Consider the following 136,651-nt stretch of genomic DNA (forward strand, 5'->3'; position numbering starts at 1 on the left):
CCGTCTTGGGGCAAAAACCAGACTTATGCTATCAGTCTTTAAAAGCCTTATGCCTGGGATTTCCCTGGTGGCTCAGTGGATAAGACTAAGAAGTCTGCATGCCGCAACTGAAAAAAAAAAAAAGAAAAAGAAAAAAAAGATCCCGCATGCCGCAACTAAGACCCGGCACAGCTAAAATTAAAAAAAAAGAAAAAAAAATGTCGCTCTCCATCTGGCTCTACAATGATTAGGTGACCAGCCACTGCAGTCGTTGACCTTCAACACACCCTGAAAGAAATTCAGGGTCGAGATCAGGAATGAGGTCCTCTGTGCTCTGGGAAAACTGGCAGAACAGGCCTTCAGATAGGTAGGTATTTTCATTACAAAACTTTATGAACCCAGTTTCTTGCATCTTTTCATACCTAGAAAAGCAGTAAAATAATTAACAGAGACATCTGCCCCGCATGACTAGCAGCAACCTCTACCAAGATGTATGCTTGATTGCACGTTACTCCCCTCACCAAAAGCATATACATAATATATACTGACCCCGCCCCCCACCGCCCCGCCCCGCCCCGTTCCAAAGTTCAGAGCTCACTGAAGGGCTGTCTCTATTTGTCCTCAGTAAGCCGCAAATAAAACTGAACTCACAGCTCTCATGTTGTGTGTGTGGTTTGTTGGGTTGTTTTTCAGTTGACATTACCCAGAAGGTCACCCCAGTATCTGAAGTTTCCCTCTGTCCCCTCCTCCTCTAATAAGTTGGGGTTTTATGCACCAGCATTAAGGTATTAATAAAACTTATTTTAAAATTTTTCCTCAAAGAATGCATCAGGCCCACCTAGTTTTATTGGGGAAAGACTGGTTTTCTACCCAACTTTTTAAAGGAACAGACCATTCCAATTCACAACCCTTTCTGAAAAATATAAAATGATTAAATATTCCCCAATTCATTCTATGAGGCCAATATAATCTTGATAGCAAAACTAGACAAGGATAGTAAAATAAAGTGCAGTATAATCCAACCTCACTCATAAACATAGAGCCAAACATTCTAAACAATATCAGCAAATGAAATCCAGCAACATGTAAAAGGATAATAGGTCATAAGCAAATTGGTTTAATCTAGGCATACAAGGATCAGTTATCTTTAGAAAGTTAATAGCATTTACCACATTAAAAGATTAAAGGAGAAAAAGAAAATGATTAAAGGAGAAAAACCACATAATCATCACAAGAGACGCAGAAAAAAAACACTTAATAAAATTCAATGCACATTGATGATGTAGATGAAAAATTAATCAATCGACCTGAGAAAGAAATGAAAAATTTTATCCGAGCCAAATTTGAGGACTATAACCCAGGAAGAGCAACTCAGAAAGTTCTGAGAACTGTTCTGCCCATTAGAAGTCAAGGAACAGTTCTGTAAGTTTTTTGAGACAGAGGGCTGTACATCAAATGACATATTATTGACAGTTTACATGATCCAGATCTAAGTGTCATCGTGGTAGGTCATGTGGTCCCGTACAAGATCAAGAAAGAATGTTATCTTTTAAGGAGTCCTCTTGTGGGTGCTGGGAGAACTCTGCTGTTTATGGTTGCGCAGGTATCTCTGCCGATGGGGAGATTTGGTCGACGCATAATGCAGATATACAATGCACAGTGGTGGGGAGAAGGGAGGCAAAGGGCAGAGAAGAATTTTTTATGATTAAATTTTTCTTGTTTTGCCATAAAATATGAATTTTATTTCACAACAATAAAAAAAACTCTTAGGGAATTAGGAATAGAAGGAAACATTTCTAACCTGTTAAAGAGTATCTACAAAAAAAAATCCTACAGCAAATGGTCAACTATTGTAAATATTCTCTTTAAAATCAGGAACAGGACAAAGATGCACACTACTGCTTCTATTTATCAGCTCAGAATGGCAAGAAAAATAAAGACATAAGGATTGAGGGGGAAGAAACAAAATTGTCTTTATTCAGATTATATGATTATATTCCGAGAAAGTTCAAAAGAATCCACCAACAAAGTATTAAAAATATTCTTAGCAAAAAAATATGGAAATCTTTGCACTATTTCAATATGCCAACAATGGAAAATGTAACATTTTTTAAAGACACTTTTTTTTTTGACCGCACCTCACGGCTTGTGGGATCTTAGTTCCCCAACAAGGGATCGAACCCGTGCCCCCTGCAATGGAAGCACAGAGTCCTAACCACTGGACTGCCAGGGAATGCCCAAGAAACTATTTTCAATAGCATTGAAAACTGCAAAATGCCATCTAACAAAAGAAATAAAAATCTTACTGTAAGACAGCACAGAAGGCCTAAATTAAGTGCAGAGAGAGTCTGAGCCCGTGTTCTTTTTATTTATTTATTTATGGCTGCATTGGGTCTTTGCTGCTGTGCAAAGGCTTTCTCTAGCTGTGGTGAGCGGGGTTTACTCCTCGTTGCGCTTCGTTGCAGTGCGTGGGCTTCTCATTGCAGTGGGTTCTCTTGTTGCGGAGCACGGGCTCTAGACGAGCAGGCTTCAGTAGCTGCAGCACGCGGGCTCAGTAGTTGTGGCTTGCGGGCTCTGGAGCACAGGCTCAGTAGTTGTGGCACAGGGGCTTAGCTGCTCCACGGCATGTGGGATCTTCCCAGACCAGGGCTCGAACCCGTGTCCCCCGCACTGGCAAGTGGATTCTTAACCACTGCGCCACCAGGGAAGTCCTGAGCCCATGTTCTGTGTAAGAAGATAAATCATGTCAGTTCTCCAGTGTGATTTACAGATTGGGGACCATTCTACTGAAAAGCCCTACAGGGTTCTTTTGTGGAACTTGGCCTGATTGTGATTTTGACCGAAGAATGAATGGCTGAAGCTTTCCAGAAGAAAAATAAGGTGGAGGGACCTGTCCAACCAGGTATCACGAGTTACTATAAGGGTATTGTAATTGCGATTGTGTGGCACCTGCACACCAGAAAAGAATATGTAATGATCCCAGGAAGAAGCTGTGGGCATTTAAGACTTCCCTCCATTTCCCAGTGCTCCAGTAAAAAGCCCTAGTCCCCTGAGACTCTTCAGATACTTAGGAGAATGAAGTCCAGAGTAATTTGTCTAGTTAACTGCTGTGATTCAAAAGTATAATAACTTGCCTTATCTTTCTGAGAGGGTCAAGTAGTTACAGCCTGGCTTAGGTGCCCAGGTACTGAGGAGGAGAAAGGCAGGCTATCTTTCCAGGTATTTACACTTCAAGGAGAGTGAGGCCCAGGTGTCCTAAAAGTCTAGACCAGAGACCCTGGGGCTGCCTGGGCCTGGAGAGATTCATCTAAATATCAAAATACTTGAGTCCAGAGGGGATCCTCTCAGGAGATGAGGAGGACAGATGCCTCTTTCCCTTTATGAACAGATTAAGTTATTTCTCTGAATCCCTCACCTAGGGATGTTGTGTCAGTCCACTCACAAAGGAAAAATTTCCATCAGTTCTCAGTGGGTTGGGTCGGTGGAGGCCTGTGGGAGGTGTGAGGGATGTTTCATACTTACTATTACTGTGGGGTAATTAACAAGAAACCTGATCTGATGCAGAACACCTTGTGTGAGCATTAGGACAAAGTTATCAATAATAAAGCTGAGGACTTCCCTGGTGGCGCAGTGGTTAAGAATCGCCTGCCAATGCAGGGGACACGGGTTCGAGCCCTGGTCCGGGAAGATCCCACATGCCGCGGAGCAACTAAGCCCGTGCGCCACAACTCCTGAGCCTGCGTTCTAAAGCCTGCGAGCCACAACTACTGAAGCCCGCGTGCCTAGAGCTCATGCTCCGCAACAAGAGAAGCCATCGCAGTAAGAAGCCTGTACACCACAACGAAGAGTAGCCCCCACTCAACACAACAAGAGAAAGCCCGCGTGCAGCAATGCAGACAAAAATAAATAAATTTATTAAAAAAAAATAATAGAGCTGAATTTTATTTTATTTTTTTTATTTTTAAAAAATTTTTATTTATTTATGGCTGTGTTGGGTCTTCGTTTCTGTGCGAGGGCTTTCTCTAGCTGCGGCAAGTGGGGGCCACTCCTCATCACGGTGTGCGGGCCTCTCACCATTGAGGCCTCTCTTGTTGCGGAGCACAGGCTCCAGACGCGCAGGCTCAGTAGTTGTGGCTCATGGGCCTAGTTGCTCCGCGGCATGTGGGATCTTCCCAGACCAGGGCTCAAACCCGTGTCCCCTGCATTGGCAGGCAGACTCTCAACCACTGCGCCACCAAGGAAGCCCCTAGAGCTGAATTTTAAAAACCCAACAGAAACTCATGCATATACAGAGTTTTTTAAAAAATATGCCAGATCGTTTGGGGAAAGAGGGGCTAACTCAATAAATGGCATTAGGACTCCTGGTTATCCGAATGGAAAAAAAAAATGAAGTTACCTTCTTACCCCATACTAAAGCTACTCCAAACTGAATTAAGGACTTAAATGTTAAAATCAAAACTTTAAAAAACCATTAGGAAAATACGTGGGAGAGTAAGGAGGCAGGAAAGGATTCCTTAAACAAGACACAGAAAGTACTAACCATAAAATATTGGCACTTTTTTTATATTAAAGTGAAAAGACGAGACGCAAACCGAGGTATTTACAACACACGCCACCGACAAAAACTTAATATCCAATACAGAGCGCCACGAAACAACACGAAGACAAGCCTTTCAGCAGAAACCTGGACCAACGACCAGAACAGGCACTTCCGGAAGAGGAAACGTCGAGCCAACGCAAGTACAACTAATGAAAGATGCTCGAACGCGCTAACAACCGCGGAACCGGAGCAGACCGGCAGCACCCCCAAGGCAATCCTCGGGGCTAGCACTACCTTCCGCGTTGCTCAGCAACCGAGCCGGCCGCGGGGCGGGGCCTGATCGCGCTTCCGCCCCGCCCGACCGGAAGTGACGCTGGGGGCGGGGCCGAGCAGCCTGGTGGCGGCGCGGGCAGCAGCTCTGGCAGCCTCGGGAGGGCGCGGCGGCGGCGGGTGAGTAGCGCGTCTTCTTCATTCTCGCGCGTGCGCGCCGCGGGCCTCGCGCGGGTCCACCTTTTCCCTCCCGGGCCGTGTCTCTCCGTGTCGGCGCGGGGCCCCAGGAGACCCCAGCCCCAAGAGCCCGCCCGTGCTCTCGCCCACCGCCCAGCGTTGGAGTCCGCGCGTGTCCGCGCCGCGCTGTGGGTGGGAGCCGGTCAGCGCAGCGGGTTGGCAGGACCGACTGACGCAGCCTGGGCTTCCGTGGCGCTCAGTTCAGCCCCGCTTTCCCCCAAAGACAGGATTTAACTCCCATTAGGAACCTTCCCACCCCCGTTGGCTGCATAGGAGGCAAGCTAGCCATCGCTGCACGGGTTGCCTGGAAGTAATTAAAAAATATACTAGTACTAAAACAGTATGTCCATGAGCTGCCTCTCGCCAGGGTCAGATATGCATGTCCTCTTTCTAGGACGGCGTCTGTTTGACGACTGGCTCAGTAACCCAAAGCTCAGCTGACGGTTACTCATCTATAGAGGTGATTGCTCCCTACAGCCTGTCTTACTGAGCAAAAGCAAAGCAGAGTTTAAAAGCGAGGAAGAACGCTGTCAGTCTGTGAGAGTTCTCAGCTCCCCCATGACTTGATTGCCTGGGAGCTGACTGGTAGGTTATCAGAGTATAGACAAGTGCAAATACTTGCAACCCCGTGATTTCAGCTGAAGAGCTTGTGTGATGTGCTCACCTACCCCTACCCTAGGCTGCTAATGTTCTTCTGAGCGTCAACCAGATGGCTCCATTGCTCTCTTTGCACTTTCCCTGTGAGCCTGAAGTTATAGCAGCTTAGATGAACTCAGCAAGTACTGAGTGTCTGCTGGGTGCCAGGCATATAGCACTCATCAAGACAGAATTCCTGTCCTCAAGGAGCTTCAATTCTACGGGAGGATACAGATAATAAGTAAGATAAATAAGCAAAATATGGAGCATGCTAAAGAGAGAATACGGATCAGGAAAGAGTGAAATGGAAATGACCCTGTAATCAATGAAGTGGACATTTATTGGGGCATTTTACCAGTTCTCTGAGTCCTTGTTGCACGGATTGGAGTGCTTTTGGCTTCAAGTGTCAAGCGTCCATTAAAACTAGTTCAACCTCTGGAGGCATTACACCAACTTTCACTTAGGAAAGTCCAGGTGACCAGAAATAGATGGGGCCAGGGGCTTAAATGAGATCATCAGGATTTAGTGATGGAGTGTGGGGGTCTTACTACCATCCTCTCACACACTTTCTCTTTGACCTGTTTCTATGTTGCCTTTCTTCTTCTCAGGTTCTTGCCTGTGCTCTACCTGCTTGTATTAGTTATCTGCTGCTCCGTAACAAATCAACATCAATGATGTTTTAATGGATTAAAACATCAAACATGTATTACCAGTTTCTGTGGGTCAGGAATTCAGGAGTGACTTAGGTGATTATAGTTCAAGGACTCTCATGGATTCTTTTTTTTTTTGCCGCTCCACGCAGCATGCAAAATCTTAGTTCCCCGACCAGGGATCGAACCCGTGTCCCCTGCATTGGGAGCGTGGAGTCTTAACCACTGGGCCACCAGGGAAGTCCCAAAGGACTCTATGGGGTTACAACCAAGATACTGGCTGGGGACGCAGTCATTTAAATTCTTGATTGGGACTGGAGGGTCTGACTCCAAGACAGTCCACTCACTCAAGACCTCAGTTCCTTGCTGGCTGGCTGTTGGCTGGAGTCCTTATTTCCTAGCCACAGGGCCCACGTCCTCAAATGTCGTTGTCTTCCCTCGGAGCAAGCGGTAAGAGAGGAGAGAGAGGACGGTGGAAGTCACCATGGTTTTTATGATCTAGTTTTGGAATTTTGCTGCTGCTCCTGCCACATTCTGTTTGCTGGCATCACTAGGTACTAAAGACTTCACCTTTGAAGGGAGGCACATCAAAGAGCTTGTGAACATATTTTAAAACCACTCCTGTGGGAAAAGAGTGCCTATTCCTGTAATTCCAGTTGCAGTTCCGGATCTAGTATTCAGTTGGGTCCTAATCATGTAAATCTGATTAGTTAGCTAGCCCTGGGCAAGGAGCCCTCCCCAAAGTTATCAGAACCACACTAAGCTTGTGGGAAAGTGGATTTACCCAAAGAAAATCCAGGTGCTGTTACAGAGAGAAGGAGTGGATGTCAGGTAGTCAAATTGACCCCTATGTCTGATACATGCTATCTATTTCAAATCAATTAGAAAAGTTTACAAGCAGAGCATAGCAAGAATTGGACATTTATTCAGACAGGTGAATGTGTATGTTTATTTTATGCCCTGCACTATGCTTTGTCCTGGGAAGACAAAGGCAATAAACGAGTGATGCCCTCCGAAGTTCCTCACCATCTGGGGGTAGGCCTCACCAGTGGGTCAGTGAGTATGGAGCAGTGGCGGGCGATGGGTGAGTGGGGGTCTGGTTTGAGTGGGCTGTGAAGGCCCAGCAGGAGTTACTGGTAGGTCAGCCTGTGACGGGGGAACAGACGTTGGGTGTAGGGTTTGGGAGGACATGATACTAGAGGTAGGCGATAGCCAGGTGGTGGAAGGACCTGCAGGCAAACTCAGGTGGCTGAGCTTTGTTCTAAAGTTGTGAAGTGTCAGTCAAGAGTTTCAAGCAGGGGAATGACATGATCAGGAGATATTAGAAAGATGTCTCTTGCAGCATCAAGGAAGGTTTGAGAGGGCTACAGAAATCCAGGTGAGAAGTTATAAAAATACAATCTAAAGTAGCGGCTGTTGAAAGGAGGGGTTCAACTGAAGAGATACGTCAGAATCTGCAGGGTTTGTGGTTGTTTCAAAATTTACTACGTACCTCACCCGAAATCAGTCTTTAGAAAACCCACAAACTTAGTGAGTTTTGTTCCCCCTCTGACTTTGTAAAATCCTTCATGGAGCTTAGGTTGTCTGTATGTGGTGTCCAAAAAGAAGAAGAAGAATGCTGATTCCTAAATGAATAACCAGGAAACAGATATTGAGAGATCAAGTGGCATATCTCTAACTTTTTAAAAATTGGAGGAAATTTTTTAAGAAATTGGAGGTGGGGCATGGGAGAGAAGTGTGGTCTGTAGATGGAAAAGGTTGGCTCTGTGTTGGTAATTGTTGAAGCTGGGTCGTGGATGAATGGGGCTGGTGGTCTCTACTTTCATGAATATTTAAACATTTATGTGACAACAGGTTTTTAAAAAATAAAGATAAATAAGTAAATTGAAGTTAAGGCCTATTTATAGGGTTGATCAAAAGTGATCAAGTGAGAATTATATCTTCTTAAGAGCTTCTGCTGTCCTTAATGTAAGGACAAGAAGAAACACTGATTTGTGGGGGAATCAAAGGAAATTAAATCTTCCTTAGAACGCAGGAAAAAAGCTTACTCCATGTTATTTTACAGACAAACCTACAAAACTTGTTCTGTGTAATTAGTTGCTTGTCTGAAATTCTGATAGCCATTCCTCCGTAACTCCCTTTTAGGTGGTATGCAAGCCGCCCTCAATTACTCTGAAAGTTTTGCATCTCGTGAAGGAGAGGAACTGTGTGCTGAGGTTCAGGTCCTAAGCACTGACCTGCCTGTGAAACACTTGCCTTTATCCGGGAACCATGCATGACCTTAAAATTTGTTCTCATTTGAAAGATGATTAAGGGCCTATTGTCTGCCTTGAGATTATTTTTTGGTGAAGAGAAGAAGTCGTTGTTCTGCTGTAAACAACTGAACACTGTAGCCGTCATTGTCTGACTTCTGCTTTGCTCAGCCGAAAACCCAGTCTGCCCAGTTGGGTTCTGTGGGTGTCTCTCACATGCCTCTGGTTGAAGTGCTGTCAGAACACTCGGGCCACTGGGCCAGGACACAGGCCTCCTAATGTAAAAGACATTCCTAAACCGTTTGTATATGTCACAGCTGGCTTTGGGGAGCATTTGAACACTCACACTATAAGATGGGTTTGTGATTACAGGTCATGAGGTCTGTGCATCCACACAAGCTCTTGAATGAAGAGCATGATGGGCCTTATCTCACCTTCTTGTCAAGGGATGGCTCCCAAAAGCTCTCTCCCCCGTTTCACTGACACTTAGTTTGACACTTACCAAACGTCTGTCATTTGTTTGGCACCAGGGAAGTCCTGCTGCCCTAAAATAGCTCTCGGTCAGCGGCTGTGGGAGGAGTATTATGGGTGCTTTGAAAGAAAAAGTTCGAGTTCTCAGGCGGAAGGTGGCATTCCTGGTCCGCGGTGCTCACATAGGCTTGATGCGAGTCCAGCCGAGGCTCGGAGCACTGAGAGGGCCTCCTGGCAGGGGGACCAGCCAGAGGAAAGACTTGAAAATCAGGATCCCTGGGAGTTCCCTGGTGGTGCAGAGGTTAGGACTGTGCGCTTTCACTGCTGAGGGTGCAAGTTCAGTCCCTGGTCGGGGAACTAAGATGCCATAAGCTGCCTGGCACAGACAAAAAAAAAAAGAAAAGGAAAGAAAACCAGGATCCCTTACTGGTCAAATCACAGCAGGGCCAAGTGGACAAAGGCAATTTGCAGATAAAACACATGCCCAGTGGATACATGACAAGACGCAGTATGTTTTGTCCAATGTAATTTCTGTCCTTTAGTAAAGTAGCCCCGCTGAGTGTGAACTAGGGCTGAGAGCTCCCCAGTGGAAAGAAAGAAATCTGCTCCACTCTCAGCTGCACCTTCGAGTCACCCTGGACCATATCAGTACGCAGTCCGAGAGTGGTAAGCTGATCTTTTCATGGTCTAATCCAGTGACAAAATCCTTTCAGTTTCTGTTACTAACTGGTGAAGCTAGATAGTAAAGTTAATCTATAATCAGAGTCTTTTCCTAAGTATTCCTTACATATTTTCTCCATTTAAAAAGCTCATCTGCACAACTTTGTAAATCAACTACACTCCAATAAAAATTTAAAAAATAATAATAAAAAAATTAAAAAGCTCATCTGCTGTTTCCTCCAAGCCTGTCCTCTGCCTGTTTAAATGTATTTTCTCTCTGTGTGTTTTCTAATTTGCAGGTACCTTTGATTAAAATAATGTCTACTTTGTGAAATTGTCACCCTAGTGAGGTCAGGTAATACGAGAAGTAGCTATTCCTGTGTGAGTGGAGGAAGGTGTCCTGTGTCTGGGCAAATAGAATTGGGCTACTCCTTCCTTATTCTGTCACAGAGCTGACTGTGGTACTAAGTTCTCAAAATTCTCAACTAAAACCAGAGTTAAGATTTTAAGGCATCCAGTTTAAACTGAAAAAAAATTTTACTTAGTTTAAACCAATTTTTAAAATATACAAACTACCTTTCCAGTGGAAGTGCTTAATTTTCAAAGTCTGATCTCTTTGATTCGTTGTCCGAAAAGAATTCTGTAAAATTGAAAATTTAAAAACTGGGAGTGGGGGGGTGCATCTCTTATTAAAGTCCCCTGAAGTGATCTTTTCTCCCAAAAAAAAAAAAGTTACCAAATTTTAGTTTAAAAAGGTTAAACCCCCTACTTTCATAATAGCTGTAGAATTGTCAGTTATTTGTTGGAGCAATTTTCCCTTTTCCCTCTGCCCTTATTAGAATCTTTTTTTTTTCTTAAGATTTAATTTTATTTATTTTTAGCTGCATTGGGTCTTCATTGCTGCATGCGGGCTTTCTCTAGTTGTGGCGAGCGGCGGCTACTCTTCGTTGCGGTGCGTGGGCTTCTCAGTGTGGTGGCTTCTCTTGTTGCGGAGCATGGGCTCTAGTTGCGTGGATTTCAGTAGCTGCAGCATGCAGACTCAGTATTTGTGGCTCGCGGGCTCTAGAGCGCAGGCTCAGTAGTTGTGGCGCACGGGGTTAGTTGCTCCGCGGCATGTGGGATTTTCCTGGACCAGGGATCGAACCCATGTGCCCTGCATTGGCGGGCAGATTCTTATGCACTGAGCCACCAGCAAAGTCCCTGCCCTTGTTAGAATCTTTTTTTTTTTTTTACAGCATCATTGCTTATTTATTCTCAGTGTCTCATCTGTTAGAATCTTTATGCTTTCTTTATCCATCAAAGAAAAGTTAGAGGACTTCCCTGGTGGCGCAGTGGTTAAGAATCCGCCTGCCAATGCAGGGGACACGGATTCAAGCCCTGGTCCGGGAAGATCCCACATGCCGCGGAGCAACTAAGCCCGTGCGCCACAACTACTGAGCCTGCGCTCTAGAGCCCGTGCTCCGCAACTAGAGAAGCCACTGTAATGAGAAGCCCGCGCACCGCAATGAAGAGTAGCACCAGCTCGCTGCAACTAGGGAAAGCCCGCACGCAGCAACAAAGACCCAAAGCAGCCAAAAATAAAAAATAAATAAATAAATAAATAAATAAAATTAAAAAAAAAAAAGTTTGAGACATTTTTATTTTTGAATTTTCTGTTCTCTCTGTCTCAGTAAAGTGTTCTCAGAGAAAGAACTCTTGGTGAAAAAGGAGTTATTTCCTTTATGCAAATACTGCATATTCCTGCCCCTCCAAATGTTAATTGTTACTGGGCTTTACTGTCCTTCCCTACCAGGCAGGAGGGCAGGTTTGGCCTTGAGCAGACACACCTGCAGGTGTGTGGCCCTTTGAAAAGCTGTACACAGGGATTGCATGTTTATCTCAAGCAGGTTATTCTTAGGCTCATACCTTTTACCCTAATATGTATCATATTGATACATTTTCTTTCTCATCTCTCACATTTTTCTTCATTTCTTTTTTGTTTTACTTGACATTTAAGTCAAAAAGTGCACTGCATAGTCATCATTTCAGAAGCTCAGAAGTGGCAGGAGAAAATCCCAGTCAGTGACTGTCTGGAAATCCTGTGAACCAATTTCTGATTTCTGTCCTTAAGACCACGAGCTGGTTAGAAATGACAGAAAAGGACATTAGATGCAAATGAGGTAAAGATACAAGTCTCTTAACCTCAGGGGCTTTCCCTGTATTATCTTTTCTTCATTTGTTGTGTCCTAACAGCTTTTGTTTTAAGTGAAAACTTCTTCATTCCTTTTCAGTATCTGGGAAGTGTTCCTTTAATTTTCTGTATATGTGTACAAATGTGCGTTGTGTTTCCTTTAAGATCTGCTGCCCTGATGTTCCCCAGGACCCCTGTTCTCCAGGCTTCTCACGTTGAGTTTAGCTAACACAGAAATATGCGTTTTTATGCCCAGGTTGGACTTCCAGAAGCCTGTCTTTCCGGTGGGCCTATTACTTAGAGCCCATAGGCCGGTGGCTATGGGTCTTTTCTGTGCTGGCCAACGAAGAACTAATAAACACACCTGATTTCAGGGATGTGCTTTATTCTAGGTTATGGTTGCAGCTGCTTCATTGCTGTATTAGAGGCAAAAGACTTTTTAAGTTTCCCTTACTTCTTTATGTGGAATTTAACAACAGCAGCTTCGATTTGAAACAAAAAGGAAGAAAGCCTGGAGTTCACAGACTTAGTGATTCGGCTTAGGGATAACCCTTTGCGTCTACTGGGGTCAGGATGGCACCTTGAGCTGCTTGTGTGCCTTTGGTGTGAGCCTTCTGCCACAACACCTGGGCTCAGGATCAGGCGTGTCCTCAGTGTTGGCGGCGCTGGGGCCCCGCCCTCCCCACACTCGCTCCCCTGCTGCCCGGGCGGCCCTGCTCCCGGGCCCTCTGTGACCTCGGGCACCTGCATGGTACTGTACATGTTCCCAGGCGTCACTGTACACGAGCAGCAAGGAACCACACGAACCTTTTCCCCACGGTGGGAAGGGAAGTGATTGCCGTGGGGGGTTTGCAGAAAGGCAGTAATTATTTTGAAATAGTGGCAGGTTGGGGGTTGACTGTTCTTTTGGATGTCCTCGTAGAACTGCACTGTGGTTGATGTTCTGCCAAGAACAAGCAGAACAAAACAGAAACAGTTCCCACCTCTGGAGCAGAAGCTTCATGATCGGGCAGCTCTGAGGTGTCGCCGGGCCCTGGGGAAGCTCTGACCCCCCTGCCTTGCTCAAAGTTTGTTTTTGTTTTCGTTTTTAATTAATTTTAAATTATTTTTAATTAATTTTTAAAATTTATTTATTTATTATTTATTTATTTTTGGCTGCGTTAGGTCTTCGTTGCTGCGCGTGGCCTTTCTCTAGTTGCGGCGAGCAGGAGCTACTCTTTGTTGTGGTGCGCGGGCTTCTCATTGCGGTGGCTTCTCTTGTTGCGGAGCACATGGGCTCAGTAGTTGTGGCTCGTGGGCTCTAGAGCGCAGGCTCAGTAGTTGTGGCACACGGGCTTAGTTGCTCCGTGGCATGTCGGATCTTCCCGGACCAGGACTCGAACCCATGTCCCCTGCATTGGCAGGCGGATTCTCAACCACTGTGCCACCAGGGAAGCCCCTCAAGGGTTTTTTTATTATTATTTTTTAAACTGTTTCTTTGGAACTAATTATAGACTCACAAGATATTACAAAAAGCTTGCAGTGCTTTCCCCCGGGCCCGGTGTTGACGTCCCTGGGGCCAGCGCAGTATCAGAGGTGGGAGCTAGATGTTGGCACAGTGCTGATCACTGCGCCGCAGACCTGCCCCATTCCTGTTTCGCCAGTTTTCACACGGGCTCCCTTTTCTGTGTGTCTGATGATGTGAGAGTCTATCACACGTGGATGTTTGTGCAGCCAGCAGCACAGTTGGCACATGGACCGACCCACCTGACACGGCCCATCCTCACTGCCCCGCCCCACCCGGCACTGTGGTCCCACCGCCTGCTCTTAGGGACCCAGCTGAGGGGGAGGATTCTCAAGGAGTCAAATAGAGAGGTTATCATCTCTCCCACTCTCCAACTCAGTTTGTTTTTAGGTGAATAAAGTTTTGTTACTTGAGTTGGTTATGCTGGGTATGCCCTCCCTACCCAGCTTTCTCTCCTGAAGAATAAAACCTTCCCTGGAGAAGGATCACAGTATCTTTCACCTATTTGTTATGAAGTACCTTTAACTTGGAACTCTGTTAATGATTAAAAGGAAAAAAAAAAGAAATTATTCAGAGTAATGCAAGCGAGCCAGTGATTTCTGATTTCTGCGGGAACAGTGAGTGAAGTCCTTGCTTTTAGAGGGATGACGGGAAGCAGAGCTTAGGACCAGTTCTGCTTCAACCTCCAGTCAGAAAACACCAGGGCTGGAGCGTCCCGAGCCGTCCCTGCGCTGGGACCCTCCGTCTGGAGGGCATTGTCGCCTCACAGGAGCTGAAATGGCTGCTGTGGCTTCTGCCCTTTGGCCCTCGTCTTGCTGCCACCCTTCTGCATGAAGCCCGTCAAATATTCAAAGACGTTACAAAGCAGAATTCAGTATTGCACTTTTCGGAATTTTTTATTACTGACCCCAGTATAAAAATAACGCTGTGAGATCAGGCTTTGCCTGAGGTGAGGGCTGTGGCCATTGGTGTTGCTCACCGTACAGTGTCCTGAGGCCTGGGGTCTGCGTGGCTTGACTCGCAGGACTGGGAAAGCCCAGGTGTGACGTTTCCCCTCTGCTTCTCTATGTTTGAGAGCTGTGTTTCTTTGGGGCCAGTTTGTGCTTGGTGTTGTCTCCGGACTTCTCCAGGGAGCTGGTGAGAGCGTGTAGGGGGGAGAGAAAGGGTCCCAGCCTGTCCTGGGAGGGTCCCCCTGAGGAAGCCCGGGGGCAGCAGGGCCTGGTGCCAGCGGCTGTGTCTGAACCAGACTGCCCCCACGGCCATGGGCCCGCCAGAGCCTCAGCCACCTCGCATCCCTGGCGTCCACCCGTTTTCTGAGTTTGACTCTCTGGTCTCCCCATCCATTCTGGGCACTGTCTAATCTCTTTCCAACAAATTCTCTTTCTACCTACACTAGCTAAAGTGTTTTTGGCAAACAGGAACGTTGACTGGTGTAGAGAGGTTGGGTAGATGCCCGGGTGCCTCGGATGGGAGGGGGTCTCCAGTCCCAGCCCCTCCTCTAGACCACACCACCACCTGTGGTGACTTAGATTAGCTAGGGAATCATTCCTAAATTGTGACCTCCCTTTTAAACAAGTATCCCCACTGCCAAGAAAAAAAAAAGCCAGACTGGCTTTGGGTCACATTTGGTTAGAAGAACCAGAAAAGGCTTCATAAATAAGATGGTATTTTCCATGGGCCTTGAGGGGTGGGTAGGGTTTGAAGGGGAAGGATGTTTTAGGTGGACTTAGACACAAGGAAGTGTTTAGGATTAGGCTTTTCAGGGACACCGGAGGGTCTACAACCCGTCATGGGGGCCACAGCTGTGGGGGTAGCAGGTGACAACCTCCCGAACACAGTTTGTTCATTTATGCTCTTTAGACACTTGAAGGGCTTACATGTAGGTAAAGGGATTAGATATTATTCCAAAGCACAGAATCTGGATCAGGGGACGGTTACAAGAGAGCAGATTTTAGTTCAGAATATGGCAAATTCCTAGTAACCAGGACTGTGCAGCGTGTAGGGCTTGGCTCCATATTCCGGGAGTGGAGGTGTCCCCAGAAGGGACAGGAAAAGGCCAGGAAAGCAGTGTTCCCACTTCATTCGTGTGCCACTCAGGATTGTGCCATACTCGCAGCATAACTATACAGTTATTTTTATTTCGTACTTTTCTTTAATTAACTCACTTTTTCTAGTTAAATGCACTTTAAGAGAAAACACCAGAGAGGCCGGGGGCACAGAGCTGGAGGAGGGAGCCGTGTCCCGAGTCCCCATGGCCTGGGCTGTAGCTCTCCCACCCCGGATTCTCACAGCTGTGCTGCTGCCCCAGAAACCAAAATAATGGCTGAAAATATCCATCACTTGGCAAAAGATGTAAACCTACAGGTTCAGGAAGCTGAGCAAACCTTCAGCAGGATAAACCCAAAGAAACCCACGCCAAGACACATTGTAATTAAACTTCTGAAAACTAAAGACAAAGAAAAAAATTTGGAAGCAGCAAGAGAGATTGACATCTTGAGTTATGGGGAAAAACAATTCAAAGGACAGCAGATTTCTCACTGGAAACCGTGAAGGCCAGAAGGAAGTGGCATCATGTTTTTCAAGGGCTGAAAGAAAAGAACCTATCAAATGTCAAGCACTGAATTCTATATCTGGGAAATTATTCATCAGGAATGATGGAGAAATAAAGACATCATGTGAAGGAAAATGAATTGGTTGCCAGCAAACCTGCTCTAAGAGAATGACTGAAGGAGGTTCTTGAAACATAAAGGAAATGTTAAGAGAAGGATTCTTGGAACATTAGGAAGAAGGAAAGAACAACAGAAAAAGCAAAAATATGAGTAAATGTAATAGACTTTCATTCTCTTGAGTTTTCTAAATTATGTTTGATGAATGAAGCAAAAATATAACACTGATGTGTAGATGTATGTGGAGGAGATATTTAACACAATTCTATTACACACAGACTGGTAAAGGCTTAAAGCAGGGACGTGAGGTCTCTACACTTCACTTGAACTAGGAAAATGCTGACAGCAGGAGACTGATAAGTTAGGTGTGTCTAATAATGTCCAGATCAACCACTAAAAATCTGCAGCGAAACACGCTAAAGCACCTAGATAAATAAAACTGGAATTGTAAATAATGTTTCCCTTATTCATAAAGTAATCCACAGGAAGTCAGGAAGAACAAAAGTGAGAAACAAAAAACAGAGAACAAACAACAAAAGGCAGAATAAAGGCCTAATATATGGATAATTTCCTTAAAAGTAAGTGGTCTGAAAATACAGATTTGCAGAGTGGATTTGAAAAAAAAAAAAACATGATCCAGGGACTTCCCTGTCAGTCCAGTGATTAGGACTCAGTGCTTTCAGTGCCTTGGCCCAGGTTCGATCCCTGGTTGGGGAACTAAGATCCTGCAAGCCGTGTGGCACTGCCAGAAGAAAAAAAAAAATGATTCCTGTGCTGTCTAAAAAAAACCTACTTCAAATATATGATATAGGTAGATTGAAAATAAAAGGATGGAAAAAGATATACCATGCAAACATTAAGAGAAGATAAGAAGAACTATTAACGTCAGATAGACTTTAGAGCGAGAATTACTTAGGGACAGGGGGGCATTGTGCAATGATAAAAAGGCTGAGCCACACAGAAAATACAGCAATCCTACATATGTGTGCAACAAACTACAAAGCTGCCATTTCTTTAAAAACTGAATTGGCTGTCTGTATCCCCTGTTCCCCATCCGTGAATTCAACCAGCTGCAGATTCCAGACAGAAAAATCCAGAAAGTTCCAAAAAGCGAAACTTGAGTTCAATGCACACTGGCAACTGTTTACATAGCATTTACAGTGTACTGGGTATTACAGGTTATCTAGAGATGATTTAAGGTGTACAGCGAGGGGTGTGTGTGTAGGGTTATGTGCATCCCATTTGATGTAAGGGACTTGAGCATCTGTGGATACCGAGGGACGACTACTCAGCAATACAAGGACTCAACTGTATTCATACAGCAGCAACACAGAGGGACCTCAAGCGCACTGTGTTGAGTGAAAAAAGCCAATTTCAAAGTTCACATACTATGTTATTCTATTTCCATAACATTCCCCAAATGACAAAATTTTAGAAATGAAGAACAGGTTGGTGGTTGCCAGGGGAGAGGAATGGTGGGTGTGGCTCTTTGTGGTGATGGAATATAGTTCTGTATCTTGATATACATGAATCTACACAGGGAACACCATGGCATAGAACTACAACGTCGCTTTCCTGGTTTTGATATGGTTCTGCAGTTGTGCTGTAACCGCTGGGGAAGGCTGAGACGGGGCCTCTCGGTATGATCTTTGCAACTTCCTATAAATCAGTAACTTCAAAATAAACAGTTAAGGAAAGAACCTTTATCAGTTACTGGAAGTCTAAGACCACTGTCACCATAAACGGAAAGACATCCGTGAAAAAATACAGAGATAACTAGAAATAAAAATGTTCACCTGGCACTACCTAAATTGTCTTGTGTGCTGCCAGTGGTGTGGGACCCAGGCTTTGTGAAGCCCCCTTACGGAGGGGTGGGAGGTCATGGGACTTCACTGGAGGACTTGGGAGCCTTCAGTGCAAAGAGACTGTGTTCCTTAGTGAAGTTCAGGTTCTCAGGATCTCAAATATAGACCCTCAACTCCTTGGGCAGCTCCAGGCTTGAAACGCTTCGTTTAACAGGAAAAGAGGGCGCTGGTGAGATGCCTGAGGTCTCTGTGTCTGGAAAGAGAAGGAGCAGCACAGGGAGAGGGTGGTGACAACGATGGAGGGAGTCCCCCCCCGCGCCCCCGCCGCACACTCAGCCCCCAGCTTTACATGCACTACCCGAACCTTCCCAACAACCTAATAGGAAAAAGAAACTGAGGAAAGCCACGGTCCAGAGGCAGAGCTCACTACCGAGCCCAGCTTCAAAATCTGCTCTTTCTCGCCATCCTGTACCTTATGTACATGCATTTAGGGTTCTTTTATATTGGTGCTAATTTCTCTCTCTCTTTCTCTTTTTTAACCACCAAAGCATTTTTATTTTTGTCACTGACAACGTACACAACAGTGGAATTGTACTATTACTTTGCTTGACTTCCTTAAATATTACTTAAATATGCATGTACGTTTAAGAAAAGTAACACCTTGAAGAAGTATTCTGTAAACATAACCCCTCTCAATATGTTTTCTTGCTTTGTTTCATACATAAATAGCATTTTACAAAGTTATGAATAAAACTCTGAACTCTTATGGCCTAAAAGTATGTGTCGATTCTGGAGCTTGACAAGATGTTCTCTTTATGATTTTATAGCTAACATAAGTATAGTTGATTTATAATGTGTTAATTTCTGCTGTACAGCAAAGTGATTCAGTTATACATATATATATATGCCTTTTTTAATATTATTTTCCATTATGGTTTATTATAGGATATTGACTATAGTTCTGTGTGCTATACAGTGAGACTTTGTTGTTTATCCAGTCTATATATAAAAGCTTACATGTGCTGACCCCAAACTCCCAGTCCATCCCTCCTCCAACCCCCTCCCCCTTGACAATCACCAGTCTTCCTCTGTGATTCTGTTTCTGTTTCATAGGTAGGTTCATTTGCGTCATATTTTAGATTCCACATATAAGTGATATCATATGGTATTTGTTTTTCTCTTTCTGACTTACTTCACTTAGTATGATAATCTCTAGTTGCATCCATGTTGCTGCATATGGCATCATTTCATTCTTTTTTATGGCTGAGTGGTATTCCATTATATATATGTACTGCATTTTCTTCATCCATTCATCTGTCAACGGACATTTAGGTTGTTTCCATGTCTTGGCTATTGTAAATAGCATTGCTATGAACATTGGGGTGTATGTATTTTTTTTTTTTTTTTTTTTGGCCTCACCGCACAGCTGGCAGGATCTTAGTTCCCCAACCAGGGATTGAACCCAGGCCACCGCAGTGAAAGCGCTGAGTCCTAACCACTGGACCATCAGGGAATTCCATGTATCTTTTTTTTTTTTTTAATAAAGTTATTTTATTTATTTTATTTTTGGCTGCGTTGGGTCTTCATAGCTGCACGTGGGCCTTCTCTAGTTGCGGCGAGTGGGGGCTACTCTTCGTTGCGGTGCACAGGCTTCTCATTGCAGTGGCTTCTCTTGTTGTGGAGCCTGGGCTCTAGGCGCACGGGCTTCAGTAGTTGTGGCCTATGGGCTCAGTAGTTGTGGCTTGCGGGCTCTAGAGCGCAGGCTCAGTCGTTGTGGCACACAGGCTTAGTTGCTCCACGGCATGTGGGATCTTCCCGGACCAGGGCTCGAACCCGTGTCCCCTGCATTGACAGGTGGATCCTTAACCACTGTGCCACCAGGGAAGCCCCATTCCCTGTATCTTTTTGAATTATAGTTTTGTCTGGGTATATACCCAGGAGTGGGATTGCTGGATCATATGGTAATTCTATTTTAGTCTTCTGAGGAACCTCCACACTGTTTTCCACAGTGGCTGTAATGTGCGCTATTTGCAGTGTCTATCATGGGTCCAGTGACTTATCATCACAAGTTACTGCACGAGTTCTGCCAACGACAGACCTTCCAGTGCACTTAGTAAAGATGCCATGTGTTAAAAAGTCAAAATAGGGACTTCCCTGGTGGTCCAGTGGTTAAGACTCCGTGCTCCCAATGCAGGGGACGTGGGTTCAATCCTTGGTCAGGGAACTAGATCCCGCATGCAGCAATTAAAAGATTCCCGCATGTCACAGCTAAAGATCCTGCATGCCGCAATGAAGAGCCTGCGCAGCCAAATAAATAAATAAATAGATAAATATTTTTTTTTTAAAAAGTCAAACTGGCCAAGAGACATCATTATTATTTATTTTATTTATTTATTTTTCTGGCTGCACCACATGGCATGTGGAACTTCCCGGACCAGAGATCGAACCCAGGCCCCCTGCATTGGGAGCGCGGAGTCTTACCCACTGGACCACCAGGGAAGTCCTCCCATGAAATTCTGTTACAGGAACAGAATCAATACGCTCCTAAATTTTCCAAATTTTATTTTGAACCACCACTTTGATTAGTTAAAACTTCCAGAATAAAAATAATGACACACAAAAATGATCTTAGAAAGGCACACTTACAATTCCTGGCACAGAACATTTGATTTTTAGTTTTTGAATGACTGGAAATCATTATTCCTTAAGAAAATATTAACGTATTTGTTGAAAGTGATTTATTAGGTAAGTGAAAATGAATCTTGCACGTTGGCTATGTTTCATTTTATATAATGAGTAATTTTTTAGGTCTTCATTTATAGGGTATAAAACTTAGAAAAACATTCTCAAACTAATATGCTCATGAGAATTAAATGATTCAAGCTGCAAATAAAATACTAAGCTAAGATTGAGGTGGGGATCCCATTGGTGATTTTATTTTATTATTTTTGTAAATTTATTTGTTTATTTATTTATGGCTGTGTTGGGTCTTCATTGCTGCGCGCAGGCTTTCTCTAGTTGCAGCGAGCGGGGGCTACTCTTCGTTGCAGTGTGTGGGCTTCTCATTGCGGTGGCTTCTCTTGTTGTGGAGGACAGGCTCTAGGCACATGGGCTTCAGTAGTTGTGGCACACAGGCTCAGTAGTTGTGGCTCGTGGGCTCTAGAACGCAGCCTCAGTAGTCGTGACACACGGGCTTACTTGCTCCGTGGCATGTGGGATCTTCCCAGACCAGGGCTCAAACCTGTGTCCCCTGCACTGGCAGGCGGATTCTTAACCGCTGCACCACCAGGGAATTCCCCTCATTGGCGATTTTAAACGACTTTCTCACAAATTCTTTTTGATCTCAGATCAGTTTAGGACCTCAACAGATGTCTCAGTGGCTCATTCACAGTTTTAGAAGCCAATGTCTGCTGGTTAAAAAGGTGGTTCCTGGAGGGATGTTTATCGCAACATGGCCCTGGACCAGGTCAGCCCACGGGGTGCTGGTCTCGCAGGGCTGCCTTGGCCCCTGCAGAGGGGGCTGGCCTCCTGAAGCCTCTGTCCGTCCTCCATCAGGTCTGTGATGGGTCTTATTTTGTCCTCCCCTGCACGTGGGCTTGGCCAGACTGTAGGTGCTGACCTGACTCCCCAGCTGTGTTGCTAAGGACCGTTTGGAGAGAGTTTCCCTTTCTGCTTCTACATCCAGATGGGTGGCAGCGTGGGGAAGGGGTTCTTTCCGCCCTCACTGGGGGACCAACAGCATTCCTTGTGTTCCCTCCGTGATGCACCATTGGTCTGACTTAACAAGGAAACCTGTGTAGCAGGGACTAGAGAATAGTTTGGGCTCATATTTCCTTTAATTTTCAGAGGTCAGGTTTATAACTCGATTATTCTACTCACATTTTAAAACACACTTTATGGTTTTCAGTGCACAGAATATTTCTGGAGGGAGCCGTAAGAAACTAGTACCATGCTTCTCCTCTTGAGCCTGGGGGCTACAAGAGGAAGGGCAGTTATGCTTTTATATCTTTCACACGTTGTATCACATAAATTTATTGCTGACTTAAAAAAAAAAAAACCAAACTACATCAGTAACTGTTTTGCACTGTCCTTGTTTCTTAGCTTAGGGAGTCAAAGACTGATTAGGAAAGGGAATGGTTTAACTTACTAGCTTGGGGTCGGCATTGGGGTTTACTTTACTAAGCTTGCCGAGAACTCCAAGGACAAGAACCCCCAGGCAGCTGGATGGAGGGAAGGGGCTCTTCCTCCCTTTGCTTTGCTTTCCTCCAGGCTGGCAATGGGGAGGTGGCGTCTCCATGGCAGGGCAGGAGGCAGGAAGAATCTAGCCATGTGATGGTGAGAGTGGGGTGACCACAGCAAAAGGGCAGACTCTTGGGCCAGCGCTTTTTCCTGTGGCTGGACCTGGGAGTCGCCTCCTGCCCGGCCCCACCCAGACAGGCTGATTTGATCGGGTGGTGAATGTGTCCAAGGTGAGGATCATGGCTCGGGAGGGACCTCTGTGCTCACCCCCCCGCGTTCACAGACTGCCTGGTTGCATTTCACCAGCACTTTGCAATCCCCACATGCGCCTGCGTTTGTGAAAGCGGATTCCCTGTCCAGACCTGGTCTCCAGGTGTGCCAGCCGTGAACGAGGTCTGGGAAACAGGGTTGTAGGTGGAATGTGAGTGGTTGTCATTTTGAGCAGGTGCCCTCCTGCTTGTACAGCCGTGGTTGAGAGAGCTTGAGTTTCTGGCCCAATGTTCTAAAGCTCTTACGAAAGAGAACTTTATAGATAGAGCTTTTAAAATCAATAATTTTAGCATTCTGGTCTCTCGTTCAGTTTTCTTTCCTTTGCTAAAAGAATCTACGCGTGTTAAATATTTCACACACCCCTCGCTGGGACCACAGAGGCTGGATGCGCCAGGTAGATCCAGGCTCTGCTGCCGGCTCTTTCCCATCCCTCCCAGACGGGCCCCCACCTCCCGCCCCACGGGTAAGATGCTTGGGCTTGAGGAGGCCCCTGGTCACGAGTCCTTGTTTGATTTCCTGTGTCCAGCTCATTACCTTGACAGTCTCACCTTTTCTGACTGCAGGATGTTAAAACTCATGTCTCAGCACTAGGGGGAGGCACAGAGGTTTGTTTGGTTTTCTTTTTAAATTGTGGTAACATACACACAACATGAACTTTACCATTACTGACATTTAGTACATGCGTGGGGTTTTGCAGCCATTGTTACCATCCCAGAAGGAAGGCTCACCTATTAGCACTCCCCCCAGCCCCCTCCCCCAGCCCCTGGCACCCACTCATCTATTTTCTGCCTCCAGGGATCTGCCTGTTCTGGACATTTCGTATAAATGGAGTCATACGATACATGACCTTCTGTGTCTGTATAATCTCACCAAGCATCATGTTTTTGAGGTTCGTCCATGCTATCGCCTGTGTCAGAGCTTCACTCCTTTTCATGGCTGTGTAATAGTCCACAGTGTGGGTGGACCCCATTCTGTTTATCCATCACCTGTTGATGGATACTGGGGTTATTCTGAACAGTGAAGCTCAGAGCATTTGTGTACAGGTGTTTGTGTAAGTCCCTGTTCTCAGGTCTCCTGGAAAGACACCTAGGAGTGGAGCTGCTGGGTCGGACAGTTGCTCTGTGTTTGATCGTCTGAGGAACCGCCAGGCCGTTTCACAGCGGCTGCTGTGTTTCCTCCTCGCCGCTGTGCACAACTGTGTTTCCCAGGGTCTCCACCTCCTCACCCACCCCTGCCATTTTACATTTTATTACTAAAGCTGCTCTAGTGGCTGTGTACACAGGCTTTTAAATGAATTATTTTTATTAAATAATAGAGAAAAACAGTTAAAGTCAGAAGGTAAGACGTTTATACAGAAAACCAGCATTCTGTTGTCTCTTCTCGCCTCCCTAACCCACCCCTTCCCAGAGGGAGCCCTTCCCGCTGTCCTGGTTTTAACCACTGGCACAGCCTCCCTCTCGGGTAGATGAGGCTTATAACCCACTCAGGCCCTTTGATCCCTTGCAGCCTCTCAAAATAATTTGTGTTAGTTAGGACACTGGTTTGGCTGTTTAAAAAGGACTAAAATAACAAATATCTTGCCTTACGCCAGGCAGAAATTTGTTTCTTTCTCGCACGATGAAGAGCACAAAGCTTGGTGATGGAGGTTTCCAGCTGTCAGGCCCACTCTGTCTGTGGTTCAACTTCAGAAGTGTTTTCCGTCTTGTTTTGCGAGGTGGCTGCCCCAGGTTTCCTCCCCGACGACGCCCGGTGCTGCCAGCAGGAGGGGCAGGAAGGAGGGAGGTCGTCCCCCATCCCCCCAACCCCCCGGCCTGACTTTATCTTGTTACCAATAATAATTAGCTTGAGTGCTCACTGTGTGTCAGATACTGTTATAAGTGCTTCTGTGCATTTACTGCTTTAACCCTCAGAGTCTTGTAAACGCTGTTGTTTTCCTTTCACAGGGAAGGACACAGGTGCCATCAGACCTCGCAGCTCGCTTGGGTCACCCGGTGAGTAAGTGCAGCCCCCTCCCTGGGGGGCTGACCCCGACTCGGGGCGGGAGGCCGGTCAGAGGTGCCTCAGTTAATAGTTAATGTTTAATGCGTGCTCTGCCGTAGTCTAGCCCGGCCGGCCTGCCCGGGTCAGCAGGCAGGAGCTGCGGAGCGTAGAGGGAAACCCGTCCTGCGTGCTGCCTCTGTACGCCCACTGCCCTTCTGAGTTAGAGGCCTTCTCCAGTGGAGTCTGTGACACCCTTTCTTGGGCTGATGGGCCGCGGTCACAGCCACCCCTGGGGCTCCTGACTGCCTCTCCTGTGTCGCCACCACAGTGGCCAAGAGGTGAGCTTGGGGGTGTGCACACGATGATGGACAGCAAGGACTTAGAAGCCGAGATCCACCCGCTGAAGAACGAGAACAGGAAGGTGCAGGAGCATCTGGGAAACCCAGCGGGAAAGGAAACCAGCGTGAAGCCGCCCCCGCAGTCCCGCCTCTCCCGGTGCCGGATGGTGGCCTTTTTTCTTTCGCTGTTCATCTGCCTTTTCGTGGTGTTCGTGGTTTCCTTCATCATCCCATGTCCAGACCGGCCGGCGTCACAGGGGGTGTGGAGGATCGATTACGAGGCAGCAGGTGCGGGCGGCTTGTGGGGCAGGGGCGCCGAGTGTCCCTGGGTCCCCTGGAGTCTGGGGGCCGGGGGCCGCCTCTCAGGGAAACAGGAGCGTCCTCAGGAAGGACGGGAGGGGGGTCAGGAAAGGAAAGTGGTCCATTTGGTTACTTTTCTGAATTAAAAATACATTAGTAAAACAGAGCAACTGGCAGAATAGATGTAGTGAAGGCTGTTCTAAATGTGAAAACCAGGCAGCAGATTTGTGGCTGGGTCTCCCTGACGTGCGCCAGCCGAGTTTCCAGTCCGCCCCACCGCAGTCGAGCACACTTGATTTCTCTCTCATAAAATCTTGGCCTTTATGGGAGCTGCTGAGTCAGCTTTCCTCTGGGCACTTCCCTGCCTCTTGGGAGTTGTCCCCGTATCAGCGGGCGTGGGTGCCGACAGCCTGGCAATGTTTCTTTGCACAGACTTGAAGCCCTCTCTGGTGGAATAAGGGGAATTTCTTGTTTAAGCCCCACTGACGGTCAATTTTGTTCAGAATTTGGTGCCTAATTTTGAGAGGGTGAAGTAATACCTGTTTGTGTTTATTTTTGGCAGCTTAATTGAGATATAATTTATGTATCATAATATTCACTTGCTTTGAGTATACGATTCGATGATTCTTAGTCAGTTTAAGACTTGAGCACTGGGACTTCCCTGGTGGTCCAGTGGTAAAGAATCTGCCTTACAATGCAGGGGACGCGGGTTCAATCCCTGGTCAGGGAACTAAGATCCCACATGCCGTGGGACAACTAAGCCCATGAGCCACAGCTACTGAGCTTGCGCACCTCAACTAGAGAGCTGCAACTAAGACCGGACGCAGCCAAAAATAAATAAATTAATTAATTAAAGAACTATTATTAAAAATAATAATAAACTTGTTTAAAAAAAAAAAAAGACTTGAGCACCTGTGCAGCTGTCGCCACAATCCAGTGTTTAGCACATCCATCATCCCTACACTATTCCTTACCTGCAGGCCCCAGCCCTGCCTCCAGCCCTGGAGCTGCCAGTGGGCTTCCCGTCTCTATATACTTGCTGTTCCTGGACGTTTCATGTAAATGAAATCATGTAAGATGCATCTTTGGCCTCTCTCACTTACGTGAGTTCATCCATGTGGTAGCATGTTCCTTTGTGTGGACAGACCAGAGTATTCGTCCATTGACCAGTTGGTGAACATTTGCATCGTTTTCAGTTTTTGACTGTTATGAGTAACACTGCTGTGAATATTTGTGTACAAATCTTTGTGTGGACATACGTCTTATTTCTCTTGGGTAGGTTGCCAGGAGCAGAACTCTTGAACCTCGTGGTAGTTTGTGTTTGACTCCTGCCAGGCCTTCCCCAGCAGCTGCACCGTTTCATGTCCCCACTGGCTGTGTGGGAGAGGATTCTGGCTTCTCCACATCCTAGCCAACACTTGTCATTATCTTTTTTTTTTTTAATTAATTAATTTGTTTGTTTTTGGCTGCATTGGGTCTTTGTTGCTGCGCAAGGGCTTTACTCTAGTTGCGGTGAGCGAGGGCCACTCCTCACCGCGGCGCGCAGGCTTCTCATTGCGGTGGCTTCTCTTGTTGTAGAGCATGGGCTCCAGGCGTGCAGGTTTCAGTAGTTGTGGTGCATAGGCCCAGTTGCTCCGCGGCATGTGGGATCCTCCTGGACCAGGGCTTGAACCCATGTCCCCTGCATTGGCAAGTGGATTCTTAACCACTGCCCCACCAGGGATATCTCTGTCTTTTTTAGTGTAGCCTTCCTAATGGGTGTGAAGTGGTACCTAATTGCGTTTATAGTTTGCGTTTCCTTGGTGACTAATGATGTTCACGTGGGCTATTAGCCATTCTTACGTCATCTTTGGTGAATGTCTATTCAAATCTTCCGCTCACTTAAAAATATGATTGTTTTATTATTGAGTTATAAAAGTTCTTTTAACACAACATTGTAAATCAACTGTATGTCAATAAAAATTTTTTAAGTTCTTTATATGTTCCAGATACAAGTCTTTCATCACATATGTGATTTGGGAATATTTGTGACCCATCTGGGGCTTGTCTTTTTATTTTCTGTAGGGTGTCTGTCTGCTGAAGCACAAAAGTTCAAATTTTAATGAAGTCAAACGTATCATTTTTTTAGCATGGATTGTGCTTTTGATGTCTAAGAACTCTTTGCCTAATTTAAGGTCATGAAGATTTTCTCCTGTTTTTTCTTCGAGAAGTTTTAGAGTTCTCGCTCTGCCGTTTAGGTCTGGGATCCATTTTGAGGTCGTTTTTGTGTAGAGTGTTTGGTGGAAGCAAGTGGCAGGATTTCTAGAAATGGTCACACATGCCTCCCTCCCAGCAGGACCGGCTCAGAGGCACAGGGGCACCTCCCTGCTCTCGGCACTGACGCTGCAGAGCTCCCGTGAGTCTGGAGGTGGGAGGTGTGCATGTCGACAGTGTCGGGAACGTGGTCCTTCCCCCACTGAGTGGCCTGGCGCCTTTGCTGAAACGCATTCAACCGTCAGTTGTGTTCTGTCCTTCTGCATCCTTACACCAGTGCCGCATCGTCTTGATTTCCACAGCTCCACAGACGGAAGTCTTCCAACTCTGTTCCTTTATTTCTCCTCAACATCGTTTTGGCTCTTTGGGTCCTTGGCATTTTTATAAAATTTTAGGAGCAGCTTGTCAATTTCTGTAAAAAAGACTTCTTGGGTTTTAACAGAAATTGTGTAGAATCTATAAATTAGTTTGGGTAGAGTTGCATCATAACAGTATCCAACCTTGCAGTCCCCGTATAGGGGGTATGTCTCCATTTGTTTAGATCTTTAATTTCTCTGAACCATGTTTTACAGTGTTCAGTGGGCAAGTCCTGCACTTCTTTTGTTAAATTTATTCCAAAATGTTCTCTTTTTTTTTATGAGTACTTTTATCTAAGCATATTTTTTAATTTTATTGAAGTATAGTTGATTTACAATGTTGTGTTAATTTCTGCTTTACAGCAAAATGAGTCAGTTGTACATATATATATTATTTTTCATATTCTTTCCATTATGGTTTATCCCAGGATATTGAATATAGTTCCCTGTGCTATGCAGTAGGACCTTGTTGTTTATCCATCCTATACATAATAGTTTGTGTCTGCTAACCCCAAACTCCCAATCCACCCCTCCCCCACCACTGAATGTTCTCTTTGATGCTCTTGTGATAGGAATTGTTGTGTGAATTTAATTTTCAAGTTCCCTTTGGTAGTTTATAGAAACACTGCTGGTTATTATATGGACCTTTTAAATTGTGGCCTTGAACTCATTAACTAGACTAGTAGGGGTGTATGAGTGTATTTAGAATTTCCTACCTACAGAATCATGCAATATGCAAAAAAAAAAAGAGAGAGACGGTTTTACTTCTTCCTTCCCTTTTATTTCTTTTTCTTGCCTGATTTCATTGCTCGAATCTCCAGTACAATGTTGAACAGATGAGGTGAGAGCAGGTATCCTCCTCCCAATCTTGGGAATAAAACATTACATGTTTCAGCAGTAAGTGTGCTAATAGCTGTAGGCTTTTTGTAGATGCCTTTTATCTGTTTGGGTTTTTATCATGAAAAGGTGTTGGGTTTTGTCAAATGCTTTTTCTCTGTCTGTGAGACAACTGTGTGGTTTTTGTCCTTTATTCTGTGAACCTGGCATATCACCTTGATTTTCAGATGTTAAATCAACCTTGTGTTCCTGAGGTAGAACCCACTAGATCATGTTGTACAATCACTTCTTCAGGTTGCTGGGTCCAGTTTGCTAGTTTGTGTCTGTAATTAGTGACGGATATTGAACATAGCTTTTCCTCCCTCCCTTTCTTCCCTTTCTTTCTTTCCTTCTTTCTTTTTTTAGATTATTAGCCCCATTCTATTTTATTTTTTTGGCCATGCCACACGGCTTGCAGGATCTTAGTTCCTTGACCAGGGATCGAACCCATGCCCCCTGCAGTGGAAGCATGGGGTTCTAACCTCTGGGCCTTCAGTGAATTCCCAAACACAGCTTTCTTTTCTGGTGATGACTTTGTCCTCATAGATGTGGAGAGAGCAAGGGCCATCTCTCGTCTCTCCTGATGGTGGGTGAAGCCTTCAGACTGCCCGGAATATGTGGGGTCTTATCAGAACCAACCAGGGTGTCTCACTTTCTGGCCCGTCTCCCTATGTGTATCTCACCCTGGAGCTTGCTCCAAAGTTGGCCTCCCCTTGGTCTGCCCCGGAGATCACTCCTGTTTTCAGCCCCCCTGGCAGGAAGCTGCTGCTTTCTAATCTCACCCACTGTGGTACCCGGCTGATGGCGGGTGAGCATGGGAGCAGCCCAAGGTGAAAGGCCCCAGACGCCCGCTGTTCCAACCCACGGCTCAATAGTGTTTCTTAAATCAGTGCTTCTTGATTCAAGGTGTGCCTTCAGTCTGGTTCCAGCGTCCTGAAATGGGTGCTTTTGACAACTTTGCCTCATTTTACTGTTATTTTTGGAGGAGAGGATTTATTTGCCAAGCTCTTCACTCCATGATTCTGGAAGTCTTGTGTCTAGTATTCAGTTTTATTTTTAATTATGGTAAAATACACATCACCCCAAAATCGCCATTTTAAAGTGAACAATTCAGTGGCATTCAAACATTCACAATGCTGCATTGACCATCATCACTATTTTCAAAACCTTTATCATCTCAAACAGATATTCTGTGCCCAACACACAGCAGCTCCCATCCTGCCCTCCTGTCCAGCCTCTGGTAACCTCTGTTCCACTTTAGTCTCTAGAATATGCCTGTTCTAAGTACCTCATATAACTGGAATTGTCTGTTTGTCTTTTTGTGACTGGCTAATTTCACTGAGCGTAATGTCCTTGAGGTTCATCCATGTTGTAGCGTGTTGCAGAACTTCATTTCTTTTTATGGGTGAATAATACTCCATTGTATGGATGGATCACATTTTGTTTATCCATTCTTCTATCCATGGGCACTTGGGTTATTTTCACCTTTTGGCTGTTGTAAATAATGCTGCTTTGAACATTCATGTACAAGTAACTGTCTGAGTCCCTGCTTTCATAATTTTATTTTTATTTTTGGCTGCGTTGGGTCTTTGTTGCTGCGCGTGGGCTTTCTCTAGTTGCTGTGAGTAGTGGCTGCTTTTCGTTGCAGTGCGCGGGCTTCTCATTGCGGTGGCTTCTCTTGTTGTGGAGCACCGGTTCTAGGGGCGCGGGCTTCAGTAGTTGAAGCACGTGGGCTCAGTAGTTGCAGCACATGGGCCCCAGAGCATTTGGGCTTCAGTAGTTGCAGCACGTGGGCTCAGTACTTGTGGCACACAGGCTGTAGGGCACGCGGGCTCAGTACTTGTGGCTTGCGGGCTCTAGGCGCATGGGCTCAGTAGTTGTGGCACGCAGGCTTAGTTGCTCCGAGGCATGTGGGATCTTCCCGGACCAGGGATCGAACCTGTGTCCCCTGCATTGGCAGGCAGATTCTTAACCACTGCGCCACCAGGGAGGTCCTCTCATGGTTTTGATCTGCATTTCCCTTATTACTAGTGATGTTGAGCATCTTTTCATGTGTTTATGGACTATTTGTATATCTTCTTAGGAGAAACATCTATTCAAGTCTTTCGCCCATTTTTGAATTGGGTTGTTTGTTTTTGTTGTTGGGTTGTAGGAGTTCTTTGTATATTCTGGATATTAATCCCTTATCAGAGGTATGGTTTGCAAATATTTTCTCCCCTTCTGTGGTGTCTTTTCACTCCCTCGATGGTGTCCTTTGATGAAGTACAATTTACTTGTTTTTTTCTTTTCCTGCCTGTGCTTTTGGTGTCATATCCAAGAAATCATTGCCAAAACCAATGTCATGAAGATTTAGCCCCTATGTTTTCTAAGAGTTTTACAGTTTCAGCTGTTAAGTTTAGGTCTTTGATCCATTTTGAATTCATTTTTGTATCTGGAGTGAGGTAAGGGCCTCATTTTGTTCCTTTGGTGTTTGATTTTAAAGCATGTAGTTTATCATTTGAGTCCTTGCATGAAGGAAGGGGTAGCCCCTGTGAGTGTGGACATGTGGACTCCAGACCCCAGACTGATTAGGGAGGGACTTGGCCCTGAGCAGAAGGTGTGCAGAACGTCCATTTGTGATGCCCAGGTGTCCTTAACAACTGACACCCAAGTGATGAAGAATTGCTGCTGCTCTGAAGGGGTGTGGGGTTGCCAGCCCACGAGGAAGCAGCGCTTCCCGGTGGTCGCTCTGCGGGCAGCTGCACCTGGCACTCAGCCCCACGGCGCCCAGAGTGGGGCGCGTCAGGCCTGGCCTGGGAAAGTAGTCGGTGGTTTCCTTTTCAGTCGCCTATGACTTTCTGGCCACAGAAGACGTGAACAAGGACAGGATCCAGGATGTTCTCTTTCTTTATAAAAACACCAACAGCAGCAGAAGCAATTTCAGCCTCTCCTGTGCTGATGAAGGTAATTTTGTTTTCACCCAAAAAATGAGGAGCTCCCTGCAGCAGGAGGAATCCCCTCGCCCTCTCGGTTTTGGGGGAAGCAGTTGGTGGAATTTCTGGGAACCTTCATGTCACTCCCCTTCCCCGCTGGGCTGCTGACCCCATGGGGTCAACACCAGGGATCCAGGGACGGAGCCCAGGGCAGGGCCACAGCACGAGGCCGGCACGCTCAGCCCTGCAGACCTGGGTCTCTCCCTCCAGGCTTTTCCTCCCCCTGCACCTTTGTGGCCGCTGTGTCGGGGGCCAACGGCACCGTCCTCTGGGAGAGGCCCGTGGCCCAGAACAGGGCCCTCGTGGAGTGCGGTGTCCCCCAGCCGAGGGGCAGCGGGGCGTCTTCTGCCTGCATCATCCTCGGCAGACCTGGCCCTTTCATTGCAGTTGACTCGGTCACAGGTAGGCTGCTTCCCGTGGGTCCCCCAGGCCTCCACACACGGGTCCGATGCCAGGATGCTCTGAGGAGGGTCAGCCCGGGCTCTTGTGGGCGGCGTGGCTGGATAGGAAGGCAGGCACGGGTGGGAGGGGGACGCCCCATGAGGAGTCACACTTCACTGTCGTCCCCTCCTAAGTCCCGTCTGTGGCTGCGGCACGGCACCTGGAGGGGGTGGGGGCATTGCTGACGCCCGCTCATGGGGCAGGCCCCGGGGATGGGGTGTCTGGGTCTGGCTAGCTCGAGCCCTGAGACCTGCAGTCTCCGCCTTAAGGCAACAGGCCCTGGTCCTTTTCCAAAGCCCTAAGGAATTCTGTGCCTTGATGCTAGGTTTGGGGGTAGCAGCACTTCCTTTGTAAGTTGTGGTTTGAAGAGTAGGGAGGAAAATAAAGAGCAAGCTGGAAATATTTTAAGAAGAGAAGAATCCGACTAAAAACGGGTGTGGGCAGATTGTACTTGGGTCAGATGCTGTCAGGCCAGGACCTGCAGTCCCCGGGTCCATCCACAAGGCTGCACTTTCATTCTCATCCTGTGCACGGGGCAGAGGCTGCATGCGTGACCCCAGTGGGTGGCAGGGAGGCCAGGCCCTGCCCATCTGAGGGGGAGGATCTGCATCAGCCAAACACTGGAAACAGGATGAGAGAAAGGAGGGGGCCGTGCTGCCCCAAAGTGATGCTGCTGACACGTGCCTATGGGCGCCAGGCGGCTACACACGCATGTCTGTTTCCATGGCAGCACACGGGCCCTGTGCTTGGTTTTAGGGGAGACCCTGTGGAGCCATCCCAGCAGCTTCGGGGGGAACGTGTCTGTCCTGAGCCCTCTGCTCCAGGTGCCCGACATTGATGCTGACGGGGTCCCAGACCTGCTGGTCCTCACCCAGGAGGAGAACCAGGTACGGCCCTCGTTCCAGCCACGTGGCCTCCCTCGCTGCCCCGAGCTCGGGTGCCTGCAGACCCGGCGGGCACTTCTGGGCCCCTCAAGAGTGGCAGAGAGTGCACTTCCCACCGGTGCCATGGGCGCAGCTCTGAGGACGGTGCGGGCGGCCCCACGTCTCCTGGCATCAGACACTATAGGTTCGACCCAGCGGGTGGGCCTGATCCCCTTCTCCTCCGTGCGCTGCAGGTCAACGGCTATGTCTATTCAGGCAGCACCGGGCAGCAAGTCGGCCCCCCGGGCAGCCTGGGTGTGGACGGGACCAGCGGCTCCATCCTCTATGTCACCAGTGCAGGTGCCCACTACGTCCTCATCCCCTGCGGTACGTGGCATCCGCTGCCCCAGGGCGGCCTCCCTCGTGGGCCTGCTGGCACCTGGGAGGAAGCAGGTGTGGGGCTAGTGGCTCCCGCTGTTGTTCCAGGGACTCGAAGTCATCGCCCGCTGACAGGTGACGCAAGGCTCTTCTTTGTTCACAGGCACCTCCTTCTGCAGCCACTCAGTGAAGGGCCTGTACGAGAAGGCCACCGGGAGGGACAGCTCGCTCAAGAGCGACCCCCTCTGGGAGGGCAGGCTCAACGCCACCTCCCACAGGCTGCAGGAGCACAGGTCGGGGGTGTGGGGGCCTGTGCGCGGGGCCCCGGGTGCGAGGAGGAGCCGTAGGGCGGGCACAGGGCCCTTACCTTGTGTCAGGTGTCTGAGGTTGTCCTGAGCTCAGACTCAGTAAACCGGCAAACAGAAGACGAATAAAAACGGGGGCAAAGATGGGCCCCGCCCCGGGCTCACTGGTCGCTGCATCCAGTGAGGGCCTTCCTTTTAGTTTGAAACTGGAGAAGCAAGAAAGATGAGGCTGAGCCCTGGGAGCCTGAGGGAAACAGCCCGGCAGGCAGCGCTGGGGAGGGTCCCGTCCCCAACCCTACCCGGGGCCCCATCCCATCCCTCCTGCCCGTGTAGCTCGGGAGCTGTCCGCTACCTGATGAACGTTCCGGGGAAGGTGGGTGAAGACCTGCTTCTCGTGAGTGCCGAGGCCTGCGTGCTGCTGGACGGGCAGGAGCTGGTGCCCAGGTGGACCCTCGGTGCAGCCCAGGTCCTGAGGTATGGGGTCCTTCTCCAGGGAGCTGGGTACCCCAGCGTGTCCCCCCACCCCCACCCCTGGACAAGGCCCATATGCTTCTGCCAGAGGCCACTGCCTGTCACCTGGTGCCACCCTGCCCTGGGGAGGGGAGTGAGACCCCCTGGCGTCAAAGCTCCGGCCCGTGCAGGAGCAGCCGCAGCCTATCCCAGGTATCTCCTTCAGAGGCCCGTGTGAGCCCTCCTCTCCACTCTCCTTCCAGAAAACCCATCCTCGGCTACTACAAACCCGACACCCCGGCCATGGTCATTGAGAACGGGACCGGCTCCGAGAGACAGGTTGCTGCACTTGCTCCTGGGTCTCACCTTTGCCCGTAGCTGAGGGAAGCTGTTCTGAGCCGTAGGCCGAGTGGGGACCAGAGGCTTCGGTGAGCCGCCCTCAGGGACGCAACCCTGTGCTGCCCCTCCTCCCTCTGCAGATCCTGCTCCTGGACCTCAGCTCCGGGGCTGTCCTGTGGAGCCAGGCCCTCCCAGGCCTCCCCAGAGACCCGCGGTCCGCCAGCCTGCCCACCGCAGACCACCGCTCCGCCTTCTTCTTCTGGGGCCTCCACGAGCTGGCTGGTGCCAACCAGACGGTACAGTCTTGGGTCCTAGTTTGTGGCATGGGGTGGAGCCGGTGGCTGGCTGAGTGCAGATAGATAGAAGCCATGCAGGGTGGGCAGGACAAGGGGGTCCGGGCTTTCTGGGAGGAAGTGGGTGCGAGGGGCGGCAGCTGGAAGACAACCGAGAAGGGTCAGGGTCAGGCGGGGAAGGGGGGCGGGAGGTGGGTGTTTTGTGGGACCCCGGCGGACACAGCTCTGGGTGTGGTCACGGTCAGGAGCATCCGGGAGGGTCAGCCTTATGCCCCCGCTGCACTCCCTGCAGGAGCCCGGATCCGCCAGGCACCGCCTGTACATGTTCCACCCCACGCTGCCCAGAGTCCTGCTGGAACTGGCCAACATCTCCACCCCCATTGTCACCTTCCAGGGTGAGTGCGCCCCGCATGGGCCCGGGCCGCCAGCCATGGGAGGCCCGTGCTGGCCGGTCCCGGGACCTGATGGCCATGTCCCCACAGTGGTTCTGCTTGAGCCGAGCCGCCACGCTGCCTACATTCTCCTGACGGGCCCGGCCAGCCCGGATCCACCCGGCCTGGTCTCCGTGGCCAAACACAAGGTGCGGGACCTCATCCCGAGCAGCAAGGTAGTCCGCCTGGCTGAGGGTGGCCCCGACAGCGACCAGGCCGTCAGGGACCGGTTCTCTCGCCTACGGTACCGGAACGAGGCCTAGACGTGGTTTGGCCAGAGCCCGAAGCAGAGGCGGCTGCTGAAGTTTCACATCCTGGGAAGTCAGCCCTTCACTGGCTCGGTCTGCACGCCGACTCCTGACCTGGTGACCTGGCGACACTCTCCACTGGGCCCGTCACCCCAGGGACGTGCCGGGGCCTCTCCCCTCTCCCGCCAGCATGCCAGGTCCTCACTCAGGTCCCCACTCCGAGCCCCACCCGGGTCTCCCTGGGCAGAGCCTGTGCTGGCAGCAGCTCACCCTCACTTCTCCATGCCTGGCCAGAGCCTCGGCTGCAGAATCCCCTCCCTCTTTCCGTCTGAGCCTTGCCTTCTCTGCACTGTCTCCCTGGGGTCGTGGAGCTCAGAGGGTGGTGGGCCCTGGGGTGGCTTGAGGCAGGCCCACACCCCAGTGTGGTTGGTGGTGACTTGCCCTGGAGAGCCCATGATGGGGCGCATGAGGAATGGGGCCTGGGAGGATGTGACGGATGGGCTGCCTGGAGCTGTGAGTGTCCCGAGGACCTGGCCCCAGGATGCGCCCTGGGGTCAGCGTGCACCCCTGGGTACACACTGGGGCTCCTCGTCCCTCAGGGATCCCTGCACCCCTGGGTGTGGCCAGCGGCCCCTCCTTCCTGGTGCTTGGACACCCCCCACCAGTCGGTGTCACCTGATGCAAGACTCACCTCTGTGCCTTGGTCACCCCAGACCTGCCTGGTGCTGTGGGACTCAGCCGTGACCGGACAAAAGCAAGCAGCCTGATGACCCCGGGTACCTCGGGAAGAAATCAGAATAAACACTGGTTTTGCACTGTCTGGAAAGCCCCATGTGTGCCTGTGTTTGTCTGCTGGATCAGTGGGAAAGGCTGCTGGGGAGGTGAGGCCAGCACCCACACCACCCAGTCAGAGACTGGGAGGGTCCAGCACGGCCTCCAAGTGCATCTCAGGTCTGTGGTTCCCGCCCTGCTCACCCACAGCAGGCTAGGAACCCAGCCTGTAGGCATTCTCCCACCCGGGACAGGCAGGGGGTCCCCCAGCACCTGTGTCCTCCAGGGCTGAGCTCTGGTAGCCGCCCAGGCAGGAGGAGCCCAGGCAGGGGGCTTCAGTGAGATGAAGGTTTGGGTTACCAAAGTGATGGGGGCTGTCATGGAGAACCCTGCAGGAATTTCCTGAAGGCACTTACGTGTGACAAGCCTGCTTCCAGAACCAGGTCTGTTTCTCCTTGCGAAGGCCTGGGAGGCAACAACAAGGCTGAGGTTGAGGGGTTGGATTCCCTGTCCCTGGAGAAGCCACCCGGGCCCAAGGGCCCAGGTCTGGGTCCACAGCGGTGGATGGAGGAGCCGGCTCTGGGCAGGGACCAGCCTTCAGGTTCCAGGACGATGTGCAGGAGTTCGGGGTCTGGGCTGCCCCGGAGACACCCTCACCGGTGCACCCTGGACTTGTAAATAAAGCCCGCACTGTGCTCCCTGTCACTGTGATGTCTTAGGGCACAGCTGACCCTGGAGAGGCTGGGTTCAACACCAGACAGCCCCCTGGACTCTGTGCTCACTCTCCCCTGGAGGACTCGGGCATCCCTGTGCCGCCAGAGCACAAGCTCCCCACTGTCTCCCCAAGTCTGCAGCCTGAGCCCAGCCCCAGGCCTACAGACCCCACACAAGGGATCCTCCACCCACTGCCTCTGACACCTGAACTGCCCGTTGTCCTTCACCACCTCCCTCACCAGTGCATGCCTCACCCACATGCCACACGTGCATGCACACCCACCACAAGCACACCCACCACGTGTGCACCCACCACGATTTGGACCACAGCAGGACAGGCTCAGAGTGAGGACCCAAAGGTCTTTTATTTCTGCGCTGGGAGCAGGAGGGTGTGGGCAGCCCTGAGGGAGGGGCGGCGCTGCCCCAGCTGAGCCAGTCTGGCTGCACTCCCAAAGGAGCAGCTGAGTCTCGGGGGGCCCTCGGAGTGGAGACTCCCTGGTGTCTTTCCCCAGAGGCTCTGCCGCCCTGGCTGTGAACCTGGGCTGGCTGTTGGAGGAGCAACGATGCTGGAGCCATCTCTGTCCAACACCGGGGAGAAGCCACGGCCTCGGGTGGCCACGGAGGCGGAGAGGCCACGGCCCAGTGGGAGCAGCACCTCCCCCTGCATTCCCGCGCCCCCTGCTGGCGGCCACCTGACTATGAATGTTGCCCTGGGAGTCACCAGCGGGTGTGCTGCCATCTTGTCTCAGTCCAGGGCACCCCTGCCCTGGGAATCAGCCCCCAGAACAGCCCCTTCTGGGAGAGGGTGTGACAAGGGAAAAGGTGGAAGCCAGAGAGGTCGGTGCCCCCGTAAGGCCAGGCGCTTAGGGCCCGAGGGGACTCCCGCGCCGGGGAGTCTCAGTGGCTGCAAGGACCCTGGGCAAGAGGAGTTGATGAGGGCAAGATGGCCCCCTTCTGCCCCTGCCCAGGCCCACCTAGGCCTCCCCGTCACCACCCGAGGGCTCCCCGGAGGCAGAGGCAGGAAGGAGAGCAGGGCTGGGGCTGGAATGGCGCGGCTTCCGCATGAACGGGAACACCCTGTGGAGAAGAAGGGGCCTGAGCGAAGGGCGCCACCCCCGGCATCCCACCTGCTTCCCTGGGCACCACCTGGCTGACCGTCGCTTGGTCTCCGGGGGCACCACGGCCTCCGCCAGCAGGTCTTTGTACAAGTCCGACTTCAGGAACCTCGGGTAGGAGTCCTGCAACAGACAGCATCCGGGCCTGATCCCTTCCCACTCCTGGCCTCAGCCAGCACTGCCCAGGCTCCTCCAAGGGCGGGGCCCACAGTGGACTGGGCCGGAGCAGCCTCCCCAGACCAACCCAAACCGGGTCGGACTCAGGGAGACCGGCCCCCAACCACGCAGGAGCCCGGTGCCCACACGGGGAGTGAACGTGGCGCCTCCTGCGACAGGGAACCGGTGTCACTGGTTCTCGCGGACCCACAGAGTGAAGCTGGGCACGTGGAGCGGGACAAAAGCAAGGTCGACAAAAACCACGGGATTCAATAAAGAGGGACAGTAATCTACGAACCCAGGTGCTTATGTTTTAAAAAGAAAAATACACATTTTAAATTGTTAACTTTTGGTGGAGGGGCAGGGGTATAAACAAGATTTAGTTGAATGTACTTTGTAGATTGGATTTTGAAACTGTGTAGATATTTTATGGGATTATAAAATAAATAAGCAACCCCCAAACACTGAAGGGGGCCAAGTGAAGCTGGGCGTCCAGCGGGCGACACCACCCTAGCCACACGTAACCAAGCGTCCAAGGGGCGTCTGAGGGGCTGTGGACAAAGGACCGAAAAAACAAACAGTAAACGACTCTCAGTCACTGTGAATGGTAGTGTCGTGCTGCTCAGTTGAGCTACTGAGTGAATCTCGAGAAAAAGCAAGTGAGTGATTAAGCTGGCACCACTGAAAACCCAGATTTTCAGTAGAGGAATGAGGAGAGAGAGAGAGAGGCCAAAGAGGTTAAGGAAACTCTATAATCCTGATTCCAAATTAGAAGTATCAGTATGAACTCCTGGTATGTTTTATTTAAAACACGTATTTCCTGATTCTGTCCACTGAAAGGCCTGGGAACCATGACCACCCCTGGCGCTATGATGAGTCTGATGTGCAGGTCATGGTTTCTGAACACCACCCCCGAGGGAGGGCTGAGGGCCCGAGGAATGGCTGGCTCTAGGTCTGGAGTAGGACGGCCCCTTAGAAAGCTAGGAAGCACCATAGATTTCGGACACGTCACAGGACTCAAGAGCAATCAGCCGGAGAGGGGGACCTCTGCACATCCCTTTAGACAAGGACTGAAAGGGATTGAAACCCATCAAATATGGTCAAAATGTGAATTTACAATGATATTAAAAGCATCCCAACCTCACTGACTACCCTTGGCAGACACCAGGGGTCCAACTGCTTATTTTGAAAAATGGTAATTAAAAAGGAATCAAGGGACTTCCCTGGTGGTCCAGTGGTAAAGAATCTGCCTTCCAATGCAGGGGACACAAGTTTGATCCCTGGTCAGGGAACTAGGATCCCACATGCAGCAGGGCATCTAAGCCCACGTGCCACAACTCCAGAGCCCATGCGCTCTGGAACCCGAGCGCCACAACTAGAGAAGAGAAAACCCACACGCCACAACTAGAGAGAAGCCCGCATGCCACAACGAAGACCCGATGCAGCCAAAAAAATTAAGAAAATAAATATATATATATATTTTTTAAGTTTAAATTATTTATTTATTTATTTATTTATTTATGGCTGTGTTGGGTCTTCGTTTCTGTGCGAGGGCTTTCTCTAGTTGTGGCAAGCGGGGACCACTCTTCATCGCGGTGCACGGGCCTCTCACTATCGCGGCCTCTCCCATTGCGGAGCACAGGCTCCAGACGCGCAGGCTCAGTAATTGTGGCTCACGGGCCCAGTTGCTCCGCGGCATGTGGGATCTTCCCAGACCAGGGCTCGAACCCGTGTCCCCCGCATTAGCAGGCAGACTCCCAACCACTGCGCCACCAGGGAAGCCCGAAAATAAATATTTTAAAAAAATTATGTTTAGGACTTCCCTGGTGGTGCAGTGGTTAAGAATTCACCTGCCAACACAGGGGACACGGGTTCAACCCCTGGTCCAGGAAGATCCCACATGCCGCGGAGCAACTAAGCCCGTGTGCCACAACTACGGAAGCCCGCGCACCTAGAGCCCGTGCTCTGCAACAACAGAAGCCACCACAATGAGAAGCCCGCGCACCGCAACGAAGAGGAGCCCCCGCTCGCCGCAACTAGAGAAAGCCCGCGCACAGCAGCAACAGACCCCAACGCAGCCATAAATAAATAAATAAATAAATAAATAATTATGTTTAAAGGAGGAATCAAGCCTCGGTCCTGCCTTTCCTCTATGATCGGTACCACTGGGCCAGCAACGAGCAGAGAGAGGAGGCGTCAGAACAGGGAGGCAGTGATGGGTTAGAACATCCCATACCCTCATGGAATCATGGATCTGGGCCAGACTGTCAAAGCTGCTTTCGCCACGAAAGAGAGAGCTGGACTGACATCCCTCCTGAGTGGAGAACACATCGGACACCACCTCTGAAGTAACTATTCCCGACCAAACCGAACCAACAACAACAAAACTGAAAACAATCTGATCAAGGAACACAGTGTCCACAGAAGCTGGAGAAAGGAGGACGGATTCTCCCCTGGAGGCTCCAGAAGAAACCAGCCTGCTCTCACCCTGATCTCAGCCCCGAGACCCCATCAGGCTTCACCTCCACAGCACAGAGAATAAGCAGCAGCGGGAAACTAGCCTGAGGTCACGTGGGGAAGGGGACGCGACTGGCCACTCGAGGGCGTTGAGTAAATACTGTTGGTGTTTCCGGTGTGGTGCTGGCCTCTGCAGCCACGTTGAAAGGGAAGCGGTGGCCGTGTCCTTTAAGGGAACTTCCTGCAATACCTACAGACAGGAAGTCTGGAAATGGCTTTAAAGTCGGGGGTGGAGTGTGTGGTAGGCCACTGGACAGGATGGACGGTGAGTCCGGATAGGCCCCGAGTTGACAGTTTGTGAAGGTGGGCTGGAGGTACGTGGGGATTCGTCATTTACTTTTTGTTCATATTTGACCTTTTCCACGTTAGAACACTTTACAAGCACAGCTGGACAAGCCCTGCAGCCGCCCTGAGCCTCGGTTTGCTGCTCTGGAAAGCGCGGTGTGAGCTGCGGGACTAAGCTGGCAGGAGCCGCGGGGAGCGGGTGCGGACCAGCCTCTGAGCTGTGGCCACTGAAGCCACCTGACACCGGCTTGCGGGGGGAGGGGGGCGGGGGAGGAGGCGCCCACCTTCTTCATCAGCATGTAGATGTGCAGCTGGGCGTCGTCCAGCACATGGCGGTGCGGCCGGCCCAGGCCCACCAGCGTCCGCTCCATCGTCCGGCTGTCGATGTTGACCCAGCGGGCAGCACCGGGGGCCAGGAACTGCCTGGCATGGGAGAGGGGAGCCCCCGTGGGTCTGGGCCATTCGGGCTGGCCGCTGCCCGCCCCCCGCCCCCCCCGCGGCACTCACTGGTACACGGCGTCCACCAGGGCGGGGACCTGCGCCTGCCCTCCGTGGCGCAGCTCCTCACAGGCCTCCCAGAAGCTGAGGTTTTCGGCTGGGGGTCCGGGCACCGGGTCAGGCCCACCCAGGCTGGTGGAAACCTGGGGTGGGGGGCTCGAGCAGGGAGCAGGGGAGGGGGCTTCTCACCACTGAACTCTTTCCTGAGAAAGTCCATGAAATGGGCCCGTCCCACGGGGTCTTCCAAGAGTTCCCGGAAGCTGAAGGCCCACTGCTCCACACGGAGCCTTGTGGGCACGGCCGCGCTGGGGGAGGGGCGGGCGGATCAGGAGCACGAGGAAGGCAGGGGCACACCTGCAGCTCCTGGCCCACCCCGGGCTCACCTGGGTGCATTCATGGCCCAGTAGGTATCGTTGTCTGTGACCCAGGGGTTGCTGGGCAGGCACCCCGACATGATGGGGTCATGCGGCCCACGCTGGCTGCTAAATTTCAGGTACCTGGGGGTGGAGGGTGGTGCCAGGGCCAGTGCAGGGAGTGCTGTGGGGACGAGGGCGCTGGAGGAAGGGTCTGGGCTCTGGGCTGGGGGTCTCCAGCCACCACCCTCATCCCACTCACGCCTCAAGGCAGACGGAGGACTTCACCCGGGTCCTGCCCAGTGCCTTTCGTAAGCACTCGACCTAGGATGGGAGACCTGTGAGGGGGCCGGGGCTGGGAGCCACCAGCCCACGCCTCCCCTCCCTGCTGCCCCCAGGACCTACCTCCCGCCTGTAGAAATCCACGGTCTTGGTCTGGAAGGGGCCGGTGAGCTGCAGTTAGAAGGCAGGTCCCTATACGGACTGACATCCCACCCCTGCCCTGCCCTCCGGAGCCCTGGCCTCTAATGCAGGGGTCTGACTTTCCAGGACGCCTCCTGGGACCTCAAGTCTGGACGTTTCGGGGTGTTCACCAAGCCCTCAGGTGCTCAAAGTTGCCTTGAGTTTCCCCAACTGTCACTATTTCATGTTTTCAAATGTACTGAAAGGAGGGGCGGGCAGACAGCACCCTCAGGATGCTTGTGATGCCAACCTTTCCTCTCAGCTATCTTTGCGTGACTTTGATGGAAATCACAAACCTATGACCGTGAACTATGATTCTGAAGTCAGGAAGATGTTTTCTCAGAAAAGTACTAGATGACTCTGCTCTATGTTTTGGGTGTCGTGCGATCTGACCGAGGGCTCTGCTGCTACAAAGTTCGGACATGTGTCCTCGTCCAATTCCATCCAGTTTGGAGGCTTTGGAGGCACATGGTTCATTCCGCCCTGGTCGCTTGGGCCCATAGCCCTGCTCGCCACCCCTCCAAGTCCCCACAGACCCTGATGCTGCCCTGGCCTGGGGGGAGAGACCCCCTCCCCCCATAGGGTCTACTGTACTTACTTGCACCCAGGGCAGCAGGTGGGAGGTGAGAGAGAGCGAGAGTTAGCAGGGGGCTGGGAGTCGGGGCAGTGAGCCGGGGAGCAAAGCAGGAGACTTGGAGTGACTGAATCATGGGACATTTGGATGGACAAGTGGACAGGTGGGTGGGCAGCCCCCAAGCAGTCCCCTAGTGGTGGAGTGGGGGGGTAAAGTGGCGGAGGGGGTGGAGGGGTTAAGGGAGGTGGGGGCACATGGAGCGGAGGGCACTGTGCAGGGGTGGGGAGTGGGCTGGGGGGTGTGCACGCAGGGTCCTCACCATCTGCACTCGCCCAGCAGTGCAGGAACCCCGCTGTGGACCTTGCTCCAGCACGCTGGGGACCCCGGGCTGCAGAGGGGGGATGAGATGAAGCGGGGGCACAGCTCAGGCAGGCTGCTGAGACCCTCCTAACCCCATACACTGAAGCTCTGCGCCCATGTCAGGCCCTAATGTGGAAACATGCTCAGGGGAACTCGGGACCAGTATGCTCTCTGCCCATCCCCACCCCAGGGCACCCTCCCTGTCTAGCCCACCCTGGTCCCCTCTCCAGACCCTCACCCAGCTCCTGGCTCCTAAAGCGAAGTCTGTGACCTGCCCCCAAGCCCCCCGTTCTTCCTCGCCTCAGCCAAGCTCACCTCCGAGCTCCTGGCTGCTCAGGCCAGAACCCCAGCCCTACCTGAGACAACCCCTCTGGCCGCACCTCGTCCTGACCACCCCGCCCCCAGACACATGCCTCGCCGGAGGCCACGGGCGCCATTACTGGTGCCTCCACAGGACCACCGCCGGCCCTCAGCCCACTGCTCAGCCTTGGCCACGCCCACTCCACCCTCAACGCCGGAGACCCCGTGACCCTCAGGTGGAAGATTAAGGGTCATTCTCCCAGAGACACCACCCACACCTGATGAGGTAATCAGGCCCGTGGGTGCCTCTCTTTTTTTTTTTCATGGGGTTTTTTCCCCCGGAGCTTCTATTCATCTGCTGTGACTGCCCCTCACAGCACACATCTGTGTCTGCTGGTCTCTCCACTGCCCCACACAGTAGGGGGACCTCAACCCACCTGCCAGGCCCACGGATCTGGGTAAGGCCTGACCCCAGGCTAGCACCTCAGAAGCTCTTGGCCTGTGACCTCAGTCCCTCATGCTGCAGCTAAGCCCGCCCCCACTCACCTCCCCCTACCCCAAAGGCCTTCAGGTGCCCTCACTCACCTCCCCCCACCCCAAGGGCCTTCAGGTGTCCTCACTCGCCACCCCCGCCCAGGGCCTTCAGGTGCCCACATTCTGCTTCCTTAGACCCAGAGAGAAGCTGCTGTGTCCTAGTCTGTGGGTGGCGGCAGCTCAGGCCTGGCCTTGTGACCTCTGGGTTCTCATGAACCACAGAAAAAGAACTTCCTGTCACCTGACAGGATCCCTAAAAGCATGTCCTTCCCAGGGGTCAGAAAGCAGGTCCTCCTCAGCAAGCACCTGAGGAGGCACACTGACCGATGGCAGGACTCCGCTGCTGTCCAAGGACCACCCCCCACAAGGGGCTCACCGGGGGCCTGTTCACCAGCCAGTACGTCTGCTCCTGGCATGCGATGACCAGCCTGTCCCCCTTCCTGCGCTGCTTAGCTGCCCTGGGGGGGTGGGTAGGCAGAGCTGGGGGGACACTGTGCCCACCACCTCACCCCCCACTTCAGGCCGAGGCCTGGGCAGGCAGCCAAGCCTGGGTGCGCTGTTTCTGGTCCCAGGGCTGCCAGTGCCCGGGCAGGGGGCGTGCGGGGCATGCAGGGCGTGGCCTCACCGCAGCTGCTCTCTCGCCTGCATCACTACCAGGTCCCACGTGTGGCTGATCTTCCTGTGCAGCTGGTCATAGTGCTCCTGCGGAGTGTTGAGGTCTCTAGTGGGAAACTCTCTCCGGTGCCCAGCTCTGGGGTGTGGACCCCCCACCTCCCCTCTGAGACCACCTAGGGTGTTTGTGCTTGTGTATCCACATCACTCTGGGGCCTGGGCTGTGTGCTCTAGGGCCACAAGTAGGGACTGGGTTCCTCTGGCTGGATTCAGCCTGGGAGGGGTGGCAAGGGTGTCCCACCTTTTCGTGGTCAACCAGGCCCCCCCGCTTTCGGATGTTCTTCTTGGCCAGGTAGATGGCTGGAAGGACAGGGCACAGGCTGCAGAGGAGCAACGTCAGCTCCCCCTCCCCTGTGGCATCACACCTGCAGCCACCAGTCCTGGGAGTTTGTCCCCGGCTAGCCCAACCCTCCTCACTCACCGTAGTCCAGCTCAGCGGCTGGCCACAGGGTGCTCATCCAGAAATAGGGCGTCTGGTGCAGTGCAAGGACAAAGGTATCTGTGACCTTCCGGGCCTTCCCCTCCCCAAGAGTCGTCCCCACCCTCTCAGCTCCCTTGGGAGGAGACTGGGCTGGCTGAGGGGTATCTTCCCACTGCCCCAAGGCTCAGCTGACCATCCACCATTCCCTCCACCTGGACCGAGCTGCACTTGGTTCACTGACTCTGGGCACCCTGCCCAGGCCCAGGAGGTAGTTGCAGTGCTGGGGGGTCGGGGACTGAGGGCAGGCCCTGCCGGGGTCCCTGGTGTGGCCAGGGAGGGCAGGAGGGGGGCTCCATCATGATTGAGGACGCACACTGAGGTGCAGGGATCCTGTCCTTAGGCCCCTTCTTCAGGGCTGCGGCCTAAGGACCCTGGCTAAGCTGGTGGAGTCCTCTGCAGGTACTGCCCCTTATGGGGCCCTGCTAAAGGTCCCTCCCCTTAACTTGGCCTTTCCGTCACAGGGACGCTTCCAGTCCAGGCCTTTTGGGGAGGGGGCAGTGGACCACGAGATCTGTGGTGACATCACAGGTCCTGCTCCTGCCCCAGCCCCGCCCCTTCCAGGAGTCCCCGCCAAGGGGCTGCCTGGTGGGATGGGTCCTACCTGCTCCCAGTTGAGCCTGACCTGGAACCTATAGGGCGTTTCATCCAGCCGGAGCTCAAGGTGGCAGGGGTCTCGCAGTGGGTATAGGTAGCCATGCCGCACTAGGAGGGTGCCCAGGTGCAGGGCCTCTGGGGAGCAAGGTGGTGAATTCTTAGTGGGGAGAGCCGAGCCGGGTCCCCCAGCACAGTGGGCTTGGCCCCAGCCCTCGGCCATCAGCACAGCGACCCCAGGGCCGGGTATGGGGCGCAGGAAGACCCCTTACCCTCCTCTGTGATGCAGTACTTCTGGATCAACCACTCCATGACGTCGTTGCCTGCATAGCAGAGACTGGGGTAGGGGGAGGCCGAGGCAGGGCCGGCACCCCCATCCCCGCCCCTGCAGCACCTCACCAGTCACTGCGTGTGGAATGACGGTGACGAGCAGGCGCTGGCTCCGCATCTTCACGCCCTGGTCGGGGTCCTGCATACTCACGACCATCCGCTCCATCTGGGCAAAGGAGGTTGAGGGCCTGTGGTGGCCTCCTCCCCCACCCCCAGATCCAGATGCCCCCGAACAGCCCGGGATGCGCCGGATCAGTGTGCTTGAAGGAGATTAACGCTCACTGATGGTGGGATTTCAGGCCGTGGCTGACCGAGGAGGTGAGGGGGGGCGCGAGCTAGCGGCGACCCCAACCCCGGGGTCTCCGCCGCCCCACCCCGCTCACACAGTGCCATCGCCCCAGACCCGCGTCCACACTCGCGCGCTCGCGTAGTGTCCACACTCGCGTGCACCCGCACTCACTCCTCTCCTGCCCCTCCCGGCCTCGCGTGTCGGGAAATCGGGGGTGGGGGGCGGGTGGGGGGCGGGCGGGACCCCGGCACCCACCTTGCTCAGATGCGGCCTCTGCGCGCGGCGGTGCCCGCCGTGGGGCGCGGGGCCGGCGGCCATGGCTGAGGCAGGCCTAGCGGGGCGAGGGTGTCCGGCCGCCCCGCCCCGCCCCGCCCCGCCCCTCCCCTCCCGGGCCGCCGCCCCGCCCGCGAGTTAACCCGCAGCCGCGGGGTCTGGGGTCTGGGGACGCGCGTTCGACCATCCACCTCGAGCAGGCTCCCTCACGTCACGAGAAGCCGAGGCCCGTGCCCGCGGGAGCTTGCCTGGAGCTTCGAGAGGGGGCTTGGACCCACCCGGACAGCGTGGGGGAGAATCAGCCTCCGCTGGGACGGCGGTGGGGGAGGCTCAGAGGTGGGGTGGGAACTCAGGGAAAGGATGGGGACTCAGAAAAGGGGAGAGGGGACTTGTGGGGAAGGAGGGCTGGGGTGGAGGACAACTGTTTAGGGTCACTGTAACCCCTCCCCCATACCCATCTCCTGTGTGGCGCCCCAGGATATGGGTGACCAGCGCTGCAGGGGCTGTAAGGTCTGGGTGAGGGGTCGAGCTGCCCTAGGAGTGTGTCCCTGCAACTGTGACACTGTCCCTGACGCATGCAGGTGCTACCGGGCTGGTATGACACCGTGTGGCTGCGTAGGTGTGCTGGGCGGGGGCCCTTGAGGCCTGGGGGAATACGGCAGGCAGCTCACTTCCCCTCTGCTGCACTGATGATGCTTGGGGCACCAGTTGGGGAACAGACAGAGACCCCACCTGGGTTACCCCGAAACTGTGGGAGACTGTGGGAAGGGGCTTTACCGAGAGAGAAGATCTCAACACCTGCCCCCCAAGATTCGTGGGCAGCCTCTGGGCTCAGGGCCCAGCCTGGCCGTTTCTCTCCCTCCTCCAACAGCTTGGCCACCCACACCCCTTTTGTTGGGGCCATTTTAAAGTGGTGCAAACAGGTCTATTTCTGATTTTTAGGTGCTCTGGGCAGGGCAGGATGTCGGGCAGAGCCTCCGACATGGCCATCTGAACCCATTTCCACTGCAGGCAAAGCCGTGTCCAGGCTGAGCTGGGGCAGGGGTACTGGAGGGGGGTTCTACCCTTCCCGGGTGCCATTCTCCCTTACATGCCAGTGAAATTCTCTCACCCAGCCCCACCCACACAGGTGGGGTCAGGCTGGCCCCAGGCCTGGCTGTCCTCTCTGCATGGATGGGCTTCCAGAGAGGCTGAAGGCCCCCAGAGGCCAGAGTTGTCCCCAGCCTGGGGACAAGTGGCTTCCCTGACCACCCCAGGGAAGGGGCAGCAGGATGTGACCCTAGAAGGGCTGGGCTCTGGCTGGGGAGATCCTGCCTTGGAAAGACCGTGGGCAGGTGCAGCTCCAAGGGGGCAGTCCCCGCCCTAGCCCACGTGCCTCCCGCACCCACGGCCTGCTGGCCTCTTTCCCAGATGGGGAGGGGGCTCCTTTGGGCCAGGGCAGATCTGATCCCTGGGTGTCCTCAGAAATGGGGGGCGGAGGGGTGTAAGGAAGCAGGGGGACTCTAGCTGGTGTTCTGCCTCCCCCTCCGCTTTGACCCAGCTGTCCCCAGCCTCAGGTCCAGCTCACCCCTGCCCCTGCCCTGCTGACCCCCATCTACCTGTCACAAGGTCTGTTTAGGCATCAAGACCGGAGGCCCCTTCTGTGCGCCCCTCTCAGCACTCCACCACCCTTTTCTGTTTCAGATCAGTGTCCTTTTCTCCCCAAGGACGGGGGCCTCTGAGCACAGAGCATACAAAGACCCCTCCACCCGCTGCCACGCTCACACAGCCCAGTCAATAAACACTGGAATAATGGCTGTGTCTCCAGACTGCACCTCACTGTGTGTGGGGACCCCGGCCCCTGTGTGTGTGGACACTGGCCCCTCCGTGCTGATGCCTGTGAACCTCTGGGGTGCGGGGCCAGGAGGCTGTGCAGACACACACAACATCCCCCGCCCCCCAAGGCTGGGCAGACTCCAGGAGTCCCCTCTGCCCAGACATAAATAAGCTCCAGCGGGGGTGGGAGTAGGGGGAGGGTGGGGGGCTGTCGGGCCCCAGGTGCGGCCTGCGCTGCCTGCAGGTAACGAGAGCCTGGGGACTTGGGGGGGGGGACGCACCTGCTCCACTCGCGCCCCCAGCCCCACCAGCCCCGCCCAGAGGGCTTCCCCGGAGACTCCCCAGACTCTGGGCGGCGCCGTGGGGTGGGGCAGCCCTGATGGCCAGAGCCGGGTGCAGGCGGGGCGGGATGCTGGGACCGTGACCGCGGCGGCTGTGCGGGGTCCGAGTGCGCCCGCGGCGGGGACGACCGGGTGCCGGCGCCAAGCGGGCGACACGCGCGTCTCTGCGGGGCTGCGCGGGGTCCGCGGAGCGGCTGGGGGCGCGCGGCGCGGGCGCGGCGCTGGGCGCGGGGGGCGCTCCCGGCCGGGATGAGCTCACCGCAGTCGCGCCGGGGCTGAGCGCCGAGCCGGGCGGCGGCGGGGCGGGCGGCGGCTCCTCGGCGGCTCGGCGGCGGGGCCGGGCCGCGGGCCACCATGCTGGGCCTGGACGCGTGTGAGCTGGGGGCGCAGCTGCTGGAGCTGCTCCGGCTGGCGCTGTGCGCCCGAGGTGAGCGGGCCTGGCTAGGGCCAGGGCGGCCACGTGGGCGGGGGGCTCAGCCCGGGGCGGGGCGGCTTCTCCCCCGCGGAAACTTTGGGGGCGCTCGTGGGGACCTCGCGGCGGGGGTGGGGGGCTTCGTCCAGGCCACTCATGGGGCAAGGGGTCAAGAGTGGGCGGGTCTGTGAAGCCAGGGTGGCAGGGGGACCCTCTCCCCGTGGGAGCCTGCCCCTGAGGTCCCATCTCCCTTGGGTGGGGCTGGGGCTCCTTCAGGGAGGGTGTGGATCCCGGGAAAGACTGGAGCGCAGTGGGCAGGGACTCGGAAAGACCCTGCCCCAAGGCACCATGGGAGCTTCTCCTAGGACTGTGGGAAGGGCTCAGAAAGACCCCTGCGTTAAGGCGCCAGGGGAAGGGGCCTAGCTGACTGGGTCTGGAGGCACCTGGGGAGGTGGCCTCAGAGCATAAGCTGAGGGGTTTAGAGACAACCACCCCTACCCTTCAGGAGCATTATGGGGAGGAACTCCCAAGACTGTGGGGAGGCATTCAGGGAACGCAGTCCCTGAGCAGGGTGGTGGGGACCCTGAGAGGTGTCCGAGAGCCTTATGGGACTATGGGAAGAGGCCTAGGGCACTGGGGACCCTGGAGAGCAGCGAAAAGGCAGAGCCTCTGCTCTAGAGAAGACCTCAGTAGTCACCACTCCGTAGTGGTGGACCCTATCCCTTGGGGCTGTTCCCCATTTGGGATCTTCCTTCCCCCTACAGTCAGGGAGGGGCCTGGGATGAATGGCTGGGCCAGGAGGATGCAGCTGGAGCCTCCAGGGATCACCTGCCTCCATCTCTTGGGAGCCTTCTCCACTCCCCAGGCCCTTCCCGAAGAGTCTGGGTTTGGGCGCTGCTCTGCATCTTCTCGGCCCACCCCTCTCCCAGAGCCCTCACCGGACTCCTGTTAAGTTCCTTCCTTTGGGCAGTGGGAGGTCCAGCTGGCCAGACGGCAGGCTCCAGCAAATGCCAGGTCAGCTGGCAGCAGCTGCTCACACACCCTCCCCAACCCCCAGTCCTCCTGACTGACAAGGAGAAGGGGCAGCTGCCGCCAGATGAGGTGCTGGATGAGGCCGTGCCGGAGTACCGGGCCCCGGGGAGGAAGAGCCTCCTGGAGATCCAGCAGCTGGACCCGGACGACGAGAGCCTGGTCAAGTACAAGCGGGTGCTGCTGGGGCCTGAGCCGCCTGTCGTGGGTATGCCCACGCCCTGGGCTGGGGCGGGGGAGGGTGGGTTAGGGTTAGGGCACCTGTACACTTCTGGTTTCTCTTCAGACCCAAGCCTGCCCAACGTGCAGGTGACCAGCCTGACACTGATGTCTGAGCAGGCCCCAGGGCCCATCACCATGGACCTCACAGGTAACTCCCAGGATGCCTGGTGCGACCCTGAGCCCCAGGTAGGGACCTCACAGGTAACCCCCTCCGCAAAATACAAACTGATCTTTGGGGTAGAGACCTGGGCTCGTTGCCATGGACCTCTTAGGACCCCCCCCACCATGCCCAATTCCAAGTACTCAGACCTAGACCTCACAGGTACGGGCCCCCCATGGGGGCTCCTGGGGCAGGGTCTCAGCCATCACAGGAGTTCACACTTAGCTGCACTTTCCCTAACAGGGGAGTTGGCTGCGCTGAAAAACCAGGTGTTTGTCCTGAAGGAGGGTGTTGATTACAAAGTGAAGATTACCTTCAAGGTGAGGGAGCTGTCACGGGGGACACCAGCCAGCCACAGGTCCAGCCCCCCAGGTTCCCCCTAACACCCTCTGTCCCTCAGGTCAATAAGGAGATCGTCAGTGGCCTCAAGTGTCTGCATCACACCTACCGCCAGGGCCTGCGAGGTGAGGGCCGCGTGGAGGGGGCAGCCCAGGGGGAAGGCTCGGGGTGGGGGCCAGTGGGGCAGAGGGCAGCCCCTGACGCCCTCACCCCCCCCCCAGTGGACAAAGCCGTCTACATGGTGGGCAGCTATGGTCCGAGCGCCCAGGAGTACGAGTTTGTGACTCCGTTGGAGGAGGCGCCCCGGGGCGCGCTGGTGCGGGGTGCCTACGTGGTCACGTCCTTCTTCACCGATGACGACAGGACCCCCCACCTGTCCTGGGAGTGGGGCCTCCACATCTGCCAGGACTGGGAGAGCTGAGCGCCCCCTGCCCCAGGGCTGTGTTCCCACTTGCAGTCCTGGTCTCCCCCACCTCTGTCAGTCGCTGCAAGGGACCCCTGACCATTCCCCGGCCCCCTCAGTGGCCAGACCCCCCTGCCCTCTGTCCTGTCCCGGGATGCCCCCTCCCCAGGCCTGGCACTGTGCCCTGAACAGTCCTATTAAACGTTGCTCTGTCTCGGTGCCCTCGGTGTCGCCTGTCTGCCTCCCCGCCCCCGGGGTGGGGGGGCCTCCCAGCCTTATCTTCCCTGCAACCAGGCCTGTGTGCCACGTGGCGGCAGCTGCTTGGCCCCCCACCCCCTTATCTGCCCCCGCCCCGTGGGCCCCGGCACTGCCATGGACGGCCAGCTCCTGCCGGTGTTGCTGCTGCTGCTCGGGGCCTCAGGCCTGTGGGGACGGGGGCCAGGGCCCGAGGGTGCCTTGGAGGAGCCCCCTGAGGAGGAGCCCCCGGAGGAGGAGCCCCCGGAGGAGGATGGGATCTTGGTGCTGAGCCGGCAGACACTTGGCCTGGCCTTGCAGGAGCACCCTGCCCTGCTGGTGGAGTTCTGTGAGTGCTTGGGGCCGGTGGGGCTGGGAGACCCGCAGGGGCCACCTGGGGGGTTCTACCCCCCCATGCCAGGGCCACTCGCCCCCACCGTGCTCCTGGAGCTCCGTCAGAAGACACCCGAGGCACAGCCCTGGGGCTGAGCTGGGCCTGGGGGCCCAGCCTCACAGTGGTGAAGGGCACAGGTGCAGGGGAGACCCACGGTCATTGTCCTTCTACAAACTCTTCCGTAAAGGGCCAGCCAGCATTCAGGCTTGCACATTCTTCTGGGTTTTTACAAGCTTTTCACACGTGAGAGCCATTCTTAGCCGGCAGGCCTCAACAGGCAGGTGGCCGGGAGCCGGCCTCAGGGGGCGGCAATGGAAAATTCCTCCTAAATTCACTGTCAGGACAGTACTGGCCACTGCCTCCCCAAGCTGGGGGCCTTGAGGAGGCTGGTCTCCAGTGCTTGGGCTCCATGTGGCCAAGGCTCAGGCGGGCCCCTGATGAGGGAGGTGTGGACAGGACATGCTTGCTCCCTGCTGGACCTGACTGGCCCCAAGGTCGGCGAGCTCTGGCCGGGCGGGAGCAGGGGCTGCGACTGGGGCCATGGAGGCCTGGGGCGCTCATGGCCCTGTCCCCCAGACGCCCCGTGGTGTGGGCACTGCAAGGCACTGGCCCCTGAGTACAGCAAGGCGGCTGCCCTGCTGGCAGCAGAGTCGGCCAAAGTCAGGCTGGCCAAGGTGGACGGGCCCGCAGAGCCAGAGTTGGCCGAGGAGTTTGCGGTGACAGAGTACCCCACGCTCAAGTTCTTCCGTGACGGGAACCACACGCACCCAGAGGAGTACACTGGTGCGGGGAGTGGGCATGGGCGGGTGGGCGGGTGGGCGGGTGGCAGGGCTGGCCCAGGCTGAGGGGAATCTCTGCAGGCCCCTGGGAGGCCGAGGGCATCGCTGAGTGGCTGAGGCGGCGGGTGGGGCCCAGTGCCACGCGGCTGGAGGATGAGGAGGGCGCCCGAGCGCTGATAGATGCCCGGGATGTGGTGGTCATTGGCTTCTTCCAGGTGAGCTGGTGGCACGGGGGCCAGGCCTGGGAGCAGGGTCTGTGAGGCCAGTTGGCCTCATAGGCTCGGGCCCCTTAGGACCTGCAGGACAAGGATGTGGCTACCTTCCTGGCCCTGGCCCAGGATGCCCTGGACGTGAGCTTTGGCCTCACCAACCAGCCTCAGCTCTTTCAGAAGTTCGGCCTCACCAAGGACACCGTGGTCCTCTTCAAAAAGGTGGGTTAGGCCCAGAGTCAGGGCGGAAGTGGGGGTCGGAGTCAGGGCGATGGCTCCTGCTGACCCACCCGGCGTTGTCCAGTATGACGAGGGGCGGGCAGACTTCCCAGTGGATGAGGAGCTGGGCCTGGACCAGGGGGATCTGTCACGCTTCCTCCTCACGCACAGCATGCACCTGGTCACGGAGTTCAACAGCCAGGTGAGTGGGGCCGGAGGGCAGGTGCGGGTCGGAGCGGAGGATGGGAGGCGAGCGCAGGAGTAGCCCACGAGCACCACTTGCCCCCGCAGACGTCCCGTAAGATCTTTGCAGCCAGGATCCTTAACCACTTGCTGCTGTTCGTCAACCAGACGCTGGCCCCCCACCGGGAGCTGCTGGCGGGCTTCCGGGAGGCGGCTCCCGGCTTCCGGGGGCAGGTACTGGCTCGGCCCAGGGTGGGGGGTGGGGTGGTGGTGGGGAGGCGGGGCGCCCACGCGGACTCCCTGCTGGCAGGTGCTGTTTGTGGTGGTGGACGTGGGCGCCAACAACGACCACGTGCTCCAGTACTTCGGCCTCAAGGCCGAGGAGGCCCCCACCCTACGCTTCATCAACACTGAGACCACCAAGAAGTACATGCCTGCGGACAGGGGGCCAGTCACCGCCACCTCGGTTGCAGCCTTCTGCCGTGCAGTCCTGGGTGGGGAGGTCAAGGTCCGCTGCTGGACTGCCCAGTTGGGGGGCGGGGGTGCGAGCAGCGGCTCTTGGGAGAGACCCTCAATAAAGCACCTGGCCGGTTCTCCCAGCCTTATCACTTGAGCCAGGAGGTCCCCCCCGACTGGGACCAGCGGCCAGTCAAGACCCTCGTGGGCAAGAATTTCGAGCAGGTGGCTTTTGATGAAACCAAGAACGTGTTTATCAAGTTCTGTGAGTGCAGAGGGCAGTGGGCTGGTGGGCAGCAGGGACCCTGCAGGCTGCGCTGACGCCCCCCTGTCCTAGATGCCCCATGGTGCACCCACTGCAAAGAGATGGCCCCAGCCTGGGAGGCACTGGCTGAGAAGTACAGGGACCACGAGGACATCGTCATCGCCGAGCTGGATGCCACGGCCAACGAGCTGGAGGCCCTCCCTGTGCACGGCTTCCCCACCCTCAAGTACTTCCCCGCGGGGCCCAGTCGGAAGGTGAGGCAGGACCCATCCTTGGTCTGGGCTCAGTCTAGGCTCTTCAGACCTCGGCTGGAGATGGGGCGTGGCCTCGGAGGGCTGGCCTTAGACCCCGGACAGTGTGTCCCCCAGACCCGCCCGTCCTTCCTCAGGTGATTGAATACAAAGGCACCAGGGACCTGGAGACCTTCTCCAAGTTTCTGGACAGCGGGGGTGAGCTGCCTGCAGAGGAGCCCACGGAGGTGCCCGGAGCCCCCTTCCCGGTGGGTGTCTCTGTCCCAAGGATCCAGGTCTCTGGACGAGTCCTCTGGACGCATGGCTGTGACATGGGCTGGGATGGGCTGAGGGTGCAGCTTCCAGCTGAGTCTCTGTGACCCTTTTCCAGGAGATGCCAGAAAACACAACGGAGCCCAAGGACGAGCTGTAGTTGCACCGCTGTCAGCGCCCACCCGGGGAGCCATGTCCCTTGGTGCCCATGGAAGCTGTGGGCTGTGAATAAAGAGCTCTGGTCCTGGACTGTGTGTGTGGTTCCTAAGCAAGGCAGGCACCCTGGCCCTTGGTTTGGGCCCAATCTCAGCCTCCTGGGTCCTTCACATCTTGGATGGAAGATGGGTCCCTGGCTCAGGTCTGAGGCTCCACTGGGGCAGGAAGGGGGAGCATGGCATTGCTGCTGGCTTCGGGCCCACTCTCTCTCCCAAGCTCTGCTAGCGTTGCTCCATGGCCCCCCCTCCCCGCCACGGAGGCTGGCCTGACTTCCTTTGGTGGCTGGGAGACAGGGCACACATCCCAGGAGCCAGCCGAGGAACATTCCCAGGAGCCAGCCGAGGGGCATTCCCACCAGCCACGTTGGACAGGTGCAGTCCACAGCCAGGGAAGATTCAAAAATGGTTTTATTTCATTATTATCCAAGTACCTTTGAAAAGATAATTGTACAAGTCAGCGCATGAAAAACGGGCTTGGGGCAGCCCCTCCCCGCTGGCCCAGGCCTGAGAAATGTACATATTTACATGGGCCCTTAGGAGGGAGGGGCCCGGGACCCGCTGAGCCCACGCTTGGGCCTCGGTGCTCCGTCGCCGGGTCCACACAGTGAGGCAAGAGACAAGCTGTGTTGAAGGCACTCGGTGACATGTACAATGGACAGAGGCCCCATGGGGCCCCCTGCACCCCGGCTCTGGGACAGGCCTGACCAGGGCAGGCCATGGCGGGCGAGTCCCAGAAGGAGAAGCAGAGCCTGTGGGGTGAGCGCCAGGGGCGTCCGCGGTTAGCAGCAGGGGGCCGTGGGGGAGGGTCTCAAGGCGGCCCCATGGTGGGCTCCCTGCTGGGTGGGCTCTTGAGTGTCCTGCAGAGGAGTGGGTGGAAGCCTGTGGGACCCCAGAGGGACCCCCGCCCTCCTGGACAGAGATGGACCAAAGGGGTGGCGACTGTGAGGCGGGCAGCACCCGGCCTTCCGCCAGCAGCCGCGTGTCTGCCACACTCTCGCAACCCGGCACAGGCCCTCGTGGTGCGCAGCGCGGAGGCCAGGCCCGCCGGTCAGTCCACCTTCTCCACCTTGCCGATGACCTTCTCCTCGAAGACGGGCAGCACGGCCCCGTCCTCGCGCACCTCCTCGAACACCACGCCGCATTCGAACTCGTCGCTCACCTTCTTGAAGTAGTATCTGCGGGCGGGAGGGGCGGTGAGGGCGGCAGCGTCCGGCAGTTTGGCGGCCGCCCCCAACACCTCCTGCAGGGCACGCGAGCCGGTTCTGCCCGGTGCCTGAGTGCCGGTGCTGGACACGTGCGGTGACCACATGCGGGGTCCCTGCCCCGGCCTCTAGGTGCTGTGGGGGAGGAGTGGGTGGGCGTGGGGTTTCTGTCCTCTCCACTGGGCTAAAGCACCTGCACTCGGCCCAGGCCCCCTCCAGTGGCCACAGCAAACCACCCAGGCAGGCCCACCGTGGGCTGACCCCAGCCGAGACCCCATGGGCCCCACCCGACCTACAGAGCCCGATGAGGAGCCTGCAGGGGCTGGTCTCAGGCCGGCAGGGCAGCCCAGGGCAGACCTGCGGAGGATGGTTAGGAGGCTGAGATGAGGCCGACTCAGGTCACACCAGCATGGGGACCAACAGACTCTCCAGACCCCTTGCTCGGCCTGGAGCCCTCAGCCACCTGAGACCACCCATACCCCATCTGTCGCGGGGCTCACGCCGACAGCCCATGGCCAGACAGGTGGAGGCAAGCACTCAGCGAGGCGCGAGCACACAGCACTGTCTCCTGAGCGGACCCCACCCCTGCCTCTCACCTGTAGTTGCCTTTCTTGGTCAGCAGCTCCTTGAACTGGCCCAGGGTGACCGCACGGCCCCTCACCAGGGTCCGGTAGGGGATGGGCTCCCCACAGAAATAGTAGGCCACGACGATGCTGTCGCACGACTGGGCACTCCCACCGCCTGCCTTCCTCTGCGATTTTGTCCTGGGGGGCGGAGAAGCAGCTGTGACTGCTGGGCCCCAGGCCCCCCAGTAAATGACAGAGCAGGGCCTGCAGGGTGGGCTGCGCCACGCTCAGAAGTGCCACACATCCACAGGCCCTGATGCCCGCCCCACCCACATAGCCACGTTCAGCCCCGGGGGAGGGGCTCACCCCGCGTGGCGCCTCAGCCCAGGTTTCCAGTCCTGCGCCAGCCACGTGCCCTGACCCACACGGACAGCAGCTCGTTGCCTGCCCACCAATTGTCCGACCAGTGCCTCGGCCTGCCCACCACCCACTGCGAGGCCCTGGTCTCACTGTGGCTTGAGCTGCCTGGCGGGCAGCACCCACTACCCAGACCATGTGAAGTTGGGCGAGCAGGCTTCTCAGAGCCGGAACCCACAGCGGATGCCTCTGCTGGGCTGCATGAGACAGCCAGGCCACGGGACCCGCCACAGCCCCCGCCTTGAGGCTGGGCTAAACTGTTCGTGTCCTAGTAAGGCCTACAGCCCCAAACTTCACAAACACCTAAGGCCAGGGACTGGACGAACAGAACTGTGACGGATCCTGACGTGGATCTGCCTCATGGCAGAGAGCTTGTCACAAGACCATAGGCAGCAGCCAGCCACACTTCCAGAGAGGGCTGAGGCCAGCAGCGCCTCCTGCCCAGGCTCAGGCAGCACCCGTCTCCTCTAGCGTCCGGTCCTGTGACCGCTCCAGAGCTGCGCATGTGGAGCCTGGCACAGCCCTTGCCCTGGCCAGCTGGGCACGTCAGTGTCACGTCAGGAAGACCACCTGAGCTCACAGCAGGCTCTACTCTCCCCGGGGACCCCCCCGCCCCGGTGCTCCAGGGCACAGAGCAGGTGGTCACCTCAGCTGTGTGGCCATCCACTGCCTGAGCCAGGCTCCCAGCGCCCACTTCCCTTCCCTCAGTCCTGCGACCTCAAGCCCAGGCTGTCCTGGGAGCCCAGCTGGGGTTCCTGTGGGGTCCATTCTCTACAGAAGGGATGCCGAGTCCCTGCTTCTCCGGGGGCCACTGGAGGAGTGACCTATGGGGAGGTCGTGAGCCCCTCAGGACACTCAGCCGGGTGTGATGATGTACTGTCTGGGGTCAGCCCGGCAAGGCTGAGGTGGGGGTCCCTTCCTTCTTCTCTGTCTTGAGCAGAAGTGCAGGAACAGGGTGGCCAGCACTGTCTACATACAGCTCTTGGCTCCCCAGCGCCCAGCCTGGCCCGCGTATGCCCAGGGAGCCGACCCGCAGGTGCCTGTGGTCCACGTGAGAACAGAGCCCGCTTGCTGTGCACAAGCGCCCGGGGCTGACGCTTCCGGTCAGCAGCGCCAGGGGAGTCAGGGCTGCACCGACCGCATCAAGCCGGGCAGGTCGCTGACCAGCTAGTCCCAAGGCCTGGTGGGGACATGAGGCCAGAGTGCGGGAGGCGAGTGGACCTCCTCTCTGGCCCGTTGGTCACTTGTCACCACGTGGACGGTCAGCGGTTCCTTTGACAGAGATACACTTGCAGACCCAACTCTTCAGGTGCAGTGCCTGAGCTCCCATCGCGGGCACAGCTGCGCCACTGTAGCACCTGGCCGGAGGCGCGGTACGGCTGGGCGGTACCGGGAAGACCCGGGGGGAGCGCACGTACTCTGTCTCGGAGAGCTCCAGGTCGGACACCGCTGGCACCACGCTCAGCACGGGCGTGCACGCTGGCCTGACACAGGAGCGCCCCCGCTGGATGACCTCCTGCACATACCTAGGGAACAACGGCGTCAGTGAGCCGCGTGGGCCTGGGCAGGGCCTCCAGCAGCGGTTGGCGGTGACCACAGGAGACCAGCGGGCAGACGGAGCAGGGGCTCCCAAGACGCTCTGTCACCACAGACGAGGCTCCCACTGTGCGCAGCCGACAGGACACCAAAGCCCTCCTTGGGTTGTGGAGCAGAGCGGGAGGATCAGGGCTCCATCAGGATGAGCTGAGAGGCCAACGCTGCTTCCATCCATCCAGGTTTCCCAGACCCTCATCTGGGCAGAGCCTCGGGCACCGGGAACATGCTGGGGTCCTGTCACTTCGTGCACACTCAGAGGAGCCTTCGCCTTCCGAGAGGAGCTGCCCTGGCCTCCTCCCTGGGGTGCAGCTCTTCCTACTCAGCACTCGACACAGACCCGGGCTCTGGAGCGCGGCCACTGCTCTGTCTGAAGGGGACTCGCTGCCCGGCAGCTCCTCTCCCAGTGGCCTTCCACCCCGGGGGCGATGCTCTGTGGCCCCGACACGACTTCTACTTTCATCGGCCTGGGTGGAGGTCACCCCACAAGGAGGGCCCAGCTCTCTGGTCTGTAGCCGTTTACAAAAGGCCCACGTGCCCTAGACTGACCACCGTGGAGGTGCCAGAGCTGCCCATGTGGCTCAGCTCAGCATCACCAGCCAGACAGGACGTGCCGCTGGACAGGGCCTGTGAGTACTCACGGGAAGAACAGACAGTGGGCAGCAAGGACGATGGGCCAGGAAGCCCCTGCAGGGGGTCCTCAGGGCAGGGAGGGTGTCCACACGCCCCGGCCCCCACGGTGGCCCCGCTGCTGCCCCACTGGCCTCCAGCTCACAGGCTAGCACCAGGGAGGCCGCCTGCACAGCCTGCTCCCTGGCTCTACGCTGAAGAATGAGATCACAGGGTGTGAGACAGCTAGGCGTAAACATGGTCACCTTCAGTGACCCGGGGGACACATGCGGGCTTCCAGCTATGCCCGAGACGGACGCTGGGCAGGGTCTGCACCCTGACGCCAACTTCACCAGAGCAGCACGGACCCAAACACGGTGAGGCCAGACCCCAGATGCCCGGCTGACCGAGGGCAATGGGAGCCAGTAACATCCAAGGAAAACAGTGGCTGCAGTTTGATGACCACACTCCCCAGCTTTCCAGGCCCCTCAGAGACCCTGATCCACCTGGGAATCCTGATGGGTCAGCAGGCCCGGGAAAGTGACCTCAAAGGCCCAGCTGCAAGGGTCCAGCCTGGAGGGACGACCTGTCCCCCACAAAAGGGAGGCCTTCCTGCCCCCCTGGGGCCACCCTGGCCCTGAAGGCCAAGGAGGGCACAGTGAGGAGGGCTGTGGAGCTGGGGTCTTTCCAGAAGAGTTTACACCCGCGCACATCTCAGCACCGACAAACTGCCTGCACGTGACATCAGGGCTCCCCTCCGTGTAGCTGTGAACCACATGTTTTGGGCCCCCTTCGTGGAGGCAGCTGGGAGCCCACAGGACCGCCCCCTCCTGGCTCAGCCAGCACAGCAGCCAATGGTCATCTGACTGTGACCTCCAGCAGTCCCAAGGTGAGGACGAGTGAGCGCATGCGCAGGGCAGTTGAGACACAGGAAGGGCTCCCCCTCCCTCCCCAAAGGGACAGTGTGATGACCACCTGCCCTCCCAGCACTTGGCCACACAGCAGGCGGCCCTGCTCTCCCGAGGTCCCGTACCTCTGCCTCGAGGGCGCCTTGCTGGCCCTCTTCTCCTCCTCCTCCAGGCGCCGGCGGGCCTCCTCCAGCTGCGTCAGAGGGTTGGGGGCCGGGTTGGGCGGCATCGTGGGGTCCTGGATGAAGAGATGCGAGGGCTGCACGGAGGTCCGGAGCTGGGCGCTGACCCAGGGGTGCACGGCCCCGGGGCGCTCGATGGACAAGGGCCGGGAGCTCTCGTGGGCCTGCTGCTTTTTTGCCCCGGACGACCTGTGGGGCCAGAGAACAAGGTAAGCAGCGCCCACGCCCCCCACGGACCCCTGCACCTCGAACGTACAGTCCTTCCTGGAAACTTGTGTATTGAAATATAAATCACGTCCTATGTGAATACTTTTTTTTTCTGCTTCCCCACGAAAACTTCTTTTAAAGAAAAGTTTTCAGTGTTATTGAAAAGTATTTTGATATTAAAATAAGTGCTCTTTGTGAAAAACCTGAAACAGTCAGGAAATTCAAAGAAAAAATAAATGTAATTCAGCAACAGCCACTCTCGGTATATTCAGTGTATTTCCTTCTCCATTAAAAACACTTGACACAGGGACTTCCCTGGTGGCGCAGTGGTTAGGAATCCACCTGCCAATGCAGGGTACATGGGTTCGAGCCCTGGTCCAGGAAGATCCCACATGCCGTGGAGCAACTAAGCCCACGCGCCACAACTACTGAAGCCCGCGTGTCCTAGAGCCCGTGCTCCACAACAAGAGAAGCCTATGGCAACGAGAAGCCCGCGCACCGTAACAAAGAGTAGCCCCCGCTCGCCGCAACTAGAGAAAGCCTCTGCGCAGCAACGAAGCACCAATGCAGCCCAATATAAATAAGTTAAAAAGAAAAACAAAAATACTTGACGTAATTAGCATAATTCTGAACATGTGATCTTTCCTGATTTCCCCCTCCACGTGACATCATGCTCCCCGTCATCAAACACTGAGAACGTGCTTTACATCTGTGTGACCTGCTGTCACTCAACCACTGAATGGAATCTGAGTGAAAACATCTGCCTCTCTCAGCTAGGCTGGAGGTCTCAGAAAGGGGGGCTTAGCCCCAGGAGCAAAAAGGAGGGAATCCCAAGAAGGGGGCCCTGCGGGGAGTGGGTTGACCCAGTGCCCTTGTGATGCCAGAACTGCCCAGGGAATGTACCCCAGAGGGAGGTGGACTCCTCCTAAAAAGTCCCACAAGGCCGGCCACAGGGAGACCTCACCCCGTCACCCTACCCCTCACTCCCTGCCCCCACCTCCCCCCCATCCTCCCCTCTACAGGCCTCACCTCCCCTGGGCCCACAGATCCCAAGAAGCGCCTGGTGGAGACGCTGCAGCATCAGCATTTGATAGAACCTGCAGCCCAGCCAGAGGGCAGGAGCCTTCCAAACCCAGGAGGGTGTTTCTAGACTCTTACTCTTTACCCACAGAAACTCTCCAACCCTCCATTTGGGGTTGGGGGAGCGGCCAAGGACAGAGCCAGTCCCTGTGAAAATCGCAGAAGAGAGAAATCCAGAGAAGCCAAAAATCCACCCCCACCAGAACAAGAGAGGGGCTCCCAGAGAGGCCCCCCCACCACCAGGTCAGGCTCTGTGACTGCAAAGGGTCTGCACGCTGACAGGGGGCTTGTTCCAAGGTTACGTGGACACAAGACACAGGGACCCCGTGTCGCCAATGACCTGCCTCACCTGCCTCACACACACCACTTGGTCCTTCCCAGGAACGCCCAGGAACGGCGAGGGCCAGGGAAGTCCGCCCATGGGCCAACCCCACCAGCCCCAGGCCCCCCGCCCAGCCCTGTCCCCACCACGAAGGGGATAGGGGTGACACTGAGACCGACACAGAGCTCAGAGGGACGCAGACCAGATGAGAACTGCCCCCGGCAGCCGGAGGACAAGCAGGTCAGGCCCATAAGGTTCCTCGCGCAGGCCCTGTCTTAGCTCCTTCTCACAGGAGAGCAGCCACGTGGCAGCAGGCCCCCCCACCCAGGTGGGGCGGGGGGCGGGGGCGCTGCAGCGACTTCAGACTGACCCCACCAGTGGGCACTCCTGCCCAGGACATTGAAGCTCATTGACGACCCCCACCCCATCACAGGGTCCACACAGGCAGGCGTTGACCTCATGCTGCCATGGACTGGACCTAATTCCAAGGAATTCCTGCTTCTGTGGCATGTGGCTTGCACTAAGACCAGCTGCTCGGGATGCTAAGACCAGCTGCTCGGGATGCTGGCAGAGGGGCGCTAGAGGCTGGCAGGGTGGCTCTGGACGCCTGTGTCCACACCTGCACAGGGCCCACGCCCACACACAGCCCACGCCCGCACACGGCTTCTCACCCGTGGCCAGCCTTCCGGTGCCTGCTGATCTCCTTCTCGCCCTCAATGATCCACTGCATGATTTTCTGGTTCTTCTCTGCGTCCTCAGAGGGGCCTGGCGCCTCCACGCTGGTGCTCTTCCCCGACTCGGCCTTCTTGGAGTTTCTTTTGGAGGTCATGCTTGCCTTCCCGCTGCAAGAGCAAGACCCAGGTCACCTGCTACTTCAGCTGGCCCGATGCTGGACAGCTGGCCCAGACCCGCATGGCTATGGGAGGGTGGCCTGGAAGGGCCCCTCCCTGAACGTGGGGCCTCTGCCCTGGCTCTGCGGGCATGAGTGGGGTTGTTTCGGCGGACTCTATGGTGGGAAGGAAAGGAAGGAAGGCGTCCAGGCAGCACGGGCCAGGAGGGTTGGAGCCAAGGTGGCGGCATCCAGGGCCTGGCCACCCTTCCTCACCCAGACACTGCCCTCCGAAACGGGAGCATCTGACCCGACCATGCTTCAAGGCCGGAGCTCCAGCGGCCAGTGCACCCAGGTGCCTGCTGTCTCTGTGGCTGACCCTGATTTAATGACTTTTAAAGGGGAATCCTGGCTTGAAGGCTGAACAGAGGCCACAGGAGATACGGCCTCTCGCCTTGACCCGTTTCCCCTGGAGACACACACAGCCTCACTGACACAGATGCAGAAAGAGGGAACCGCCGCAAACACTCACCTGTAGGCCAGGCTGTCACTGGTGGTGGGGGCGGCGCCCATGCTCTCCACATGGCTTCGGGGCTTGGCCGCGTGGCCGTGCAGCTCTGGGCCCCACGCGAAGCTGCTCTGGACCCGGCGGGAGGCCTCGGCCTCAGCTGGCTCCTTGGGCCTAGCTGAGCCATGGTGGCCGTGGTGGTGGCCGTGTCTGTGGAGGTGCAGGCCAGCTGTGTCCAGCTTCGCCCCCGACTTGGGCACGTGCTTTCCATGCCCAGGCACTGTGCCCCCTAGCACCCCCATCTTGGGCATGTGCGCACTGTCCGGGGAGCGGTGGCCGGGCCCTGGCGACTGGCAGCCCGGTGTCCTCATGACTCGCTGCACGTGCTCATCCAGGATGCTCTCGGGGTTCTCCTCGTGTGCGTCCCGCAGCCCCACACAGCTCATGTCCGCGTAGCGCGGTGGGAAGTGGTGCCAGGCCGGGGCCGAAGGCAGCTTATGACTGGCCCCTGGGGGGCCAGAGGACACGTCACCATCCTCACCTTCTTCCTCCTGTGGGGACAAGGCCATACGTTACCTCTCGGCACTGGCAGCACTGCGGAAACCTCACGCTTGGGGAGACAAATCACAAGCAAGCAAAGGCCAGGAGCCCTGAGCCCGGGATGAGGCCGGGCAGGTGAGGTGCTGTCAGGGCCGCCCGACCCAGAGCGGCCCCCAGAGCCCCTCCTGTCCCTGCTGAGTCGGAGCAAGTGCGTCTGGGCCCTGGGCAGGCTGCGCGGCAAGAGGGTGCAGACAGATGGAGGCTGGGTTCGCCACCCGAGTGTGGCGGGTGTGCAGTGAGGAGGGGCACAATGCCAGTGCCGCGGAGACCACCGGGAATCCTGGCACTAGTTCCACTTTCTTTTATGCTTATCAATAAAAATTTTGGGTTTTTTTCAGTTGAGTTTTCCTATTTCTCAATCTTACTGCCGTATTTTCCATCATATTTTCAAAGGGAATGTTGCCCTTGTACAGAAGAGCTCTTGGTTTTCGCTTATCTTGCTATTGGTGTCTTAATAAATTCTGACATTAAACTAATAGAATTTCCTTTGACTCTCTGAGAATTACCATAACCACATCTATAAACATAAATATTCGATCACTTTAATTCTGAAAGACACTAGTCACATTTATTTTCTTGTCTTATTGACTTGTCCAAACCAGAATGCTGAGTATGTCTGGTCATAACTGAGAAAACGGGCGACTAAGCCACCCTGCACTTTAACACAAAAAACCTCTGGGAGTTCACCACAAAACTCACCACCGCAAAAGTACCTAAATGTCATTCGGGCATGCCATCAGCTGTGGGCACTGCCACTCAGGATGGAAAATGGCACTGAAGAGGACAGACAGGGAGAGAGGGATGGATGGAGGGGGAACACACACCCTTGTGGGCACAGATGGGAGCCGCCCTGGCAGAGCCTCAGACCCCTGGGCTCCTGCGCCCCATCCTGTGTCCCCATCTCGACCCCTGTGCTTTGCAGGGATGAGGGGCTGGGAGACTCCTCGCCAAGTCTTCCCCAGGGCACTGCAGTGTTGACACTATTCACCTAGGGCAGCAGAGAGCAAGAGGGAACCTCCGAATTCCTGGTGATCTGACATCTAGTTTTTCTTAATAGCTCTGCATGTGCAGAAATTCAATTTTAGAGTTCTATAATATTGATATTATAGATTTACGTAACCATTCGGCTGCTAGTATTCGTTTTCTTTTGTTTTTACTTTCCAAGTTTTACAATGAAAATAAGTTATTAAAAAATCTGTAGTGGGACTTCTCTGGAGGTCCAGTGGTTAGGACTTGGCGCTTTCACTGCAGGATCCTGGGTTCGATCCCTGGTTGGGGAACTAAGATCCCACAAGCTGCGCAGCACAGCCAAAAATAAAAATACTGTACTTACTCCTCTTAAATAAGGACTCTCTCACTTATAGCATGATTTATATAGCTTACAAAGTCACACTGAGTAAGAGACTCAAGACCGCACTGCCAGCTGCTGGGCAGGGTGCCACACCCCTGGGGACTGAGGGATGCCTGTGGGAGCAGACCAATCGGAGCAGCCGTGCGCCTGAGAACGTGATCCTGAGGCCGGGCACCCATGGCCAACGGCCACTGCAAGTGGCAGCCTGCCTGAGCTTGAGGCCCTGTGCCCGCCGACCAGTTCCTGAACTGACACTAGACATTCGTTTGGACACTTTCTGTTAAGTCAGAGAACAGCGTTCGGTCCAGCCCCTCCCCTGAGAGCTCATGGGCTCCAGGCACAGCCACCAAGCATCTGCCAGGGACGCCACAAAGAGAAAGAGTCTCAGACTCAGACGTCAGAAAAGCACACTCAATACCTAGAGCTGCAGCTGCCTGTAGGATGTCTCACCCAGAACGCTGACCTGCCAGGACCACAAGCACACGCAGCCCCTGAGCCAAGACTGAAAACTTAACAGAACGATTACGAAAGCTCAAGCCCACATGAAAAGGTGGTGAATTCTCGCTTTCTTAAACTTCTTTCATGGAATGTTACACACGTCATGTCCTAAGCACATTGGTTTTAAGAGTTGTTAACAACGACGTGCTCGGGGCTGCCTCACAGAGAGGTAGTGCCGTGGAAATGCTGCTGGCCGAGGAAGACGCGGCCTCGTCACACGCGTGACCCGGGGCCAAGCTCCTGCCGAAGCACCTGCACTCCACGGGAACTCTGATCTGTGTTTGTTTGTTTTTTAACATCTTTATTGGAGTATAATTGCTTTACAATGGTGTGTTAGTTTCTGCTCTATAACAAAGTGAATCAGCTATACACATACATAACATATATCCCCATATCTCCTCCCTCTTGCGTCTCCCTCCCACCCTCCCTATCCCACCCCTCTAGGTGGACACAGAGCACCGAGCTGATCTCCCTGTGCTATGCGGCTGCTTCCCACTAGCTATCTATTTTACGTTTGGTAGTGTATATATGTCCATGCCACTCTCTCACTTTGTCACAGCTTACCCTTCCCCCTCCCCGTGTTTGTTTTTTCAGAGCGGGGTCGCAGGAGGCGGAAACCAAGCCTCTAACTGTCCCTTCAGCTCCTCCACAGCCCCCCACCCCAGCCCTGCTGGCCACTCCCTCCCAAGCAGTGAGACCAAGTCACGGGAGCTGGCAGGGTGGGTGCCTGTCGGGTGACCTCGGGCAGACTGCTGAGCCACCAGGGCCGCGCGACGACAGCTGGTCAGCTCAGGGGAAGCCCTCAGGCCGCACCTTCTCTGCTGTGAGGGCCTTGCCGTTGCCATGCGGGCGGAAGAGAAGAGCGTGGGCCGAGCAGGCTCCCTGAGGCTCCTCGCAGCGCAGCCCCGCCCGCCAGCGTCTCACTCTCAGGGCTGCCTTCTGGTGCTGTGAGGGGTCCCAGGTTCTGACACGCTATGGGAAACCTGCCTGCTGTCTCCCCGCGGGGGAAGATGGGAGAGCCAGGCCCCGTTTCAGGGCTGGGCATCACTGGGAGCTCTGGAGCCGGGTGCAGGCAGCAGGAGAGGGGACCGCCAGGTGTGACCACGTGCCAGGCCCCATGTCCACCCTGATGGCAGTGCCTCCAGACTGTTGTGCACACGGCCCACCCGGGGAATGTGGAACTGAAACAGCAGGGCCCTCCCAAGGGTTCTGATGGGGCCTAGCGAGGGCTCAGGTTCTGTATATTAAATAGGAAGATCGGGTAGAGAAACAACTCCTTCAGGAAACATCACATTTTTGAGTTTCAGGTATTGGGCAAAATATCGAAAAGAGAATACATTTCTGCTCTAAGAGAAAAAGCAAAGACCCGTGTGACACAGCACTGAGGCCCACGGAGTCCAGGGGGGACTGGGCACAGGGAGGGCATGTGAGGGGCACGCCTATCACCAGCACCTCTGCACGGAGGCCCTGAATGTGTGGAAACGAGTCTAGTAGAATGACACGCCCAGGGCAACAAAAGCAAGGTATCTCTGGCAGTTGTGGGCAGAAAGGTATTAAAGCAAATAAATTACAAATATTATGAAACTTCTTAGCCTCCAAAGTTCCATCAAACAGGGCTTCCCTGGTGGCGCAGTGGTTAAGAATCCACCTGCCAATGCAGGGGACACGGGTTCAAGCCCTGGTCCGGGAAGATCCCACATGCCGCGGAGCAACTAAGCCCGTGCGCCACAACTCCTGAGACTGCGCTCTAGAGCCCACGAGCCACAACTACTGAGCCTGCGTGCCACAACTACTGAAGCTCGTGTGCCTAGAGCCCGTGCTCCACAATGAGAGAAGCCACCGCAATGAGAAGCCCGCGCACCGCAACGAAGAGTAGCCCCCTCTCGCCACAACTAGAAAAAGCCCACGCGCAGCAACGGAGACCCAATACAGCCAAAAATATATAAATAAAATAAATAAATTTATAAAAAAAAAAAAAAAAGTTCCATCAAACAAGGCTGCAGGTCAGAAAACAAGACAAAACAGAGCCTGTGTCCAGACCTAAAAGCCACTCTGCACTCGGAAGTGACAAGTGGGAGCCTCCTGCCCCTCCTGCCCATGTAAGGGCATCTCAGCTCCGCGTGGCAGGGAGGGCACTGAGCAGGATGCAGGCCAGGCCTGGGTCCGGGAGCAGGTGTCATGGGAGAGCTGCCCACAAGCCCCCAAGTCGGGGCGGAGCACGATCCAGCGGGGCGGGGAGGTGCTGGGGGGCCCTGAGGGGAGCAGCTCAGGGCCTGAAGGCCCCCTAAACTCTACTGAGTATGGTCACACACCTCAGAGACCCGGCGTGGCGCCCCGCCATGGGACCCACTCACCATCCGGACGCGCTTCAGCCGCTCCTCCAGCTTCTCCTCGGCCTCCCGCGTCCGCTGCACGGCCTCCAGGCGGTGGATGAGCTCTGCGGCAAACTTCTGGGGCTCCACACGGACTTCCTTTGGCATTCGGTACGTGCGCTGCAAGGAGATGCCGCTGGTGAGCTGTGCGTGCAGTGTGGAGCTGCTCCGCGCCTGGGTGGCCTTGCCACGCCGCAGGTGAGGAGAGAACATGGGGCTTGCATTTTATCCAAATGCAGAGACCATTTCTCCCCCACCCAGAGCTGACCCGGCAGTGAGAACGAGCAGACACCGCTGCTTCCCGCCTCACATGACCCTGGATGGAGACACTGAGCAGGCCGGGAGCTGCGTCCCCGGGACAAAGGCCACCCCGGCGCCCTCAGCCCACGGGCGCCTACCCCAAGAGCTTCTGGCCTGTCCCGGAGAAGCGCTTCTCGTGACTGCCCAGGCTGGGACCCAGGGCGGCTGGGGCCGTGGCAGAGGCGTGGCAGGAGAGCTGCAGCTGCGAAGACCACTGAGGACAGGACGAGCCCACGGGCCAGAAGGGCTGGCCGCTCCCTGCAGCGCCCGCCCTGCACACAAGGGGGCAGCAGTGCCCGGCACTCAGGTGTGCATGGACCAGGCTCTGGGCTCTGATGTTGGGATGAGGGACACAAAACTCTGGGTACAGGAAAGAGTCAAGGGAGAGGCGGGATGACAGACGGCTCTTCCTTTCAGAGAACATAATTCCATGATGCAGTTTACAACAATACACTGGATAGCTTTTTCTTTTGCGGGGGTGGGGAGTAGCTAGCTTTAATGCGAAATAATTTCAAATCCAAAACAATTGCAAGAAGAGTACGAAGAACTCCTGTGCACCCTCACCTGGACCCCAGCCCACTGCCACCTGCCACACTTGCTGTCACTTTCTCCCCTAGACACAGACACGCACACACTTTCTTGAGCCAGCAGAGAACACTCTGCACGTGTGACGCCTGCTAACTCCCATATACTTTAGAATGTATTTAACAAAAACCAAGGACAATCTTGTACCTAGCTACAGGACAATTATAAAAAAAAAAAAATCCTGATACAGTATTCTTATCTAATCACAGATCTTATTCCAATTTCACCAGCTGTCCCAATAAACGTCCTCTATAGCAAAACATGTTTTAAAAATTTAAGCCACTGAGGTCTAAGTGAGGGAGGGATGGGAGCGGCAGGAGTGCTGCATAAGGAGGCTGGTGAGGGGGAGGGGAGACCCAAGGGAGGGAGGGCCTGGCGACAGGGTGGCACACAGGGGCCCTCTCTGACCTCTGGGTGGACAGTGGCTATGCAGAACCCTGGCCTCCAGACAGAAGCAGGCGAGGCGGGATGCCGCGGGACAGGGGTGGGAGCCTGGGTGGAGCTGGTGCCCACACAGCTCTCCCACCAGGGGGCTCTGGACATGGTCTGGATCTGCACACCCATTCCTCATCTACAAGACAGGAGTGAGAACAGTTCCTGGTTCCTCAGAAACATGTAAAATTAGGGAAGAATGTCACATCAAGGGCTCAGAGACAAGCCACTGAGGCTGACGCTGACCACGACAGGCTCAAAGAGGCCTGGACACAGGCCAACGCTTCAGAGGCGGAGAAGTTGGGGCCAAGGGCCAGGCAGTGCCCAACACCAGGAAGGGGTTTGTCCTGGAGCTGAGGAGGCCATGCCCAAGAAGGGCAGTCAGGGTGCCCAGCACTTCTAGAAGGTCTTGAGAGAAGGTGGGCGTGAATGATGAGCCCCAGACGACTGGGCGGTGGGACCGCCAAGAGGCCGGGCCCTGGAAGGAGTCCTCAAGAGCGGGCGTTGGGACAGACCACAGGGACCCGAGGGCAGCCTGGCCCCACCAAGCCGGCTGGTCAGACGCCAGAAGCAGGAGAGCCGGGGCAGGGAGCACTGAGCCAAGAGTGCTGTGACACCAGCACGACATCCAGATGGTGAGAGCGCAGGGTTCTGACCGCACAAGAGCAGAAGGAAAAGCTCTTGACGAGACCCAGCGAGTCCATTCTGGAAAACAGCCTCCAAGCTGTGCAGCTGTGACTCCGAAAACAGGAAAGCTGTCAGAAGTTACAATAATTATCAGATTCATGGAAGAACGGTAACCTTTCCAGCTTTGAAGAAATAAAAAAAAAAAACCACAAAGGAAAATATTTCAAGTAAATAAAAATGTGAAACTTCTGAGGAATTTAAAAGGCCAGCAAAGAAAGAAGAGGCTCCTCCCTCAGCCTTAAGGATCTCAGGACCAGACACTTCACATGTGGAAGGCCACAGGCTCCCCCACATGCTGGCACCTCTCTCCCACGACACAGTCACCCACATGCGTCCCCTCCACTGGCCTCCCCAAACCCCCGTGCATCTCGCAGCGAGGAGCACTGAACGCAGTAGACCCCCCGAGAAACGGCAACTCCCGAAAAAGACGTGCAACGGCAACAGGAGCCCCAGCTCCCTGGACCTACCTCCGCCCACCACCCAGCGTCCGGTCCGACAATCAAACAAATGTGCACGGGCTCCCGGGGCACCAGCCACAGAAGACATGTCACTGGCGAACAGAGGTGCGAAGCAGCATTCTCTTCCCGTTGGCGGGGAAGGCGTGCATGTGAGTCGTGGTGGATGAGGCTGAAGTCTCTTCACCTTGAACCTCAAACCACATCACTGAACAAAACTCGGCTGCACCTTCTGCCCCGAGGACATGGCCAAGCTGAGCACAGCTGCCGACCAGCCCCCGACCAGCCCTCGCCCTGGCAGGGACTCCGCTCCCCGCGTGCAGACGGCCGCACCCCAGGGAGGACTCCCCCGGCTGCAGGCCACTCACGGTGTGTTTCTCCTCTTGCCCCCATTTACCCGGCACGGCCGTTCTCTTGAATCTGGGCTCAAGGTGCAGGGCCAGGAAACACAGACCCTCAGGATGCAGGACTGCCCTCCAAGGGCCTTCGGGACCCAAGGGCACCGCTGTTCTGATTCTGGAAGCTGCTCGGGCAGCATGTGGGCTCTGGGCCACGCTGTCCTCTCCGCCCGGCTCAGTGCTGCATGCAGACAACCCGCCCCCGTGCTACTCCGGCTCTTTCTGTAGGTTTTGTCTAACACTTTGTTTAATTGTTCAAATTAAAAAATTTTTATTTTGGAAAAAATCTCAAACTTGCAGACAAGTTGCAAGAACAACACGAAGAACGTTTTTTCTGGATCTGACAGCAGACGGCGTGCTTCCTACACGCAGGGACTCTCCCACACGAGCACCTCCGGCCCCGACCCGCCTCCCTGGGCTCACCCTGGAGGGTGCGGTGGCCTCAGCTGGGTCCACATGGGATTTTCATGACCCCGTGACCTATGAGAGTTAAAGGGCAGTTCTTGTGCAGGATGGCCCTCAGCTCAGGCTATGTCCTCACAGGGGTAGCTCTGGCGTCCTGTCACGGACGCAGGAGCCCAGGCAGGTCCTCTCGCAAAGCAGCTTTCTCCCCCGGGAGTATGTGGTCTGTGAGGGGACACTGGGGAAGATGCTGACACCCTGCTCGTCAACGGGCTCGACCCCCCCATCACGTCAGCATCCACGCACGGACCCCACTCCACGGCACTGACTGTGACCCCTTCCATGTCCCCTCGCACCCCTATTTTCCGGGACACAAGATGCCGGGCCCCTCCTCTGTGCCCCTGCCCAGCCTGGTCCACAGAGCAGAGAGGACACGTGTGGCCACGGCCTCGGCTCAGGCCCAGGCTGCTCCAGACACGAGCCAGCTCAGCGATCCCCAGGAGGCTGCCCACAGGCAGGCACACGCATGCGCACACGCGTACATGTACACACACATGTGCACACACAGCCCTCATAGCGTCTTCCACTTGTCCCTAAGCAGACACCATCGGTGCCTGGTTCAGGCGCATCTGTGCCAAGGGCTAGCTGGGAGGTGACAAAATGCCCTCTTCTCAACCATATCACCTTTCTTATTTGGAAATTAAAGCATCCACAGAAAAGTGAAAAGACTCTAACCAAGGAATCCTGATGGAGGGCAGGTGTGTGCAACAATCCTGAGACGCATCTGCTCTCCCTGCACAGAAACCGCCAGGAAGACACGAGTCACTGCGGACGCACCAACGCGACGAGACCACATCTTCCCTGCAAGGTCTTTCCCGCTCCAAGTCAACGCGTCCAAACGAGGACAGCTAATCCCTCCCGTCATCAGCAAAGGAACTCTCTGCCCAGCCCCACCCTGCACTGGGCTCTCTGAGGGTCCCCAGTGCCCACGATCAGGAGAACCACTATCACCTTGTTATTTTTATCCAAGAGGTGAAGTTGAGGCAGCTTTGAAGTCAGGATGCCCCACAGTTCAGCCACAGGCGGCCAATGCCTTGTTTCATCCCGAACAAAGCAGTGCTCATGGGTGCTCAGGACGGGGGCACTGCCACGCTGTCCACAGAGCCGCCGGCCGCCAGTCTGGCCAGGCCTGGGCATCGAGCCAGCGACAGGCTCCAAGCGGTTCTCCCACCTCCAGGAGAAGCACCTCACTTAACACGATGGGAAAGGCTGTGAGGAGGGCAGTCCCTGCTCATCTGTACCGACTGTGTGGGCACTGCCCCCTCCAACCACAGGGCGAGAATGCGTGTGACCGTGTGCCGTGCCTGGACCTGAGCTGAGCTCCTAGGAAGCCAGGTCAGTGCCACAGCAGCCTGGTCAGAGTGGAGAGAACGGGTGGGCACGGGTCCAGGAGGGTGGGTGAGCCCCAAACTCGGAGACGGGGAGGGCGAGGGCTGTGCAGACGAACTTACAGGAATGTGAGGTAGAGGCACGCGCCCGTTGACCTGGACGCTCTCCTGCATCTCCCGGCGGTGCTGCTTGCGGATCCTGTAAGGTGGGACTCCATCCCTGTCCAGGAGAAAGAGACAGTCCAGCGTGAGCACAAATAGAATGGCTCAACCAAGTTCGGCTGAGCTGGCTTTATCTAGAGCAGGGCCAGCACAGCCTATTTTTCTGAGGTGTGATGGGCTAAGAATGACTTTTACATTTTTAAAGCGGAGGAGGAACATGGGACAGAGACTATTCGTGATCCTTTATGGAAAATGTGTGCTGACCCCTGCTTTACTGCCCAGGCAGGATATGGTGTGCCTACCTGGAAGGGGTGCTCTAAATGGACTGGAAACATTGGAGGGCTGCAAAATGGGTGGCCAAGACAATCTAGATCCCGTTGAAAGAGATTTCCAAGGTTCCTATATTCTGCTTTCTTCCAAGGTAAATTGGTAATGCAGTGTAATCTCTCTGTCAAATGCTCAAATTAGTTTCCTTGCCATAAATTTTAGTTATAAACCCTTTTGAAGATTATGATAAAAATAAAAATTAAATTACATACTGTTGGGACTTCCCTGGTGGTGCAGTGGATAAGACTCCACACTCCCAATGCAAGGGGTCTGAGTTTGATCCCTGGTCAGGGAACTAGATCCCACATGCATGCCGCAACTAACAGTTCACATGCCACAACTAAGGAGACCGTGTGCCGCAACTAAGGAGTCCTGGAGCTGTAATTAAGGAGCCCACCTGCTGCAACTAACACCCGGAGCAACCAAATAAATAAATAAAATTTTTTTTAAATTACACACTGTCTTTAAAATAACGAAGCACTTATTCAAGAGAAGTAGCAGATCCAACACATGGCTCACTGCACAGGTGCTGTCCCTTAAGAACTCGGCAGCTCTCTCCTGCCATTTGAAAGCTACTCCGGGGAGCACAGCTCGAAGAGATGGCCCTCCCAGTCGTCTGCTACTGAAAGACTCTAGCCTCCCAGTTGTCCGACAGGTGCAGTGAATGTCTGTGCCAGTGATCCTAACCCCTTGCATCCTGCTCAAGCACTGCCCACAGGGGAAGTGCTGCCAGAGCAGTGCTGTTTTCACTGGACACCAGGATGTGAACACGCAGCCATGACAATTCTGATCTCACTGCATCGACTGCTGGAGCGCCTAGCGAAGGCGCCAAGCACACAGCACTTGGTGTGTCCTGGCCCCATCCCGGGCAGACACACACCCACAGCTCTGTGGCTTTGTGGGCAGGCAGGGCTGCACCCCAGGCTGGGTGGAAAGGGTGCACTTAGGTTCAGAGCAGGGCAGAGAGAGGCTGTGGTGTGCCCGGGTGTCCCTGGCTGTCAGGGTCCCAGGTGGTGCCACAGTGCAGATGGCTCAACAGTCCAGCGGGGCCAGGCTGCTCCAGGGGACAGGCATCAGGGAAGAAGAGCATCAAGTACATCTGAACGCCCTCACACAGCCCAGGGCTTGTTCAGGTGTCCCAAGCCACCAGCTTGTCTGTTTCTCATGTACTCTGACAGGGCACCTAAAATCCATACGCTTCTGAGGATCAGGCACCATCCTCAGAATCTATGCCCGAAGTCAGTGGACTAGGAAGCACTTCGCCAGGTGGAGGCGACCCTGAGTTGCCATCAGAAATAATTTAGATGAAACACATGATCCTATTTTTTGCCTCATATATGTTCAAATACCTGCCACAATTTTACACTCCTAATTCTCGACTATGCCTACATTTCTGAGTCTCAGTGTAAACCAAGATGAATAGAACATCAGGGAAAAAAAATATTTTAAAATTTTTAGATCTTCCCTTTAGCAAACACATATGTCCTTTTCTTGGAGAGAATTAAGGGACTAATTGTCATTGCAGTAACTGAGTTTCGGGGAAGAGGAAAACAGATCTCGTTCTGTCAGCTGCTCCCGGGGGTCTGAAGGGCTGCAGTTCGTTGGAACCCTTCTATGTGATACTTTATATTCATGGAAGGTAGTGTTTGAAACCCCAGTAATTTCAAATAAGTTGTTAAAAACATGTCAACATTTTATATTAAAGATTCAAGACAAAGGAGAAGGTAATGATGAATGAGAAATGCCCCACAGAGACTCAACCTGACGGGATGACGCCTCCACCGTGTAGTCACCAAAGGGGAAGAGAAAAGGCACCAGACGCACACAGCACGGGGCTGCAGGAACCTGTTCAGAGACCTGTCCCGTCAGCGGCCTGACCCCCCATCCCATCCAGCAGCCTGACCCATCCCGTCCAGCGGACAGCGTGGAAAGCAGCACAAAGACACAGGCAGCACAAAGCATATACTGAGAAGACGGCCCACAGAGCAAGACCTCAACGTGGAAAGGCCTGCTCACCTACAAAGACGAGCACGGCAGCCTTTTCCTCCTTATTTAAACCTATCTGACCTCTAGACCCTAGCCAGGGCGGGGGCAGAGTCCCCATGACCCGCTGAGAGCAGCCAGGGCCACAACCCCATGTGCTCTCGTGGGGACAAGACACCTGCGGATGCGGCCATGGGCCCACACCTGCTGGCTTCACAGCCAAAGGCTGCCTCCCGCCCTGGACCTGGGCCCGGCCAGAACCTCCCCCTCGGTGGTGGTCAGACGGCAAATGGCGTACGACCGAAAGCTGGGCGAGCCTGACACTCATGGGTGGTGGAGTCAGGGCCCCACGTGACCCAAGCAGGCAGACAGGCAACACCCTGATGTGACATGGGCATGTCTGACACAATCAAACTTCTGACGCACGCCTGGGTCCCCAAAGTCACCTGCTGAACCAAAGAGAAAGGTATCAGAAACAGGCACTTCCCCCAAGGGAGGGTTTTCCCTGGAGAGGACAATGAAGGAAGCTGTCACCATCAAGTGACACAGAGGCTCAATGTGGTTCCTGTGGCCCCTGGTGGCCATCCCTGAGCCGTCGGGCACAGAAGGCCAGTACAGAACCACGCTGGGGACGACAGGCACTGCTGAGCAGGTGAGACGGCTTCCAGATTAAAGGAGCGTGATCGCAGAGCAGGATGGACTGGAGACGCCCTCGGGGACGGCCTGCCTTGGCCGCGCCTCCGACGTGAACACCAGAGAGACCCAGAACCTGGGGCGCCAGCCCAGGCAGCTCTGAGGCTTTCCCTCTTCCAAAGGTTCCAGCAGCCTCGGCCTGGAGGGAAGCAACTACAACAAACCTTGGCTCCAGTTTGCTTGAGGATTTCTAGCGACACTCCCTGCAATGCGGATGCACTGACACCCCACTGGGGAGGGCCCCAAAACAGCTTCTGGGGAGATGGCCCTGGCTTCCCCCTTAGGGGCTGCTCTCCCAGGCAGGGGCACTTACACGCTGCTGTCGGTGAGGGACAGGCTGTCAGCATCGCTGGACAGGCTCTGCTGCTCACTGTCGTTGGCGCTGGTGGCTGGGGCGAGGGCATAGCCAGAGTTGACGTAGTAGGGGTTGACAGGCTCCCGCCAGGATCCATACCTGCCAACAAAGAGGCACGTTAGCAGCTGCCGGACAACGTCCTCGTGCATTAATCCACATTTTCAGAATCATCTGATATCCCAATATGTCAACTACAGACGCAAACAATTCAGAAGACAGAGCAGAAAGGGCTGGCGTCTCCACCCTGCCTCCCACCCCGCTGTCCTTCCCAGGGAGATGGGCATCTCCCACATCTTCCCTCCACATTAGGCAGACGTGTAAGTGAACACACGGAGCGTTATTTGGGTTGGCATTTTTATGCACATAACTGGAAATGGGGCACGGCTGCTCTGCTCTCGCTGCTCCTACAGAGCGCTGCCCGCAGACTCGCTAATCTGTCGCAAAGCCACCCGACCCTGTGGGCACAGCCGCAGCACCGGTGCCACGGCCCCCTCAAGTGGGTCACGGAGCGGGGCCAGGGCTCCCGGGCACTGAGAACTGCCACAGGACGGATGAGGGCGATGGCGGGTGAAGGGACCTGTGGGTTTAACAGTGGCTGTCTCGCTGTCCCCCCCACCCCAGCCACTTCCTCCCAGGAGCAGTCCAGCACTCCCTGGGTGGGACCCAACACCACTTGTCTAGTGACTAGCCAGAAACTGACACCTGGGTTTAGTTTGCATTTCCCTGGTTGGTGGTCAGGCTGGACGTTTGGGTGTCACTTAAATTCCCTCCTCTTTAAATTACCTGTTCATACCTCTGTCCATTTTCTATTAGACTGTTTATGAGTTTCTTAGTGATTTACAGATGTCTTTAAATATTCTTACTATTAACGTCTGGTTATATACGGGAAAAATATTTTCTCCCTAAATGTCACTTTTTAACATTGTTTATGTTGATCTTGATATTACAAAAGTTTTTTATTTCTGTGAAATCAGATTTACCAATCTTTCCCTTTATAGATTTTTCTGTATCTTACATAGGCCAGCTTTCCTCAAAGAACAAATATATTCTTCTGTTTTTCCTCAAATGCTTCAATAGTTGTTTTTTTTAAATTTAGATCTCTACCTGAAATACGTGCATATAAAACCTACCTACTCCCTTGCATCAAAATGGAGAGCCAGCCGTTAGCATTAAGTACTGCACAATCCACCTTGTTCTGAATCCATTCACACCTAACTCCCCGAACACATGCATCGATTTCTGGAGTCTACCCTGCTCTGCTCATCCCATGACGGCCCTACCGGCCCTTCGCTGCTGCTCCCCACACTGCCTCCTCTTCCCAGAGCCTCCCTGGAAGCAACGCTGGTCAGTCCCCGCGGGTTGCCGAGGGCTACGACGTGCTGGGGGCCCATCGAGCCCGTGCAAACGCCCCTGGCTCCAGCCTCGCTCTGGTCAGGGCGCTCGTGAACAGCAGCTGCACTGACTCCAGGGACGTGGTAGGAGTCACCTCGTCCCCTGGACTTGTGTGCTCGATGCGGGAGGAGAAGGGACCACAACGCTTCTAAGTTGACGGAGCCCCGCGTGGACGCCCACCACCGGAAGAACAGAACCTCTGGAAGCCCTGGTTTGTGCTGTGCGCACACTCAGGAAAAGGCACTTTAACGAGACGGCGGGACCAGGCACCTTTCCATCTTGGACGCCTGTCATGCAGCACACGTGGGCCAGGCTGGGCAGCACAGCTGGAGAGGAGCGGCCCACCTCCCCAGGGGCCACAAGCACAAACAATGCAGAAACGGCACCCCACCTGTTCTGCCACTGAGGCCACAGCAGTGGACGGTGATGTGGCACACGACTCGCCCGCCAGCTCAGGATCAGGTGCTCATCATCCCCACACCGCAGGGGGACACTGCAGACGGTCAGTCACCACGCACCACGGTCCTTCTGACCCACCCACGGCAGCCTGAGGGCATCCCCGGAGCCCACTAACATGTTCCGGCCAAATGAGGGCAGCGGCAGCGCCACAGAGGCTTATGGGAAGGGATGGGGACACCTTCACAGACAGGGACCCGCACCTGGTCCTACGTTTACGCTGACATGGAGCAGACGTCTGCAACGTCACGCTCTTTCTCAGGGACACTGCTATTCCTCTGGTTCTTTAAAAACAAAACCGCCAATGCTGTCACCATTAACAGACACTGTTAACTCAGATCACAGGGAGCGCTAAGCTGCTCTTCAGTGTCCCCGTCACATCGTGGCCAGCACCCCGCACACCCACGAGGGCAGCACCAAGCCTGCGACACCAACGCACCAGGGCCGTCTGCTCCCTCCTCTGACAGGTCCCAGGCACGTCTTTTACGCGTATAGAAAAACCAGCTTTGAGGCGATCAGCAGGAAAAACATGGATCCTTTCCACGGCCTCCAGTACAGAGCAAACCCCACTATGTACACAGCTCCCAGTCCAGACACAAAGGGAAGCAAAGGGCTGTCGAGAGAGAACAGAAAGGAGGGAGAGCAGCGAGGTGCTGACCGTGGACAGGAAGGCTGGCTCTCAGGACAGAGGCGCTGCAGGCTGCCGCGCGACAGAGGAAGTCCTGGGAAATGTCACTCGGGGGACGCTGGGCTGCTCCCCACAAGACGGCCAGGAACCAGAACCCAAATGTGGCATCCAGGGAAACCTCCAAGCTCTCTGTAGTTTCCAGTCCTCAGAATAAAAGCCCACCGGGGACTGTCCGGCCTCCCCATCGCCTGCTCTCTGGGGTTGCTGCTGGCAGGATTTTGCTTTCCATCCTTTCACACTCAACCCTCCTAGATCCTTTTACTTTTGTGTGTCCTTTGTAAGCAGCTAGCCTTTTCAAGTTCCAGTTTGACCATTTTTCCTTTTAATTGCTTCCTTTGGTGCTGCTGCATTCAGTGTGGTTACAGGGAGTGGATCCACCATCTCATTGTTTGCTTTCTGTTTGTCACAGCTGTTCTATTTTCTTTTGTTCTTTCTTGTCTTCTTTTGGAATATTTTTTATTTTCCATCTCCTCCCTCTAACAAAGTAAGCCTTTTACTATTCTTTCAGTGGTTCCTTTAGAGATTATAATAGGTACCCTTGATGCATCAAGGTCCAATTAACTGCATTTTACCTGTTCCCAGGCAACACATGGTCAGAATTAACTCCACCAGGGACAGTCCAGTGGTTAAGACTCCGAGCTTCCACTGCAGGGGGCACGGGTTTGATCCCTGGTCAGGGGACTAAGATCCCGCATGCCCCCCAAAAATAATTAACTCCACTCACCTCCCACACACACTCATGTGCTGTTGCTATCCTGGATTTTAATTCAGGGTAATGTCTTAAATCCCACAAGACATCATCAGTATTATTTTATCCCGCCAGCAGTCACCTAGAGTTACCCACATACTTGCCCTTTCCTTCCTGCATTGGGTGTTTCCACCTGAGAGCATTTTCCTTCTGCCTGAAGAACACCCTTAAGTATGTCCTTTAGTAAAGGGGCTGCGGCTGACAACTTGGTGTTTGTTGGTCTGAAACTGTATTAATTTCCCCTTTATTCCTGAAGGGTATTTTTACTGGGTTGGAATTCTGGTTGGTAATCATTTTCTGTTTCTAGGGAACTTTGTAAGCTTTTGGTGGGAATGTAAAATGGTACAGTCTCTGTGGAACACAGTGTGGCAGTTCCTAAAAATTAAAAGAGTCACCATATGATTCAGCAATTTCCCTTCTTTGCATATAGCCAAAGGAATTGAAAGCAGGATCTTAAGAGACGTCTGTACACCCAGGCACTTTGAAATGTCACTCCTCATCATCGACCTCTCCACCTCCCGCAGCTCCTGGGAAGGTGAGGTGGTGCCGGCGCCACCCACCCACCCTGTTGCTGCCCCCCTGCCACACCCGCCCCAGGCAGGCTCTCCTCCAGGCCCAGGGCCTGAGGCCAGAGTGCCACATCAACCCACACCTGGGATGCACAGCGGACAGACACGCCACAGACCAAAAACAGCAGGCAGCGCGACCCTGACATGGAGGTCGAGCTCGGACCCCGTCCACTGTCCCAGGAGTGGCCTCTAGAGCTACTCCTATGTTCCAAGATGGAGGCCACAGCCACATAGTGACTGTTGTGTCTTCAGCCGCCTTCAACCTGGCTCCTAGTCCACCTCCTTCCCGAAGTGACATTCTCAAGAGCCTGGGCCAGTCGTTCCAGAGAATGTCTCACGTGAGATCTGCGTCTAAAATTTCTGGCAGAACGTCACAGAAGCGATGCTGTATCACCTCAAGGAAAACCATGGGACTTCCCTGGTGGCGCAGTGGTTAAGAATCTGCCTGCCAATGCAGGGGACACGGGTTCGATCCCTGGTCCAGGAAGATCCCACATGCCACGGAGCAACTAAGCCCTCGCACCACAACTACTGAAGCCCGTGCGCCTAGAGCTCATGCTCCGCAACAAGAGAAGCCACCACAATGAAAAGCCTGCGCGCTGCAACAAAGAGTAGCCCCTGCTTGCCGCAACTAGAGAAAGCCCGTACGCAGCAATGAAGACCCAACGCAGCCAAAAATAAAAATAAATAAAACAAAATAAATTTATAAAAAAGAAAAAAAGAAAAACACCATGCCGGCTGGTCCCAATATTGGTGGCAAACCCAGTGCCTGTCAAGTGTTTCCACTCTAAATTTATTACTTTTCCTTTGTAATTAAGACGTAATTTGTGGCGGAGATACTTTGAGATTATATACAAATCCTGTTCACACCCATCACTCGATCTGTATTTATCAGTTGGCGTCCTATGTACCCGAGCGGATTTTTATTTTATCCAGTGGATTATAATCCATTCCTTCCAGCTCTGCTCTTCCCAGAGCCCAGAGTCTGTCTGAGAACACTCCCCCACTCCCAGCCCCAGCCCTGACAGATTTCCACCAAGGAGGTATCCGTAAACCTCCTTACCTGGATCCCCAAGGCTTCCTCCTCCACATTTTTTATCACATTGTCTTGTATTCTTGAGTGCCTGATTATTTTTCATTCAGTACCTAGTTATTCTGGATGGAAAGCCAGACACTGTGTGAAAATCTTTCTAAACTGGCCGCCTGGGATGATGCTTTCTTCCCCAGAGCGTATGCATTTTACCCTGGCCTGTGGCTGGGGCACCAGGAATCCAGCCACCTTAATCCAAAGTCAGGAACTGAGAGAGTCCGGGCTGGGCTGCAGGCTCTCAGAGGGCCCCCTCCTCCCAGGGTTGGGGGATCCCGACCCACGTGTGGGGCACCTTCCTCCCAGGCAGGCCCCAGCCCCCTGGAGCCCAAGGACCAGCCACACTTTCCAGACTGAGACAGTCTGGTCTACCTGGGCTCCCTTCTCCGATGGGGCTGCCATTCCTTCCTGCTTGGTTAGCTCTCCAAAGGCTTCAATCTGATTAAAAAGAAAACCAGGGGACTTCCCTGGTGGTCCAGTGGTTAAGACTTCGCCTTCCAATGCAGGGGGTGCGGGTTCAATCCCTGGTTGGGGAGCTAAGATCCCACATGCCTTGCGGCCAAAAACCAAAAAACATAAAAAACAGAAGCAATATTGTAACAAATTCAATAAAGACTTAAAAAAAAAAAAAAAAAGAAAGAAAACCAGTTCCCAGCGTTTCTAGCTATTCTCAGCAGTTTGCCCTGAACTGTGTGGTTGTCCAATACTAGAAGTGTGATTCCTCCATTTAATGGGAGACCTCCTACCCCCTGGAAATCCTCTGGATGAAAGAGGATTCCTAACTTGCACCACTCCCGGGAGGAATGTCGATTAGACCTCTCTGCCGGCCCCACCACCTGCAGCCCAGCCTGAGTGCTCGCCGCACACAGCCCCGCAGAGCCCAGCGGGTGAGGCCTCATGGAATCACTTCTTCACCTTGGTCAGCATCCTTCAGCAGAAGTCTTGTGATTTTTTACTCAGAAATTCAGGCACATACTGCATTATGCTTCACGTTATGCTCCTGCTTGTTCTGGCATAAAAGTAATGCCTTAAGTGGCTTACCAAGTCCGCTGAGCATTCCAGAAACACACTCAGGTTCCCGTCCTGCAGCAGCTTCACACGCTCAATTTGAGAAGCAAGGCTTCTGGTTGCCGCGGCGAGACAGTCCCTGTGCCGCTCACCTTCACATGGGTCTGGAGGAAACGCTGGAGACCAGATACTCCACTCCCTAACTGTCTCTCCTAAGCAAGGTGGGAGGTCTCTGAGGGGCCAGTAAGGTGCAGTTTGCTTTTTTTAATGTTATAATTTGGCCACATACAAGTGCAGTTGCCTCAAGTACTTCCTAGAATTTTACTTGTGATTCTACTGGCCCCTAAAATCCCAAATCTGCCTGTGGGACACTGGTCCTTGCTAGTCACTGGGCCTTGGCCCACACGGAGTTGCTAACTGTGGTGTGCGGTGCCCATCTCTCCTCCGGCAGGTGGCAGCTTCGGAATGGCGCCTGGCACGCGATGCATTCACTTGCCGACGGGGGACATGGCCCAGCTACAACCTGAGGTTAAGCAGGAAAGGCACTTGTCTCCGTGCCAGGTGCCGCTGGGAACACAGCCAACGAAACAGTGTGGGACGGGGCAGGGATGTGAACAATGATTAAGGTCATTTCAGACAAAGAAAATAAACAGAGACCAGAGGAAAGACGGAGCCTACGTGGCTTCCCCAACCGGTCAGACATGAGGCCCACTCCATAGTGGGCCTCAGCACAGCCCTGGGAGCCCTCCCGGCCCCCGTACCCAGCACCCTGCCACCCACTTCCTGACTCTGGATGCTGGAGTCGTTTCCGACCGTGGCAGCCTCGTGTCTCAACCCACAATCCTTCTGCTCAGTGCCACACGTGCTGGAACTGGCAGGGCCCAACCCCCAGGAAGTCACACCCATCTTCACCCAACACCTACTCCTCACTGAGCTCAAGCCTCACCACATCCCAGGCCCACATCTGCGTGCGGGGGGGCTGGCCTGGGCACTGTGGGGGCCCCTGCTCACACGGAGGTGTTGGGAACGCACCACTGCACACTGTTCACAGAGGCCTGCAGTGGGAGCTGTTGGGTGGGAGGCTTGCCACATGGCCAGAATCACTACCCCAAAGGGACAGCAAGTCCACTCCTGAGAGCACTTCCTCCATCAAGACCTTTAACTGATTAAAGGTCACACCTTCTGGACGAAACAAACCATCCCAAATGCGACCGGCATACCACCTGCTGAAAACAGCATATCTATCCATGCACACACTCATGGTCCTCGGCATTAAGGAAAACGCGCTTTCCTCCTGCCCACGGGGAGGCAGTTGGTGGCGCGGCCACCTGGTCTTTAAGGCAAACGTGCGCTGCTTCCTCGGCCCTGCACCCCTCGCCACGCTCACCCCGCTCCATCTCTGCACGTGCAGCCCCGCAGCACCTGGGAGCTCAAAACGCTCCAGGCCACGGACACTTCAGGGTCTGAGGCCAGGGGGCCTAGAAGGGCAGAAGTGTGATGGAGGGAGGGGACTGCCGCGCTGCCCAGGGTCCCCGCCCTGCCCACACCACTCTCTTCCCTGAAGAGACCATCCATCGTGCACGCATCAGTTACCACGGGAACCACAGCACAGGTCCTCAGTGAGCAGAGGCCGAAGCCCACTCGTGCCTTGGCCCTTCCTCCTGGGCAGGTCTAGGGCCTCCACCTGCCTCTCCCCAGCCCAAAGGCCACAGCTGCCACGTATCTTAATTCCTACGCTGCAGTGCCTCCAATAGTGCTACGTAATTCATCCAGACTCCGCAGTTGCTTCCAACTGAAGGGCTGATCAGAAGACCCTGACTCTGGAAATAGGAATCCCGCCTTCCTTTGTTTAGGGGAGCAGAGGGGGCAGTGTTGCTTCCTTCTCTGGGGTCTCCATCAACTCTTCAAGGTGCAAGAAAATCCAGAAACCTCTTGTCTCAAGGTCTGGCCCACGCTCACCCCCTCACTCACAGACGTGGTGTGAGGAGAGCTGCGGCTCGGGCTAGGCCCTGGTGAGCTCGCCCCGCCTGCTGGACCCACCTACCCATCGTCAGCAGGAACCGACCCCACTCCGCCTTCGGCTGGTTCTGTGACCACGCCTGGCTTCCACACCTGTAAACTGAGGAGAGCAGACCCAGAACGAGCCCCACAGGCCCACGCACGTTGCTAAGTGGGAGCGGGCGGCCTCGTCCTATGAGCAGGAGGGCAGAGTCCTGCTGCCCTGGAAAAGCATCAGGAGAGGTGGGCTCTGGTTCCTGTTCTCTGTTTTTAAACCCACAGAGAATAGTATAGTTACGGAATTCATGGGCAGGAACCACAGCGATGCTGAACGGGTGTAAGGGAACATGGCTGACCTTCCCCATGCTGCTTCTGCCAGAGAGCTTCTCTCTCTCTAAGCAAACGTGAGGATTTAACTTTCAGAATACGTAATTCATTTGTATATTCAAACATAAGAAAGGTTAAAGTTACACCCCTGTGAGCAGGGAGGTTTATCATCCCCATTTCAGAGGATGAGGGGAGCTGCCATCTGGTCTGCTCGGCCGGCCTGCTGGAACACGGACGCTGCGTCCCCTGTGCTCCTAAAACCCTGGGTCCCTGAGAGAAGGCACATGATGTCTTGCACACAATTACAGAGCGCAGTGTGAGGGCTTCTGACACACGTCCACCCTGTGCGGCCGCCACCGTGACCGAGAGGATGAGTTCGTCCACCCCCCCGCCCCCGCCCCGGTTTCCTTGTGCCCCTTCCGATCCCCTGTCCAGCCCCACCCCCACCATCACTGTGTTCTCTAGAATCTCACACAGGAGCACACGCCCCCTCTCATCTGCTTCTCCTGCTGGCACATGGATCCTGCAGTCCACGCACGTCGGCCCTCTCATGCCGAGTGCTGCCTGAGGATTGGGGTGCTGCAGCGCGCCCTCCACCGCCCGGCAACCGCTCTCCTCTGGGGCTGCAAGGCTCCACAGCGGGCCAAGGCCAGCGCCCACCCTTCACTGCACCAGCTCCAGCGGCAGGGAGTGCGGTCTATAGAGTCACGTGGGGGAGGGCACCCAGACCAGAGCTCTCTTCCCCCCCACCCTCAGGGAGCCCAGCACTGAGGGAGGAGCTCCCACCCAGACCCCAACAGACATGCGGGGCTCGCCCCGCGTCCGACCCCACCCGTCAGGAGGAAGGCAGACAGGGCGGCTCCCAAACAAGGCCACTTGCCCTAAAGCTCATCTTCTCACATTACAGCAACCTCAAAACCAGAGAAAAACGACCAAGACAAAGGCACAGATGGCGAGGACACTTCCTCATTTCACTTGTAAGTCCAATTTTTTTTTCCCACGCCACGTGGCTCATGGGATCTTAGTTCCTGGACCAGGGATCGAACCCGGGCCTTTGGCAGTGACAGCCCATGTCTTAACCACTGGACCGTCAGGGAATCCTCATTTCAGATCAATCTGTACAAGATGCAGAGCACAGACCCACATGTAGGATGTGCTTTAGTTTTTTTGAGCTGCGGTGACATTTAAATGCACGTTGCCACATTCACACACAGATGCTATTACTTTCAAATAACTTACTACCTCTGCAACCAAAGGTCAAAAAGTTTATACTAAAAAATGTGATAGAAATCAGGCCAATGTCAGTATAAAAATCTCTGTTTTACAGACTCCAAGAAAATCAGGAAATCTGGCCTCTGTGCAAATGATCAGCCCAAGGTCAGCAGAGTCCCCCCACGTCCCCACTTACACACTGATCACAAGCTCTGCTTCGATGACAGACACTTGGGGTCACCACTGGGGTCAGGAACAGGTGATGTCAGAGGTGAACAGGGGCCACAGGGCACGTACACTACCTCCCTCACAGAGCTCAGCGATAACTCGGGATGGAGGAGACGCAACGCTGAGAGAATGAGTCACCTGGTGGCACCAGGGGGAGCTTCCTGCTCAGCCATCATATTACCTGTGCCATGAGGCTGCCTCCTGGTTCCACACTCCTTTTATTTATTTCATTTATTTTTATTACCCAGCTGGCACACGCCACCCACCACCGTGACCGAACTCTGAATTGCACAACACATCAAAGGCCATTAGGGTCAAAATTCGACAGGAGGATGTACGTTCTGTGGAACAGGGACAGCACAGACCGGATATGGTGGCCACCGAGGCACCAGTCACACCTGCCCCCTAAGAGGCAGACACTGGTGAACCTGGCCCCAGGGTGGCCTCCAGGGCCCAATCTGCCCTCACCACCACTTACCAGCTACTAACCTTGGGCAGGTTCCTCCCCTGCAAAGTGGACCGACAAGGGTCGCCTCTTTGAAAGGAGTCCAAGCATCCTACAGAACAGCACACACAAGGCAATGCCGAGGGCCAGACTATGCAGAAGGCCCTCAACTCAGACGGGTCCCCACGCTGTCCTGCACGGTGCCCCACACAAGGAACAGGACAAGGCTGTGTGGTAAAGGCTGCAGGTCACAGTCAAATCCCACAATTCCACCTAACTTCTTGTACGATGCTTAAAGAAGCATATTCAAAGCTCTGAAGTCAGAAGAACATCATACTCAAGGGAGGCCAAGCACTCCTGACTTGAAAAATTCACAGAGGAGAAAGCCGGTTGGGGGGGGGGGGGCTTGTTATAATTTCCTCTTTGCCACAAATCTTTTATGTAGCTATGCTACGCAAACCAGTAACTCTTTATAATAACTGCTGAAAATTCACATTGTGGGTGAAGTGGATTATGGAGCCCATCTTCCCAGGGAAAAGATTACACATGTGTCGAGAAGACTCTGGAGGGATTCACATAGAACAGTGCTACCTCTGAACAGTGGGGTACCAGATCGTTTTTCACTTATCTTTATTTTTCAATTTTCCTGCACCAAATATATTTCTTATATAACTTTGATAATAACACGTCCCTGGATGTTTATTGCTGCAGAGCAGTTGTTGGTATCTATGGAACAATATATATGAAGACCACTTTGAAAATTATAAAGCGCTATACAGAAGTCACATCTGGAACTTGCCAACGAGAGCTCAAACATGGTGACAACCAAACCAGAAACCCCGTTCCTCTCTGCTTAGTGTAAACACTGCAAATTTAAATCAGCTTTCTCTGCTCACAACCAGTTTCTCAAATGTCAGCAGAAATCTCTTCAGGACCTGGACTTACACAAATGTTTCACATCAGATTTTTAGGTTACATGGATTTGATGAAGAGGAAGTTTATGTGGTAGTGTTTAAAAAGTGGAACAAAAAATGTTTCACAGAATCTGCCATCATGATTTTTAATAAATCATTCTCGTTTCAATGATGGGGGTCAGCCTGCATCTGGCACTACCCTCCCCTGGAGACTTCAGCCCCTCCCTCTAGCTTTGACCACTCAAAAACAAGCTCCAAGGATCTTACCAGTTCCAAAGAAGTGCCAATCACACTTCAGGCACTCACAGTCACAATAAACATTTAGAAGTGGCAACTCCCAACAAATTGCAGGCAATTCAGAGTAATTTACAGAGATGCTATCTATGCCTGCCCCCTGAGGTCTTTCAAACTGAGCCAGAGACTCTAGACATGGGTCCTTGCTGATTTCAAAGCAGCAGATCCCATGGCAGACCCATCACCTCTTTAACACAGGTCTGAATCAGTCATCAGTCAATAACCTGAAGCGAGGCGGGAGGCTGAGGGCTGCAACCCCGACATCCCACAGAACTCTGCTAAGGAGACACGTTCTTGGGGCTGAAGCTACAAGACCAAATCGGTGACTTTCAAAATGTGGCTTATTAAAAATTAAAAAACATACACTTATGAATCTAGTAGTCAAAGTCAAAATTCTGTTCATGTAACAGTATGATTTGTTCCCTTGAAGTAATTCAGAAATCAGAAACTCCAAGCCTCGGGTCACCCTTTTCACCTTGTAACATCACCACGTAATCCTCAACCCTTCTCTAAGCTAACAGGACACCCGTGTCTGCTTTCCTTGACGCAGCACATAGAAGTCTGTCCAGAAAGTGAAAACCTGAGGGAGAAACACAGATTCTTTGGGTACTTTGCTTTCATAAGAGTTATTTGATTTTTCTGCTTATGAAGCTTTCTTTCGCAATGTTTCAAAAGGATTTTCTTTTTAAAGGACGTCCACTGTATCCAAATGAACTTACCCTGACCACCTTATGAGAAAGCCCAACTAGGTAAGATACTTCCACTGTTTCCATATGTACATAGGGTGGACCCTGTGAAAACAAAAGGCCTGGGCTGCTCTTATTTGCCAGTCTTTGTTCACCATGGAAATGTTTATCTTTATATTATCTCCAGCACAACTGCAGGTGGCACCACAAAACTTTACATTCCAAAGTGAACCGAATTTCAAAGAACCAAGGGGCAAGTCTGACATTCCTTCAATGCTAGAATGTCCAAAAGCATTCTCTGTCACTGGCCTAACCCCGGCTCAGGCTGCCACCTCAGGGCACAGCGCCAGGCCTCATCAGGCCCTTTCAACACTGCAGTTTCCAGGCCTGTGGCCCTCAGAGGCTGCCTTGAGGGTGGAGCACAGCCACATGGCTGGGAACCCAAGACGGGCAGAGGATGGGAACCCCCAGTGGGGATGGGAGGGCTCCAGCACAGGTACACCTGCGGGCCTGTTTTCCGCCCCCAGCAACAGTGCTGGCGACGTGGGCTCAAACGTGGGCCTGCTGCAGAACGAATGCTGAGCATAGCACCTCATGCTATGGCAGGTGCACATGTCCTGTGCACAGACGGCATGCGGGGCTGAACCCGTCTGGCGTTTGTGCTGGGTAACGATGGCGTTTGTGCTGGGTAACGCTCTATCCACCAGAGCCCTGAGTCTGTTTCTCATTCAGGCCAGTTTGTTACGTTCACACTCTTCCCCAACAGTGAACTTGGCCACTAATCCACCCAGCCACCTTTGTCACATGAGGAACAGGGCAACAACACTCAGATGGATAAAAGCAATAAATATCCAAACAAAAGAAAACTCTAAATTTGTTTACAGTGATTAGTAAATTCATTTTACACCTGAAAAACGAATACATATGCAATAGGTCTAGAGTTTATACTCAATGTATACCACATTCTGTGTGATGGACCTAATTTTTTAGGTCACGTCCATTTCTCAAAAGAAAATTCCTACTTTAAAATGTATTAAGCATTAAAAATATAAGAATATGTTCATGTTAATTTCTATATGTTTATAAAGACGCTTTGGAAGGACACACAATTATTCAGATTATTTACCTTTAGACAGAATTGAGAGGGTGAATGGGGTGGGTGTCTGGACCTTGAAGAACATTTGAGTTGTATAACCCATGGAGCATTTACTCTGGTTTCCACTGATTTCCGCAAGGCAGGACAGCCTCTCTGCCCAGAGGCAGATTAAGGCAGGCCCAAAGAAACAGGGATGCCTATCAGGACTCGTCTCTTCACAGACTTTTCTGACTTTTAAAGCCACACAACAGAACTACCTAATATAAGCATTCATCTAAATCAAGCTCTAAGTAAACAGCTGATACATAAAATAAATTGAGCCTTGGATTTTGGTGTGCAAGGTGGACTTGCTTGCTGCACACCTCACCATCTGCAAGGACAATTAGAAAAACAGACAGAGTTGGGAGTGGGGCTCCGAGCCCACCGTCCCGGGCGCGATGTAGGGGAGGCTGGTGGCAGCCACTGCCGCGGTTTTGCCCCCGTGCCCAGCGGAAGCGGCCACCGCGCCAACTGCCCAAGTGTATAGAATTTAAGCATTCTCTCAGAAGTGTATGGTAGAGCTAAAGAAGACAACCAACCAAGGGTCATCTGAAATTGTGATTGGCTAATAATCCCAGAACAAAATTAGAGATCACTACTCAAGCATAAGGCCTCTACAAAGATGTTTGATATAAAGGCTTGGGCTGAGTATGCTGTGGAATGGGCTGCAAAGGACCCGTATGGCTTCCTTACAACAGTTATTTTGGCCCTAACTCCATTGTTTCTAGCAAGTGCTGTACTGTCTTAGAAATTGGCCAAGATGATTGAGGCCAGGGAAAAGGAGCAAAAGAAGAAACAAAAACGTCAAGAAAATACTGCAAAAGCTAAAGGACTAAAAAAGGATTGAAAGAATGAACAGGCTCTGCAACCAGAGGAAAATTGTCTGGAAAATTACGCAGCTTTGGAAGGACCCATTAAGGTTTCTTTTCAGATCTTATGACAGTATTATTTAGTAAACTAAGTCTGAGCATATGGAAGAATCATGTTAGTTCTCACCTGTACTGTAGCAACTTTCAGGCTTCGGTGTAGAAGTCTGTTGACAGTTACTGTAAATTGGCATTTATTATGCTACAAATTCTTTATAACTGACTTAGTCATTTGCCTTTTTGCAGCATATGTACTAAAATGAAAACATCGGGCTTCCCTGGTGGCGCAGTGGTTGAGAATCTGCCTGCCAATGCAGGGGACACGGGTTCGAGCCCTGGTCTGGGAAGATCCCACATGCCGCGGAGCAACTGGGCCCGTGAGGCGCAACTACTGAGCCTGAGCGTCTGGAGCCTCTGCTCCGCAACAAGAGAGGCCGCGATAGTGACAGGCCCGCGCACCGCGATGAAGAGTGGCCCCCACTCGCCGCAACTGGAGAAAGCCCTCACACAGAAACGAAGACCCAACACAGCCAAAAATAAACATAATAAATAAAAAAAAGTTTAAAATGAAAACATCCTGTGGAGAAAAATGGCTTTAGATTATGGACTCTATTCAAATAATGGCTTAAAATGGGGTCCTGTTCTGGACAAAGGAGATTAAGAATGTAAAAATCAGAATTGTCCTGAGGTGAAAAGTGTGCTTTGGCTTAAAAGAGATACAGTGTATTAATCACATCTTTTATCATTATTACTTATTTCTTGGAATAGAATCATTTCTGGCATCCTCAAAGCAAAATAATGTTATTCAACGAGTACTTCTATTTTCTGTATTTTTCTCATTTTACCTTTTGAGATACTGCTAATCACCAGACATTCTGCATTTTTTAAAATCTAATTTTATAAAGAATTCTCTTATTATCTTGACTATGTAGAATACCACTTACTGGATATAACAATTTTTGTACTTATGAACGCTGCCATTTTCTTAGCAATGACTTGAGTAGAGTAACACTGTGATTTAAAGCGATTAAAATTGCCAAGCCTTGTAGTACCGTGGAACCAGTTAATTCTCACCTGTGCTAAGTAGAAATATGAAATACTTAAAATGTCTTATCAAATAATTTGCTGATTATATAATACCACTTTTGTTTTTTATTCCATTCTTTTAATTCATGTGGTAGTGATGTCCTTTACTTTTTTGATCAAACAGGTTCATGGTGAAAATTAAAATTTCAAATTCTTTTAAGGAACTTTTAAAGAGTAACAGTTAAGTCATATTTCATAAATGGTAAAGAAAGGCTTAACAGTTGGAAAAATTTTGTTTAGCATAGTATTAATTGGGTGAAAAAGGTGTAAATTATGTCAAAATGGGAACGTGTTATAATTAGAAATAAAGGGCTGGAGGATATTTCCTTCAGTTAAGCAGTGTAACTGGAACTTTTTACTCTTTAACGTGTCTTCTATAAACGCATGGTTAATAATTTTATTTGTTGTCAGTAATTAATAGCTTATTAACGTTTTCCTCACCTCCGATAATGAATCTTAAATTACAAAAAAATTGTCTAAAAGCTTTAACTTAAAAATGAAACTAGATATTGAAATAAATTTGATACTTTTTTATAAAAAAAAAAAAAACAGAAATGTTTTCATCTGTTTTAAGGCACAAGATAGCTACCAAGGAAATGAGATCTCTCAAGGGGCCAAAGCATGAGAGAAAAAAGGAAAACAGGCAAGTCAAACATATGGTCCCACTTTTCTCCTTGAGGTTCTCAAGCAATGACTTCCAAGCTGAGAATGTGAAAACTTCCAGAATTCTTAAGTGGGTGTTCCAAGTGCACCAAAGATGTGGGCCCTAGTGAAGACCCCAGGCCTTCAGTCAGGACCCCAATGGGATATATCCTAGGAGAAGGGATGAACCTGAAATAGACCAGCCTGCCCAAAGACTGAAGTCTTGTGTTCAAATCAGATTAGTTCCTGGCTGGAGTAAAGTGACAGGTCCCCACACTAAAGGCCAGTCAGAAGCAAAAGTAAGCCCTCATTGGAGAAAATTACGATCAGGAACTTCAAACGATCTCTGAATTTTTCATATACAATGTCTGCTGTTCAATAAAAACTGCCCAGCATACTAGGAGACGGGACAACAACTGACTCAAGAACAAGAGAAAAACAGACAACAGAAACAGAGTTAAAAGACAAGCTGGAGAGTTTGAGCAGGGGACTGAATATTAAAAAAAAAAAAAATCAAATGAACACTAAAACTGAAAAATATAACAAATGAAGTTAAGAACTCCACAGACAGACGTAACAGTAGACTACACACAACTGAAGAGAAATTAGGGAATGGTACATAGGTCTGGAAAATATGCATACTGAAGCATGGTAAGGACAGAAACTACTGAAAAGACTTAAAAAGAAGAAATGTCTGACACGTGAGTAACTGGAATCCCAGAAGGAGAAGAGAAAGAGAGAATACAGCAGAAGCAATAATTTGAAGAGCTAATAACTGAGAACTTCCCAAAATTCACGAAAATCATCAAGCCAGAGATTCAAAAAGTACTTCAAACCCCAAGCCAGAAAAACAGACATGATAGTAAAACTTCAGTAGTTTTACCAAAGACACAGAAGAAAATCTTAACGGTGGCACCAAAAAATGACAAATTACCTTGGACGGTTTAGCTGTAAGACTAAGATCTCACATGCCGCAGGCAACTAAGCCCGCACCACAACAACTGAGCCCGCGCACAGCAATGAAAGATCCTGCACGCCTCAACAAAGATCCTGCGTGCCGCAACCAAGACCCGACGCAGCCAAATGAATAAATGCATACATACATACATACACATACAAAAAAAATAAACAACAACTGCATAAAAAGCAATGGGGGAGTACATAACTTGTGTTAGATTAACCTTTAGTCTTTACATTTTCTGGTAAGTGACAAAAGAACCAACTTACACTCGAATAGGTCAGGGATGCATGCTGTAATCTCTAGAGGGACCACTTAAAAAGTAGTAGTACAGGGCTTCCCTGGTGGCACTGTAGTTAAGAATCCACCTGCCAATGCAGGGGACACGGGTTGGAGCCCTGGTCTGGAAAGATCCCACATGCTGCAGAGCAACTAAGCCCATGCACCACAACTACTGAGCCTGCGCTCTAGAGACCGCAAGCCACAACTACTGAGCCCGCGAGCCACAACTACTGAAGCCTGTGCACCTACAGCCTGTGCCCCGCAACAAGAGAAGGCACCACAATGAGAAGCCCGCGCACCACAATGAAGAGTAGCCTCTGCTCGCCACAACTAGAGAAAGCCCACGCACAGCAAGGAAGACCCAACGCATCCAAAAATAAAAATAAATTAAAAATTAAAAAAAATAGTAGTACATAAATGTAGAACAAGCTAACAGAGGGGGGCATTTGAATAACAAAAAAATATTTAATTAATCCAAAAGAAACGAGAAAGGAGAATGAGGAACAAATAAAACATAAATACTAAAAGATAGCTTTAAGTCCAAATATATTGGTAATTATTACATATTAAATATGAATCAACTAAATATACCAATTAAGAGTAGGTCATCTGGGGACTTCCCTGGTGGCACAGTGGTTAAGAATCCGCCTGCCAACCCAGGGGACACGGGTTCGATCCCTGGTCCAGGAAGATCCCACATGCCGCGGAGCAACTAAGCCCGTGCTCCACAAATACTGAGCCTGCGCTCTAGAGCCCATGAGCCACAACTACTGAGCCCACACGCTGCAACTACTGAAGCCCGCGTGCCTAGAGCTGATGTTCCGAAACAAGAGAAGCCACAGCAATAAGAAGCCCACGCACTGCAACGAAGTGTAGCCCCCACTCGCCGCAACTAGAGAAAGCCCGCGCACAGCAACAGAGACCCAATGCAGCCAAAAATCAATAAATAAATAAATAAAAATTAAAAAAAAAAGTAGATCATCTGGATTTTAAAAAAACTATCCATATCCACCTTATAAGAAAAATAAATATAATAATATAGAAAATTGGGACTTCCCTGGCAGTCCAGTGGTTGGGACTTCGCCTTCCAATGCAGGGGGTGCGGGTTCAATCCCTGGTCGGGGGGCTGGAATCCCACATGCTTCACGGCCAAAAAACCAAAAAACATAAAACAGAAGCAATATTGTAACAAATTCAATAGAGACTTTAAAAATGGTCCACATTAAAAAAAATCAAGAAAAAAAAAGAATATAGAAAATTTCAGAATTCCGTGGCAGTCCAGTGGTTAGGGCCCTGCACTCTCACTGCCGAGGGCCTGAGTTCAACCCCTGGTCGGGGAACTAAAATCCCACAAGCCGCACACTGCGGCCAAAAAAAAGAATATAGAACATTTGAAAATAAAAGACTGAAGTCTCTTCACAAGAAAATAAATTTTTTTGTAACTACATATGGTGACAGATGTTAACTAGACTTAGTGTGGTGACCATTTCACACTATATACAAATATCGAATGGTTATGGTGTACCCCTGAAACTAACAGAATGTATGTCAACTATATCTCAATAAATAAATAAAAGATTGGAAAACACATAAATCATGCAAATACTCTTAAAAGAAAGTTGGGGTAGCTATACCAATATCGGACAAAGTAGATTTTTAAGCAAAAAGCATTATTAGATATAAAGACATGTTATAATAATAAAACGGTCAATCCACAGAAAAAAGTAACAACTCAATGTGTATGCATGTAAACTATGGACTCAAAACACACAGAGCAAAACTTGACAGAAAAAACAACAACAGACAAATCCACATTCATAGTGGGAGACTTCAACCAATAAATTCAGCCCCGACATTCAACAGTAGTGGCATATTGAAACACATAAGCCATAGCTTGTTTCTGAATCCTTAATAAAAGGAATCAGACAGAATTTCTCACTTGATCTGATTTTTTTTTAAACTAGATTTCTTTATCAAAGGTGGGAGGCCAAAAAGGGTAAAACCAATGCAGAGGTAGCTCCTGGCTGTGACATGAACCACAAAGGAAGCAGCCGCTTCCTTGATAAAGGTCAGGGGTCTCAGGATGGGGACGTGAACGCTGTACTCAAGGGCACAGGCGGGCGGGTGGATTCCACACATCTTGCAGATGTTTTCTAAGAGCTCGAGTCATTTCTTTCAGTACACATTTATCAAGAGCAGACCTGCAAGACAGTATCTTAAGCCAAGGACAAATAAGACTAAGACATGGTCCTTCTCAAAGGGCTCTGAGCTGTTTAAAGCTCAATCTGAAAGCCATTTCAATGTGCTTTTACCATCTCCCACCAGCACAACTCAGGGTCCCCAACAATCTCCAGGTTGCTAGACGTAAGGACACCAGCCCCCATCTCACATCACCTACCAGCAGCGCCGACGGCTACTCAACCCGTCTTCCTTGGTGCACTTTCTTCATTTGGTCTCCAAGACCCCATACTCCGCTGGTTTCCTCCAACCTCACTGCCAGGTCTCCTGTAACCCTCGGCAGTGGAAAGCCGCCAGAGGCCTTCTTGTCTCTATCTACGTTCGCTCACTGGGGGGTCACAACAAGGCTCACGGCTCCAAATACCATCAATACACTGACAATTTGAGAGAGACCAAAGCAGAAGCCGCAGTCTCAGAAATGCCAAGTCACCTCTCTGCGCTCTCCTCCCACCCCTCGTCCCTCGGACACTCTGCCCCAGCTAGGCTGCCTTTCCTACTTGCTCTTCCCTCGTCCTCCTCCAGGTACACGGTCTCTCACCGTGCTCTCACCTTCTTCAGGCTTTGCTCAAAAGTCACCCTCCAGAATGAGACCCTCTCTGGCCACTCTTGTGAAAATGGCAACCCTCCCTCTGCCCCAACTTAAACTGCACCATCTGAAATGCTCAGTATTTTACTTGCGTTCTCATCTTGTTTCTCTCCCTGTTAAAAGTGTAGGGCTTCCCTGGTGGCGCAGTGGTTGAGAATCTGCCTGCCAATGCAGGGGACACGGGTTCGAGCCCTGGTCTGGGAAGATCCCACATGCCGCGGAGCGACTAAGCCCGTGAGCCACAATTGCTGAGCCTGCGTGTCTGGAGCCTGTGCTCCGCAACAAGAGAGGCCGTGATAGTGAGAGGCCCGCGCTCCGTGATGAAGAGTGGCCCCCACTTGCTGCAACTAGAGAAAGCCCTCACACAGAAACGAAGACCCAACACAGCCATAAATAAATAAATAAATAAATAAAATTTAAAAAAAAAAAGTGTAAGCTGCACAATCGGAGGGATTTTTGTCTGCTTTGTTCACCAGTGAATCTCCAGCTTCTAGAAGAGTATGTGGCACATGGAGGACACTCAATGAACGAATGAATCTGTATTTCTGTCAATTCTCCTTTTAAAGGGGCAGCTGTACTGGGGCCACACAGAGTCATCTTTTCCTGTCTGCTCAGACACAGCTTTTCTTGGTCATATGTGGACCACTGTCCTTGAGCCCCCCTTTTGTTCTCCAAAACTCCAAAACACCGATCATAATAGTCTGCTGAGAACATCCAGTTATTTTACCAGCAAAACGGGTTTATTCAGGAATAGCAGAGAATTGCAATTCAGGACGACCATGCTATAGCAAAAACTATAGGCAAGTCCAGCAAACAAAGGAGAGGAGTGTTACTTTATAGAGAAAAGGAGGAAGCTGAGAGGGGTGCTTTGAACCAAAGTCCCTTGGAGGAAAGCAAGAGTTCAGGGTGGTGATGGATTCCTATTGGCTGAGCTGCAAAGGTTCCAACAGGCTGGGCTTGGCGCTGGGCAAGAACTCTTCCTTCCTCCTGCAGGGGCAGTAAAGTAGATACCTCCCTGCTGGGAATGCAAGGTACCTCTCTTCCTGCGCGGTCTCTAACTGAGGTGAAGTGTAGGGCATCAGAGCTCCCCTTCTGGCCTCCAGACTCCAGACTTTAAATGAGGTTTCCTTTATTCAGTTTCACAAGTCTATTGCCAGCATAGGGATCAACTGTCCTCAGATGAACAAACAGTCCTCAAGAAGATTCAGTAAGAAATCCAAGAATTACACAAGAATGAGATACAGCATCCACATCTTCCCCAAGACACCAACCCTTCAGCCATGCCTAATTCAGGCAAGCTTAACACACAGAACAAATGTGCTCCTGACAAGTTATATGTATGCAAATAATTTTTATCCACTGAATAATCTCAAGGGTACTAAAGGCATCCCAAAGAGAAGTCTCATTAAAAAAGAATCGGACTTCCCTGGTGGCACAGTGGTTAAGAATCTGCCTGCCAATGCAGGGAACACGGGTTCAAGCCCTGGTCCAGGAAGATCCCACATGCCGTGGGGCAACTAAGCCTGTGGACCACAACTACTGAGCCTGCACTCTAGAACCCGCAAGCCACAACTACTGAAGCCCATGTGCCTAGAGCCCGTGCTCCACAACAAGAGAAGCCACCGCAATGAGAAGCCCACACAGCACAACAAAGAGTAGCTCCCACTCGCAGGAACTAGAGAAAGCCCACATGCAGCAACATAGACCCAACTCAGCCAAAAATAAATAAATTAAATATAAATAAATTATAAATAAATAAATAAACTCTTCCCAAACTGACATGAGTTTAAAAAAAAAAAAGAATCCTTCCACAATGTTACCACCTACAAATTACATATTTTATGGTCATCACATTAGATCTTCCCTAAACAGCAGTGCTCCACATCTCCTTTTCCTTCACTGACTTCTTCCCAAAGAATTCTCATTTGTATTTAAAATAAGTTTTGCAAACTAGGCCCAGCTCTATAACCATAGGAAAAAGGAGCAATCTTTCTCCCACATAAGCAGGACTTCTTGACATAACCCACCGTGTCTCCCTACTGAAGTGTGGGTAGGGGCATGATGCTAATGTGAAAGTTAATACACAGAAACCTCACTTAAAATGGAGATGGGGGAATTCCCTGGAGGTCCAGTGGTTAGGACTCCATGCTCTCACTGCCAAGCGCCTGGGTGCAATCCCTGGTCGGGGAACTAAGATCCCACAGGCTGGGCAGTGTGGCCAAAAAATAAATAAATAAAAATAAAAAAAAAATAAATAAAATAAAATGGAGTTGGGAGGCCAGGAAAGGGAGCCCTCACACCCTACCATCATCAATTGCAGATGCAACAGGAAGAGACATACCTTTGCATCTCCAACATCAAGAAGGACCACCCAGCAGGAGGGAGAGAGAATCTCTCTTTGCCTGGCAACAGCTCAGCCAATGAAAAGCCACTGTACTCTGAACTCCCAGTTTCCTCCAATGGGCTCTTTGTTTATAACAGCCCCTCCCAACTCCTCCTTCTCCTCTATAAAAGAAGTTCCTCTCCTTTGTTCTCTGGACTTGCCTGTGGCTTCACTAGAGACTGCATGTCCCAAATTGCAATTCTTTGCAATAAACCCATTTTCTGGTAAAATAACTGGCTGTTATATTGTTTTAGGTCAACACCAGAAAGATTTTTAAATGCTGATCCATGAACAATAAAAAAAAAAAAAAAAAAAGGATGATTTCGTCTTTTTAGAGTATATATTCAGAAAACAAGAGCAGGAGAAATTTAGTGGAAAGAGCTGAAAACACAACAAAAAGAAAAGAAACAGAAAATAGGAAAAAAAGAAACAAAATTTAAAGGATCATTCTAAATGGTCCAACATCTAAATAATACAGGCTCCAAAATGAGAAAAGTAATGAGAAGTATTTTGACAGGCACTTTTTAAGCCGATGCAGCATAAGGGAAGATTTATGTCAGAAAATCAAATATCTAATCAAATGAAAAAATGCAACAACCATAACTTTAAAACGCACACACACAAAAATGGCACAAGAAAGAAAATGATTGGCCCAACTTGGCTCAGCAATGAAAACACCAAATATGAATATAAACCAAACCCAGAATGTGTTAATAATCAGGCCAGGTGGTGGGGAAAGGAGAGCATCCACAGAGACTGGCTCAGGGCAGATGCCCCAAGGACAGCAGTATGAGCACATCACTTAGAAAGGGGGGTGTGATGGACTGAGAGTCTACGTCCCCCAGATTCTGATGTGGAGGCCCTTACCCCCCCATGTGGCTGTATTTGGAGATGGGGCCTCTAAGGAAGTCACATGGTTAAATGAAGTCATGAAAGTGGGACCCTGATCTGACAGGATCATTACCCTTAGCAGAAGAGATGCTGGGGAGCTGTCTCTCTCTCCACACAGACACACTGAGAAAAGGCCATGTGAGCAAACCATGAGAAGAATGGAATGAAACCTACCTTGCCGGCGCTTTGGTCTGGGACCTCCAGCCTCCAGAACCGTGAGAAATAAATGTCTGTTGTTTAACCCCCAGGTCTATGATATTTTGTCCTGGCAGCCTGAGCTAATACACTAGGGTAAGATACAGTTGGAAGCGGCCATCCTGGAAAGGCCAGGGGGTCATGAGACTGCTAAATTTAGTTATCAGCCTTTTAGCATTATTTGAATTTTTCTTTCTCTCCATTTTTTTAATAAAAATAAAAATTAATTAAAATACTGGTATAGGGACTTCCCTGGTTGTCCAGTGGTTAAGACTCTGAGCTTCCAATGCAGGGGGCGCGGGTTTGATCCCTGGTCAGGGAACTAAGATCCGGCATGCCACGCTCAATGCAGCCAAAAAAACACAAAACAAAGCAAAACTGGTATAGCAGTGTAAACATTAAGAAGACCTAAGATCATACTAAAAGGAAACATTTATATGCATCCTTTTAAAAGAAAAAATATGCTGTTGAAAAACTGTACATAATTCACACCCTCTTGTGATATATCTTTGTATATATTTTAATAACATACTTTCGAATTACAAAGGTTTATGTTTTATAGGAATTTGGAAAATGTAGAAAAACAAAAAGAAGAAAATAGAAAGCCTATGTTCTCCAACCACGCAGAAAAAAACCCCTGTGCAATCAATCCTGCTATTAGACATTCAAGTTACTCTAACTGCTGGCTATTACAAGCAACATTCTTTATGATTATTTTTAAATATTTGTTCAAAAGAAGACACTAGCCCTACAGACTAAAAATGAGCCAGTGATCCAGAGAGGGTCAATACCAGATAAAAGCACGTTAAAGATTCGAAGAGCACAAGGCTGGATGAGCAGAGGGCCAGGGAATGGGAGCCTCCTGCTGCTGGGGGGCGGAGAAGGGTGCCCACCCAGCCACACAACGCAGGGCTCACCTCTATCCATCAAAACTGGAAGAGTTTGGTCCAAACAAAAGAGCTGAGTCCAGCTGCTACAAAGAGTTTCACCAGTTCCGAGAAGGCTTGTGGGCCGAGGCTGTAATCCACCCAGGGGAGGAGTGAGGAGGGGTGAGCCTGAAGCCCTTCACATGCACGCACAAGGCCCTGTGCACGGCCTCTTTGAAGACTGCGTTTATTTTCACAAAATCAGATAGCCAGCCTGAGTTCCAGGAAGGGACTGAAGAGATTTACGGAGTTGTTTCCTCAGAGCAAACACTTTTTGGAATTAATGAGCTCTGAGAGGACCCTGAGTGGCTCACAAAAACATGCATTTGTACTGATGTGACATGGGGGAAAAAGAAAGCAACGATTTTCTTACACACACACACACACGTACTCGGCCTCAAGCTGGACTGAAGAAAGAATTATTAGACTGCCTTCCTTTCCTAACTGAACAACCACTACCTGGCCAAATTCCATTATTTATAATGATTGCTGGGTAAACTGGTGTAAATGAAGTCAGGATTCTAGAGGAGATTAACAGAGCCAGTGAGTATGAATCAAATTCCAGTCTCTGTGACGCTAACTGGTGCACAAACCTGCGAACTGGCTGATCCCCCGGCAGCTGATGCACAGAAGACACACGCGGCCAGCCGCCAGCCCAGGCTCCCCAACCCAGCGGCCAGGTGGCAGAACCACGGGCGGCGTGGGCCTCGCAGGCCGCAGTCTCTGTAGGCACTTCCGTTTCATAAACCCACCAACGTGGAGCCCCAGACAAAGGGGCCTCTCTATTCTAAAATTCTTCAGTCTGACAGCTAACTGAACTTTCCCGGACTTTGTCGAAACCTGTCATCAAAGACTACAGAATTTTGGGGCTTCCCTGGTTGTCCAGTGGTTAAGAATCCGCCTTCCAATACAGGGGACGTGGGTTCAATCCCTGGTCGGTGAACTAAGATCCCACATGCCGTGGGGCAACTAAGCCCATGTGCCGCAACTAATGAGTAACTAATGAGCCCATGCGCCACAACTAGAGAGAAGCCCGCGCGCCCCCTGCGCTGCAACGAAAGATCCCACGTGCCGCAACTAAGACCTGACGCAACCAAAAATAAATAAATAAATAAACAAATAAATATTAAAAGAAAAAGGCTACAGAGTTTTATATGACTAAAACAGAGAAAAAATATTTTTTGACTCTCCTGTAACTAGTTTAAAAACTTTTATAAGCCAGCCTCCCCCCACTGATAGGCATGTAAAATGCTCACAGCGTGCTGGTACCATGCATGACAGGGTCTCCCGTGGACACGTTGTGTCACAGGAGCCTGGGGTGCAGTCCAGGGGCAGTGGGAAGTCCCCACGTCGTGGAAGAAGGAAGAGCGTAGTCAGACCTGCATCTAGAAAGGTCCCTTTGGGCACTGTGGGGAGAAAAGACTGAGGCAGAGGCTCACCCAGAAGGCTCTGCGGGTCCAGGAGGAGGGTGTGGGGGCCGGAGTGCAGACAGCAAGAGGCAGAGGGTTCAGCACACATTCGGATGGGGAATCAGGTGGGCCACGTTGATCTGGTAGATGGGTGGTGCCACTTCTGGAGGTAAGGATGGCCATGAGAGCAGGTTTGGGGTGGGAAATTAACATGCTTCACTCTCAGGAAATACGATTATTAAAATCGGAATGTGGGCTTCCCTGGTGGTGCAGTGGTTGAGAATCCGCCTGCCAATGCAGGGGACACGGGTTCGAGCCCTGGTCTGGGAAGATCCCACATGCCGCGGAGCAGCTAGGCCCGTGAGCCACAACTACTGAGCCTGCGCGTCTGGAGCCTGTGCTCCGCAACAAGAGAGGCCGCGATAGTGAGAGGCCCGCGCACCGCGATGAAGAGTGGCCCCCGCTTGCCGCAACTAGAGAAAGCCCTCGCACAGAAACGAAGACCCAAGACAGCCAAAAATAAATAAGTTAAAAAAAAAAAAAATCGGAATGTGTCATTCGCTACTTTGAAATCATTTGTAACCCAGATACAAATTTCACCAACATCTAGCAGACCACTAAGTTCAGATGATGATGAAGAACCACAGGAGGATGTGAAAATCCCTGAGCACCTGCTGTGTGCACTGAGCCTGCTGTGTGCGGGCACCCCCAGGGATTAGTTCACGGAACCTCCCTGACAACCTCATTGGGCGGGCCCTTACTTCATCGTCCCCATTTTTACAGAAAAGCTCAGAGAGGTGAAGCAACTTCCCCACCATCACACAACCAGGAGAAGGCTGACCCAGAAGACACAGCCTGTAGAAAAGTCACCAAGTGAGGGGTCCTTAAGTTAAACCACTGAGATTAACGTTCTCCCATTCAGCCAGCAAGGGGAATGGAAAGATTTGTAAACTCCTGTCTTTTTGTTTTTTCAGTTGCGCCACATGGCTTGTGGGATCTTAGTACCCTGGCCAGGGATTGAATCCAGGCCCTAGGAAGTGAGAGCACGGAGTCCTAACCACTGGACCGCCAGGGAATTCCCTGTCAACTGTCTTTGAGAGCCCCACAGCTGCATACTAGGGCCTGTCTGAAAACATCTCCAGTGACCAACCTTGGGATCATCTGTTCAGTTAAAGGAATTCATCCAGTTGGACAAGTTACATACCTGGAAGGTGACAAGGGACTGGCAGCAGGGCCATGCTCTCTTCCCTAGCTTCGTGCCCTACATTTAAGAGTGACTAAAAGCACAGCAGTAGGAAGAAAGAGGGGGAAGGCCACAGCGAGAGCCACACTTTACAAATGAGTCACCTTCCATCACAAATGACCTAAAACTTCAACAGTGAAGAGTATTTGCTGAAGGTCAAATCAAACAGGCTCACTATTAACGGGACCAGTGTCTTGAGACCCCCACCTGGACCACCGCCACCCTTTGGACTGGAGCCCCTCGGCAGCCGGGTGCCAGAGTCACCGCCCCACCCTCACCCCGCTGCACTGGAACGCCAACCAGAAACCCCAGATCAATCTCACTTTTCCACCTTCCACACGAAACTATACACATTTGAGTGCTTCCTCTTTTTACATTTCTTTTAAGCCATTTACCAGAAATACAGTCGATAAGGCAACAAACAAATCAGGCAGTTCCTCAGTCTGGAGAGGAAGGGTTGGTCACCCACCCTTCAAAGGACCCACAAGTTGCTGAGTTATTCCTGCTACAAACACCATCTGTGCTCCACTCTCTGGCCACGGCCACGATGACCAGCCCTGACCAAGAGTGCCTCACTGGCTGGCGCACCAGGAAGACGTAAGGAAATATCAGTTGGACCCTGTCCTCGGGGAACTTCTCAGTGAGGAAGGTAGTGAAGAGAAATGGAAAGCATTTGCTGCTGTTAGACATTAAAACCAGCAGTGAGGGACTTCCCTGGTGGTCCAGTGGTAAAGAATTGCCTTCCAATGCAGGGGACGCGGGTTTGATCCCTGGTCAGGGAACTAAGATCCCACACACCACGGGGCAACTAAGCCCGCGCACTACAACTACTGAGCTCGCGCTCCTCTACGAGAGAGCCCACGTGCCGCAAACTACAGAGCTCACGCGCCCTGGAGTCTGCGCACCACAGCTAGAGAAGAGAAAATCCGCACGCCACAACTAGAAAGAAGCCCACGAACCACAATGAATAGCCCGCGCACCACAACAAAGGATCCTGCATGCCTCAACTAAGACTCAACACAGCCAAAAATAAATTAAATAAATAAATAAGTATTAAAAAAAAAAAAAACCCAGCAGCGATATAAACAAGGTTCTACTGAAGAGCATAGGGAATTGTATTCAATATCCTGAGATAAACCATAATGGAGGGATTTCCCTGGTGGTCCAGTGGTTAAGATGCCACGCGCCCAATACAGGGGGCCCAGGTTCGATACCTGGTAGGGAACTAGATCCCACATGCATGCCACAACTAAGAGCCCGTATGCTGCCACTAAACATGCTGCAACCAAGAGCCCGCATGCCGCAACTAAGACCCAGCGCAGCCAAATAAATAAACAAATAAATATTTAAAGTGATAAAAAATAGGACTCCCCTGGTGGCACAGTGGTTAAGAATCCACCTGCCAACGCAGGAGACACGGGTTCAAGCCCTGTTCTGGGAAGATCCCACATGCCGCAGAGCAACTAAGCCCGTGCGCCACAACTACTGAGCCTGCACTCTGGAGCCTGCAAGCCACAACTACTGAAGCCCGTGCGCCTAGAGCCTGTGTTCGCAGCAAGAGAAGCCACCGCAAGGAGAAGCCCACATACCACAACAAAGAGTAGCCCCCGCTCATCGCAACTAGAGGCAGCAACGAAGACGCAATGCAGGCAAAAATAAATAAATAAATATATTTTTAAAAAATAAAAATTGGGTTGTCTTTAAAAAAACATAATGGAAAAGAAGATAAAAAAGAATGCATATTTTGGGACTTCCCTGGTGGCACAGTAGTTAAGAATCCGCCTGCCAAGGCAGGGGACACAGATTCGAGCCCTGGTCCGGGAAGATCCCACATGCCATGGAGCAACTAAGCCCGTGCGCCACAACTAGTAAGCCTGTGCTGTAGAGCCTGCAAGCCACAACTACTGAACCCACGCGCCTAGAGCCCGTGCTCCGCAACAAAGACAAGCCACCACAATGAGAAGCCCACGCACCGCAACAAAGAGTAGCCCTCGCTCGCCGCAACTAGAGAAAGCTTGTGAGCAGCAACGAAGACCCAACGCAGCCATAAATAAATAAATAAATAAATAAATAAATAAATAAATTTATTAAAAAAAAAGAATGCCTATATATGTATAACTGAGTCACTTTGCTGTACAGCAGAAATTAAGACAACATTGTAAGCCAACTACAATTCAATTAAAAAAAGAGAGAGAGGGGCTTCCCTGGTGGTCCAGTGGTTAAGAATCCCCCTTCCAATGCAGGGGACGTGGGTTCGATCCCTGGTCGGGAAACTAAGATCCTGCATGCCACAACTAGAGAGAAGCCCGTGCGCCGCAACAAAGAGCCCGCGAGCCGCAACGAAACTCCCACGTGCTGCAACTAAGACCTGATGCAGCCAAAAAGAAATAAATATTTTTTTTAAAAAAAGAGAGAGAGGGCTTCCCTGGTGGCGCAGTGGTTAAGAATCTGCCTGCCAATGCAGGGGACACAGGTTCGTGCCCCGGTCTGGGAAGATCCCACATACTGCGGAGTGGCTAGGCCCGTGAGCCACAACTACCGAGCCTGCGCGTCTGGAGCCTGTGCTCCGCAACGGGAGAGGCCGCGACAGTGAAAGGCCCGCGCACCACGATGAAGAGTGGCCCCTGCTCGCCGCAACTGGAGAAAGCCCTTGCACAGAAACGAAGACCCAACACAGCCATAAATAAATACATACATACATATATACATAAATAAATAAATAAATAAATAAGAAAGAGCACATAATAAAAAAAAAAAAAAAAAAAAGAGAGAGAGACACAAAAGAAAACCAGCGGCGATCGCTAAGCGCAGGTGGTTGAAGGGCTGAAGATGGCCTGACTGAGGCCTGACCAACCAGGCCCAGCACAGCTCCTGGAGGCCAGGCCAGGCCAAGCTTCTGAGCCTGCTAATGTCTTACAGACCCTGGCCCCCCAGGCCAAAGCATTAAGTAAATAAACAGCCAAAACACCTACATCATCAGAGGACCCTCTGCCAAGTCACACCAAATTTAAATGGTGTGTATGAACTAACCAAAGTTATGTTCAAAGTTCCACTGACAAAGGGCAATAAAGACTGGGAAAGTCTTCCACACAGAGAACAGAAGAGCAGCAAGGGATTTTGTGACCCCTCAGCCCTGGGCTCTTTATCCTAGTCATCCCAGGTGACTAGGATAAATGCAGAAAAAAGCCAGGGGCATCCCTGTTTTCTCAGTTTTGACAAAGACCCACGTAAAAGTCTCATTTACCATCTCTCAAGTCAGCGATCTGAAAAACAGCCGTGTGCACACACGTGAAGCCAATGAGGACTGCTGCTCAGGCCTCCCGCCAGGGAACAGGGAGCCTGGGCGACACCAGTGAGCACAGTGGGAGCAGCCTCACGGCTGACACACTCCTCCACGCAGAATCAATGCTGAGAGAAGCACCTGCTGCTGCAGGAAACACATCCCCTGAGCTGAGGTTCCCACCCGGCTCCTCCTCCTGGCAGCGGGCATTCACTAGCTGCCTATTCACTACCCACTCTCCTCCTCCCTTCCCCGTTAACCCCAATCTTCCCCTGAAGGACCACTCCCCCTGCTGGAGAGTGGTGATGCTGTCTGGGTGGGGCGCCCCACTTTTCTTCTGGGGTGGCCCTATTTGGTGTAAGCCCAAGAGCAGAGTCTCAGCCCTTGCACAGTGATTATGCTGGAGTGGGCAGGACACACTGGCACACAGCACCCCCAGCCACTCTGGGCAAACTGCAGGACTTTCCTTCAGTGGGAGGCATCTGTTTACAAAACAAGGGGGCCAACCTGAGAGCAAAGCTGGCCGCAGGAAGGCAGAGGCAAAGAAGCATTCAGAAAAGGGACAGTTTCTTACAAAAACGAACGTGATCTCAGCATACAATCCAGCAATTGTGCTCCTTGATATTTACCCAAAGGAAATGAAAACTCACGTCCACACAAAACCCTGCACATAGGTGTTTACCGCAGCTTTAGTCATAGCTGCCAAAAACTGGAACCATGAGGATGTCCTTCAGCAGGTGAATGGATAAGTAAACTGTGGTCTATCCAGACAATGCAATATTATTCAGTGCTAAAAAGAAATGAGCTATCAAGCCACGAAAAGACACTGAAAAACCTTAAAAGCATATTACTAAGTGAAAGAAGCCAATATGAATAGGCTACATACTGTATACTTCCAGCTACATGGCATTCTGGAAAAGGCAAAACTGTGGAGACAGTAAAAAGATCGGTGGTTGCCAGGGGTTGGGGGCTGGAGACGATAAACAGGCAGAGCACAGAGGAAACTACCCTGTATGGTACTAGAGTGATAGATACAAGTCATTATATATTTGTCCAAACCCACAGAATGTACACCACCGAGAGAGAACCCTAATGTAAGCTATGGACTGTGGGTGATTAGTGTAGGCTCATCAGCTGTAACAAATGACCAACCACCCTGGTGGGGGATGGTGATAGTGGGGGAGGCTGTGCATGTGCGGGGGGGAGGGGTGTATGGGAAACCTCTGTACCTGCCTCTTAATTTTGCTGGTAACCTAAAACTTCTCTGAAAAAAGAAATCAAGTCTTTGAAAGAAAAATGGCTGGAGTCCGAATCAAACCACATCTGCAGCTGGGCCTGCCTCTGGACTTTTCATTTACCTGAGCCAACCAATCCCGTTCAGTGTTTAAGCCGGGGTGGGCTGGCTTTTCTGTGACTTTCACACTAATGCATCCTAACTGCACATCCTTGCAGAGCAAGTAGAATGTGCTGGACTCCATATCCTGCTAGTGCTGATGAACAATGACCCTGACACAGGGGACTGTCCACCCGCACAACCGCAAAGGCAGCCCCCAGAAGGACGGGGTCCGAGAGCAAGCAGGACTCGTGAGCGCCAGACTCCCACGGCCACCAGCAGCTCCACGAGAGGCAAGTTAAAAACGAACATGTACCAGAGTCCTTACAGCAACATACTCTATTAATTTGATAGTAAAGGTTATTTATTACAAATAGAGCAAACCAAAGAGAGAAAAAGCAAAGTTGCTGCTATGACCAACCCCCGACCGAGAACTGAAAAGTGTGCAGACTGGCTGGTTGGGGGAGGGGTGGCACGCAGGAATTTCTAAAATTAGAAATCAGAATTGAGCTCAATTTGTTTTTCCCTGCAGCCCAGGCCTCAAATTTAATCTCATTTTTAAACTGTTCTAATCAAATATGACAACTTTCAGGTTAGGTCTGAAAAGCTGTGTCAGTTACTAGCCTTACTTATCAAGATAATTTTATAGTATATTCTGCCCTAAAAAGATTGCTAAATCAATAAGGTTTAAAGACAGTGAGCAAAAGGCCCACAAAAATTACCTAAACAGTGTATATTCAATCACATCACTTAAAGGACATTTAAACCTTAAAAATGTTTAATCCTGTGTTTTATTAGCAAGTGACCAATTTCTCTGCCACAGTAAGCCTGAAGAAGTGATCTGCGCTTTTACTAACTCCACGGGAGAGGCCCAGCACCTGGGGACGTGCTTGCAGACTCTTGATTAAATCAGCAGGGTCACAGGAATTCCAGGCTTTCAAAGTTTCACAGGCAGGAGTATCCAGAACCAGCTACAGGGAAATGAGTGAGAACGGAAGTGCCCACTAAAATCGGCAACAGGCTCCAACTCGAGACCAAATAAACTTCCAGCAACCACAGAAAAGAGAAAGAAGAAACAGGTTTCCAAAGTGGTAACAACTTCCAGATAGCACCACTCCATGCCTCCAAAGCCGCATATGTGCCCACATGCAAAGACTGTGATCACAACTTCAGAATGCTGGGAACTGAATACACAACAGCACAACTCATTTTCTTGGCGGGAGAAAGGTCCAGTACTGGAGCCACAACCACTTTGGAAGTTCCCAAAGTGCTCAGACAACTTGAAGCACATCAGCCTCCTCACCACCACCCCCCGACCTCTAGGAAGAACCTTATAAGACAGTTACAAAAAGCAATGATCCAGAATTCTCTACGTACTGATGCACTGAAATGTCCACTCTTCTCTTTATTAAGCCAAAAGGATTATATCTGCCAGGTAAACCACCTTCTGTGCAAGAGGACACAAATTTTACTGCTAAAGGGTAAGGTTTAGGGACTTCCCTGGTGGCACAGTGGTTGAGCGTCTGCCTGCCAATGGAGAGGACACGGGTTCTATCCCTGGTCCGGGAAGATCCCACAGGCTGCGGAGCAACTAAGCCTGTGCACCACAACTGCTGAGCCCGCGAGCCACAACTACTGAAGCCCACACACCTAGAGCCCGTGCTCTGCAACAAGAGACCCCACCACAATGAGAAGCCAGCGCACCGCAACAAAGAGTAGCCCCCCGCTCGCCGCAACTAGAGAAAGCCCACGCGCAGCAACGAAGACCCAACGCAGCCAAAAATAAATAAATAAATAAATAAATTTATTAAAAAATAAAAAAATAAAAATAAAGGGTAAGGTTTAAATGTCATATCACTTCTAAGAATTCCAATGTTCCTAATGACTTACAAAGCCATATATTTTAGGCTGTTCTTGATAAAAGTGCCCTCAAAATACAAACATTAAAAACATCTAATGACAAATGTGAAGGCACCATGAGTAAAGACTAAAACCACAACTTGCCCCAGCTCCAGGAGTCCACCCACTTTGGGGCTGAAGGACAAGACCTTTCCCTGCTAGTTCTCCAGGTCTTGGAGGTGAGCACAGAAACGGAGGCCTCGGGTCGGACTCACCTGAACTCTCTGCCTTCGCTGTACCGTCTACTTGAGGAGGCCCTCGGGGCGGCGGTTTCCAGGAGCAGCTTCTGTGTGAGCCTGCCGGGGGGAGCAGGGTCTCTGCCATCGTCTTCGTCTACATCTTGGTCACACTTCCATTCCTCATCTTCGTTCAAAGTGGGTAGGTATCCAGGTACTCCCTTCCCTGTCCCCGACCCAGAGCTCTGGTCACTGCAGAGCTTTGGGCTCTCCGAGCCTGTCCTCGTGTACTCCAAATAAATATCGGACTTGAGGAACGAGGGGTAGGTGTTCTCCTCCATGGTAGACTGGATTTCCGTCTGGGCCTGGTCGAACATGGCGGGATCGATCTGCTGCTTCATGATGCAGTCCTTTATGAAGCTCTTGGTGGCTGGCTTGGTCTGCCTGGACACAATGCCATTGTTATCGAGGATGTACTTGCGGTAGATAGCTCTGGCCAGCTTCAGCCTCTTCTCCTCATTCGAGTCACAGGGCTCCAGTTTCCTGAAGCCGCTGCAGGCAAACCAGAAGTCCAGGAGATCGGCACAGTCCTCCTGCTTCAGGAAAGTCCTAAACAGGTTTATCCCGTCTTGATCGTCCAGTAGGGAGTGCAGCGACTCGGCCCACTTCAAGTACGGAGGGGTGGGCGAAGCGCTGCCCTCAGGCTCGTACCCCAGGTCCAGATCTGAGCGCCTCGGAGTGGCTGTTGAAGTCTCACCTTTAATCCCGGCACCTTTCCCAGAGCAGAAGCTGTGGCTGATGGGCCTGGGGTCCGTGGACACCAGTTCACCCTCCTCACCAGGCACTGGGGGTCGGGGGGCATCTTCGGTGAAACTTGCTCCGAGGTCCAAGGGGAAACCCTGCTCTTGGATATTCATTTTGGGACTCTGTGCGTCAATGAACAATGAGCGCTGCACCCTAATACATCAGTACTTACAGCTCCAAAGTGAATCAATCTGTCCTGTTGAAACCATTAAGAGGACAAGGATTAGGAAAGGTGGGTCCATGGAAACATGACCACAGAGGTTTTCTCAAGACAAGACTCGCAATGATGCCCTCCCGCTCGAACTCAAAGCCAGAAATTCAGTTTAAATTTTCAATCTTTTGTCACAAAAAAGGTTTGTACTATATTAGAACAATTTCTGGAAACTTTTCCAACTACAGGAATGCCTCTGGCACTAAGAAATGAATGTCCAGAACACAGAGAGCGCCACTACCCTCAAGTGTCATTCTGTGAGAACAAAGAGAGACTAGCAGCCCATCCCAGCTGCATGGCCAGTCCCTCTCCTCAGGCTCCAGGAAGGCAGAAGGACTGGAGGAAAGAGAGGTGCTTCTGGTCCTCCCAGCTGTATAAACCTCACATGAAAGATGAGGATGTGTATCTGAGTAGAACAGGGTCGCTGTGATACTCAGATATGGCACATCACTCACCAGAAGGAAGGCAGTCTGCTCCCCACTCCACACTCTCCAGGCCCACAGCCACTGTGCTTCCTGCTGCCCCATTACTTCACACTTACTGTGCCTCACAACATATGCGAACACACAGCAACTTGTTCCTCTAAGTCTCAACACGCCCAGAAGAGCAGTTAACCGTGGGTCGTTTTCAGCATCTTCAAGTGAGTGACCAAAGGACATCACTCACATGCACAGGCACAGGGGCCTTCTCACGCCACCAATGATGTGGACAGTCTTTTTTTTTTTTTTTTTTTTTTGCGGGATCTTAAGTTTCCTGACCAGGGATTGAACCCGGGCCCTCAGCAGTGAAAGCACGGAGTCCTAACCACTGGACCGCCAGGGAATTCCCGTGAACAGTCTTTAAAACGCTTCATCAGAAAGCTGCTCTCGACTTTAAAACCTTGCTTAAAAGGAAAGTGTCCTTCTGATAGCAAATGGCAATTGAGTACTCTGAGGAGCAGAGAAGGTATAGAACAAACAAAATCCAAACACAATTAGCTAAGGAAGCATACAGCTTACATGATTCAACTCCATAAAATGAAAACCAAATTACCCACCCTCTTAGAGGTCAGGGGACTATGGGTTTTGTTTCTGCTTCCAGATGCCTGTCTTGTATGAGGGAGGACTGTCCTGGACCGGGACTCTGCCATGGTCTTTGGTCCTCCCTGTCACTGAGCCCACGAGCTCAGGCTACACCTTCCCACCTGGCCTGTTGGATGTAAGTGGTCTGCCTAGAAGGAGACTGGAGAGAAGCATGACAGGTCCAAATGCCTAAAGCACTGAACAAGCCAGAGGGAGCAGAGTGAAATCCTAAAAGCTGGTACAAACACAAGGTGTGGATCTCCCCGGCCACCTCTCCACACTCCAGGCCCTGGCCTGCATGTAATCTGCCCCGGTACCTGCATTCTCACACTGCACACACTTCACCTGCCAGCAGCTGCCGAAAGCTAGAAGCATCTAGAGATGGAGGATGGGTCACAATTATTGTTCTGCAGCTAATGACTTTGTATGAAAACTACTGGGTAGGCTGCAATCTCAGCCTTGGCAGGAACAGCCTGCTCCTTCGTCAAGGCCCACGGGCTGTGACACCCTGCTGCTCGTGGACCACTTCAACTGCAAAGTCCCTTTTTTTGAGTCCCATCAACATGGAATGAGCACCTTTGATGTCTCCACACCAGCTCATGGATGTCTAGCGTCCTCCTATCAGGGACACCATCTCAGGAAAGAGGACCCACACCTGGTGCTCTGAGCCTTACGGATGGAGATACTCTAGTTCACTAGCCTTGAGAAAAAACCAAGTCACTGCGTTCTAACAGGAGGCTAATGACAAGTCACTGTCACTTATCTCTTAAAGTGCTTATCTCTTCCATGTAAATGATCTGTAGCAGGCTGATTTAAACATTTTCTGCAGGGCCCACAGCATCTAACACAAGGTCTTGCAACTAATGGGCACCAATAAACACCTAATTCATAAATATTAAGGAAAACAACACTTGTCATAGACGCCAAATGTCAGCTCTTCACAGGTGCTGAAATAGCAGCAAATTCAAGATCTAGCCGTTTATTATAAAAATGTGCTGTCTTGGTAGACTAACTTTTCATTTGTGTGTGAACACGTCCCCGTAATCATTTAAACTATTTTTTCATAGCCCAGAAGAAACATTTCTTAAACTTCACATCTATTTTTGGCTGTCAAATGACAGAAGACCTTTGGTGTCCCTGGAAGCACACAAACATCTCTCCAAATTACTGCTGTTATTGAAACGTGCTCCAATTACCAAAATATCTGGGTTCCCACGGAGAAGTACAGCAAGCATTCAGTGTGCACACACATACATACCACAGGTAAAGCAGTTATATTAATTCAGGTTAGAGTCAAACGCCCACAAACACGGAATCTGGCCAACAGCCTGTAACCACCATCAATAAAGGGATTCCATAAAAGGAATCCACAACTCTGATACCTCATTTAAAATCGCCTTCAGTCACTGCCTAGGCGCACCCCCTGGGTACCATGGCAGCCAGCTCAATGCTATAGGTGTGTGTATATTTATTTATTTTACTCAAATAGAACTTCTGAATTTTTGATTTATGTGGAGTGTGGAAACAATAGAGCATGATTCTGACACATTCCCAATTATCCATTAATTAAAGTCTTGAAGGGTTGGGACTACTGTTTTACATGTAATCTGTTCCCCCACCACCTAAATCCTCAATGACTAATGTAACCCAAAAAATCCACTTAGCTTTTCTGAAACTATAAATCCAAGAAACATCAATACCTGCTGAAAAATCAAACAGAAACATTGTATTTTGCATGCTTTCCCATCCTTGTCCCTGAATAGAAGTTCCTAAAACTGAAACCCAGATACTGCTATCTTGGGAGGTCAGGTTTAGACTGTGTATGTTCTCCAAAACAGGGCCTGGTCCAAGTACATTTGAGATTCTTCCGGAAGCAGCAGAGAACGTAAGTACAAGCAAAAAGGAGGGGCTGAGATGCACAATAACTCTTTATTAATTATCTTAGAGATGGGCTGAGAAAAATCCCCAGAGTACTAATGTATTTTTCTCTTCTGTCCTCGAGGCTGAGCTATAAGTTTCACTGTCCTGACTATACAGCTCTGGTTTCATGAGCGACTGAATTCCAAAATGTAGGCCAGAGATAGATTCTAAGATTCACACCCAAGAGAGAGTTTTGGGGGCGAGGCATCAACCTGAAAGAGTAGAGCCCCTCAAGCAAGCCAAACCACAGCAGAGACCCAGACTCAGGCACCTCTGCCTCAGAGAGTGCCCTCCCTGGGTTTCATACTCACTCATTTCTACTTTTTGCTGGGGGAGGGGAAGGGACACTCCACTGTCCTGCTTATCTCCAGGATCCCTCTGCACCCCACCCACTCTGGCCGAACATGCCCCAGGCCCACAGACCACAGCACTGCACCCGGCACCATCCAATCAAACACATCAGCTGCACACCCCGGTCTCTTCCAGGAGGAGCCCCCATTCCTTCTCAGAATCCTGAGTATTCCTCACCCCCTTCAGCTCACCTACAGCAAGTGGCTGCCCCTTCTGAACCAAATCCCACTCTTCCCCATCCATAGGCTCCAGAGTCAACAGACCTTGCCTTCTGCATCACCTGCTAGCATCCCTTCCTAGACACACCCGACCTCCCAAGAGTGGACCCACACACCTTCCTCACACGCTCCAAGCCCGCACAGCCTCGGAGCCCGCACACCCTCCAAGCCCCTCTTCCGGGTCCCGCGCCTGGCCCGGCCTACGCGGCCTACAATGGGCGCCGCACAGGCCCGCGCCCCTCAGGAATGCGCGCCCGGCCGCACTACTCACCCGAGCGGCGGCGGCGGCGGCGGCGGCGGGGCCTCGGGACCGGCTCCCAGAGCGGCGCGGCGCGGTGCGGCCCATGCGCTCAGCGGCGACGCGGCGGGCGGGACCGGGCGGGGGCGCGGCCCCGGGCGGCCCCCATCGCAGCGGCGGCGCGGCGGCCCGGAGGCGAGCGCGGGGCAGGCCGCGGGGGCGCCGCCGAGGCCGGCCGCCCACTCCCACCTGCCTGCTCCGCGGGGACGCGGCTCCGGCCCGACTCCGGCCGGTCCGGCGGCGGCGGCGGCGGCGGCGGCGGCGGCGGCGGCGGCAGCGGCAGCGGCCGCGATCGCTGCCCCGGGCCGGGAGCCGAAGCTCACAGCGCCGAAGCCCAGGCCGGAGCGCCCCCGCCGGCGCCGTCCGGAAGTGCGGGGGCGGGGCCCGGAGCGTGAGGCGGGGCTTGGAGCGCGGGGGCGTGCCAAGAGCGTGGGGGCGGGGCCAGGAGGGTGGGGCGGGGCCAGGAACACCAGGCGAACGCCGAGAGGGGTGACAGGGCGAAGAACTGTGGTGGGCGGAGCCTCCAGCGTGGAGGCGGGGCCGGAGCGTGGAGGCGGGGCCAAGAGAGTGGCAGTCCGGCCGAGAGCGCCAGACGGAACCGGAGCGCAGGGAAGGGCGAAGAGCGTAGCGGGTGAGGCTTCGAGCGTGGGGGCGGAGCCTCGAGCATGGAGGCGGGGCCTGATGTAGGCGTGGACCCTGAGCGTGGAGGCGGGGCCAAAAGCGTCTAGGCGGACCCGAGGCAGACCCGAGGCGAACCCGAGGCGTGACGCAGAGCCCGAGCGAGTGGGCGTGATCAAATGTGTCTGTTGGGGAGAGGCCTTGGTGTGGACGGTGCCAGGACGCTGTCAAGGGTGACCCGGGAGGGGGCGCCGGAAACTGCTCTGGGCCCCTGGGGCTGTGTGGTCCGGGAGGGTGGCCCGAGCACCGAGCAGACAGACGGCCCCCAGGCGCACCGCGGGCGCACGCCAGGTTGCAGCCCTCTTCTGCCGCCCACACGGTGTCCGCCGGCCCAGGGCTCCCCAGGTCGGCACCTACAGGCCCGGCCCGCGCCCAGCATGCCTGCCACGGCCTCGGAGCTCCCTGAACGGGAAGACCCTCGCAGGAGGACGGCCACCAACTGCCCACGGCACAGAAGAAAGCAGGTGTCCAGGAGTTGGGCGGTTGGAGAGCACAGCCAGGCTGACCAGGAACTAAGCCCCTGGTGACATCCAGCCTCTTTGTCCCCCTGCTCCGTGCCTGCTGCCCCCCAGGCAGCCAGGACCCTGAGAAGGTGGGCTTGGGCTCTGCCCTCCCTGAGTCCCCAGCCCATCAGGACCCAGCCAAGACCAGGGCACACAGTAGGCATCCAATAAATGTTGGATGTCACTTGGGCAGGGGCCCCAACCTTCAAAGAGCTGTGGGCGGGACTGGCTGAGGCCCCACCCCAACTGGTCCAGCCTGCCTCTATTTCTCCCAGGCACCATCCAGCGTCCTGGCAAGGGCTCCACTTCCCATCACTGCCCCGTGGGTTCCACTGGCCCAGGCCAGCCTGAGAGCAAGTGCTTCTGGGTGTCCTGATCTCTGCACCCACTACCCTTCTTCCCCTCGCTGTTTCCATGGCAGCCCTTGCCTGATCTGCAAGCCCAGCTGGCTAGCTCCCATGTTGCCCACCCACCACCAGCCCTTCCCAGAGGAAAAGGATGTGGGCACCAGGAATTGATTACTGTCCCTAAGGAATTGCTTCTGCCACTCCCATGATCACCCAGGACCTTGTCCTCCAGCAGTGCCATATCAGACCTGGCACCTAGAAAAATGCTCCTGACAAGCTCCAGGGCATGGCTGTACCCCCATTCTAACACAAGGAAGTTGAAGCTCAGGCCACACAGGGACCTGCTCACCTCCTCCCGGCCCAGGGCTCCCCAGCCCCTCATCCATCCCACACTGTCCTCAGCAGCCCTCACCTGGCCTGCTCTCTGGAGCTCTCGCAGCCTTCAGGGCTCTTCCCTGGGTGCATTTGGTCACTTGCCCATCTTCATGCTTCAATTATGCTGCCCCCCCAACTCCCCAGGTCACCTCTAATGCCATCACATCTTCTCCTGGTTCACCCTTGCTGCCCATCCTCATCCCTCATAGCTCCCAGGCAAGGGGAGAAGTCCAGGCTTGGGGCACTCTACCCACCAGCCAACCTCCTACCCAGCTACCCACTGCTGGCCCCTGCCTGGGGTGAGTGGCACAGAGGCATCCCAACCCCCAGCATCCAGCTTCCCAGGGCTCAGCACAGCCTCTGACGCCCAGGGTTTCATAGGAAAGGGGAGCAATGAGGGACGAGGGCCACCAGGGAAGAATCCCCAGCCTGCCAATGGCCCAGGCCACCACCCAGGGCAGGCTGGGCAGGAGCAGGGGCTATGGGTAGGGACAGCACATCAGAGGAACTGCACTGCTGAACCCACTAGAGTCCTGGTGGCAGGTGTCACTCTCACCCACATCCAGCTGGGATGGCCCCAGGCCTCCCAGTGCTGGGTACAGGAGATGCCTTTGCAGCCTCCCCGTGACCCTGTTCAGCCACAGAGCCTTAGAGACAGAGTAGGTGGCCATAATGGCACAACAGAGTCTCTGTGGGGTGCAGGAGTCCTCGGTGGGCCGAACAGACATCAGGACCTCCAGGACACTGGTCCTCAGGCTGTCTTTCCACCCCCAGACACGGGCCCCCAGTGCTTGCCTTGGTTCTGCAGAGCTGCTGCTGTGGCCAGGCCAGGCTCCCAGTGTCGTGTCCACATCCATCCTCCTCCTGGCCCATGGTGGCAGATGTCCCCAGGCCCTGGGACCAGAACAGGGCCCTCGCGCCTCTGGCTCCTCGGGGCCCTCGCCCTGTGGGGACAGGAAGGGAGTCAGAAAGCCTGGAGGAAATGCTGTAGCCCTGCTTCAGGGTTGTGGCTATGGGCACTCAGGGGAGGCTGGAGCAGGGTGGTGATGGGAGGAGCCCAGAGGAGGGAGCTTGGGGAGGCTCTGAAGAGAGGGAGGCAGGGAGGGCAGCCCTGGGGGCCTGCACTGGAGCAAGGGTGACCTGGCAGAGGGACTACGTCAGCCACCCAGAGCTGAGAGCAGACACAGAGCTGTGGGAACCTCACTTGGGAACAGGGAAGTCCATGATGGAGCCCTCTTTTACTACAGAAGTCCTTTAAAATGCGCCCCTCCCTGGGGGCAGGAGTCTGCCACAGGAGGCTTTGATGTGATAAACTGTAGATGACATTTGTTCAGGCTTTCCAGGAATGAAATAAAAAACTTAAGAGCAGAAAATAAATCATTTTCTTCAAATGAGACATAAAAGGAATATTTGAAATTGAGTGAGCTCTGAAGCCTTACAGATGTTTGTCCACTTGGCTGGGGGAGACCACTTACAAGAATTAATCCTTGGGAATCATCCAAGATGCACCAAGGTGCTATGTTAAGGGGCGTCCAGCATGGCGCCATGTGTGGGGGATGAGCCCCGCAGACAGGCTACTGAACGTCAGATCCGCACCACTCCTGACTCCCAGGAGGGGAGGGCAAGGAGGGGCTGTTCTGAGTCAGGCTTCTGGAGGGAGTCGCAAGCTTCAGGCTGAGCCCCTTCTGGGCTCTGCATTTTCAGCTCTTCTGCCTGGCCCCAGGTGTGCACAGTGGGAGTGTGCAATGGGCAGGCAGGTGAGGACCTGGAGAGGGAGGAGGCCTTGGCTCATCAGTTCTGACGAGTGCAAGTGGACTTCCCTTCTGAGAGATGGCCCCAGCCACAGCGGCCAGCCACCTTCCTGGCCATGAACCTAGACCCCTGGGCTCCATGTTTTGTCCTGAGTGTCCTTTTTCCATCAGTTCTGAGCTCAGCGAGGAAGGCCAGGTGTTCCTCCATCACAAGTTCAACAAAGGATGTGGAGACATCACACCAAGGGCGTGAGAGACACCACCAAGTAGAAAGGCTTGGAGCCCACACACACGGTATGCACTTGGGTGGACGCAGAGAATGTGCCTATAAAGGCAGGAACTACCCCAGAGCATTAATACCGGTCGTTGCTGGAGGGCGATTAAGGCGGGCTCCAGTCTCTTCACACGTCAGGAAGAAGGTCTACAACAACGCTACAGCTGAGATCTTAGGAAAACCAGGAAGCTCTGCAGCAGGCCATCGTCCCATCAACGGTCAGTATAAATTAATCCATCAGAGTGAGGCCAGCCTCAGGTGAGGATCCTGGGGTATGGGACAGAGCTGACCCATGGGGCAGTGTCAGGCAGGGTGTGACTGCTGCGGTCACCCCGAGTCGGCCTTGGGACCAGCAAGAAGGTGCCACCTTGAGCTTCCTGGGCCGGCCAGCTCCATGGCCACCCTGGGCTGGGGCCTCCCTGGGCCCCGACTCTGCCTCAGGCAGGTCCCCCACCTCTTTCCACCTGTGTCTGGCTCCTCTCACCCTTCCCACTTGGGGGCAGGTGTGCCCTCCAGGCTGCCATTTTGCATCCCTCTTGTTGCCTGGAGTTCTCTTGCCAGCCTGCAGCCAAAGCTGCCGCAGACAGACGCCCAGGAGCAACACCAGTCCCAGTGCCAAGCTAGGGAGGTTGGGGGACAGGAGCAGGGCTTTGCTTCAGACAAACTGGCTCCAAGGTCACCTCAGTGGTGCAAGACACTTTCTGACCCTGCTGCTCTCTGTCGTCCAGTCCCGGTGGCCCCTGCTCCTAGGAGGCACCTCATCCTGCCCTGGCCTCTTACAGGCCAGGAGGTCCCACCCACAGAGATGGAGAGCTGAGCACTCTGCCATTGCCGGCGCGGGCAGTACGCTCACAAACGGGCGCGGTGGTCACCTGCTTGCTCCCGCTCGCTCAGAGCCCGGAGTCCCAGGCCACGCAAGCCGGTGGCATGCTCGTCTCAGGGTCCCTGCACAGACCACTCACCCAGCAGACCTGACACAGCTCCCCTCATCCCTGCCGGCCCCCAGGAGTCAAGGGCGAAGCCCCAAAGTCAGCACACTCCACACCAGGGTGCCCTCCACACACCCCCAACGCAGGTCGCACCCTGTGTCCTGAGGGGGGTCCTGTCAGTCCAGGCCGAGGGGCACAGCAGAGACACCTTTCTGCACTGCCTCTCTGGAGGATTCTGACTGCAAGGGTGTGTCTAGTGGGCTCAGGGATAGAGGATGGGCATTGAGGGTTCGATGGCCAAGATGGCTCCCACCAGCCACAGGGGCTTGGGAAAGAGGAGGGGTGAGCAACCCACCCACCCGCAGCCCAGCACCTCCCCAACTTGGGGGCCTCAGCGTCACCCGCCCAGCTCCTGCCTCCCTGGACACTTAAGCGTCTGCCTGTGTCTTGGGCTGGCCAGAGACTCTGGGCACCTTCTCGAGCCAGAGTATCCTCCTTAGCAAAGTGAGAGTCCCAACGTGATCCTGCTGGCCTCAGAGGTCTGTGTGTGACCCTCCATGAATGGGCCCAGGCCACGGAATGGAGCCCACGCTGGCTGTGGTCTCAGACACGTCACAAACAGAGGACTGGGCCTCCTGGCCTCGCCCACCCCCAGTGCTATTTCCCCAGGAGCACTGGTGTCCACATGGAAGGGCCAGGTTCCTGGGGACCTCGGCCCAACTTCTGGAAGCAGCAGGTAAAGTCCCACCTTCCCAGTCAGCCTCAGGCTACTCCTCTTCTGGTCTTGGGGCCGCCTGCCCTCCTGCTGCACTGACCCTCACGCTGGGCAGACTCCCGCTCTGTCCTCTCTGTCCCTGTCCTGGCTGCCCCATCCCCGAAGGCCTCTCCCAGTGCAGTGAGAGCTCACACCCATCTGAGGGTTATTGTTTCTCCTTCCACCTGACACACCTCATTCCACCCCCAGCCCCCGCCCCGGCCAAGTCCCCATAGTCCTGGGGACCAGGGCCACCCCTCGAGCTGACAGGTACGGGCCTTGGCGACGGGAGGCAGGGAAGTGCTGCTCCAGGTGGGCCAGCTGCCCCCGTCCCCAGCCCACCCCTCCAGGTCTGCCTCCACCACCCTCCCTCCACTTTGCCATCCCTCGATGTCTCTCTCGGCTGCCTAGGAGCCCTGCGGCTGCCGCGGCCCAGTTGTAAGTATGTAATTATGTATGCCGGGTCCCTCTGGCCCCTTTGTTGCTGCAGAATCTGTCATGGCAAACAAAAGTGCACTGGATTAGCCACAGTGGATTAAAAGATTTGCTTCTCAGAGTTTACCTAATAACCTAACAATCGCACTGACGGAGGCTTTGAACCTCCGAGACACGCTCGCCAGGCCATCTGGGAGCCCTCAGCCTCTGCGGGCAGCAGGACGGTTGGGATGATTACAGGCAGCCTCCACCCGTCTTCACACCCGGCTCGGCCGTGGCGGGCCTGAGCGCTCGGCTCCTGCCAGGCCCGTCTGGGCCCAACGTGGGGACGAGACCAGACTCCAGGAGAAGAAGATGGAGGCCCAGGTTGGGGGCCAAGGCCCAGGCAGGACCTCCTTCCAGAGGGCCCGCTGCCCAAGGCCAGGTGTGGGTGGTGGGCACCAGCCCTCGCCTGCACGGGCCCACCCCCCCAGGGGCATCCACACGTCACACACAGCAGCAAGGACACTGCAACATGGACTGCAGCCATGGCCGGCAGGTGACACTCCAGGCTCCACCATGCCATGGCGCACAGCCCCACGGCCAGCGCCCCTCAACGCGCGTTCCTGCACACACGCGTGCACACGCGCACACACGCACACACACACGAGCGCGTCCCTCTTTGATCTCCAAAGGACACTCCATTTACAAGCTCTTAATCGCAGCTGCCTTTTCGGGGCCTGTCCTCTGAAGTCCCGAGTAATGGGATTTGGCGCTTCTGATCCATCTTGGGCTGACCACTCCCCGTTATAGGTGGACATTTTTTCCTTTTTTGCCGTCTTTTTTTTTCTTCTCGAAAAAATGCTTCTGAAACCGCACTGCCTTGACATGCCTGTTGCCTAGCCCTGGGAGCAGTGGCCGGGCAGCTGTTACGCCCAGGGCCTCGGCCAGTTGGGGGTCTTTGATGCCGCCTCTACGTGAAATCTGCCGAGAAAGACCCACGAGAGCGATTTTCGGACCTCGGTGCACTGGGATTCATCCTGCCTTGCGCCGTTTCCTTTGTCTCTCTTCCCATGACCCTTCCTTGGGGTATTTGGGGAGAGGGTCCCGGGGTGAAGGTGCAGAGGGTGGGGTGGGCTGAGGGCTGTGGGCTCAGCCACAAGAACAATGGGCAGCAGGGAGCGCGTCCACCTGTCTGCCTGTCTGCCCGTCTGTCTATCCGTGCACCCACCCAGCTTACCTCACCTGCCTGGCTCCGTGTGCCTGCTCCCGCCCCACCGGCCCGCGCTCCGCCATGCTGGGCCTGGCTGTCCGTCCGAGCACTCTGAGCCACTCCAGGAAGCGGGTCCCTGCTCTTGGCCACTGTGTGGCTGCAAGGAAGAAGCGTGACTCTAGGCTGCAGCTCGGGCTCCCACCGCCGATTGGCTGAGGCAGGGACCAGATGACGGCCTCGGAACCCTATGGTAGCCATGGCAACCAGCCCCTTTAGACACCGCCACCCCCAAGCCACTCCTGACTGCAGAGGGAGCAGGCGGCACCGCTGGTGGGCCCACGCCAGGGTCCCCTTGGAGGGTCGGGTCAGACGTGGCTGGATGGTTGCTGCTCCTGCACCAGCTGTTGGGTGTTTTTTTGTGTGTGTGTTTCATGCATGTCCAGTGTTAGGGGTCCCTGTCCCTCTCTTGGGACATGTGCTAGGCCACTCCATGCCCTTCCTGATGCTCTGGCAGTGGCAGGAACAGTGTCCTTGCAGCCCCTACTGAGAGGAAGACTTCAGGTCAGGCTTGTCCCAGGAGCTGAAAGCCAGGCCCAGTCTGGTGAGAAAATGCGTGAGGGCAGCAGGAGGAGGAGCAGGAGGAACTCCGCACCCCCAGGAGGCAGATCCAAGCTCTCCTCCACCTCAGACCCCAAACGGCCTACGGGCCTCACCTCTGCCTGCCAACCCCTCCGCAGCCCTCTCCTTAGTCCTTTGGACACACAGACACACACAACCCCAGCATGGCCCTCCTGCCCCACAGACCTTGTGTCTCCACCCAGTAGGACCCTGGGACACTTTCCAACCCTGTGTCTTTGCACCCGCTCTTCCTGTGGCCTGCCCCAGGGTCTGCTGGCCTCAGTGAGGCCTTCCCTGATGTCTCAAGGCCACAGCTATTCAGCAAGGGCACAATGCAGCATCACTCCAAGAACTGGCCATCCTGGGTGTTGCAGGATAGAGAGCAGCCCAGAGCCACCCCCACCCCATCTCCATGACAACCCCTGGCCTTTCAAAAAGTCCCCGGGGTCAGCACCTCCTGGTCAAGGCCCCCACGTAGGGCACCTGAGAGCCCTAGGAGGCCCAGCCCCACCTGCTGAGCAGAAGATGGAGGAACAGCTGCAGGGCTTGGAGAAGCAGGTGTGGGCCTCAAGCCCCCAGGAAGAAGCCAAGGCTGAGGCAGGCCCCTGCCGAGGCCACTGCCAAAGCCAGAGGGACCCAGGAGTAAGGGGGAGCATGGAACAGGAGTCCAGAGTGGTCACACATCTGAGGGAACACGCACAGGGCAGGCTGGGCTGGGCCCAGAGCCACAGGGCACAGAAGCTGCTCGGCCTGCACCCTGGACTTGTCCTGAACTCTTCACACTGGCCTGGCCACACCCCAAGCTGCCCAGTCATGGGGCTTCCACCCCCAGCCTTGGGGCATCCCCTGCTGTGCTGGATGCCATGTGCAGACAGATCTCCTCCAAGAGCAAAGTGGGCTGGGTCACCTGTGGGTGGTAAAGGGGCCAGGGCCTGGAGCCTCATTCTGGGGCTCAGGGTGAGCTGGGGAGGGCTCTGGCATGCTACGGCACAGGGTGCCAATCTGCACAGGGCTGGTGCTGCTGGGCAAGTTCTCCTGACCCAGGGCTCCAGCTAGGGGGTAGCCAGTGGCAGTGGGAGGAGAGGGGCTCAAGGGGGCAGCAATGGATGGTGAAGGTTGAGGTGGGTCCCAGTGCGTGTGGATGGGCCCCACAGCGGCTCCCTTGTGCTCCCAGCACCCTGAAAGGGCGCAGGTTGCCCTCTGCACACCTGCCACCCTGCAGACCCTGATGGTGAGGGGTCAGGCACAGAGCCCTGGACTGAGCCCTGCCCCTCTCAGCCTAGGTTGTCCCCTCTCTAGGTAGGGTTGGTCCTTTTGCCTGCCCTGGGACACAGGGGCAGTGGAATCAGGCAGTGGACACAACAGGGCCTTGAGACATCATGGTGTTGACGGCCATGCTACTGTCAGGGCCTCCAGTGCTGGTCCCGAGAGCCCCTCCCCAGTCCATAGCCATAGTGACGCTTCACCCTCCTGTCCACAGCCCAGCATGGAAGCCGACTGGTTGAGCTCTGTTGTCATAGAAACACATAGGAGGGTTGACCCAACTGGTGCAGAGATGGGGCATGGCCTGTTTGCAGCCACGGGTCAGTGCAGGGCAGCTCAGGATTCCACAGGTTCGACCTTGATCAGCACAACCCCCTGCCCTGCACCAACCCAGGGTCCTGATTGGCTGCAGGGACTCAGCCAGGGCAGAACCGGAGCTCTGACAAGAGTAACAGAGACTGTGGTTGAGACTGTGCAGAGATGTGGTTGACGGGAGACGAAAATGAAGGCAGCTCAGGGGCCTCCGCCTGACCAGGGCCGCGGGGGTGGGGGGGGTGGGACACGTGGAAGGCAGGGACGTGTAGCTGATGGGCAGCTCAGCTCCTGGATCCGTGCTTGTGGGTGAGTGCAGCCCTTGTGTCCTCTCCCCACTCCCACCTCCCAGAGGAAACCGGAAGGTCTGGGTTATTGTTTTCTTGGGGCTGGGGAGTGAGTCTGTCACTCAGTGAGGGCTTCTGAACCTTTCCTGAGGCAAGGATTTTTGTGAGAATTTGAGGAAACTGATGCTGCACCACCAGAAAAAGGCTCATGTTTTAGTTCTAGGGCCAGGACCACACTGAGACCCCCAACTCAGTCCAGCCTCAGGCTAGGCGGGGGGCAAGTGACCTGCTAAGGGCATGCCAAGCTCCTCCCAGGAGGCAGCAGAAGCCAGCCTGGGCCCACCAGTGCTGACAGGGAGGCCAATTCCACCCTCCATCCACCTCTCCCTCCCCCGGACTGCTCACACCTGGCCCAGCCCCCACCCTGCTCAGGCCACAATCCCTATGTCAGCGCCAGGTCCCTCAGGTCCCTCGAGGCTCCAGGAATGGCACAGGCACCCCCTCGGCCTGTGGCCTTAGTTGGGGCAGGAAGGAGCAGGCAAGGGAGGGGTACCTGAGTCAATATCAGTGAACTGGGGATGTTCTGGGTGCGCATCGCAGGGGTACCCAGGCAACAGACTGGGGTTGGGGGGGGGGAAGGGGGCGGGGCACAGAAAGGGGATCCTGAACGTGGGAGGGAACCAGGAGGTGGAAGCTGGGGAGACTGGCCCACCCAGAGCACCAGCAGTCTGTGTGGTTCAGACAACTGGGCTGGGCGTTGCCAGCCCACAGAGCCGGGCCAGGCGTGAGCTGGGCATCATCAGCTTTTGGTAAAATTCTTAAAAAATTAAAACGGTCACAGAATAGGGATGAGGACACATGGGGTCTCGAGGTGTCCCCGGAAGAGACTGGAACTGGTGACCTCTGGGGCACTCCCCACAGGGCTCTGACCCCAAGGCAGCCCCCCATCCTGGATGACCTCCTTGCGAGCCATGGAGCCTCCAGGGCCCTCTTGCAGCCATGCTCACTGGCCAGCTGCACGCTCCCTCTGGCCTCCCACCCCATAAACACAGCCCAGGTGGCATCACTTCCACGGCTCCCTCAGGGGAGCCTGGTGCCCCTCAGTCAGCTGCCAGGACCAGGTCAGGGGAACCCACCTGTGTCCTCCCAGAGAGACCCAAATGGGTCTCAGTGCTCAGGATTTCCAGGTAGGGTCAGCGAAGAGGGTCATGCCACCCCCAAATCTCAGAGCAGGAAAGGCTTCAGGTGCCTGGTTCAGCCTCCCACTGGGGGCCACATCCCCACCCAAGTTCAGGTCTGGGTCAGCTGAAGAGGGAACATCTGTGTCACAGGCCCCGCAGGCCATGTGGCTTCTGCCTCCTTCTGGACCGTGACAGGGAGGTGCTAACAGAAGCTCCAGACTCAAGGCCTTCCCTGTGAGACACTGGCACCAGCAGCACCCTCTGCGGCCCCTGCACCTCCCAGAGCTGGGGGGGGGGTGGTGCTCGCCACCCCAAAGGCAGTGCTGGTGCAGACACCATACAGCCACTCCCAGAGCCAGAACATAGCACCAGGCCTCTGCTCTGGAGAACATTCCAGGCAATGTGCAATGAGGAGGAGCAAGCACAGTCCTACTCTATCCTAGGATGCCTCCCACAATGCTGGGTTCTCCCAGAGAAGAGAAGAGCACCAAAACCTTGCACACCTAGGGACCACCACCCACCTCAGCTGCGTCCCGGGTCTCTGAGGCACGGGGTGAGCCTGATCCTCTAAGCAAAGCAGCACACACACAGCCCGGCTCAGACTTTACTCACACTGTCCCCCGAAGGTGGTGACCTGCCTTGGCAGGGCCTCCACTGCGGGGAGGGGGGGACAGAGGCAGCGAGAGGGCCCCAGGCCTCTGGGGATCCTGGGACAAGAGACCTCCTGGGGCCTCCACAAAGCCCACCCCACCCGGGAGCTGCACGGCCAGCACACACGACCACGGGTGGCCCTCACCACCACCCCAGGCTCTGTCCACAGTGCCAAAGGGGGCGGGGTGCTGAGCCTGGCTGTCAGGCCCAGGTCCCAGTGCGGCTACGTCCTGCTGGCTCTCTTCTGCACCACTGCCGGCTCAGACAGCGCTTGCTGCTGAAGCTGCTCAATCAGCTCCTCCACGTAGACCTTGAACAGAGGAACGGGGTCCTAGAGAGACAAGACAGGTCACAGTGAGGCGCTCTGGGGAGGGTGGGGATCCAGCTGCTGACCAAACACCAAGAGGAATCAAGCATGAGAGGACCAGGCCCCTCCTGCTTGGCCACGGGGTCAAGCAAGGCTACTTGCCATCCGCTAGCCCCCAGCCCAGAGGACAGTGCTCTGTTCGTGGGAGAGGGGCCGCAGGGGCCTTGGCTGCAGAGACTCCGGGCAGAGAGAAGGGGCAGCAGCTACGATGGGCCCCCTGTCCTGGCAGCTATCACACGCTCCAGACTCCTCTAGGGGACAGACACAAAAGGCCTCAGTGCAGTACTGGGCAGACCCTGCGGAATACTAGGTGGCCACAGAAATTGATGGTGCCAAGCATCCAGCTCTTATCCATCTTCCCATCCACGAAACCAGCCAGGGGGGGCAGGAGAGGGTCAGGACCTGGAGGGGAGGGAGTGGGCCACGCGGAGACCACAGCCCACGGCTCCCGCTGGGTAGCAGTGCCTCCCCAAGCCCACCCAGTGCCCCTGTCAACACACCCCAGGGGCTGCTGCTTGGCAGCTGTGCCCACTCCTGAGAGGGCAGGGCAGCTGGTGCTCACACATGCTCACCTTCTCTTCTAGGAGCCTCTGCTTCTCCACGGCCTCGTCCAGCGTCAGGCCAACCCACTCGGCCTCTGCCTCCGGGATGACAAACGCCTGGGCAGACAGAGACGGGCTTGCGGGTGAGGTCAGGGGTGGGCAGCCGGCCAGGGGGCCCACGAGAAGCAGTAAGTAAAGGCTGGAGCCCTGACCTTGTACTTGTCGTAGATGGCCGCTCTCCTGTGGGGGTCATCTGGGTGCAGCTGGGGGTCCTGTCGGGCGAGCCGCAGCAGCATCCCTCGCTTCAGGTCCATCCCAAACTTGGAGCACAGGTCCTCCTTCGGGGTCTGGCAGGAGGCTCTGCATGGGGCCAGGTGCTGCGGGCAGGGCCCTGCCCACCCCACCAGCCGGCCCCTCCAGCTTCCTCCCCAGCAGCTGGCAGCCCCCAGGCCAGCCTGGTGGAGCACTTTAGGCGAGGTGGGCAGCCCCAGCACCCAGACCAGAAGCGAGGAAGGTCTAAGAGCAGAGAAGGAGGCAGCTGTGCTCTCTTGGCCACATGGGCAAGATGGCCGTCCACAGTGATGGACTCCCACTGGGGCTGCCCAGAAAGGGACATGGTCCCGTTTATATCTCACAGGGAACCCCAGCGTGGTGCAGATCTGCTTGCCTTGAGAATGTAGAAGTCAAACCCGTAGGCCTCGTCGATGAGGTCCAAGGTGCGCATGGTCACGGTCACGGTGAACCTGGTATCCAGGATCTCACTGTAAAGCTCACGCTGGAACAACTGCGGTTTCCACACCTTCTTCACCCTCTTGGAGAGCTGAGGGGGCAAGAAACTTGGTGAGCGCTGCTGCTTCTCCCCACACACTGGAGTGGGGAGACTGGGCATGTGGAGCTGCATGAAGCAGTCCCCACCTGGGGACCCAGGTGCCCACCCAGAGGTCAGCTTCTCCCCAGACCTTGCCCAAGTTGCTGGTGTTTATTCCAGACACACCGCACACACGACCATAACTCCACGGTTCACAGGTCATCACATCCCAAACCAGGGACCAAGGGGCCAAAGGCAAAGGGAGACGCTAGCCTAGGAGGCCTCAAAGACATAAGCCCCCTCCTTCCCCCAGGCTCCCCACCAGAGGCAACACAGCTCAGGGGGCAGACTCAGGAGACCTGCTCCCAGGTGAGCCTCTCGGCCTTCCTAAATGCCAGCCCTGTAGGTGTCACGAGGAGTAGAGAAAGTATGGCGGTCAAGCTGACAGGTGACCTTAAACCTCATTCTCCATCTCTTCTCACCACACAGGGCTCCTCATCTATACACTCGATCTGGCTACCGAAACTGTGACTTTTTACTCCTGAGGACACTCTTCAGATGGAGCTGTGTCTCCACCAGACTGTAAGCTCCCTCTCCCAGAGGGGTGGGGGTCCCTTTCACTGTCCAGGTACCTCCAGAGCCCGGAGCAAGGCAGCGAGGCCCAGGAAGTACCGCTCAAGCCCGTCCTGCTCACCCACCTTGTCGTTGTTGACGTATCTGTGACCCTGCACCCAGCCCTCGCCGCCCCAGAGCCCCAGCTGGGACTCCGGGGGATAGTGAACGGGAATGGGCACGTCCTCCACGCGCTCCCGCTGCCCGTTCTTGGGGTTGATCTTGAATTTGACCCCGTGGGGCCTGTAGTGCACGGGAGTGGGCGTCCGCGCCTCCTCCAAGGAACGCAGGTAGTGCTGGGGCAGGCGGGAGTAGATGCCCTCCCGCAGCCGGAGCTGCTTCCACAGGCCGACCGGGACCTTGTGCAGGGGCATCGTGGCGAGCCTGGCAGGAGGCAGGGGCCACCGTCACGCGCGCCCGGCCGGACGCGGGCCCCGACCCCCACCCCCGACTCCAGCCCCCGGCGCGCCGCCTCTACCCCGGCCCCAAGGCCCCGCGCGGCCCCGAGCCCAGCCGCGTAACTCCAAGAGGCCCGATCCCCCGACTCCCGCCCCCGGCCTCCAGCCCCATCCCGACCCCCGGCTCCGCCTCCGTCACCCCCGCGCCCGGCCCCCCGCGCGGCCCCAACTTCGACCCCGTGCCCCCGCGCGGCCCCGACCCCAGCCGCGTGACCCCGGGCTGCCCAACCACCGCAAGACCCCGATTCCAGAGCCGGCCGCACCACCTACCTACCCGAGTCCCGCTCCCCGCCGGAACCGGAAGTCGTGCCGCGGCACCTTGCCTTCCACCCGCCGCTGACTGGCTGCAAAGCCGGTCGGTCTACAACGCCCCCCCTCGTCCCGCCCCCTTTCCCGTCTTTAGGGACCGTGGAAAACTCGCTGCGGAGACGGCGGCAGCTGCAGGCACCGTCGGCAAGTGTGGGCCCATTTCCTGGGAGCAGGGACTTGTCATTCTCGGTCCCACCTCCCCTCCTCCCGGAAGGAGCCCAGAAAACAATGTAAAAACTCTTTTGCCTTGAAACATCATGTAGAATATTAAATTCACTAATCACAGTGCAATCAGAGCTACAGAAAAATACGTCTTAAATGTCTTGAAAAAATTCCTCCCCAAAATACTGTATATAAATGTTTCCGCTTTACAAGCCTAGAGAATGCTCCAGTGGCCAAGTGCTGGGTGACTGGGGGTGCGGGAAGCCTCCAGGGAGGCCGCAGCCTGGACAGGACTCAGAAGGGAAGACGCCAGGGCCAAAAGATGGGAGAGTGGGTGCCCCCCACCCTGGGCTCAGCAGCCCTGTCCAGCACCCTCACACAGACAGCAGCCCCTTAGGGAGGGGCAGGGCACTGCTCCTGGGGCAGTCAGCAGGCGATACCGTGCTTCCACCACAGAGGAAGGAGAAAGGCAGGGCCAGGTCTCCAGGAGCCCCCTCCCCAAACGTGTGGTTGGGCCAGTGCGGGCCGGCAGCCATCACCTTCTCTCCTGGGAGTAACTCAAGGAGATGCTCCCTAGACAGGGCCCAGGAACCCAGGGGTCAATGGGACACAAAGATGGGACAAGGTGTGCCCTGCAGGCCCAGCACTCCCAGAGCAGCTTGGCAGCCCCCTCCCCAGGAAGCTCATCTCAGGGGCCTGCAGCTCCAAAACTGAGAGCCAAAGGGAGTAAAGGGGGAGGGCTGGACAGCCAGAAGTCAGCCTCCCCCATGCTACCCATGGCAGCTGGCCCTTATGGACACCCCAGTGCCATCAGCTCCCTGGTAAATGTGGTCACTCCTTCCCATGGCAAATGTATCAGCAGGGGGCATCCCCATGCCCGAGGCAGGCTGGCATTCAGGGGCACAAGGTGTCAATGAGCCAGGGATGGCATAGCTCCCAGCCTACGGGGCAGGGGCCCATGGGAGGTGGGCTCAGGCCTCCTCGGCCCACCTGGGTCTCTCATACCACAGCCTCACAGGGGAATAGGGCAATGGGGGACTCTTACACCACATCTCCCTCCAACCATCCCCAAGCCAGAAGAACTCAGAGCCTGACCCCACATGGTACCTGTGGTCTCCAGGCAGCCAGGCCCAGGCCCCAGGGGCCACTGCAGATACCAGCTGGGACCTGCAGAGGGACCGAGTCAGCTGGCAGCCAGTGGGCACAAGGGAGTTGGGGGTGTGGTCCTCTCCTCTGCAGGAGAAAGCAAAAGAGTGCTCAGGGCAATTTTATTCAGTTGGAAATGGATCTGGACAGGGTCCCTCTCCCTTGGTCCTGCCCCTGGCTGGAGAGATCATCAAAGCTGCAGGTGTCCCCAAGCTGGCTGTGTCATGTCACTGTGTACAACTCGTCCCGGTGGTTCTTGCAGATCTCATAGTGGCAGGTGAGCTTCTGGGAGCAGGCCCAAGGCTTGGTGTGCTGTTCACGTGGTGGCAGCAAGAAGGCTGCGCTCCCTGCCAGCAGCATGTGCCAGATGCTGTGGGTGTAGTAATAGTTGTCGCTGGTCATCATGGAAGTGTAGATGGTGATGGCCACAGCGGCCATGGAGATGCCGGGCAGGAGGTAGAAGACCCAGCGCTGCCAGGATGGGGGGTAGCAGTGGCGCCGGCGCCCACAGCGGTACACCTGGAGAAAACCACCGCACGAGTGTTGGCACAGGGGCTGCAGCCACAGCTCCCAGGGGCCTGCCCAGGTCTGGGAGTGTGGGCTGCTTGGAGGGGTTCAAGGGCACAAAGATCTATGGGTTCCTCAGGCCCAGGCCCTGGGCATGAAGCCACACTGAGCCCCTGTGGGTGCCACTGGCAGCCCTCGGCAGATCTGGAGGACTCAGACCCAGGACTGAGAACATGGCCAAAATGAGGGGCCATGCTCTCTCCTCCCAGAGCGAGCGTGTATGGAGAGCCCATGCTCTTTTACCCCAATTACCAGGAGAGGGAGCCTGGGCAGGACCCCAGGCCTGCCCTAGTTCCTTACCCACATGGTGACCATGACCACAATGGCAAAGAGGCAAGGCCCCATTGTGTTCCAGGCGGCCCTGCGGTCCAGCTGCAAGGACATGGCGAAGACCAGAGCGCCCAGGAGAAACAGAACCTGGGCAAAACACAGGGACGATGGCAGGGTCACAGGAGCGCTAGGCCTGGTTCGTTTTTGATGGCACAAGGTCCAGCAGGAGCAGGTGGTTTGGGCCTGCTGGTCATCCCACTGTCCCTACTGCCCCCCAGCACCTCTGCCAGTCCCCTTGGAGCAACTGGCACACCCTGCCCTGCTCTGCTGGCTGGGAGGGAGGTGCCCCTCCTCCAGCTCCTGCATTGCTGGGATCCATCAGTCCCAAGGGTCCATCCACAGGTGGATTTCTAATGTGTTTTGTTTTGTTTTGGCCGTGCTGCACAGCTTGCGGGATCTTAGTTCCCTGACCGGGGATTGAACCCACGCCGCCCTCAGCAGTGAAAGCACGGAGTCTTAACCACTGGACTGCCAGGGAATTCCCCACAGGTGAATTTCTGGGGCACAAACTTGGGCAGGCAGGGCACCAGGGCACGCATCTCCATCAGCCAAGCCCGGCTGCAGCAGAAAAGTCCCCAAAGTGTCCTCAGCACCAGGGACTCCAGGAGCACAGCTGGGCGCTTCTCAGGGAGGTCTGGTCCAGGGTTGGGGTTCCAGGCCTCCTCTCTGAATGGGGCCCTGGGAGAGAGACAGGCCTCGCCCAACCCTGCCCACCACCTTCTTTTCCTGGCATCCTCCGAGCAGCTGACACAGTCCCTTCACAACTGGAGGCAGCCTCTTCTAGCAGGCGACTGGTTAGTACAAGAGGTTTCGAAGGGCAGCGGCCATACCCCCTTTCTGGTGTCTCCCTCGACACACTGCGCACAAGGGCCTCCGCCCCACCAGAGCCCAGACCCCGGGTATCAGGAAATCGCTCACGTATTTCAGGGCGGCCTTCAGCCGGGCCATGCAAAGGATGGTGACCCAGATGGACACTCCGGAGCCCAAGAAGTCGCAGTACTGCAGTGTGTCATAGTTGAGGATGCACAGCACCGCTTCACCCGGCTGGTCGCAGGCGTGGTAGAACTGTGGGGCCGGGCGGTGAGCGGCAGCCCAGGTCCCCCTACCACCCCCAGGGGAGCAAGCAGGCCTACCGTGGAGAAGAACATGGTGTAGGCGTAGACGGAGGCCTCCACCAGGAGGGAGCGGTGCACGGAGATGGCGATGGGGGCCAGGAACACGAGGTTGCTCAGGGTAAGCAAGAGGGCGGCCGCCTTCTGCTGGGCCGCCGTCTGGGCTGTGCTGTTGTCTGTGCAGCTCCACCCACGCCAGCCTGTGGGCCAAGGCAATGCAGAGGGGGCTGAAGCCGGGCAAGTGGGGCAGGCTCGGCAGGGGGCGCTTTGGAACCTCAGGGCCCGCCCCTCACCCAGGGCCCTGCAGAGAAGCCCCTTCCTCACCTCTGAGCAGGCCGGGACAGGTGTGGGTAGGTGTGGGGCACATGTGGGTAGGTGGATGCCAGTGTGGGTAGGTGTGGGCAGGTGTGGGCAGGGGAGGCCAAGATCAGAAGGCAGTACCATCTCTGGGGGTGCCTCTCTGTGCCCGCACGGGGGCACGGTAGGGGCGGGAAGGGGGCATCTGTCCTTGCTCTTCGGGGGCAGAGCTGGGATGGGCTCCCAGAGGAAGGCACAGGGCTGGGAGGCCAAGGGCACGAGTTGGGGGAGACATCAGGACCGTCCCTCACCTGCCTTGCAGCTGCAGCCCGCGTACAAGTAGCCATGTCTGCGCAGCAGGAGGCACTGGCCGTAGGGTCCACAGTCATTCAAGCAGGGCACCAAGTACAAGGTGGTCTCCACGAGGACCGAGGCCTGCTCACACTCCCTGCGAGGAAGGGGCCATAGGAAGGCTGGCTGCTGAGGTCTGCCGGTCAGTCCCCCACCAGTGCTCCCAGCAGGGTCTTGGACACATGAACACAGAGTTGAGGCCCCCGAGCTCCAAGCCCTGGAGGACAGCAGCCACGAGCTCTGCGAGGCCAAGATGCCCCTCTTCCTCCCGCTGTCCGAGTACCAGACTGTCTGGGGCTGTGTCCTGGACCAGTCCCCCTGCTTGTGTCCGGACTCTCAGAGCTGCCACGGGAGGAGTGGCCAGGTGGAGGTGGGGAACCCTTTAGAACTCCCAAAAGGCAACTGACCCTGCACGGCTTGCAGGAAGTCGGGTCAGCCCCAAACTGGGATACGGGCAGCCCTGTCCATGGTCCCGAGCGCAACGATTTGGCTGGCTGCCCTCAAGTTTACTTACTCAGGTCTCTCGGGGCACATGAGCTGCAGGGAGAGGTACCAGTTGTCTGTCTCTGGGTAGGGGATGATGAGGTTGGCCGTGGGAGAAGAGGCACTCAGAGACAGGGGGTGGCCCTGGAAGAAGGCTGCAGGGGAGGAGGAAGGCCTGGTCATAGGGAGCCAGAGGGCCTGCTGGTCCCGGGGCCGGATGCCACCTATACCTGTGGTGCAGCTGAGCGAAGCGTTGAAGCTGAGCAAGGGTGAGGCAGCAGTCACACAGGCTACCACTGAGGTGTTGGCAATCGCAGTCTGGAAAGGAGGCCGTTCAGGGTCAGTCCCCGGCCTCCACCTCAAGTTCACCCCTGGTGCTGGGTGCCGTTCTCTGTGGCCCCCGCTGGCTCAGGGCCCACCAGGACCCTTCCCCACCAGGCCTGGGGCACCCAGCTTCTGACCCTACCTGCAGCCCTGGGCCTGCCGACGGGGACCTGCTGCCCCGCAGAACAGGCCTTCTGTTTCTCAGATGGTGCCTGTTCTGGCCCAACGCCTGCCGGGCTCACTTTGTTGCCCGAAAGGCCACCCCAATCCCGTCTCCGTGCCAAAGTTGGCACAGGGAGGCCTGAGCAGCATCGCTCTGCCCAGGCAGGTCTGAGCCCTGGACCCTGGGCCCTGATCCGAGCCGGACCTCTAGGGGTTCTTGGACCAAGGTACCTTGTTGACCCGCATGGAGATGGTGAGGGAGCCCCCGCTGTCCATGCCCGTGTTGAGGTTCAGCCGCATCACCGAGGGCATGTCTGACTGCACGAGCACCGAGACCCTGTCCAGGGGCTGGAAGCGCACGGATACCACGTCCACGTCTTCCCGCAGGACGGGGAAGCTCCTGAGGCAGAAGGGGCCGCCGCCCACCCTGCCCCTCCGGTCCAGGTCCTGGTAGCTGGGGGTCGGGGGAAGCAGACTGGTGGAGGCGTTGCTGCTCTGGTTTGGGCTGCTCTGCAGAAGGTGCTGGAAGTTCACACTCCACGGCCTGCAGGCTGTCAGGACCACAAGGAGCTCAGCTGGAGGAAGGCCTGAGGGCGGAAGGCAGGGGGCAGAGCCATCTCCCTGCTCAGCCCACCTGTGAGGGCAGCCACAGCACTGAAAGCCACGGACACACGGGGCCCGGCGAGGCTCTTGGCCGTCACTTGCAGCCACCGGTCCCAGGGTGGTGAGGGCAGCAGCAGGCGGCAGGCCTGGGTGGGGCCGCTGCAAGTGAGCACCTTCTGGAAGTTTCCAGGCAGGGTGGCTGAGCCCACGGTGAGGCGCACAGGGCAGCCCAGGCTCCCGTTGGATGCACAGCCCTGCAGCTCCAGCCGCAGCTCTTGGGTGTACTCGGGGACGAAGACTCTGCAGCCAAGGGGATACGTCCTCACTTGGGCTCTGCGGCTTCAACCAACCTCCCCGTATACTTCACCCTCAGAGTGGTAGCCAAAGGGGGCGAGACACCTGGCCCCCACTTCTTAGCACGACCCAGAGACACAGACCCACCGCTTTCACCCGCAGTGAGGACAGCAGTACCACCCACTCCACCAAACCTCCACTCACTTGAGGTAGCTGGGGTGGGAGAGGAGGGTCTGTGGAAAGGGCATGTCAGGCTCCAGGATGGAGACCTCGACCACTCGCACGACCAGCATGTCAGGCTGGAAGATGTAGGCACAGGTGGGAACAAAGCCCTAAGGAGAGAGCAGGCACAGGGGAGAAGGGGAAGCAGGAGGGGGCAGCAGGGCTGGACCAGAGAGCCCTAGGGTTGGGGGAGGTGGGGCTGGACCAGAGAACCTGCAGGGGGAGGGTGTCAGGGCTGGACCATAGAGCCCTAGGGTGGAGTGGCAGGGCTGGTCAGCAGAGCCCTGAGCAAAGTCTGCCCTGGGGAGATGAAAAATAGGGACTGGCCATTCATGCACTGTGGGGTCCTGCCCACCCCCTGTCCCTGGAGGGAGCCCCCTTACCTTCACCTCAATCTTATGGGATGAGGGGGGCAGGTGGGCGGCCACAAACCAGTCCCCGGGTGCTGGGTGGGAGATGTTGACGGAGGCGTTGCTGTGCAGCATCTTGAGGAGGAAGGAGGGCTGAACGGAGGTGTTGTCAGGGAAGCTGGTGCCCAGTGGGTTGATGACGGGAGGGGCACCATAGCGGAAGTACCTGGAGGCAGGGAGAGCAGGGCAGGCTCAGGTGTCGGCCCAGGCGGCTCAGGCGGGGGCGGGGGCGGCGGGCGGGCACCTACACAGTGATCTCCATGTTGGTGCAGGTAGGGCCACTGCCCCTGGACACCTGCAGCAGCCAGCGCAGCAGCACTGTGTCTGGGGGCACCCGGAAGTGGAAGAGCCTGGCGCTGCCATACCAGCTGTAGAAAGCCAGCTTCTGCGGGGCCTGCGAAAACTGCTCCGACACCAGCCTGGCATCTGCGGAGAAGGCGCTGTCAGCCAGGCCAGGGTGCCCAGGATCCCCCTCCCCTGGGGAGAAGATGGAGGCCCTCATGCCTGGCCTGGGCCGGAGAGAAGGGGCGAGGGAAGCCATGGAGCCCCTGGGATGCCTGGCATGCCCACTCTGACCTCGGAAAGGTCACTGCTCCCCCCCAGCCCTTGGCAAGGGCCCAGGGCTCAGAAGTTTTCACTCAGGCATCACGTTCCCACTCACGTCCACACATCCATCTTTCTAAACCCCTCCAGCCCTGCCAACGATCTCTAGCTCACAGGCTCAGTCCCCCACAGCCATTCCTCTGCCAACTTTCCCCAGATCTCCACATCCCACCCACCAGCCACCCCTTATCAACGAGTCCCACAGCCACCCAACACCGATCACCCCAACGGTCTCAGACCTTAGAAGCAGGAAGAGCCCCACTCAGAGGGCAGCTCCTCTCCACACTGGTCACAGCCCCCCCTCCCCTCCCTCCACTGCAGCCCTGGCACATCCAGGGCTGAGGGATGGAGTCTGAAGGGCACAGGAAGTGGTCAGGGCGGGAGCCCCCACAACTGCCCTGGGCACTAGACGCCAGGACACTCTCCCCCACCTCCTCTGAGCCTCCCCAGCTCCAGCATC

At 54.2% G+C, this 136,651-nt stretch overlaps 7 protein-coding genes and 1 pseudogene across 36 annotated transcripts in view; 4 read left to right on the forward strand and 4 right to left on the reverse strand.

The window, feature by feature from the left end:
• Positions 1–4,904: 4,904 nt before the first annotated feature.
• On the forward strand, positions 4,905–35,998 carry FAM234A (family with sequence similarity 234 member A). 10 transcript variants are annotated; one of them, XM_036825632.1, is made up of 14 exons: positions 4,913–4,969; positions 5,179–5,181; positions 24,293–24,340; positions 24,658–24,955; positions 31,276–31,395; positions 31,635–31,826; positions 32,622–32,752; positions 32,983–33,115; positions 33,270–33,399; positions 33,745–33,885; positions 34,125–34,200; positions 34,341–34,496; positions 34,786–34,888; positions 34,976–35,998. In XM_036825632.1, exons 4-14 carry the CDS (start codon positions 24,691–24,693, stop codon positions 35,185–35,187), a joined length of 1,659 nt encoding a protein of 552 aa, XP_036681527.1. In that variant the 5' UTR covers positions 4,913–4,969; positions 5,179–5,181; positions 24,293–24,340; positions 24,658–24,690; the 3' UTR covers positions 35,188–35,998. The 10 variants fall into 10 exon arrangements, with proteins under 10 accessions (XP_036681526.1, XP_036681536.1, XP_036681530.1 ...); XM_036825638.1 differs by having other exon boundaries at positions 4,914–4,969; positions 24,293–24,344; XM_036825634.1 differs by having other exon boundaries at positions 4,914–4,969; positions 24,449–24,955.
• On the reverse strand, positions 35,864–46,499 carry RGS11 (regulator of G protein signaling 11). 9 transcript variants are annotated; one of them, XM_036825642.1, is made up of 19 exons: positions 46,430–46,499; positions 45,955–46,051; positions 45,828–45,878; positions 45,566–45,693; positions 44,905–44,956; positions 44,725–44,783; positions 44,437–44,513; positions 44,188–44,269; positions 42,937–43,005; positions 41,987–42,034; positions 41,844–41,905; positions 41,612–41,725; positions 41,418–41,533; positions 41,238–41,325; positions 41,015–41,153; positions 37,813–37,895; positions 37,632–37,734; positions 36,360–36,408; positions 35,864–35,952 (listed from the first exon to the last, which is right to left on the reverse strand). In XM_036825642.1, exons 1-17 carry the CDS (start codon positions 46,490–46,492, stop codon positions 37,632–37,634), a joined length of 1,431 nt encoding a protein of 476 aa, XP_036681537.1. In that variant the 5' UTR covers positions 46,493–46,499; the 3' UTR covers positions 35,864–35,952; positions 36,360–36,408. The 9 variants fall into 9 exon arrangements, 1 of the variants encoding a protein (XP_036681537.1); XR_005016452.1 differs by having other exon boundaries at positions 36,360–37,734; positions 41,987–42,010; positions 45,587–45,693; XR_005016451.1 differs by having other exon boundaries at positions 36,360–37,734; positions 41,987–42,016; positions 45,587–45,693.
• On the forward strand, positions 46,097–51,386 carry ARHGDIG (Rho GDP dissociation inhibitor gamma). 2 transcript variants are annotated; one of them, XM_036825645.1, is made up of 6 exons: positions 46,097–46,203; positions 50,073–50,252; positions 50,331–50,414; positions 50,670–50,746; positions 50,827–50,890; positions 50,987–51,374. In XM_036825645.1, the coding sequence occupies exons 1-6, from the start codon at positions 46,170–46,172 to the stop codon at positions 51,184–51,186; spliced, it is 639 nt and encodes a 212-aa protein (XP_036681540.1). In that variant the 5' UTR covers positions 46,097–46,169; the 3' UTR covers positions 51,187–51,374. The 2 variants fall into 2 exon arrangements, with proteins under 2 accessions (XP_036681540.1, XP_036681539.1); XM_036825644.1 differs by lacking the exon at positions 46,097–46,203 and adding an exon at positions 48,902–49,030 and having other exon boundaries at positions 50,987–51,386.
• Positions 51,387–51,534: 148 nt separating this feature from the next.
• On the forward strand, positions 51,535–54,659 carry PDIA2 (protein disulfide isomerase family A member 2). Of its 3 annotated transcripts, none has more exons than XM_036825971.1 (11): positions 51,535–51,751; positions 52,373–52,579; positions 52,657–52,790; positions 52,869–53,006; positions 53,089–53,205; positions 53,295–53,420; positions 53,497–53,694; positions 53,787–53,907; positions 53,980–54,161; positions 54,296–54,406; positions 54,529–54,659. In XM_036825971.1, the coding sequence occupies exons 1-11, from the start codon at positions 51,541–51,543 to the stop codon at positions 54,568–54,570; spliced, it is 1,587 nt and encodes a 528-aa protein (XP_036681866.1). In that variant the 5' UTR covers positions 51,535–51,540; the 3' UTR covers positions 54,571–54,659. The 3 variants fall into 3 exon arrangements, with proteins under 3 accessions (XP_036681866.1, XP_036681868.1, XP_036681869.1); XM_036825973.1 differs by having other exon boundaries at positions 53,355–53,420; XM_036825974.1 differs by lacking the exon at positions 52,373–52,579.
• A 356-nt stretch (positions 54,660–55,015) lies between these two features.
• On the reverse strand, positions 55,016–114,507 carry AXIN1 (axin 1). Of its 6 annotated transcripts, none has more exons than XM_036825772.1 (11): positions 114,453–114,507; positions 109,656–110,616; positions 75,995–76,135; positions 72,640–72,736; positions 67,852–67,989; positions 63,073–63,599; positions 62,383–62,553; positions 60,046–60,291; positions 58,229–58,336; positions 56,424–56,591; positions 55,016–55,800 (listed from the first exon to the last, which is right to left on the reverse strand). In XM_036825772.1, exons 2-11 carry the CDS (start codon positions 110,531–110,533, stop codon positions 55,674–55,676), a joined length of 2,601 nt encoding a protein of 866 aa, XP_036681667.1. In that variant the 5' UTR covers positions 110,534–110,616; positions 114,453–114,507; the 3' UTR covers positions 55,016–55,673. The 6 variants fall into 6 exon arrangements, with proteins under 6 accessions (XP_036681667.1, XP_036681665.1, XP_036681670.1 ...); XM_036825770.1 differs by having other exon boundaries at positions 67,810–67,989; XM_036825774.1 differs by lacking the exon at positions 55,016–55,800 and adding an exon at positions 55,810–55,962 and having other exon boundaries at positions 67,810–67,989.
• On the forward strand, positions 89,253–90,348 carry LOC118881170 (annotated as a pseudogene).
• Positions 114,508–125,968: 11,461 nt separating the features above from the next.
• MRPL28 (mitochondrial ribosomal protein L28) lies at positions 125,969–129,146 on the reverse strand. 4 transcript variants are annotated; one of them, XM_036827632.1, is made up of 6 exons: positions 129,091–129,146; positions 128,445–128,742; positions 127,606–127,758; positions 127,151–127,285; positions 126,969–127,055; positions 125,969–126,360 (listed from the first exon to the last, which is right to left on the reverse strand). In XM_036827632.1, exons 2-6 carry the CDS (start codon positions 128,730–128,732, stop codon positions 126,253–126,255), a joined length of 771 nt encoding a protein of 256 aa, XP_036683527.1. In that variant the 5' UTR covers positions 128,733–128,742; positions 129,091–129,146; the 3' UTR covers positions 125,969–126,252. The 4 variants fall into 4 exon arrangements, with proteins under 4 accessions (XP_036683527.1, XP_036683528.1, XP_036683530.1 ...); XM_036827633.1 differs by having other exon boundaries at positions 129,087–129,140; XM_036827635.1 differs by lacking the exon at positions 129,091–129,146 and adding an exon at positions 129,049–129,068.
• A 1,392-nt stretch (positions 129,147–130,538) lies between these two features.
• Positions 130,539–136,651, reverse strand: part of PGAP6 (post-glycosylphosphatidylinositol attachment to proteins 6) — a 9,154-nt gene continuing 3,041 nt past the window's right edge. The window contains exons 2-13 of one of the 2 annotated variants that reach the window (XM_036827579.1): positions 135,837–136,014; positions 135,562–135,754; positions 135,161–135,255; positions 134,694–134,962; positions 134,291–134,610; positions 133,804–133,891; positions 133,605–133,728; positions 133,051–133,187; positions 132,464–132,642; positions 132,249–132,395; positions 131,301–131,417; positions 130,539–130,952 (exon numbers count right to left, since the gene is read on the reverse strand). In XM_036827579.1, the coding sequence (XP_036683474.1) occupies positions 130,656–130,952; positions 131,301–131,417; positions 132,249–132,395; positions 132,464–132,642; positions 133,051–133,187; positions 133,605–133,728; positions 133,804–133,891; positions 134,291–134,610; positions 134,694–134,962; positions 135,161–135,255; positions 135,562–135,754; positions 135,837–136,014 (2,144 nt within the window). In that variant the 3' untranslated portion in view covers positions 130,539–130,655. Of the gene's footprint in view, positions 130,953–131,300; positions 131,418–132,248; positions 132,396–132,463; positions 132,643–133,050; positions 133,188–133,604; positions 133,729–133,803; positions 133,892–134,290; positions 134,611–134,693; positions 134,963–135,160; positions 135,289–135,561; positions 135,755–135,836; positions 136,015–136,651 lie in introns of both variants that reach the window. The other variant, XM_036827578.1, reaches the window with a different exon arrangement.

Source organism: Balaenoptera musculus, chromosome 15 (assembly GCF_009873245.2).
Source record: "Balaenoptera musculus isolate JJ_BM4_2016_0621 chromosome 15, mBalMus1.pri.v3, whole genome shotgun sequence".
Taxonomy (NCBI): domain Eukaryota; kingdom Metazoa; phylum Chordata; class Mammalia; order Artiodactyla; family Balaenopteridae; genus Balaenoptera; species Balaenoptera musculus.

Coding starts and splice junctions, on each gene's coding strand:
- FAM234A (XM_036825631.1), top strand. CDS start 24,691: ATGATGGACAGCAAGGACTTAGAAGCCGAGATCCACCCGCTGAAGAAC. Junction 32,753..32,982: donor TCACCCAGGAGGAGAACCAG/GTACGGCCCTCG, acceptor CGTGCGCTGCAG/GTCAACGGCTATGTCTATTC. Junction 34,889..34,975: donor CCCCATTGTCACCTTCCAGG/GTGAGTGCGCCC, acceptor ATGTCCCCACAG/TGGTTCTGCTTGAGCCGAGC.
- RGS11 (XM_036825642.1), bottom strand. CDS start 46,492: ATGGCCGCCGGCCCCGCGCCCCACGGCGGGCACCGCCGCGCGCAGAGG. Junction 44,270..44,436: donor CAGGCGAGAGAGCAGCTGCG/GTGAGGCCACGC, acceptor CCACCCCCCCAG/GGCAGCTAAGCAGCGCAGGA. Junction 37,735..37,812: donor CCCCCGGAGACCAAGCGACG/GTCAGCCAGGTG, acceptor TCTTCTCCACAG/GGTGTTCCCGTTCATGCGGA.
- ARHGDIG (XM_036825644.1), top strand. CDS start 48,958: ATGCTGGGCCTGGACGCGTGTGAGCTGGGGGCGCAGCTGCTGGAGCTG. Junction 50,253..50,330: donor GCCTGAGCCGCCTGTCGTGG/GTATGCCCACGC, acceptor GTTTCTCTTCAG/ACCCAAGCCTGCCCAACGTG. Junction 50,747..50,826: donor AAGTGAAGATTACCTTCAAG/GTGAGGGAGCTG, acceptor TCTGTCCCTCAG/GTCAATAAGGAGATCGTCAG.
- PDIA2 (XM_036825971.1), top strand. CDS start 51,541: ATGGACGGCCAGCTCCTGCCGGTGTTGCTGCTGCTGCTCGGGGCCTCA. Junction 53,007..53,088: donor CCGTGGTCCTCTTCAAAAAG/GTGGGTTAGGCC, acceptor GGCGTTGTCCAG/TATGACGAGGGGCGGGCAGA. Junction 54,162..54,295: donor CCGCGGGGCCCAGTCGGAAG/GTGAGGCAGGAC, acceptor GTCCTTCCTCAG/GTGATTGAATACAAAGGCAC.
- AXIN1 (XM_036825770.1), bottom strand. CDS start 110,533: ATGAATATCCAAGAGCAGGGTTTCCCCTTGGACCTCGGAGCAAGTTTC. Junction 67,990..72,639: donor TGCCTCTACCTCACATTCCT/GTAAGTTCGTCT, acceptor ATCTCCTTGCAG/CGCACGTACCGAATGCCAAA. Junction 56,592..58,228: donor CTGGAGCTCTCCGAGACAGA/GTACGTGCGCTC, acceptor TCCGCCCCCCAG/GACAAAATCGCAGAGGAAGG.
- MRPL28 (XM_036827632.1), bottom strand. CDS start 128,732: ATGCCCCTGCACAAGGTCCCGGTCGGCCTGTGGAAGCAGCTCCGGCTG. Junction 127,056..127,150: donor CCATCTACGACAAGTACAAG/GTCAGGGCTCCA, acceptor CTGTCTGCCCAG/GCGTTTGTCATCCCGGAGGC. Junction 126,361..126,968: donor AGAGGCTCCTAGAAGAGAAG/GTGAGCATGTGT, acceptor TTGTCTCTCTAG/GACCCCGTTCCTCTGTTCAA.